The sequence below is a fragment of the Aotus nancymaae genome, unplaced genomic scaffold (assembly GCF_030222135.1).
Source record: "Aotus nancymaae isolate 86718 unplaced genomic scaffold, 86718_ANA_hifiasm-v0.15.2.pri h1tg000014l, whole genome shotgun sequence".
NCBI lineage: Eukaryota > Metazoa > Chordata > Mammalia > Primates > Aotidae > Aotus > Aotus nancymaae.
This window is the reverse complement of record NW_026988425.1, coordinates 49,898,541-50,007,846: the sequence shown is the minus strand read 5'-3', so window position 1 is coordinate 50,007,846 and position 109,306 is coordinate 49,898,541. Positions and strand designations below refer to the sequence as shown.

At 37.8% G+C, this 109,306-nt stretch overlaps 1 protein-coding gene and 2 pseudogenes across 1 annotated transcript; 1 reads left to right on the top strand and 2 right to left on the bottom strand.

The window, feature by feature from the left end:
* The first annotated feature begins 14,411 nt into the window (after positions 1 to 14,411).
* On the top strand, positions 14,412 to 15,781 carry LOC105720625 (heterogeneous nuclear ribonucleoprotein H-like; annotated as a pseudogene).
* A 25,525-nt stretch (positions 15,782 to 41,306) lies between these two features.
* On the bottom strand, positions 41,307 to 108,994 carry DDX4 (DEAD-box helicase 4). Its single transcript, XM_012457299.2, has 22 exons — positions 108,951 to 108,994; positions 108,700 to 108,782; positions 101,326 to 101,386; positions 90,552 to 90,626; positions 87,272 to 87,349; positions 86,426 to 86,476; positions 82,630 to 82,689; positions 68,577 to 68,678; positions 67,563 to 67,643; positions 66,718 to 66,765; positions 63,678 to 63,725; positions 63,528 to 63,575; positions 63,147 to 63,289; positions 62,375 to 62,527; positions 61,048 to 61,202; positions 58,117 to 58,246; positions 56,265 to 56,431; positions 54,005 to 54,150; positions 44,344 to 44,443; positions 42,931 to 43,201; positions 42,674 to 42,784; positions 41,307 to 41,534 (listed from the first exon to the last, which is right to left on the bottom strand). The coding sequence occupies exons 2-22, from the start codon at positions 108,766 to 108,768 to the stop codon at positions 41,448 to 41,450; spliced, it is 2,184 nt and encodes a 727-aa protein (XP_012312722.1). The 5' UTR covers positions 108,769 to 108,782; positions 108,951 to 108,994; the 3' UTR covers positions 41,307 to 41,447.
* On the bottom strand, positions 71,075 to 71,193 carry LOC135274950 (5S ribosomal RNA; annotated as a pseudogene).
* Positions 108,995 to 109,306: the final 312 nt, after the last annotated feature.

The window sequence follows — 109,306 nt, the reverse complement described above, 5'->3', positions numbered from 1 at the left end:
ATGTAGCAATAGCTGAAACATTGAGAGTAAACCTTGAAATGAGAAATGCACAATCTTTAGACAATGAAGGAGAAGGAAAGAAAATAATGGTAGCTGACTCCAAAAAGAGGCTTACAAATTCTTATTTATGTCTAAAGGAAAACACACTGAACTGAGAAACAGGAGCTCCAGCTTAGCCACTAATAATCATCACCATCATTAATAATTTGTGGAGCTCTTACTGTGTGTCAGGCATAGTACTAAGAACTTCACATTAATTATCTCACTTAATCTTCACAACAATCCTGTAACATCTGGAGTATTTTTATTCCCACTTTACAGGCAAGGAAACTGAGGTCAAAACAATAAGAAACTTGTCCTACATGGGTGGTAGAGCCAGGACTTGAACCAAGGCAGCCTGAGTTTCAGTTTCCTATCAATCAGAGGGTTAAATTAGATTATTTCTAGGATCCCTTCTAGTACCACAATTTTGCAACCTTTTGTAATGGACTAACAAAATCACAAAGAAATAAATAGACTAGGAAAGAGATCATGATGCAAAAGGAAAGACCTAAGCTTTAAAACAAGCTATGCTTTCCAGACCCACATTTTAATTTTAAACCCATTCCCCTTCTTCCTTAGGCAATGTTCCACTAAGTAGGAGGAATAAGGGGAGAAAGAGAGGTAGTCTTTTACTTAGCAGATTATAATTATGAGATATTTAAAATTCTGGCCAGGTGCTGGTGCTCAGGCCTGTAATCCCAGCACTTTGGGAAGACGAGACAGGAGGATCACCTGAGGTCAGAAGTTTGAGACTAGCCTGGCCAACATGGCAAAAACCCTGTTTCTAATAAAAATAAAAATAAAAAATTAGCCAGGCATGGTGGCAGGCACCTATAATGCCAACTCCTTGGGAGGCTGAGGCAGGAGGATCACTTGAACCGGGAGGCTGAGGCAGGAGGATCACTTGAACCGGGAGACAGAGGTTGCAGTGAGCTGAAATCGTGCCATAGCACTCCAGCCTGGATGACAAGAGTGAAATTCTATCTCAAAAAATAAATAAATAAAATAAAATTCCATTATAATGTACTATATAGAAAAGCTAAATGCTAGCATAAAAATAGGAGGCATTTTTTTAATTTATTCAATCAATACCTAGTAAACACCTATTACATGCAAAACACCTCACTAAAGGTGTTGCATATTAAATGGAATTCTGGTTAAGACATAACTAATTGAGCATATACATTTATCTCCTCTCTCAGGAAACTCCATGAAAATTATAGCAAAGGTATAGAACCACAAGACAAAACAAATGGGAAGAGACAACAGCAAATAAGAGATGTCAACAAATCTTTGGAAAATGAGAAATCAATCAACCCATAACTGAACTGGTAAAGATGAGAAAGCAGAAACTTAAAAATGCCTGATAAGGTTGCCAACAAGAAGCAAACATAATTATGCCATGGAGTCTCATACAGCTCAGGAATTTGACACATCAGGTAGGTACAATCAAACTTCATTACTCACAGCTTCCTTATTTGTGAATTCACCCACTTGCTAAGAATTATTTGTAACCCCCAAATCAATACTCACAATATTTTGTGGTCATTCACAGACACATGCCGTGGTGAAAAACTTGAGCTGCCTGATGCACATTCCCAGCTGAGGTGGAGCAAGCTGATGCCCTGCCTTCCTGTCTGAACTTTCAAACTGCACACAAATGTCTTCATGATCTATTTAGTGGCATGTTGGTTATTTTTGGGTTTTTTTTTTTTTGCATTTCTGTGCCTTTTGTGAGTGATTGTGCTGTTTCAAATGCTCCCCAAGCAGAATGCTGGAGTGCTGTCTGGTGTTCCAAAGCACGAGAAGGCTGTGTGATGGCCTCGTGGAGAAAATACATGTGTTAAATAAGCTCTGTTCAGGTATGAGTCATAGTACTGTGGTTGGCCATGAATTCAATGTTGATGAATCAATAATATATATTACATAAGTTGCCTTTAAACAGAAACACACACAAAACAAGGTTATGCATTGATCAGTTGACAAAAATGTTGTGATCAGAGGCTCACAGGCACCCAACTCTATATCTCCCCTACAGAGAATAATTCAGTATTTTCTAACTCAGTGTTTTCAGTGACTTAATTGAACATAATTACCAGGAATAATAAGAATTGACTGTACTTCTGAAAAATGAAAACAGGAAGATTGGTTGAAAATCTGAAAAAGAAACAGACTACCTAATCCTAACCCTACAAAACCAAATTCATTAAATTTCTCTCATCCCAACAGCTGATGGGAGAAAAAAACCTGAAAGAAAAGCAATGCAGAAAGCAGAATGTTTTTAAAAAGAAACTATTACTGAAACCTTCATAGAAAATAAGAAAAATATTGTACCCACAAAATATGAATAGGATGCTATGATAAAGGCATAACTAGAGAACAAGAACTCTTGGAGATTCAAAATATGAGAGCTGAAGTCTAAAGGCTAGAAAATAAAGTTGATGAAATCTTCCAGCAGAGAGAAGAAAAGACAAAGAGATGAAGAAGAGCTAACATCTGACTACTAGCAGTTCCAGAAACACAGGACAGAGGAATGGAGGGGAAGAAATAATGAGAAGTGATACAATAAAATTCCCAAGAATTGAGGAACCTTTGTTTCTTAGATTGAAAGGGCCCACTGTAAACAGCATAATAAATTAAAATAAATCTACACTGAAGTGCAAAACATTAAAGTTGCAGAATATCCAGAATAAACAGAAAAAATATTTCCAGATAGGAAAAAATAAGTCATATACAAAGGATCAAGGATGAGAATGGCTTTAGACTTAATAACAAAACCAGAAGCTAGAAAGCAATTGGAAAGCTATTTCTCACCTAGGATGCTCTACCCAACCAAATAATCCACCAGAAAGGAAGGTAAAATAAAGTTCTTGAAACTGCATTTTTTCAACATGCAAACTTTCAAGAACTTTATCTCCCATGTGACCATTTTCAAGATGTTATTGAAAAAAGTGACTACCAACACAAGAGCCTAAGCCAAAACAAAAGGGAAAAATGGGCTCCCGAAAACGGGAGATTTCAAATAGAAGAGAGAGAATTCCAAGAATGGTGGCCAAGGGAGATCCCAAGATGATCAGAGTACAGCAGGCTCAGAGAGCAACCAGACCACATGAGTAGCAGGCACCAGGCTCAAGGAGGGATATTCCCAGTGAAAAAAACATAGAGAGGACCCAATGGATCTGACAGATGTTGAAACTTGAAAAGTTTTGCAACTCTCTTGGAAACTTTGGAGAAGGATGAATAATAGACTCAGTAAATTAAGGAAACCAAAAAAATGGCATAATTATTAATTCCAGGAATAAGAAAATATATTGAAAGTCCAATATGTGCCTCAGCTATGAATAACTACAGAGTCATAGCAATGTAAACATTAATGGATTTAACAAAAGTTATAACCATATTGAAAGGATGAGGTTAGGAAAGGATGCACATTCGTGTGTGTTTGTGTATAGGATTGGTAAGAGACTTCAGTCTTTATCTTCCATAGTAACAAGTCAATAGATAATGTCTAAAATTGACAACTTTGGGGCAAGGAAATACAGAATGTGCCTGGCATATCTCATAGTACCAGAAAGTAAGGAAATGTTGAAAAAGCAAAAGGATAGGGCATGTCAAAGGGACACAGGAACCAATCTGAAAGAGCTTCTGGCCAAAGCCAGAACAATTTAAGCAAAAAAGTAAATAATGTATGCTGGATTATAATCCAAAATATAAAATATACATTAGTTCATGTTAATATTAATAAATGATTGATTAATAAATGTGGAAAAAGAGATTAATTTTCCTTAGAGAAAAATTCTAAGTCATCTGTAGATACTGCTCTCTTTAAGAAGTGAATGAAGCTTAATTCCCTCTCTTCTCCCACCTTCAAGGTATGTTAGACTTAATGACTTACTTCCAAAGAACAGAGTTGGGAAAGACAAAAATAGTATTTTACATTGGAAAAACCTGGCAAACACTACTGGAACCAATTAATGAAAGTTAGCACCACCAGTGATGTTATATGGATATAACTAACCCCTGATATGATGCGACAAGAAAGGTTATTTCATCTCTGTAGTTTTCTTTCCAAAAACCCACAAGCCCAGTATAGTAATGAGGAAAACATTAGAAAAACCCAAGTTCGTGGACATTTTACAGGATACCTAGTCAACACTCTTCAAAACCATCAAGGTCATGAAAACCAAGGAAAGACTGAGAAACTGTCACAGACCAGAGATTGGGAAAGTATGAGGACTCAATGTAATATGGTAGCCTGCATTGGATCCTGGAACAGAAAAAGGACATTAATGGAAAAACTGGTGAAATCCAAATGTAAGTCTAGAGTTTGGCTAATAGTAATGTACCATTCATTATCTGCTTTTTAGTTTTGACGAATGTACCATGATAATATAAAATGTTACCAATGGAGAAAACATTAAATGGTATTCAGGAACTCTCTGAATTAGCTTTGCAACTTTTCTATAAATCTAAATTTATTCCAAAATAAAAAGTTCATTTTTAAATTCCAGAAAGTATAATAGGGCACCTACTTGAGCACACAGGTTGACCCAGAGTATTGGTACTGGTTTTCAAAATGAAAGAATATTTTGTAACGTCATAAAATATAGAATTTTTTTTCCAAGATGGAGTCTTGCTCTGTCACTCAGGCTGGAGTGCAGTAGCACAATCTTGGCTCACTGAACTCCACCCGAGTTCAAGCAATTCTCCTGTCTCAGCCTCCCGAGTAGCTGGGATTACTGGTACACACCACCACACCTAGCTAATTTTTGTATTTTTAGTACAGATGGGATTTCACCATGTTAGCCTGGCTAGTCTTGAACTCCTGACCTTGTGATCTGCCCACCTCAGAATTTTAAAGCTAGAAGGTGACTTAGAAATGAGTCTGCATCCTTCACTTTTATACATGAGAAAACTCAGTCTCTGATCTGCCCAAGGTAACATTATTAGCAGCAGAGCCAAGATTAGAATTTATCCAGGTCTTAAGATTCCCAGTTAAAACGTACAGAAATACTATGAGGTCGGTTCCTGTTTTGTAGAGGCAGAGAATCAAACAATAGGAATCAGAATATAAAAGTTAAGAAATCATTATGCCTTCAATATTTACAGCTGAGACTTCCAGGTTCTGGTTCCCCATATAAGGAGCTTAGATGTCATCACTCTGTCCTAACAAGTAAAAAGCTAAACAAACTGAAAATCAACAATTCTTCTTAGATCCATCAGAGAAATGAGGTCACAGGACAAACTAAGGCCCCCAAAATTGGAGAGACAGACAGGTGGATATACAGAGAATCACAACTCACCAGAACACAAACCCATTTCCACAGGAATCAGTACCAGGGTAGGAGAACCTGAACTATAATTGTTGAATCACTCAAGGCTCAGTATGGACAAATATAAGAGTCAAAAATTCCAGGGAGCCCCAGTCATAAAGAGGCCCTCACACTTTGTGACTTTTACCTCCAGGAGCTAATATGAGAACTACAAAGTTCTCATAGCAAATATTAGAGAAAAATAGCAGGGAGCAGAGAGACAGAGGGAAGTAACCATTTTGAAATATACTAGAGCATTTTGTTCTTAACAAGGCCTGCTGTATTAGTCTGTTCTCACACTGCTATGAAGAAATACCCGAGACTGGGTAACTTATAAAGGAAAGAGGTTTCATTGACTTACAGTTCCACATGGCTCAGAAGTTCTCAAGAAACTTACAATCATGGTGGAAGACAAAGGAGAAGCAGGCACCCTCTTCACAGGGCAACAGAATGGGCAGGAAAAATGCCATACTTAAAAAACCATCAGAGCCCATGTGACTCACCCACTATCATGAAAACCACATGGGGGAAACAGCCTCCATGTTCCAATTACCTCCACCTGGTCCCACCCTTGACACATGAGGATTATAGGGATTACAACTCAAGATGAGATTTTGGGTGCGGACACAACCAAACCATATCACCTGCCCTCAAGAGAAACTATTTTACAAGAACCTAACCTAATGGGAAAGAAAATACTGCACTACAGCCCCCTCTTGTCATCCTGTATCACCTAAAGTGGTAGAGAAAAAAAGAAGAACTGAGGATCATTTGTGAAGTTTACAGTCCAGAGGCACAGGCTCACTAAAAGACTGAGACCTAATCATAGGACTGTCAAACACTTCTTCACCCTTCACATCTTACCACCAACTCACTAAAGGTCTGTTTACCCAAGTTCCTTTTACTTAGTACATCATGCTCACCTTTCAACAAAATGTTATAAGGTGTACTAAAAGGCAAAAAACACATGTTGAGATTCACTCAGGGTGGCTGGCAAAATATTAAAGAAATATTAGGAAAAGTTATAGATTAGTCTCAAACCTTTTGGAAGGCCAAAAGATTTCACTGGGACAGGCTGAAGGTGGCAGGTTCATTAAATTAGGGAGAAGATAGGGAGGATAACAGGCTTTCCCAGTTTAAGTCTGTTTACTCCACATCCCATTTTCTCTACTCTGTTTACTCATGTAAACTTTGTGCTGGATGGTCCTCTCAGAGGGAGATCAAAGGGGAATTACCCATTAATAGTGTTTGCTCTGGGCGTGAAACCTAAAGCTTTTAGCATTCCTAAAAACAGTCTTTTAACCATGTTAATTATCCACAAGTGTGTTGACTTAGAACCTCTCTTGTGAAATCATGGAATAAAGGTGTGGATGTACAGGGAGTCTTGGTCTAGTGGCTGTAGTTACCCTCTGAAAGTAGCTGATGATCATCCCTAGCCCACTTGAATCACTGTAATAGTGTGAGAGTGCATTCATTCATCCATCATTGAGTCAGGGTCTGCAGGCCAGACCTCCACAGGTGGTGGTAGATGTCTCAAACACAGTTTAAAGAGACAAAGCAAGCATTAGAACCAGACCCTGGCATGGTAGGGATGTTGTAAGTTTTAGAGCATGAAAATAAAATAACTATGACTAATATGCTAAGGGTGAGTGGAAAAAGTAGACAGTATGCAAGAACAAATGGATATCATAAGCACAGAATGGAAATTCTAAGTAAGCATAGAAAAGAGATGGTAGAGGTTAAAAACACTATAATAAAAATGAAGAATGTCTTTGTTTGGGTCATCAGTAGGCTGGACATAGTTGAAAAAATTTCTGAACTTAAGGATGTGACAACGAAAACTTGCAAATTGGAAAAGCAAAGAGAAAAAAACTAAAAATAAATAAATAAAACTATCTAAGATTTGCAGGACAACTGCAAAAGGTGTTACATACTCATAATGGGAATACCAGAAAGGGAAGAAGAAAAAGAGAACAGAAGCAATATTTAAAGCAGTAAAACCAGAGATTTTCCCAAATTAACACCAGACACCAAACCAAGGATCCAGTAAGCTCAGAGAACACCAATTGAGGTAAAGTCCAGAAAAACTACACCTAGGTATATCATTAAAACTGTAGAAAATGAAAAACAAAACAATTTGGAAAGAGCCAGAGGGGGAAATAAACCACCTTTCCCATAAAGGCACAAAGAAAAGAATTACACCCAACGTTTCCTCAGAAATCATATAAGCAAGAGGAAAGTAGAATGAAATATTTAAAGTGTTAAGAGAAAAAAAAAAAACTCACCAACCTAGAACTGTTTATCCTGTAAAATTATCCTTCAAAGTGAAAGAGGAATAAAAACTCTCAGACAAAAATTGAGATAATTTGTTGCCAGTAGACCTGCCTTGCAAGAAATGTTAAAAGTTCTTCCAAGAGAGGTAAATGAGTCAGAAACTCAGATATACATAAGGAAAGGAAGAGATCACAAAATAAATAAGGTAAAAGAAACACTTCTATTTTTCATATTGTGAACTGACCTAACAGATAACAGTTTGTTCAAAGTAATAATAATTATAACAATGTATCAGATTATTATAGTTTATGTGTAAGTGAAATGAATGACTGTAATAATACAAGGGACGAGAATGTATTAGAATTATTTTATTATTGTAAGGTACTTGCACTACCTGTGAAGCAGTATAGTGTTACGTGAAAGTGAAACTGGATTAGTTGTAAATGTACTTTGTAAGCTCTGGGGTAACTGCTATTTTTTACAAAGTTTAGAAGTATAATTAATATGTTAAAGAAGGGAAAATGAAATCATACAAAAAGCTCAATTAAAACTTCATAAGGCAGAAAAGGAGTGGAAGACAAAAATAAAAACAAAGAACAACAAATAGAAAACAGTGACAAATATGGTAGCTATTAATCCAACTATATCAATAATCACATTAAATGTCAATGATCTAAATAAACCAAATAAAAAACAGTGTTATAGTGAATCAAAAAACAAAGCCTAACTAAATGCTGTCTACAAGTAACCATGAACAGATTTACTTCTCAAAAGAAGACATACAAGCAGCCAATAAACATGAAAAAAAAAACTCTACATCATTAATCATCAAAGAATGCAAGTCAAAACCACAGTGAAATACCATCTCATACTAGTCAGAATGGCTATTATTAAAAAGTTAAAGAATAATAGATGCTGGCAAGGCTACAGAGAAAAGGTAACACATACGTTACTTCAGCCACTGTGGAAAGCAGGTTGGAGATTTCTAAAATAACTCAGAACTACCATTCAACTCGGCAATCCCATCACTGGGTATATATCCAAAAGAAAGTAAACTGTTCTACCAAAAAGACACATGTACTTGTATGTTCACTGCAGTACTATTCATAATAGCAAAGAGATGGTATCAACCTAGATGCCCATTGGTGGTGGATTAAAGAAAACGTGGTACACATACACCATGGAATACTATGGAGCCATACAAAAGAAAAAATCATGCCCTCTGCAGCAACATGTATGGAGCTAGAGGCCATTATCCTAAGCAAATTAATGCAGGAACAGAAAAACGAAATACTGCAACTGAGAAAATCAAGTACTTATAAGTGGGAGCTAAACACTGAGTACTCATGGACATAAAGATGGCAACAATACAACAGACACTGGGGACTACTAGATAGAGGAGGGGGGGACAAGATCAAGTGTTAAAAACTAACTCTGGGTACCATGCTCACTATCTGGGGTGATGAGATCATTCATATCTCGAACTTCAGCATCATACAATATACCACATAACAAACTTGCACATGTACCCCATAAATCTAAAATAAAAGTCAAAATTACAAATAAAGTAAAAAAAATCATGAAATAGCAATGGCCATGCTAGCACTAAATTTATACCAAACACTTCAATAAAGAAAGCTGCAGAAGGTTCACACACGCAAACAAGAGGAAATAAAAGAAACCCACTTTAAATATAAAGACACATATAGATTAAAAATAAAAGGTTAGAGAAAGAGATATCATGCTAACACTAATCAAAAGAAAGTTGAAGTAGCTGCCTTAATTTCAGAAAAAGCAGACTTCAGACCAAGAAAAGTTATCAGGGATAAAGAGGGCCATTATATAATAGTAAAGGGACCAATTCTCCAAGAAGACATAACAGTCCTTAATTTGTATACATCTAACAACAGAGCATCAAAATACATGAGGCAAAAACTGACAGAACTAAAATGCAAAATAGAAGAATCCACTATGATAGTTGAAGATACTGACGTGCTTGTATTGGAAATGGACAAATCCAGTAGGCAGAAAATCAGTAACTACATAGTTGAACTCAAAATTCATAGCTGCAGAATATCATTATCTTCATCCTTTAAAAAGAGTAGGACCTCACTGGCAATATATAAGATCTGCCACAGAGAACTTAACAGGGAGTGGAGGACATATTTCCCACCACTGACGGCACTACTTCCTCCTAAAGCACTCCAGAAAATTATGACATGCTTCTCTTTCTCAAAATCATTAGAAAGTGTTCTTTACTTCCTGCAGAATCGAGCAATGTTTTCTGAAATCCTAATTTTCGTTCCACCATGATTTCTGGGACCACAGAAAACACTGCAACAAGATTGCAAAGAAATAAATGTTCCCTCTCCTTTTTCAAACCTAATTTGGTACTGATAATATAATTTGGAAATCCTAACTGCCCTGAACACAGCTAAGATAAACATGCAAAGTGGGCCAGGCACAGTGGCTCACGCCTATAATCCCAGCACTTTGGGAAGCCAAGGTGAGTGGATCACAAAGTCAGGAGATTGAGACCATCCTGGGGCTAACACTGTGAAACCTGGTATCTACTTTAAAAAAATACAAAATAAATTAGCTGGGCATGGTGGCATGCGCCTGTAGTCCCAGCTATTCGGGAGGCTGAGGCAGGAGAATTGCTTGAACTCGGGAGGCGGAGGTTGCAGTGAGCAGAGATTGCATCACTGCAGTCCAGCTTGGGCGACAGAGTAAGACTCCATCTCAAAAAAAAAAAAAACAATAATAAGTGGATTCCCATGTGTGGGCACATGCATGCAAACGGGAAGATACACCTGAACAGAAGGGATGATGGGGACAACTTGAGCATGCAGGGCCTAAAGAAGCTGGGCAGCAGGAGTGTGCTGATGAAGGCTAACATAGGTTGTGGCAGCAGGAAAGGAAAGATGGGGCAGATCTGAGCATGTAACAGAGAAAACAACAGAGTACAATCCCAGATGAAACAGGCTGGAATGGACAATTAATACAATTGAATCAAGTAATACTAAGGCTGGAAGGGGAGAGATTCAATCCATGAAGCCCAGACTTTCAATGCAATTCCAGAAACATAACTCAAAGTCAGATTCTGTGGTTGACACTGTGGAAGCAAAACTGGATAAAGAACGGGCCCCACCCAGGAAAAGTCCACAACTTAGTGGGAAAATGGATGCGTAAACAAAGTGTTATAAATGAAAACGGCAAGTGCTTTATACATACAGAGGTGTGTACAAAGTGCTATGGGAAATGGGAAAGGGGAGTCATTAATTCCGCCCTAAGGGATGTGAATCCCAGAAAATTATTTAGATAAAGGGACATTTCAGCAGAACATGTTAATTGAAAGTAAATGTTCAAAATGTTAAAGTGACAAGTATTCCTGGTAGAGGTGGGACAGCTAGGGATTTACTGGCACCTGGAATGGGGCCTCAAATCCATGCTGGTAGCTTTTGACTATACCTCCCATAGTGGGTCCAATAGTGACCCACAGAAGACATGTCTACCTCGTACCCTAAATATGTCTTTACTTGGAATAGAGTCTTTGCTGATATAATTAAGGTAAAGATCTTGAAATGTGATCATCCTGGATTAGAGTGGCCCTTAATCTAATAATCAGTGTCCTTAAAAGAAATAGAAGAGACAAAGAGAGACACAAGGAAAAGCCACATGACTATGAAAGCTTGGCATGATGTGTCTACAGGTCAAGAAGCACCAAGGAGTGCCAGAGCCACCACAAGCTAGGAGAAGGAGAAACATGAAATAAGGCCAGGTGCAGTGGCTCATGCCTGAAATCCCAGCACTTTAAGAGGCTGATGTGGGAGGATTGCTTGAGGCCAGGAGTTCAACACTAGCCTGAGCAACATAGCAAGACCATCTCTTTAAAAATATTTTTCTTTTTTTGAAACGAAGTCTCACTCTGTCACCCAGGCTGGAGTGCAATGGCGCGATCTCGGCTCACTGCAACCTCTGCCTCCCAGGTTAAAGCAATTTTCCTGCCTCAACCTCCGAAGTAGCTGGGACTACAGGCGCATGCCACTACATCTGGCTAATTTTTTTTTTTTTTTTTTTTTTGGTATTTTTAGTAGAGACAGGATTTCACAGTGTTGGTCAGGCTGGTCTTGAACTCCTGACCTTGTGATCCACCTGCCTCAGCCTCCCAAAGTTCTGGGATTACAGGCGTGAGCCACCGCGCCCAGCCCTAAAAAATTTATTTTTAAAAGAAAAACATAGAACAGATTCTCCCTCAGAGCCTCCAGAAAGAACCCTGCTGACATCTTGATTTTGGACTTTTGGTGTCCAGAACTGTGAGAGAATAAATTTCTGTTGTTTTTAGCCACCAAGTTTGTGGTAATTTGCTACAACATCCTTAGGAAACGAAGAATACACCCTTTCATCAGGATAAGATCCCAGGTCACATGTGGTTCATAGACCAGGCTAACTCACCAGATCCTCCTACCTGCGAATGTGGAACAAAGTCAACTGAGTGGGGCTATCAGGTGATGGGTTCTGGCAGCCCTGTTTCAGTCATGAAAGAAAAGAAATATGGTTAAAAGGAGAGTGAAAGAGGCTGGGCATGGTGGCTCACACCTGTAATCCCAGTACTTTAGGAGGCTGAGGCAGGAGGATCACCTGAGGTCGGGGGTTCAAGACCAGCCCAATCAACATGGAGAAACCCTGTCTCTACTAAAAATACAAAATTAGCCGGGCGTGGTGGCACATGCCTGTAATCCCAGCTACTTGGGAGGCTGAGGCAGAAGAATCGCTTGAACCTGGGAGGCAGAGGTTGCGGTGAGCCGAGGTCGCCATTGCACTCCAGCCTGGGCAACAAGAGCGAAACTCCATCTCAAAAAAAATAATTAATAAAATAAAAAAAAGAAGAGAGTGAAAGAAAGCAAAGAGAGAAGCAAAGATGAGAGTCTATGTGATGACTGGCAGTTCAGTACAGGTGCTCATGGGGAACACATGAGACCCTGTTGTATTAAGTCCCTGCCTATGGATGCTCATGACATTGTGTATTATGTCAATGCAATAAACTGCTGCTTATTAAAGCAGATTGAACATGTCTTTGTTCTTTGCAACCAAATAATCCCTGATGTAACCATGATGCTAAGAAGTAACTTAGTTTTAAGAAAACATGAGGAAGTGAAATTAAAATGGAAATTGCTAAACAAATGAATAAATTCAAAGTGTAAACTGAGAAGGAAAAGGTAACAAGTGGAAAATTTTAGCAATAAAAGGTCTCTGAATAGAAAAGCAAGCACAAGAACAGAAAACCAAACACTGCATGTTCTCACTCATAAGTGGCTGTTGAATAATGAGAACACACGGACACAGGGAGGGCAACATCACACACCGGGACCTGGGGGGTGAAGGGCAGGGAGAGGAATAGCAAGGGGTGGGGGGATTGGGGAAGGATAGCATTAGGAGAAATACCTGATGTAGATGACGGGGCAATGGATGCAGCAAACCACCACCATAGCACATGTGTACCTATGTAACAAACCTGCACAATCTGCACATGTACCCAAGAACTTAAAGTATAATAAACTTTAAAAAAAGAAAAGCAAGCACGTTTTATAATATGGCATGTTGATTGTTTCAGGCCCCAGATTAGATATTCAAATCAGGACAGAGAATGATAAAGAGAGAGTGTCCAGTGGTCCAGAGACAGAAACAAGCACAGCTCTACTGACAACAATTTACACCCCCTACGGAGTAGGTCTCATGGTCCCTTCGCCTTGGATCAGGTCTCGATATCTCAATGCCAGATTAATTACTTGATTCCTTCAGTCTCTAAAGATGTAGAGAGATGTCGCATCTGCTATGCGTCAAGGATGGTGGCAGGCCCTGAGATACAAAGATGAAGATCCCAGCCATTATCAGTGAGTGAGCTCATGATAGGGAAGATGTAGAAATGGGCCATCATTACAGCAGTGAGAAAGATGCAGGCATAAGAAATACACGGGGATGTTCAGGGCAAGTGTTTCATTTTGCCTGCTAAGTTCAGAGACAGCTGCCCAAAGGAATACACATTTGAGTTGAATCCTAAAGAATGAATAGACAGATGTACACCAGCAGAATAAGATGGCAAAGGGCAGTCCAAATACAGAGAAAATCCAAAGCCTAGAAGGTGAAGAGAATGAAACTTAGTATTCCAGAACAGCACGTCCTTCAAAATGCCTACTACATCCTAACCCATGAGGGCAGGAAATTTTTTTTTCTGTTCTATTTACTGTTAAATCTCCAAGTCAATCATCAGAATGTAAGTTCCACAAAGACGGTGATGTTTTTGTCTTTTTTAGTCCCTGTGAAATCCATGTAGCTTAATCCAGTGTTCTATTCCCAAAGCTTACCTTACTAACCTCATCTTAGCAGCATTTGACACAACTGATTCCTCTCCCCTTGATACTCTATCTTCTCATGGCTTCCAAGTAGTAGTGTGCTGGTAAATGTTTAACAACAGGTTGTCTAGAAAAATTTTCAAAAGCTCCGATTTGTTGCCTTCGCTGATTTCTGTGATGTAAATACTCCAATTTACATCACAGAAATCAGCAAAGGCCAATTTCAGTCTACCAGTGTGACTGCTGAGTTGGAAAGAGATGAACAGTAGTACACGCCATTGTGTAGTATTTCCACCATACAGATGCAACAGCCATAACCTCAGGAGCATAGATATTAATAAAGTGTAACGAAATAATTAAGAAGCCAGCCATTTCTTCTTAGCTCTGCCAAAGCCTGGTCTGTTTTGACGCCAGACCACGTTAAAAGACGATGTTGGGCACCAAACATGGAAAAGGATTTGTGGTAAAGGTCCAGGGCTTGCCCTGGTCTTGCTCAGTCGATGAAGTACAGCGGTTTTTTTCTGACTGTAAAATTCAAAATGAGGCTCAAGGTATTCATTTCGTCTCCACCAGAGGAGGCAGACTGAGTGGCAAGGTTTTTGTTGAACTTGAATCAGAAGATGAAGTCAAACTGGCCCTGAAAAAAGAGAAACTATGGGACATAGATTTGTTGAAGTATGCAAGTCAAACCACGTTGAAATGGATTAGGTCTTGAAGCATACTGGTCCAAATAGTCCTGAGATGCCCAGTGATGGCTTAGAGGACTTCCCTTTGGATGCAACAAGGAAGAAATTGTTCAGTTCTTCTCAGGGTTGGAAATCATGCCAAATAGGATAACATTGCTGGTGGGCTTCCAGGGGAGGAGCACAGGGGAGGCCTTCGTGCAGTTTGCTTCACAGGAAATAGCTGAAAAGGCTCCAAAGAAACACAAGGAAAGAATAGGGCACAGGTATATTGAAATCTTTAGAGCAGCAGGGCTGAAGTTGGAACTCACTATGATCCACCGTGAAAGCTTATGACCATGCAGCGGCCAGGTCCCATGACAGAGCTGGGTCTGGCAGAGGGTTTAACAGCATTGGCAGAGAAGCTGGCTTTGAGAGGATGAGGCATGGTGCTTATGGTGGAGGATATGGAACCTATGACCACTATAATGGCTATGGCTATGGATTTGGCTCAGATAGATTTAGAAGAGACCTCAATTATTGTTTTTCAGGAATGTCTGATCACAAATATGGGGATGGTGGCTCTACTTTCCAGAGCACAATGGGACATATGTGTGGATTACCTTACAGAGCTACCGAGAATGACATTTGTAATTTTTTTTTCACCACTCAATCCTGTGAGGATACACATTGAAATTGGTCCTGATGGCAGAGTAACTGGTGAAGCAGATGTTGAGTTTGCAACTCATGAAGATGCTGTGGCAGCTGTGTCAAAAGGCAAAGCAAACATCCAACACAGCTATGTAGAACTCTTCTTGTATTCTACAGCAGGAGCCAGCGGCAGTGCTTACAGTAGCCAATAATGTGGGGCGTGGGCGTGTGAAACCAGTCCAGTTACAGTGGCCTAGCCAGCCAGCAGCTGAGTGGTAGTTATGGAGGCGGGTATGGAGGCCAGAGCAGCATGAGTGATATGACCAAGTTTTATAAGAAAACTGCAATTTTCAACCAAACATTGCAAAGTAGCCACAGAGCAGTGAACAGCAGCTACTACAGTAATGGAAGCCATGCATCTATAGGCATGAATGGAATGGGAGGGATGTCTAGCATGTCCAGTATGAGTGGTAGATGGGGAATATAATTGATCACTGACTCTTGGTCAGTTTTTTTTTTTTTTTTAAGAAAAACCCAAAACTACGGTTTAACAGTTTCTGCAACACAAGCTTATGATTTATGCTTACTCTCTAAGTGGAAATTAGGATTGTTATGAAGACTGAAGGCTCAGTATTTTTGAACACAATACTCATCTAGGATGTAACAGTGAAGCTGAGTAAACTATAACTGTTAAGTTCCAGCTTTGCTCAAGTTAGTTATATTATAGGATGCTCTTAAGCACTAAGTGTGTTGAGGTAAAAGCAGTTGAATTATGTTCAGTGTTGCCCTTTGCTGTGTTACATTGAACACTGTAGATGAATACTGAAAGACATATGGTTTGGGAGTTGAACAATGAGAACACATGGATACAGGGAGGGGAACATCACACACTGGAGCCTGTCAGGGGGTGGGGGGCTAGGGGAGGAATAGCATTAGGAGAAATACCTAATGTAGATGACGGGGTGAGGGATGCAGCCAACCACCATGGCAAGTGTACACCAACAAACCCACATGTTCTGCACACGTACCCCAGAACTTAAAGTACAATTTAAAAAAATAATAATTAAAAAAAAACACTTTTTTTTTTTTTTGTAAAACTCAATATAGGAGCTGCGTCTGTCTATAATTAAAGTAAAACATTTTGGCATGTTTGTTAATTCTAGTTTTATTTAATAATCTGTAAGGTTATTAATATAACATAAACTTATGTAAGGCACATAAGTTTATTTATATATATATATTATGTGTGTGCATATATATATACACATAATATAATATAACATAATATAAACTTATGTAAGGCACATAAGTTTATTTATATATATATATTATGTGTGTGTATATATATATATATACATAATATAATATAACATAATATAAACTTATGTAAGGCACATAAGTTTAAGCTTTTTTTTAAGTTAATGGGAAAAATTTGAGATGCAATACCAATACTTTAGGATTTTGGTCTTGGTATTTGTATGAAATTCTGAGGCCTTGATTTCAATCTTTTATTGTATTGTGATTTCCTTTTAGGTATGTTGCGCTAAGTAAAACTTGTTAAAGAAAGCCTCCTTTTTAAAAAAATTAAGAATAAATGAGTTTTGGGTACTTACTACTTTTTAAAATACAATTTTTTTAATTAAGTTATATAATTTTTATTAATGACCATACTTCAACCTGTTCACTAAATTCCAGAAAATTTACCAATCAGCCCTCGTAAGTGGATATAAAAGCTGGCTCCAGGATACTGTAGCTTCCTGAGCCCCACACTCTCCTGGTTCTCCTCCTGCCTCACCGGTGTCTTTCCAGTCCCTTTACCTAGGCTCTCGCTGACCTCTCTATGATAGAGAGTGCCCCAAGGCTTAGACAGAAGGAATGGAGGGAGAAGAGGGAAGAGAGAGAGAGACAAAAATCTACAAATGACTGTTTTTACTTTTGGCATATTTGTATTTTATGACATTTTAAAAAACACAACTTTACTGTTTAGCTATAAATTACATAATCTATGTAGTGATATGGCATCTCGAGCTGTGCTGTCCAATGCAGTATCGCTAGGCACAGGTGACTACTGAGCAACTGAAGTGTGACAAGTCCAATCTGAGATGTGCTGGAAATCCAATACATATCAGACTTTGAAGAGGAACACAAAAAAAGAATGGAAAATTCATATTAATAATACTGAGCATAATAAAAATAACATGTTGCGTTAAATGATATGTATCATTATAGTTAATTTTATCTTTTTATTTTTTAAAAATGAGGCTCACATTGTATTTTTTTTTAATATGGAATCTCACTTTGTCACCCTAGCTGGAGTGCAGTGGTATGATCTTGGTTCACTGCAACCTCTGCCTCCAAGGTTCAAGCGATTCTCCTGACTCAGCCTCCTGAGTAGCTGGAATTACAGGCGCTCACCACCATGCTGGGGTAAATTTTGTATGTTTAGTACAGACAGGGTTTCGCCATGTGGCCAGGCTGGTCTTGAATTCCTGACCTCATGTGATCCAGCAGCCTTAGCCACTCAAAGTGCTGGGATTACAGGCGTGAGCCACCACGCCCGGCCTCACACTGTGTTTCTGTTGGATGGCGCAGCTCAAGATCTTTACTCCAGACTTGCCTCTACCTCTCTCCTCCCCTACTCTGCCCCTGAACATCTTCAGCTGCGCTATACTACTTTTTGGTGTTAAGTCAAAGATTATTTTCCTGGCCCAGCTCAAATGGACATTGCAAATATATTACTATTTCTTTAAACTTCTGACTCCTTCCGTCTTCCTTCAATTTAATAATTATTAAATTACTGCAATTAATAATTATAGCAGGAACTAATTACACAGCAATCTGCCAATTAATAATTACAGCTCTATGAAAACTATAAGAATCACTGGCAGCCTTTTCATCCAGGTTCCTGATCTGAACCACAAAACACAGAAAAAAATTTAAGTGACTATCCTATTTTACCAAGAATGGAACATAATTAATACTAATCTAGAGGTAGAGAAGAGAAGTTCATTCCTATCACATACAATACATACTATATACAATGGATACCTTTAGGACATCAAGCTTCTTGCACAGAGCCCTGGATGAGAAGGGTCAGTTGATGTGGAAATCCAAAAGGGCAGATGGAATTACTGAACGTTGAGCAACTAACTGCAAGATCCTTGAAATACATTTGTTGTCTTATAAGCAGACATCCTGATGGATAACACTCTCAGATTACTAAATTCTGGTTTGTTTTCAAAAAAAATCTCTATACTGTACAGTTATGCCTTCTGCAGTGCTCAGCTCCAACTCTATACCTTCAAGAAGGAACAATCCCATTTCCAGGGCTTGGGAGCTTAATAGGCTAATCACAGAATATGGTTGTAGTTATAGTAATTTAACAGGGAAAGCTGCAGTAAAATGCCCAAACTTCTGTGCACACAAGTTCATGTCCCTAAGAACAGTGATGTGAATAAGAAACTTTAAAATGCAGTTTCTGAAGTCTCCTTTTCTGAAATATAATAGAATTACATGACAATTTTCCGAAGAAAATACTCACAAGCAGACTCCATAACATATTCATGCCAAGCACTAAAGCAGTACCATGCTTTCTGGAAAATCTACCAGCCTTTCAAGCATTCGCCTCATTAATCTTCAAAAACATTTTTTTAAGACCATGAAGAGAAAGTATTATTTCCATTTCATCATATAATTGAGCATAGCTCACAAACAGTTTTTCCATATCACTGTAATAAAAACAGAAACCATGAAGAACCCAGACACAGTTAGCAGTTGTTCATTTCTTTCTTTCTTCATTGTTTTATTATTAGCTGAAAACCAGTCAGTTTGCTACAGAACTTGGCTATTCAAACTGTGGCCATGATCAGTCACATGGGCATTAACTGGAAACTTGTGGAGAAATGCAGATTCTGGCCAGATGTGGTGGCTCATGCCTGTAACCCCAGCATTTTGGGAGGCTGAGGTGAGAGTATTGCTTAGTGCCAAGAGTTTGAGATCACCTTGGGCAGCATGGTGAGACCCCATCTCTACAAAAAAAACAAACCAAAAAATTAAATGAAAAATTAGGCTGGGCGCAATGGCTCATGCCTGTAATCCCAGCACTTTGAGAGGCTGAGGCAGGTGGATCACTTGAAGTCAGGAGTTCCAGACCAGCCTGGTCAACATGGTGAAACCCCATCTCTACTAAAAATACAAAAATTAGCTGGGCATTGGCACATGTCTATATTCCCAGCTACTCAGAAGGCTGAGGCACAATAATCATTTGAATCTGGGAGGCAGAGGTTGCAGTGAGTGGAGATCATGCCACTGCACCCCAGTCTGGGTGACAGAGTGAGACTCTATCACAAAAAAAAAAAAAAAAAAAAAAAAAATTAGCTGATACTGGTGGCATGCATCTGTAGTCTCAGTACTCAGGAGGCTGAGGAGGAAGGATCACTTGAGACCAGGAGTTTGAGGTTATGATTGTGCCACTGCACTCCAGTCTGGGCAACAGAGTAAGACCCTGTCTCTAAAAGAAAAATAAACAAATAAAAAAGAAATGCAGCTCCCTAGGCTTTTTTGGACCTGCAACTCAATTCAGAGTTCTCCCTCTGCCCAATCCTGCTCCCGCCCCTTCCCATTCACAGGCATTGATAAACACACTGTGCCTCCAAAGCCCAAAAGTAAAGCAAGCACAGGAAATTGCCACAATACAAGGGGAAGTCTTCTATGCAGCTTGGCATTTGGCAATATATTAGACCTAAATATTTGTTGAATTAATGTATAGACCAATTGCTGTGTCTTGCAAACCTCACAGCAATCTTTCATATCCAAATTTGTATCTCTTCTACAGCCATGTTTCTCAACATAAAAAATTCACTCTCACTTTTTATCAACATAAAAATCTGACTCACTCCCACTCTCAGAGATAGCGCATAGTCAGTGACTTTCTCCAGTTGAAAATCTCTGACTTACTGAAGACAGAGTCAGTTCTCTGGTATCCCATGAGACCGAGAAGATGTAGTTTAACATGACTGCATAATTTGTTTTGGGAATGTAATAGGCTTATTGGGTTTTGATTTTAAATAAAGAAATTTTTATTTTTGGTGAGTCACATTCAACCTTCTGTCTCTTGTTAATCTATAGACAAGATGTGCAACCTGCACAATTGTGTCACTTGGAGCCTTACACTGAGAAGGTCCCTGAATTCAGTTTAATGCCTCACTATTGCTGTCTTGAAATTATTGTTTCTAAGCCCAAGTTCCTTATTTTCATTTTGCAATAAGCTCCACAACTTATAAAGCCAGTCCTGTCCACAGGTTTGGTTCTTAATGAGGGGTGCTAATCAGAATCATTTAATTCCTTTCCCAAATACACATGGCACCCATCACTAAGATTCATCATTGCAGTTTGCATTACTTGGTCTCTACAGTCAGATAAATTTTCTGAGATCCCTAGGCTTTCTTCTCTGGTCACATCCTAGCTCTCCCTCAGCTTTCTTTACTGGCATAAAGGGTGGAAGCTAAGCCCACAGCAGTGCATAGAATGTAACATAAGCACCTAGGGGATCCTGGCACAAGCAGCCAGCTACCATTTATTGGGCACCCACATATGAACATGCTAGTACCACACAGTCCCTTCTCATGAAAGGCTCACAGTCTCAGCAGGATGTGAAACATACTTACTATCAAATCTAAGTGAGCCAGTAGGGAAGCCTTCCTAGAGTGATGGGTCTCAAACAGAATTTCAGAAGAGGAAGAACCTGTGGCTCCACAGAGTCAGAGCATTTTGGGTAAAGGACTGACAGGTGCTACATCCCAGAGCACAGCAGAGAAGGAGTGTTTGAGGAGCAGAGGAGGGTTTTTGCCAAGCCAGAGCAGTCAGCTTATTGTTAGCTATGTTGAAAAGGTCCTCCCATAGCTCACGTGCTGGATGACTGGGTCCCATAAATCAAATGAAAATTAGGAACCATTTGAACCTCAAAGAAAGGAACAACAGCATCAAAATGGTATTTGGGAAGGATAATTCACTGGGAATTCACCCTAGAAGCAGAACTCACTATTCTTTCTTTCTTCAAATAGTTCTTGAAATTCATCTTCTTGTGACACTCCCTCACTTAATGAACATGGAATGAATCGTGCTTACAATGGTACTGATGTGGTGCAGGTAGGCTCTTCAGTGGGCACTGAGCTAAGTACTTGGAAAGGCTGACTGTGACGAGAGTTCTGCCAGTACGGCTGCCTCAGTGCAGTGCCAGGCTTTCCCACGTGTGTTAGTCCATTCTTGCATTGCTATAAAGAAATGCCCGAGGCTGGGTAAAGAAAAGAGGTTTTATTGGCTCATGGTTCTGCAGGCTGTACAGGAAGTATAGCAGCATCTGCTTCTGGGGAAGCCTCCTTGGCGAAGGCAGACCAGGTGAGAGAGATAGTGAGGGTGAGGTGCCATACACTTAACTAGGTCTCATGAGAACTCAGTATTAGGAAGACAGCACAAAACCATGAGGGATCCACCCCCATGATCCAAACACCTCCCACCAGGCCCCACCTCCAACACTGGGGATTAAATTTCAAAATGAGATTTGGGCAGGGACAAATATCCAAACTATATCACCACATGGGAACTAAAGCATCTATTTCCCTGAACAACACAGAGTGCAAAAGCCACCTACCTACCTTCTCAGGAGAGGATGACAGAATCAATGCCAAAGTTTATAAAAATCAAAACCCCTACCAGAAAGGGGCTTTGTCCCTGAGACTAACCACTGCCTCTGACACAGAGCGGCCCCAAAGCTGGGAAAAGGGATACATCACGGTGTTAGTCCGTTTTCACATTACTATAAGATACTGCCTGAGACTGAGTAATTTATAAAGAAAAGAGGTATAATTCACTCACAGTCCCACATGGCTGGGGCATTAAAAAACTTATAATCATAGTGGAAGGGGAAGGAAGGCATATTACATGGTGGCAGAAGAGAGTGTGCTAGAGGGATGGAGAGAAGTGCCACACTTTAAAACCATCAGCTCTCATGAGAACTCACTATCATGAGAACAGCAGGGGAGAAACATGCCTGTCTCCCACCAGGCCCCTCCTCCGACATGTGGGAGCTACAGTGTGAGATGAGATTTGGGTGGGAAGAGAGCCAAAGCATATCAACACTGATAACTGCAATTTTTTTTTTTTTGAGACGGAGTTTCCCTCTTGTTGCCCAGGCTGGAGTGCAATGGTGCGATCTTGGCTCTCTGCAACCTCCGCCTCCCAGGTTCAAGCAATTCTCCTGCCTCAGCCTTCCCGAGTAGCTGGGATGACAGGCATGTGCCACCACATCCGGCTAATTTGGTATTTTTAGTAGAGACAGGGTTTCACCATGTTGGCCAGGCTGGTCTTGAACTCCCAACCTCAGGTGATCCAGCTGCCTCAGCCTCCCAAAGTGCTGGGATTACAAGCATGAGCCACTGCACCCAGCCAACTGCAATCTTTTCCTTCATTCCTTGGAAGTCTGCAGGATATGTGAGGCAAAAGGGAAGAGTGAGTTAATTTGCTAAAAGTAAAGCCTGTCATAGAATGGAATGAGAGCTGATTTAAAACATATGCTTACTCTGTATTTATTCTAAGTGTCCAAAGGAGCAGATAAAAATAAATCAAGGTCTAGGTCTAGGTAGTATGGAAGCACTGGATCCAAACATGGCCTGCACTATTATTGGCATGCTTATTGTAGTCCATAACTGCAAATCAGTCTTGGCCAAGTAGAGCTAAAGCCAGAGAGCACAGGACTTATATTGCAATTTATCAAAGAATTTTGGAAAAATCAAAAGACAGTTGACACAGATGGCCATTACATCTTGCCATATGGATAAACTAAAAAACCAAAAGATATGTATGCACACAGAAGGTATTCTGAAGACACTAAGAATATAAACATTAACCAAGTTGGGAAGAAGCTTTCTTTCTTGGCAGATTATGTGTACTCTTCATTTTGTTACCGTTGTGTGTTGTGGTGGTTTTTTTGTGAGAAACAATTCTATAAGATTCTACATTAGGCCAGGTGTGGTGGCTCCCGCCTATAATCCCAGCACTTTGGGAGGCCGAGGCAGGCAGATCATGAGGTCAAGAGATCGAGACCATCCTGGAAAACATGGTGAAACCCTGTCTCTACTAAAAATGCAAAAACTAGCCAGGCTTGGTGGTGCACACCTGTAGTCCCACCTACTTGGGAGGCTGAGGTAGAAGAATCACTTGAACCTGGGAGGTGGAGGTTGCAGTGAGCCAAGGTTGTGCCACTGTGCTCCAGCCTGGCGACAGAGTAAGACCCCGTCTCAAAAAAAAAAAAAAAAGATTCTACATTAACTACAATGAGGACGTATTTGTGTTCTGATTTTCTAATATAGCCTTTATCTTGAAGATTACTTATAGTTGCATTTGTGGAAAATATCTTGCCAATTCTAGATCATAGAACATTGAATTCAGACTTTGGCTTGGAATGTAGAAACCTGCAAGAGAATGTCACTTTCACATTAACAACAAAAGCCAGATCATATACACATGTAGTTTAGTGGCCTGTGTTCCTCTGAGTAGTCATGCCCCAAACAGGGTGACTATAGTGTACACTGAGGGTGGCCAGGTCGTGGGAACAGGAGCTCTCAGCCTTGACAAAGACTCCCTTCCCCAGGACAGCACAGCAGCAGCAAGGCTACTGGCTCCAAAAGCACTGCCTGTGGAGGCTGAGAGCACCACATCTAACTTAGCGATAAGCAGTGTTGACAGGCAATTGATAACTGAAGAGTTTCCCCAGGCTTTGGTGGTGCTTATGACCCTGGAACCTCAGCACAAGTGTGAGCGTGTGACAAGGTAAGGGGTTCCCTGCTAATGACTGAGATCAAACTTCCAGCTATTCCAGCAGGAAGGGGACTGTCAGATTCAAGTTGAATTTTTAATGCTGTGACATTATTACATTCAAGACATGTGGGATAGGATTCATACCCATACCTTTGTTCTACATTGTATATCATTCATGCAATAATTTGCATTCTGTGGTAGACAGCTTCTAAAATGTCTCCCAGTTCGTGCTCTCTTGAGTGTAGGATGAAACTAATGAGTCACTTCTAACAAACAGAGTACAGCAAAAGTAATGGAATGTCACTTCTGAAATCAGGTTAGGAGACTGGAACATCGATCCTTCTCACCTTCCCTCCAGCCCTCTCACTCGCCTGCTCTGATGAAGTCAGCTACCTTGCTGTAAACTGCACTGGAGAGAGGCACTTACGGTAAGGAACTCAAGGCAGCCTTTGGTCAACAGCTCACGAGAAACTGAGACCTTTAGTCCAATAACCCAAAGGAATTGAACCTTGCCAACAACTCCAAGTAAGCTTGGAAACAGATCCTTTCCCAGTTAAGCCCTGAGATGGCTGCATCCTAGCCAATACCTTGATTGTATCGTGTGAGGGACCTAGAACCAGACCACCTAGCTAAGCCAAGCCCAGGTTCCTAATGCACAGAAAGGGGATCATATATCCTACATAATAACATACGTAGTTTTCTGCCACTTCGCTTTGGGGTAATTTATTATGCAGCGAAGGGTAACTAAAACAAATTTCAAGAAAGCAGAAAATAAGCAGAAGGTGTTACTATACATCTATCTAAACATGCTGTCTATATCTAAAGTCTAACCAGTGGTTCTTGAGCAGGGGTGCACATCAGAATAACCCAAGGCTAAGGGGAATGTTAGAAGGAAGAAACATAATGGAAAAGGTAAAGCAGGGTCAAATAAAAGAAGGAAGGTAAAGTCCATTTCAGGGAGTTCAGTACCTGAGCCTCTGGTTCAGTCTTTGGCAGGGAGGGCTGTGAGGGCCACTATCCCAAAATTTGGTCTCCAAATCTTTTTTCTATAAAAGGGCTCTGGCTTGCCACATTTTTTACATAGTCCCTGAGAAGCCTTTGGTTTCCTGCTCCTATTACCATTTGAATTTGGTTCGTAAATTGCATTGAAGACAAACAGTGCAGAGGTTCACCATTGGAATGTCATCAGAATCTTATCCCCAGTCCTTAATCCTAGGCAGGTTTAACAGTTGGATTAGGGGAAAATGGTTCCAACTGGATCCTGCTGAAGCCCACAGAACATTCCACGTTTAATTCATTTGTTCTGCGCTGGCAGAGCTTATGACAGTTCACAGCAGTCCCAACAAAGTGAAATGACCCATTTCATGTGTGAAGTGTTTTCCCAACTCCTTCCACTTCAAACCCATCAGCTAGTCAAATGAGTGAAATTTCATTTTTAGTCATGTCACTTATTTCTCAAAATTCACAAGAAGACTTCAAGCCATTCCCAGAAAGGCTTAGCTTGATTTAAGATTCCAAATCTCTGGAAAAGGTAAACATCAGTGAGGAGAAAAAAAGGATATATGATCTGATAGGTTCTTTTAGACTATGTTGACCTTTACAGAACAAGGGCTTTTGGTCAAAGAAAAAATAGGAAATAAACTATATTCTTCTCAGCTGACAGAGAAAGAATTTACACAGTCTTGGGAAGCTCACTGGAACATGCTCAGAAGGCCTAAAATGGAGATGCCAAAGACACAAACTGCTAAACTCTAGATGTGATGTAGACACTGTTTATGATGTAAAAGAATACTGAATCTCATCAAACCTAAGACCTTTTGATGCTGGTACTTTCTTGACTTTACACAAGTATCAAAAGAAGCTTTTATAGAACTAGATCACAAACTGTTACCTGACACTACAATTGTAGGACATGAATTGTAAAATGCATCCTGCTTTCAGAGATGTTAAAATGAGAGAAAATGTGCATCCTAGAATAGATGACAGTAGTTTGGCCCTTGACAATATAAGTGATTTCCTACTTGAGGAGTCTGGTTCCTGGCCAAAAAACCCATGTGATTTTTCATACCTGATCATAGGCAATTACAAACACTTTCTCTGGAAGGCCTCACCGGTGAAAGCTGCTCTCTCCACATCAGACTTAGTGGCACTGCTGATGCATTGCAGTCTCTGGAAGCTGTTACAGTCCCCTGGCCCACCATGACCTTATACATAGCTACATTGCTGGCCCAGTTGCCTCCATTTAGAGGTATCCTTATCAGAAAAACTCAAAGGCCAAGGATGGATCCAAGATAGCCAATTAGGAGCAGCTGAGGATTGCAGCTCCCAGCGAAAGCCGAGGGCGAGCAGATGCCACATTTCCAGACGGATTTTTATTGCCCACAGACCAGGAGATTCCCAGGTGGAGGAGCCCCAATAGCATGGCTGTTTTGGCCGGCACCCCGGCATGGTCGATCTCCATACAAAATACATGGGTCCAAGCACCATTTTAGCTGGCAATTGGAGCTTGGGGAAGACAGAGTTGTCCATTCAACTGATAGAAAAGGGGATCAGGGAGCCAGGCCAGGAGATTCCTGGGAAAAAAAGCACCACGAATCTCAGCGCAGCTGTTTCAGCCGGCGCAGTGGGTCGCCACACGGGAAATCACACAGATCCCGGCGCCTTTTCAAAAGGTGACTGGAACACCTGGGAGACAAAAAAAAAGAAAGGCTCTGAGGCAGGGAGCCAGGTGATCAGGCTCGGCTGGTCCCACCCCTACAAAAAAAAAAAATCGGGAACGCTCTGGATTGAGAGTTTCACAGCAAGCACAGCTGAACCCAGGACGGTCCTCTGGATGGTCCAGCTCTGTGGCGGAGGGGCGTCTGCCATTACTGAGGCACTCCATCACTACGGAAGTAGTCAGCCATTGCTGAGGCAGCCTGTCATTACAGAGGTGGGCCACCATTGCCGAGGCAGTTCTAACTACACCCGTATAAACAGGACTGCAGGGAAGTTCACATGGCAGCCGGGTGGAACCCACAGCAGCTCAGCAAAGCCTCTGCAGGCAGACAGTGACTAGGCTGACTCCTCGCTGGGCAGGGCAGCCCTGAAAAACGCCAGCAGCACAACAGAAACTCATAAATAAAGCCCTAACTCCCCGGGACAGAGCACCTGGGGAAAAAAAAGGGGGGGGTTTATGAGTTCAGCTGCAGCAGACTTAAACGTACCTGCCCAACAACTCTGAATGAAGAATGGAGCTCACAGCTCAGCACTTGAGCTCCTATAAAGGACAGACTATCTCTTCAAGCAGCTCCCTGACCCCTGTATATCCAAAGAGTCACCTCATAAAGGAGAGCTCAGACTGACATCAGGTGGATATCTTTCAGGGACAAAGATAGCAGAAGAAACTGGCAACAACCCTTACTGTTCTGCAGCTGCTGCAGGTGATCCCCAGGCAAGCAGGGCCTGGAGTGGACCTCAGCAGTCCTACAGCAGAGGGGCCTGATTGGTAGAAGGAAAACTAAGAAACAGAAAGAAATAACTTTATCATCAACAAACTGGACGTCCACTCAGAGACCTAATCTGAAAGTCAACAACTACAAAGATGACAGGTGGATAAATACACAAAGATGGGAAGAAACCAGTGCAAAAGGGATGAAAACACCCAAAATCAGAACAACTCTCCTCCTACAAGGGATCACAACTCCTCACCAGCAAGGGAACAAGGCTGGAGAATGAGTGTGATGAATTGACAGAGTCAGGCTACAGAAGGTGGGTAATAAGAAACTTCCGTGAGCTAAAAGAACATGTTCTAACCCAATGCAAAGAAACTAAGAACCTTGAAAAAAGATTTGACTAAATGCTAACGAGAATAAACAACTTAGAGAGGAATATAAGTGAATTGACGGAGCTGAAAAACACAACACGAGAACTTCGCGAAGCATACACAAGTTTCAACAGCCGAACTGACCAAGCAGAAGAAAGGATATCAGAGGTCGAAGATCAACTCAATGAAATAAAACGAGAAGGCAAGATTAGAGAAAATAGGGTAAAAAGGAATGAACAAAGTCTCCAAGAAATATGGGACTATGTGAAAAGACCTAATCTACGTTTGATAGGTGTACCTGAATGTGGCAAAGAGAATTCATTCTCTTTGTCATTTCACCAGAGTAGGGTTCATTTTCCTAGTGAATTACATACACAGATGGGAAAATTAAAGGTTATTACTTAAGTAAGTGATCAGCATCATTCTCAGCACATATTTTATTCATAGTATCCACACTATGATAAACTGTACTTATTTTGGCACATATACATTCTAAATTCTACTTCAAATGATAGTGTTTTCTTTGTGGCACCATAGCAACAGTAATTCTGTCTATAAAAGTGAAATAAATTATTGGAACCAAACTTTCCACCTACCCTGATGACTGCTAGCCCAATAAAATATCTCAGCTCAAGAACAAACATGTTAAGATGAAATTGCCAGAACTTGCATTGAAACATTTAACTGGAATGAGCACACTGGGAGGTATTCTTAGCTGATTGGCATCAGTGGATTGTCATGAATAAATCTCCAGAGATGGAACACTAAGATTAATGAAACAATTGCTAGAGGAGGTATATAATAAGATGCCAAGAGGGTCAAATAACAAGCATCAATCACTCTCACTGTATGATATCCCAAGGGCAAACTGTATCATAATAGAGATTCAACCTCTAGAGTTGGCAAAATGGTCACTGACTTCTCAAGAATCAACTCTCTAAAATCAACAAAGCAGTTAATGCAATACCAGAATCAAGACCCGAGCATTTAAATCCAAGTGCACCAGCATTCAGTTATGATACCAAGCTTTCTTACACAGGGCTGCCTCTTAAAAATACTTTACGTAACTGTACAGACTGTACGACTTCATCAGATGGAGATGTGGGGGCAAAAATCTAGTTATCATCTTCCTTTTACACACAAGAAAATCTAGGCCTAAAGCAGGTGATTGACAGGCTAAGTACCACACAAGTCAGCCCCCAATACAGTGGTGGCAAAAATCTAGTTATCATCTTCCTTTTACACACAAGAAAATCTAGGCCTAAAGCAGGTGATTGACAGGCTAAGTACCACACAAGTCAGCAAATACAGTCAATGTTAAGGCTACTCCAACTAGTTTCAGGCTTACCTTGTTAAACAGAAGCAGCTTCTCCTCCTATCCATAAATTTTAAAATTATTTTAAAGTCCTTTATTTCTGTTGAAAATTATTTAATCTCCCACATGGTAAGCCCCATCCCAAAACTAAAACTAGGGGTGGGGCACCAAGATGGCCGAGAGAAGCCAGCACCAGAATGCAGCTCCCAGCGAATGAGACACAGAGGGCTGGAGGACTTCACAATTCCAAAGGAGGTGCCAGGTTATTTTCTGTGGGACTGATAGGGCTCTGAAAATAGGCCTAGGGAAGGAGCACAGGGTGAGAGCCACCCAGGGGGGCAAATCAAGATGGGAGGGGTGGGGTGGGGCGCAGGCGCATCCCCACCTGAAACGTCTGGCTCGGGAGAGTCTGGGGCCCCCTTGGTCCTCTGATTCAGATTCTGTGCTTACCTCATCCCTCCTGGAACCCACGGTCCACGAGAGCCCTGCCAGATGGTGGGGCGCCGTGGGTAGTTGATGCAAATCTGAGCTGCGGCAAGTTGTCGCAGGGACCTGGGAGGGAGTTTGGACTAACGCCAGCGGGAGGGACCATCCCACAAAGGGAGGCAGAGTTGAAAGCAGGGAAACAGACCATAAGGCCTGGCAGGCCCCACCTCCACAGAACTCAAACTGAAGCCCTCACTAGAGAGCTTGGCAGCAAATACACCAGCTTGACTCCAACCAGGAAGATCCCGCTGGGGAAAGAGAGACACCATTGGGAAGGTGGGGCCAATCTTACCTGAAAACAAACTCCAGGGAAGGACCACCCATCCAACAACCTAACTGAACCGGGGAGAGCCCAGCAATGCCCTCTACAGGCCAAAAAAGCTACAGCTCCAACCTCAACAGAAAAAACGGGGACTCCTCCTGAAATCACCAACTTCAAAGATTAAAGGGAAATAAATCCACAAAGATGAGGAAAAAACAGCACAAAAAGGATGAAACCATCAAAGAACAGAACACCTCTTCTCCTCCCAGGGATCACAACTCCTCACCATGAAGGGAACAAAAAAAGACAGAAAATGAATCTGACGAATTGACAGAAGCAGGCTTCAGAAGGTGGGTAATAACAAACTTCTCTGAGTTAAAAGACCATGTTCTAACCCAATGCAAAGAAACTAAGAACCTTGAAAAAAAGTTAGACAAAATGCTAACTAGAATAATCAGCTTAGAGAAGAACATAAACGACTTGATGGAGCTGAAAAACACAGCACGAGAACTTCGCAAGGCATACACAAGTTTCAACAGCCAAATTGATCAAGCAGAAGAAAGGATATCAGAGATAGAAGATCAAATCAATGAAATAAAATGAGAAGTCAAGATTAGAGAAAAAAGAGTGAATAAACATCAACAAAGCCTCCAAGAACTATGGGATTATGTGAAAAGACCTCATCTACGCTTGATTGGCATACCTGAATGTGACAGGGAGAATGAATCCAAGTTGGAAAACACTCTTCAAGATATTATCCAAGAGAACTTTCTCAACCTAACAAGGCAGGCCAACATTCAAATCCAGGAAATACAGAGAACACCACAAAGATATTCCTCAAGAAGAGCAACCTAAGGCACATAGTTGTCAGATTCACCAGAGTTGAAATGAAGGAAAAAATCCTAATGGCAGCCAGAGAGAAATGTCGAGTCACCCACAAAGGAAAGGCCATCAGACTCACAGCAGATCTCTTGGCAGAAATCCTGCAAGCTAGAAGGGAGTAGGGGCCAATATTCAACATCCTTAAAGAAAAGAACTTTCAACCTAGAATTTCAAATCTGGCCAAACTAAGCTTCATAAGTGAAGGAGAAATAAAATCCTTTATGGACAAGCAATTGCTGAGAGACTTCGTCACTATAAGACCTGCCTTACAAGAGCTACTGAAGGAAGTACTCAGCAGGGAAAGGAGTAACCAGTACCAGCCAGTGCAAAAACGTACCAAATGGCAAAGATCAATGATGCAATGAAGAAGCCACATCAACTAATGGGCAAAACAACCAGCCAGTAACAAAACGGCAGGATCAAATTCAAACATAACAATATTAATGTTGAATGTAAATGGCCTAAACACCTGAATCAAAAGACATAGACTGACAAACTGGATAAAAAGTCAAGACCCATTGGTGTGCTGTATTCAGGAGACCCATCTCACATGCAAAGACTCACATAGACTCAAAATAAAGAGACAGAAGATTTACCAAGCAAATGGAGAGCAAAAAAACAGCAGGAGTAGCAATCCTAGTCTCTGATAAAACGGGCTTTAAACGAACAAAGATCAAAAGAGACAAAGAAGGGCATTACATAATAGTAAAAGGATCAATGCAACAAGAAGAGCTAACTATCCTAAATATATATGCACCCAATACAGGAGCACCAAAAATACATAAAGCAAGTTCTTAAAGACCTACAAAGAGACTTAGACTCCTGCACAATAATAGGGGGAGACTTTAACACTCCACTGTCAATATTGGACAGATCAACAAGACAGAAAGTCAACAAGGATATCCAGGACTTGAATGCAGATTTGGACTAAGCCGACCTAATAGACATTTACAGGACACTCCACCCCAAATCCACAGAATACACATTCTTCTCAACACTACATTGCACTTACTCCAAAACTGACCACATAATTGGAAGTAAATCACTCCTTGGCAAATGCAAAAGAACGGAAATCATAACAAACAGTCTCTCAGACCACAGCACAATCATTAGAACTCAGGATTAAGAAAAGCACTCAAAGACGCACAATCACATGGAAACTGAACAACTTGCTCCTGAATGACGAATGGATAAACAATGAAATGAAGGCAGGAATAAAGATGTTCTTTGAAACCAACGAGAATGAAGACACAACGTACCAGATCCTACAGGACACATTTGAAGCAGTATCTAGAGGGAAATTTATAGCAGTAAGTGCCCATATGAGAAACAAGGAAAGATCTAAAATCGACACCCTATCGTCAAAATTGAAAGAGCTAGAGGAGCAAGGTCAAAAAACTCAAAAGCAAACAGAAGACAAGAAATAACTAAGATCAGAGCAGACCTGAAGGAGACAGAGACATGAAAAACCCTTCAAAAAGTCAATAAATCCAGGAGCTGGTTTTTCAAAAAGATCAACAAAATAGACTGCTAGCTAGACTAATAAAAAAGAAAAGAGAGAAGAATCAAATAGATGCAATAAAAAATGATAAAGGGGAGATCACCACCGATCTCTCAGAAATACAAACTACCATCAGAGATTACTACAAACAACTCTATGCACATAAACCAGTAAATCTAGAAGAAATGGATAAATTCTTAGACACTTGCACATTCCCAAGACTAAGCTGAAAAGAAGTTGAAACCCTGAATAGACCAATAACAAGGTCTGAAGTCGAGGCAGCAATTAATAGCCTACCAATCAAAAACAGTCCAGGTCCAGACGGGTTCACAGTCAAATTCTACCAGACATACAAAGAGGAACTGGTACCATTCCTGTTGAAACTACTCCAAACAATACAAAAAGAGGGGATCCTCCTTAACTCTATGAGACCAACATCATCCTGATACCAAAATCCAGCAGAGACACAACTAAAAAAGAAAACTACAAGCCAATATCCATGATGAACATTGATGCAAAAATCTTCAATAAAATACTAGCAAATACTAGCAAACCGAATCCAACAGCACATCAAAAAGCTTATCCACCATGATCAAGTAGGCTTCATCCCAGAGATGCGAGGCTGGTTCAACATATGCAAATCTATAAACGTAATTCAACACATAAACAGAACCAAAGACAAAAACCATGATTATCTCAATAGATGCAGAGAAAGCCTTCGACAAAATTCAACAGCTTTTTATGCTAAAAACTTTTATGCTAAAGTCTCTCAGCAATTGCTTGTCCATAAAACGTATCTCAAAACAATAAAAGCTATTTATTACAAACCCACAGCCAATATCATACTGAATGGGCAAAAATTAGAAGCATTCCCTTTAAAAACTGACACTAGACAAGGATGCCCTCTCTCACTACTCCTATTCAATATAGTATTTGGAAGTTATAGCCAGAGCAATTAGGCAAGAAAAAGAAATAAAGGGCATTCAATTAGGAAAAGAAGTCAAATTGTCCCTATATGCAGACAACATGATTGCATATTTAGAAGACCTCATTGTCTCAGCCAAAAACCTCCTTAACCTGATAAACAACTTCAGCAAAGTCTCAGGATACAAAATCAATATGCAGAAATCACAAGAATTTCTATACACCAATAACAGACAAACAGGGAGCCAAATCATGATCAAACTTCCATTCACAATTGCTATAAAGAAAATAAAATACCTAGGAATACAACTAACAAAGGAGGTAAAATATCTCTTTAAGGAGAACTACAAACCACTGATCAAGGAAATAAGAGAGGACACAAACAGATGGAAAAACATTCCATGCTCATGGTTAGGAAGAATCAATATTGTGAAAATGGCCATACTGTCCAAAGTAATTTATAGATTTAATGCTATCCCCATCAAGCTACCACTGACCTTCTTCAAAGAACTGGAAAAAAACACCTTAAACTTCATATGGAACCAAAAGAGAGCCCGCATAGCCAAGACAATCCTAAGCAAAAAGAACAAAGCTGGAGGCATCACGCTACCTGACTTCAAACTATACTACAAGGCTACAGTAATCAAAACAGCATGGTAATGGTACCAAAACAGAGATATAGACCAATGGAACAGAACAGAGACCTCAGAAGCAAAGCCACACATCTACAACTAGCTAATCTTTGATAAACTGGACAAAAGCAATGGGGAAAGGACTCCCTGTTTAATAAATGGTGTTGGGAAAACTGGCTAGCCATATGCACGAAGCTGAAACTGGACCCCTTCCTTACACCTTATACAAAAATTAACTCCAGATGGATTAAAGATTTAAACATAAGAACTAACATCATAAAAACCCTAGAACAAAACCTAGGCAAAATCATTCAGGACATAGGCATAGGCAAGGACTTCATGACTAAAACACCAAAAGCAATGGCAACAAAAGCCAAAATAGACAAATGGGATCTAATTAAACTTAAGAGCTTCTGCACAGCAAAAGAAACAACCATTAGAGTAAACCAGCAACCAACAGAATGGGAAAAAATTTTCATAATCTACCCATCAGACAAAGGGCTAATATCCAGAATCTACAAAGAACTAAAACTGATTTACAAGAAAAAAACAAACCCATTCAAAAGTGGGTGAAGGATATGAACAGACACTTTTCAAAAGAAGACAAATATGCAGCCAAGAAACATATGAAAAAATGCTCATCATCACTGGTCATTAGAGAAGTGCAAATCAAAACTACATTGAGATACCATCTCACGGTCAGTTAGAATGGGGATCATTAAAAAATCTGGAGACAACAGATGCTGGAGAGGATGTGGAGAAAAAGGAATACTTTCACACTGTTGGTGGGAGTGTAAATTAGTTCAACCATTATGGAAGACAATGTGGTGATTCCTCAAGGATCTAGAAATAGAAATTCCATTTGACCCAGCAATCCCATTACTGGATATATACCCAAAGGATTATAAATTGTTCTTTCATAAAGACACATGCACAGATATGTTCACTGCAGCGCTGTTTACGATAGCAAAGACCTGGAACCAACCCAAATGCCCATCAATGATAGACTGGACAAAAAAAATGTGGCACATATACACCATGGAATACTATGTAGCCATAAAAAAGGATGAGTTCGTGTCCTTTGTAGAGACATGGATGAACCTAGAAACCATCATTCTCAGCAAACTGACACAAGAACAGAAAACCAAACACTGCATGTTTTCACCCATAGGCGGGTAACGAACAAGGAGAACACTTGGGCACAGGAAAGGGAACAACACTCACAGGGCTAGGTGGGGGGGGGGGGTGTGGAGGGGAGGGACAGCAGGGGAGCCGGGGAGGATGGGGAGGGATGACACTGGGAGAAATGCCTGACGTAGGTGACGGGGGTAGGGTAGGGGGACGACAGAGACAGCAAACTACCATGGCATGTATGTACCTATTCAACAATCCTGCAGGATGCAGGACATGCACATGTACCCCAGAGCCCAAATACAATTTAAAAAAAAACCCAAAAACTAAAATCCAGTTTAAATATCCAAGACAGTAGGATAGTAAGTTCCTATGTTCAGGAGGAGAGAGAAAAGATTTTGTTTCTGAAAAGGAATCCCACAGAAATAGGAGACTCTAAATCCAGAAAACTCTGATGGAGACAAAAAAAAAAATATTTCAAGAAATATCCCACAGAAAAATACATTCCCAATGCCCTACTTTGATGATTTGATAAACATCCCCGAAATTACAACAAAATAATTAATGAATCACTTAGGTAAAGATCTAAGAACTGGGACGAATCTCATTGCTCACTTCAATGTCCAGCATCAGTGTCCCCACACGCCAACCCAGTGGTCCCGTCCCCTCCCGACATGGAATCCCTCACGTCACCATCTGTCTCTAGAACAGTGGTCAATATGCAGTTCTCTGCCCCTTTGGGTCTGTGAATGGATTTCAAGGAGGTTAAAGGTTAAAGCTCCCGCAATTTTATGTAAAACTTTGGTTCTATAATGTATGTATCCAAAGAGATCGAGAACTCCAATTCTAAGGCGAGAGCCTGAGGAAACCCTGCGGGGCCAGCCCAGCTGCGCCTTGCCGCACAGCGCCACTCACCTGGGTGTGGGCAGCCCAGACTCCCGGGGCAGAAGCCGCTCCATGACTCTCAGCTCAGTCCCCCAGTCCTACCGAGTCAACCTCTCGCTCCGCCCCCAGAGGGCTCCCGCGGCTGGTTTGGACAGCGGCAGGACTACCGGGTCAGGGCCGCCCGTGCGAGCCGCCTCCGCGAGCTCCGGACGCGGGCGGAAGCAGCTTGGCTCTCCACACACAGCCGGCCCGCCGGCCCCACGCGGCGTTCTCCCGCAGGGCCCGGGGACCTAGGCGTCCCTTCTGGATTGTTTCACGCAGGAGGTACTAGGTTCGCACTTGGGCGTGGGACGAAGAATCTAAAGCCAACAGTGAGCATAAGCAGATACTGGCAAGTCGGTGAAGTTTTTAGAAAATCCTGTAGAAAATGAACCACCACCCTATTTTCAATATACTAATAAATGGATGAAGGCCACATCAAACAAAAAATACCTGTTCCCAAGTTAGGGCACTAATGAGAGAGAACTGCGCAAACCAGCTCAAGTGTGAAGCTATGGGGAAGGTGCGAGGGGAAAACATTTGACCACTGCTGCTGTCCTATGTAATAGGAATGTTATCATGGCCAGACACTGTAGCACGTACCTGTAATCCAGCACTTTCAGATGCTGAGGTGGGAGGTTTGCTTGAGGCCAGGAGTTCGAGATCAGCCTGGCCAACACAAGACTCCGTCTCTATTAAATAAATAGGTGGAAATGTTGTAAATGCGAACAATGAAATCGGAAAAGACTTCTCTACTCCACTCCCAAGATCCCAGGGGACTGGTGGAATAGGTAGGTTATCCATTCTGTGTGAAATCAGGACCCCCCTGACTGCTTCCCCACTACATCATCATTCCCAAACTCTCACATATGTAGCTGGTGTTTGCGATTCCACGTTTTGAGCTTCCTTTTAGCTGAGGTCACAGCCTTTCACTCCTACTAAAATGCAAATAATTCAAGAAGAAAAGTTAAGCCTTATCAGTCACATCTCAACCTCTCTTTTCTCTTGAGAGCAGGCCTTGAAAGAGTTAGAAAAGGGCATTAGATTCTAAGGGCTGAGCAGAAAGGTACAAAAATGGAAGAGCTTGCAGAATCTGACGAAAGCTGACCTTGAGTTGCATTAACTATACCAAATGGACCCTTACAATGGTTAAACTTACAGGATTTGACTTTACGATGGTGTAAAAGCCATATGCATTCAGCAGAAATTGTACTGTGAATTTTGCTCTTTTCTCAGGCTAGCGATATGTGGTGCAGACCATGATGTGGGGCAGCAGCAGCCAGACGCAGCTTTCAGCCAGCCACGAGATCACAAAGGTAAACCATCCAAACTCGACAGCATTCTATGTGGATGCCCAAGTGCTTATTCTCGAGTCTCACCAGAAAAGAAATTGATTGCCCTGTCACTGTGGCATCCCTGTCATCCAGCAATTTTAGACGTTTCAAACATTCTTCAGCCCAGTATCCTTTCAGCTGTGTAGGTTAATGGTGAATGCCCATATACAACCAGTTTTTCACTTTCAGTACAGTTTTCAATAAATTAGATGAGCTAGTCAACACATTATGAAATAGGCTTTGTATAGATGATTTTGTCCAACTTTAGGCTAATTTAAGCATTGTCAGCACGTTTAAGGTAGGTTAGGCTAAGGCTATGATGTTCAGCAGGTTTAGGTGTATTTAATGGATTTTTGGCTGATATTTTCAACTTACAGTGAGTTTATTGGGATGTAACACCATTGTAAACTGAGATGCATACAACTTATAAAATGTTCAAGGCTTAAGATTTCTGACACCAAGCAGCAGAAAAACAAATGATCAACATAATATATGGTTTCTTAGGTTAAATTCCAGGAATTTAAAAAGTACTAATGAAGCACAAAACTCACTATTATTAAGTAACATTTAAACATATATAGAGCGAGTGAGCAAGCTCTGGAGAATTAAGAACAATTGCTAGTAAAAGGGTTAAGAGTAAAAAACCATAGAATATAAAAGATGAAAAAAACAGGAAAGATATAGTAGAGAATTCAGCAGTTCTAGAATCTAATAGAAGCTCCAAAAATAGAGAACAGAGAAAACTTGGGAAAAAATTATTAAATATAAAAAACACTCCTAGGGACCAAAGGGAAAAAAAAAAAAAGACAATCTCCAAAGCACTCTGCTGCACAAAATTAAAAGGCCCATTCATCATTCTGAAATTGAAGACGACCAATATCTTTTAGGATCTTTTAAGAAAATTAACATTGAACCTGGAAAGGTAATATGAGAAAGGCATGTTTATTCTCCCTGCAAAACAACACAACAAAACCACTACAAACAGGGTAAACAAATTGCTGAAAGAGTGTGATCCAAATTTAAAGCAAACTAGTATGTGGAATGGCTTTGTACAGTTTTCATTTAACCTTGACACTTATTCTCCCTGCAAACACATAAGTCATAAAATTAGGCAATCAAGACTGTGTGTTAATTGGCCCATCCAGTGAACAATATTTATATACACACTGGCTATTTTCAATTTTAGAACCTGTGGCTATAACAAGGGAGACTTTATGTGAATTATGAAATTAACTTCATGTGAATTATGAAATATTAAAACTAAAATTTAAATATTAACCTGTGGATATAACAAGGGAGACCTTACAGTTATAGAAGAAAATGCAAATGTTAACTTGGGAAATGTAAATGTGCAGTTTACAGATGACAAACAGAGGAAAGGAAAAGTTGCCTTTAAAATCATCTCACAAAGTATACTTCTAAGGTAAGTCAGAGACGTGAGTTAAATCTTTACATATCTAAAGTCAATAGATGTCTCAAGTTGGTGAGATAAAAATACAGGTTGAGCATCCCTAATCCAAAAATTCAAAATCCCAAATGCTCCTAAACCTGAAATGTTGAGCACCAATGTGATACCACAGATTGTCCACATGGGTGACCAAGATAGTGACACCTTAGTTTTGGCAACTTTGTTTCATGTACAAAATTATTTAAAATATCAAAAATTATCTTCAGATTGTATATGAGGTATATATGAAACAAATGAATTTCATGTTTAGACTTGGGTCCCATCTCCAAGATCTCTCGTTATATGTTATGCAAATATTCCAAAATCCAAAAAAAAAATCTGACATCTGAAACATTTCTGGACCCAAGCATTTCAGATAAGGGATACTCAACCTGTTTATGATGGCAGTGAACAGAAATGATTGTTGGATGTGGAATGGCAATTTGGAAGGGGAGGAACCGAAGAATATTGCTTTCCATTATAAATGCTTCTATAGCATTTTATTTTCTAATTTATGTGTGTTACTTTGATAATTTTTAAAGAAATTATTCAAACCTATACCTTGAAATGAGGAAAGTAATTGAACATAGGGACATTTGCAGTTCATCTGTAATGGTGGTAGACAGATATATGATACATTCCCTTTCTTTTTTTATATTGATTCAGTAATGCTATTATGGTAATCTGACAAATCAAGCAAAAACATAAAAAGAATCAGGGCAATGAAAAAATAAGACTGGCCTATACTCTTCCTAAACAAAACTAGAAAATGAAAAGACATACCAAATATTGCAAGTAACAATGCAAACACCTTCATTCATTTAGCCTTTCCCAGAAGTGAGATAACAGAATAAAGGTGAAATATTTCCTATATTTTTATTAACTGAACTTCCCTTTTTGAGTTTCTATGTTCTTTGTGTTCTTCTACTGGTATAAACACATATAAAGAACACTGATAATCACTGTGGTCACAGTAATTCTTTCCTTTCTACTTTTCACTTTTTTATATAGGCAACTAATCCTTCCTTTAGTGATCAAATCTGTTGTTTCCTTTGTGATTTCTGTTCCTTAGCTTAAAGCCAACCCTTCAAAGGGTTAATACTTAGATTTTAGTTTTAATATTTCATAATTCACATGAAGTTAATTTTGAGTATGGCATGAGGTAGGCATCTATCCAGTTATCCTAACACTATCTGTTGATATGCCCTCCTTTTTCATATGTGATGCCTCATTTATTAACTAAATTCCTGTAACAAGATATACATCAGGGACGTGTCATTTTGGATTGTTTAGGTGAACAGTAACAATACCAATCATTTTTGTCTCCCCATTATTTACAACTCATTGGGTGTTAAACATTTGGGTTCGTTCATTTAACAATTTATTAAGAACTTCAGGCCAGGTGCAGTGGCTCATGCCTGTAATCTTAGCACTTTGAGAGGCCAAGGCGGGCGGATCATGAGGTCAGGAGGAGTTTGAGACCAGCCTGGCCAACATGGTGAAATGAGGTCAGGAGTTCGAGACCAGACTGGCCAACATGGTGAAAGTCCATCTCTACCAAAAATATAAAACTTAGGCATGGTGGTGCACATCTGTAGTCCCAGCTACTTGGGAGGCTAAAACAGAAGAACTGCTTGAACACAGGAGGCGGAGGTTGCAGTGAGCCAAGATTGCACCATTGTACTCCAGCCTGGCTGATAAGAGCAAGACTCCGTCTCAAAAAAAAAAAGAACTTCATATATTCTAGAACTTCGTATATTCTAGGCATAGCAGCATAGTAAGTTTAAGATATATAATGGAAAATGAAGAAACACAGGGCTCTTTCCTTCATCGATCTTAAGATCTGAATCAAAACTTACGGCAAGAGTAAGCAGCACTGTTTTTTGTTGATAAATGGCTTTGAGTCCTAAGATTGATTTTCATTGCCACATCTGTGCAGTAATGTATATTATACATATATAATTTATGTGAAACTTTGATCACTACATTGGTTATACAAGACACACAAAAAATGAAAAGTTTCAAAAATATAGGAGTTGGGGCTAGGATACGGAACAAAGAAAAATTTAAAGTGCTGACGGAAAACTTAAGGGAAAAGTGTTTCTTCCTTTATTTCAAGGAAAGAGTGTATATTATAAAAACAAACATTGTTATGCCATTGAGTACAGCGCTCATGTCACAAACATTTAACCATTTTCATCACACATCTGATGATCTAAAAATCAAAATCACTTTGAAAGGCTTAAGTCTTCTACTGTTTCTTAAAGATCATGCTATCACATTATAGTGACACACTACTGTCTTAAAGACTCCAGTAAAAATGAGACCCAGTAATTTTTAACCGAAAGTGTATCATATCCTAGATACTTGTTTTATAAGATCAATAAACTCTATAGTAAGACTTGGCATTTAAACATTAAACATATCTAAACCCCTGAAGAATATACCAGAAATAAGAAAGACATTTAGAATGCTTTAATATTTCCAGTTAACACCATTTGTATCAGTAACTGCAATGTTGTAACTTTTAGCATCTCACATAACTAGTCAGTACGGATTTCTTTTTAAGTGTAGGAGAGAGAATACAAGGACAGGAGCTATGAGAATGTCAGGTTTTACACTTCTGTAAAAAACTCAAAAATAAAAACTATTTTCTTCTCTGCATCAAAACTACAGACTTGAAGGATGTTTCAGTTTTAATCCCATGACTCATCATCTACTGGATTGGGCACTTGTGAAGAAGAAAATCCAGCTGTGTTCAAAGTGCTCTTGCCCTGGTAGTTCTTTAAAAAAAAAAAAGAAAGAAAGAAAGAGAGAGAGAGAGAGACAGAGAGAGACAGAGAGAGAGAGAGAGAGAGAAGAAAGAAAGAAAGAGAAAGAAAGAAAGAAAGAAAGGAAAGAGAAAGAAAGAAAAGAAAAGAAAAGAAACAAACATTTAATTTTATGACAACTTTAAAGTTACATCACTTAGACTGAGAGCAAGGACTCAAGGTATCTACCATGTCTTCCCTAAATATACAAAGAACTTCATTCTCACTAAATCTGATTCACTTGATAAAAAGGCTCATGTCAAACCAGGAAGTCTAAATTGCAAAAAATGTTTCAAGAAAAATATTTTTTAAGCCATCAGTTTTGGCAAGTGGGGAAAACTTAATATACTATACTCAATGAGTAAGCATAAATATTTAATTAACATTCTTACTGTTTCTGTATAAAAGTGGTGCTGCCTATAAAAACCTGACATACCAAAAAAGACTTGCACCCTTGTGGCTGGGCACAGTGGCTCATGCCTGTAATCCCAGTAATTTGGGAGGCTGAGGCAGGTGGATCACTTGAGGCCAGGAGTTCAAGACCAGCCTAGCCAACATGGTGAAACCCCATCTCTATTAAAAGTACAAAAAAACAGCTGAGCATGGTGGTGCATGCCTGTAATCCCAGATACACTGGAGGCTGAGGCACAAGAATTGCTTGAACCTGGGAGGCAGAGGTTGCAGTGAGCTGAGATCATGCCACTGCACTCCAGCCTGGACAACAGAGCCACAAACTATCTCAAAAAAAAAAAAAAAAAAAAGAAAAGAAAAAAGAAAAAAAGAAAATAAAAGACTTTTAATTCTAATAGGTCCTGTATTTTACACTAATGTCAGAATTCAGAAATTAAATGATTCCATTAGAAGTTTAGAAGATTCCCAATTAAAATTTACAATCTGGGAAAGGAGACTGTTTGGGTATAAATCTCAAAGTTAATTCCTGACCTTTAAAACCAAAAATATGTATATACATAAAATGTTAATGAAATAATAAAGTAGCTACCTTCTAGGCATGAAAACAATGGCCTGATTATTATAGTTACTTCATAATATTAAGCACAACATTTACAAAGAGTAACTGAAATCCAAGTTCTGAATTTTTCCTTTCTACTAACCTTTCTAGTATCAACTGATGCAAACACACTTCCTCGTGTACTACCACTGAAGCCAGGAATGTGTGTACTAAAGGCAATTTCTTCCAGCCATGCAGGAACATCCTGTTGAGCCTTAAAAAAAAAAATGACTTCATATGCAACATAAAGTCTTAAAGATTGGAAAAGTTTACTTGTTATATACATATGCATAAAATGTCTACTTTCAACAACAAAGTTTTCAAGAAAACTATCCATTCCGTTTTAAAAGTTTAACTTACATCTGATAATACTTTTACTAGAGGCTGTGCTAAATGGTTATCCGATTCAGGATCAAAAAAGGAAATTGCTCTGCCAGTATTCCCACAACGACCAGTACGTCCAATTCGATGAACATATTCGTCAATGGTAGAAGGAAGATCAAAATTGATAACATGCTGTACATTTTCAATGTCTAGCCCTCTGGCAGCTACTGAAGTAGCAACAAGAACTGGGCACTTTCCACTGCGAAAATCTCCAAGAGCTTGCTCCCGCTCTCTCTGTTCCCGATCACTTGAAAGAAAAGAAACTATGTATTAGGACCACTCTTAAAATCATTAAAGTGAATCGTTAAAGTTCAACATACAAATTTCTTTTTAATAATCATAAGAATAGCATTTGGCCGGGTGTGGTGACTCACGCCTGTAATCCCATCACTTTGGGAGGCTGAGGTGGGCGGATCACCTGAAGTCAGGAGTTTTGAGACCAGCCTGGCCAATATGGTGAAACCCAGTCACTACTAAAGATACAAAAATTCAGCCGGGCATGGTGACGCACACCTGTAATCCCAGCAACTCGGGAGGCTGAGGCAGGAGAATCATTTAAACCCAGGAGGCGGAGGTTGCAGTGAGCTGAGATCGTGCCATTGCACTCCAGCCTGGGAGACAGGGCGAGATTCAGTCTCAAAAAAAAGAAAAAAATAGCATTTAACATTAATGTCCACGACTTCTTACATAACAGGTACTATACTAATTCCTTCCAAGCTACCATTTTATTTACTCCTTACAGTAATACTTTGAGTTGCAAAAATTATCCCCATTTGCAGATGAGGTAAAGTAACAGCTAATATGTTGAGCCAAAATATAAACTCAACTCTGACAAAAATCAAATCCTATTATATTCTCTATGCTTTATAGTCTTCACACAAAATATACAACTACTTGATTAGAATGCTTGCTTAAAAAATATTTTTAAAAGTATAATTTCAGAACACTATATATGTGATTAATATTTTAGGACCCACTAATAAAGTGCCAATAAAACTGTATTAATATGATATTTTAAAGCACTCCAATTTTTAAAAGGCATAAGAAAGATTATATTTAGCAAAGGGAAAACTTGATCAGGGGCCAGAGATCCTTAAGTGAGATCTCTTGAGAAGTTTCTACTCCTTATGTTGAGGCTATCTAAGGGAGACCTTTATCTTACCCACCACAACTACTTAATTCTAAAAACTAAGAATGAAGATGAAAAATAATAGTTTAGTACTCCTGGGTATTACCCTTTGCCTCACATAAAGGAGAATAATAATTTAGATCTGAGAGAATTCTGAATCCCAATTCCAGGATTATATCATATTAGTTATATAAACTGATGTTTCTTAAATACCAATTAGAAGTTATTCCCCTAATAGGAAATCATATTTATCTACTCACCCATGAATACTTGTAGTTGATATTTTTTCTTGACAAAGAAAAGTTGCAATAAAATCTGCTTTTTTCTTAGTTTCAACAAAGACCATAGTTCTTTCATCACCTACAAGACAACAAAACTATTAATATTCAAACTTCAAAAATGAAAAATAAAGCAGAGGTAGGAGGCAGTGCTTGAACAGGAAACTTTGTCCACCATTGTATTTATTTATTATTATTATTATTTTTTAGATGGAGTTTCGCTCTTGTTGCCCAGGCTGGAGTGCAATGGCATGATCTCGGCTGACCATAACCTCTGCCTCCCGGGTTCAAGCGGTTCTCCTACCTCAGCCTCCCAAGAAGCTGGGATTACAGACATGCACCACCATGCCCAGCTAATTTTTTATTTTTAGTAGAAACGGGGTTTCTCCATGTTGGTCAGGTTGGTCTTGAACTACTGCGCTCAGGCGATCCACTCACCTTGGCCTCCCAAAGTTCTGGGATTAGAGGTGTGAGCCACTGCACCCAGACTAATTTTTGTATATTTAGTAGAGATGGGGTTTCACCATATTGGCCAGGCTGGTCTTGAACTCCTGACCTCAAGTGATTCACCCACCTCGGCCTCCCAAAGTGCTAGGATCATAGGAGTGAGCCACCGTGCCCAGCCATCCACTGTATTTATTACCAGCACCCACAGCCAGGCCAGGTATATGAAAGAGACTCTAATTCCTGAATGGATGTCAAAGATACAAGGACTGTTTTCCTAGTTTAGGGATTTAAAAAATTAGTTTGCCCTTCTTCCTCCCAGGCCAACACAAGAAGTAGAACCTTAGAGAAAGGTAAATCATATCTGCCTGTTAACCCTTAGTAGCATAAAATTGTCTCAGTACTTTCCTTCCCTCCATTTTCCTCTCTCTATAAATGTCTTTTGATGTCTACCTCTCAAGATAATCCAATCTTTCATTCATCCTTGATTGTCTGAGGTGTTTACAATAGTGGTATCTGACCCAGGGCTGTTTATATAATCAGTGTTCCAAACATTATCTCTAATTCAAATCCTTTCATTCCCAAAATATTTTACATATTAAAAAATTAAATGACAATCTTATCCCAGGGTCTTAAGGAATTATTTACTCCTTAAAATACTTATCTGGTAGAAATTCAAGCATAGGCCGGAGATTTTCCCACACAGGGAATTTCCCTATAAAATCTTAAGAGAAGAAAGATCATTTATAGCTTTAAAGGATATAAAAATCATAATCACTCTCCCCATTTCTCTGTCAGCTCATATTTAGTGCCTACTAGATGCTTGTCACTCTTTCTGTTGGAAACAGAGAAATAAAAGCCCTGCTCTCACTATGGGGTGGCAAATAAATATTATGCATCTGTCCTAAAAAGGAAAAAATCAGCAAGATAAAGGGTCCAGAGATAATTACTTTAGATAGGCTTATTAGACAGGCCTACTTTAGATACTCCAATTAGATGGTATCTTAGTAAAGATATGAATAAAGATAGTGAACTGTGCAGGTTAGATCTAGGAAAAGAGCCTTATAAGGGAGAGGGAAAGGTAAGTGTAAGGGTCTGAGAAATTAGTGTTCTTATACTTATCAAACAGAAAAGAGATCCCAGTGTGGCCTCTACATCTTGAGCAGAGGCAACACAAAAGGCCATAAGGCAGAAGTCTACCCATATGAGGAACAGTAACAAGCCAAGTATGGCTGGAGTAGGGAGAGCAGTAGGAGATAAAGTCAGAGAGGCAATAGAAGCAGTATCATATAGGGCCTTGAATGCTCCTGAAAGAACATTTTTACTCTGAGAAGGGAAAACATGAGGTTTTCAGCAGAGAAGTGACATGATCTGAACTTTGTTTTAACTGAGCATTTAAAGGATTCAACATATATTTTGATGGTAGAACCAAGATGATTTTGCTAATAGATGAGATGTACAGTTTGAGAAAGAAATTAAGAATGACTCCAAGATTTTGTTTGAGCAACTAGAAGAATGGAACTAACATTAACTGATATAGGAAGACTACAAGAAAAAAATCATTTAGAGATGATATTTAAGTCTCAGATATCTATTAGATGACCAAGTAGCAAAATCAAAATGGTAACTAGTTCCCATAATAAATGAGTTAAATCTTTGAATCATGGTCATTTTATATTTATTTCAGAGTGATGATTTTATGTTTAATAAAAATTATGTTTCAACAGTTCCAGAGGCCATGCAACAAGATGCCTAAGGCTAAAACTGATTCATCTGACAGAGCCTAGGTACCTAGCACTGCTAAGCACCTCAAGCCCTGGTCTTGTCTTGTCTTTGCTTCCCAGTGTGAACTGCAAGTAGCAATAAAAATTTAACTCTGCTGATTCTATTTCTCAGTTTTTTCTGTACTAATTTTGTATTTGTTCTAGGTCAGACAATTAAGCTATTTTCTACTGGTGGCAGCAATGACTGCAAATTTAGTTTTATGGTAAGACTATCTGATAATCTCTGTTGGGTGAGAAATGATGGGGAAATCAATTTTGTTAGTCTAATTCTCTGTCTATATTTGTCCCTTGTGAGCCAAAATCAACTAAGAATCTAAAGAATTCTAGCTTTAGTTACTTGATTGTAATTTTTTGTATTTTTGTGTTCACTCTTGACCTGTGGCTGAAGTGGCAGAACTGAGGCTATAAGTTATCTATGTGTCTGCAATTCAGAAAGGGCTTTATTATGTGTAATCAGTATGTTAATATCCTAAAGAAGCATTAACACATTAAATTACAAAGTCTTTTAAAGGAACTCTATTCAAATTTGCTTATAGAGATGAATAAAAGAAATGTTATAGAGGTAAATATTCCTAAAATCTCAGAAAATAAAGAAATTGAACTTGTAATACTTTAGACTGTATTAAACTTATAAAAAATATACTTCAAACTGTATTAAACTTTTGAAAAACTTACAAGAATTAATCAGAAACATTTTAAGAATCCAAGTTGACCTAATTAAGTGAAATCTTTGGTAAATGAGACTCATACTTTTGGTTTAAAAAAACCTTTTTTTCCCTATTATCAGTGTTAAGTTTAACATAAACACTTATTCTACTTGGGTTTGTTTTTCCTAATGTATAGAAGTTTACCAGCCAAATAAGCTAGTATTATTCCTTCATGATATTTAGGAGTATGAAAATGAAAACCTGTGTTCAACTAAATTCAGTCATTTATTCAATAGTATTTATGTTTTTAAAAATATCATCTTAAAGATAATTTCCAAAATCCTCAGGCAACTTAAAACAGCAAACAATGCTCATGTATGACATCTCTCAGTTTCCCACCTCCCTGCTCCCAGTTTCCTTTATGAAATAGAAGTTACTATGATTAAAAGATAAAATTAATATAAGTGGTTAATTATATATTAAACAACTATGCTAGGAATATTAGTGACAGAAATACAAACTGTAATTGCTTTTGTTTTTCAAGGAAAAAAAGTAGTTTGGTGGCTTTCAAACATTTTGGTCTGTACCACCTTTAAAGTCATAAAACATTAACAATCCTAGAGTTTTTCTTGTGTGTTTTGATATTTACCATATCAAAAATTAACACCAAGATAATCTTTACTTATTTGAACAATATTTGCATATTAAAATAAATAATTTTTAGTATAATTATGAAAACTGTTTTTACCTCACAGATCCCATTAGATGATCTTAGAGAAACTGGGAGAGACACATTTTGTCCTAAAATGTCAGTTTGTTCCAGAACGTTGAAAAAGTACAATGAAAGATAAAACTTGGAAACTGAATTTTACCTGCTTTGATTTATAACACTTGGGTCAAAATAAGCTATAAAAGGTGTTAATTTTTAGCAAAGTTCACTCAATTTGGATGGAATTACTTTCTCGATTTGCTGTTTAATGCTTTCACTTACAATATGAAGAGTTTTTTTTTTTCCTCAGAGCCATTATACTGGACAAAAAGTTATTCTTTGCTTTCCTTGTAATCAGCCTAGATAGCTGAGATTCTGTTGGCTTTATCTTGTCTGATTGTTTAAAAAAAAAAAAAAAGACTAAAGAGAAAAGGTTCCCTATTTATGAAAGAGCTGTGGTTCTTTACAACCATGTTAATTTCTATCTTTACTTCTAAATGTTTTATTGTCACTTCAATTAAATTGATAACCAAATAGTTTGTCTGATACCCATGAAGCCTACACTAATCAAATATTCAGCTCTCCTCTGACAACTCCTATTGTCTTTTAAGCTCAAATTATAAATTTAGAAGAAGATATCTACCTAGAAAACTTTTGAGATTTGTCAGAGAGCCCCAGAAAAGTACAAATGTTTATTATTTCACCTGATAAAAGAGTCTAGAAATGATTATGCTTTTTTAATGTATTACTATTTAAGAGCTGTACGGTAAGAGTTGTCAAACAGAAAAGACTACAGTGTTCCAAGATTAAAGAGAACAGGTAAAATGTTAATAGAGGTTAAGTATTCCTAATTCGAAAATCCAAAATCCCAAACGTTTTGGGTAGTGACATAATGCTCAAAGGAAATGCTCACTGGAGCATTTCGGCATTTTGTATTAGAGATGATCAACTGATAAACATATTGCAGATATTTCAAAAGTTTATACAAATTTGAAATACTTCTCGTCTCAAGCATTTTGGATAAGAGATACTCGACCTGTATTTTTTTTTAATATATACTTTTTGGGAGTCCCTGATGATTTGTAAATTCCCTCACCTTCCATAGTATGTTTTTACCCTAAGGAGAAACATTGTTCAAAACTCTATAAAGTAATTCTATAGAGTTTCCCTATATTTATCAAAATCCTGAAGGTACGCTGCCTGATGCAACAGTATAGTGCTGCCAGTCATAAATTCACTTTTTAAAACGTCTACAACTTTACTTCTTTCCTAACTAGAATCTAGCATCTTTTCCAGTGGTTCTTCACTAGGGATGTATGCCAGACTTACGTATGGCATTTTGTAAAAATATAAATGCCTGGATCCTATTCTACATCTACAGTTGAACTCAGTTCCCATTTTGTCTTTCATTGGGCTTTTTCGACGTTCTGGAACAAACTGACACTTTATGACAAAGTAAATCTTTCCCGGAGTCTCCAAGATCCTTTAAAGAGATCTCCGAGGTAAAAATAATTTTCATAATTATACTGCTAAATCTATTTACTTTATACTCTTGATATGGAAAATTATGTCTGCCCATTTTCATAAATCAGGTTACTTCTTTGAAAATAGGCTTAATCAGATTTTTTGCCTAATTTTTTGAATGGTTTTATTACTTTTATTTTGCATGTCACAGAAAAAAAATTATCAGTAGCATTATTCTTATTATGAACCCTCCTCAAACCCTCAATATTTATCAATTACCAGTAACTAATTTACCATGGTCATTAAATCTGTCATCTTCAGACAGCTTTTGTTTTATTTAGATGCTTGCCAAAGGCTGTGCTGTAAACTATAGATCAGAGTCTGTGTCCTTAAGGACAGACTCCAAGCCCTGTAAAGAACTATTAATACTTCAGAGAATAGAGTCTTGGGTAGAAGGTTCTAAAGTTAACTGCTCTGACAACTTTTAGACTGTATCACTGGACTGAGGGAGATTTCTAGGACTAGTCCTTCTAGAAACAGAATCATGCAAGCAGATCCCTAATATACAATGAAATAAGAATTACATAAGGACTGAATGAGCTGATGGAGAAAATCTCTGTGGTTATTTGTTTGCAATATTGTTAATATTATTTTAATATTCTATTTTCTGGAGATATGAAGAAGCCTTTTTTCCTCTTAAGCTAGCTGTAATCTACACATTTTGTTGACTCTGCCTTTGTAAACTAAAATGAAATAGTCTAAAATCATATTTAATCTCACATCTCTCTGATACCCCATCTCAACCCAAATTCAGATTTCTTACCTAAGTCTCCTTACTTTTTCATGGTAGTGTAGTTATCTTCAGCAGTTAAATAAGAATGTCTGCCTCCTTTTACCAAGATATAAGTGGACAAGTTAACTGTGCAACTAAGATCTCACCTGGATTTTATATTTGAAAATGGCATGATAGGTAGGATCAGATACTTTTTTTAAGGAACAAAGGTTGGCTTTCTATATGGAACCAATGCCTATGAAGGCCAGCTTATATGGAGGTCTGGTGCTTGGCTGACATGGCCCAGTCTGGGAGATTTTAAGGCTGGCCATCCACTTCCTGACAGGACAGGAACCACAGGAAATCTAGGAGACCTTTAGTAGAGTGAGATTCATTCCAATTTATAGGTATTGCAGGTGAAATCTAGTGGAGAGTGTTTCTGAGACTTAGTTTCCTATCTCTTAGATAAAAAATAATAAAGTATTGTTAAAGTTCAATCTGACATTCCTTGTTAAAACTTCCAGACAAAAGTTAATTTTGTGACTTCGGTAACTGTCAATACTGTACAGCTCTAGATTTGCAAAACAAACTGAAGGAGGCCTATATTGTTAATGAACAATCTTGCTGTACCCATGCAAATAAGCAAGCCAAACTTAAGACCAAACTTCTTGTGTTCAAGACTAATCCCTGAGATTATTATGGTCATGAGGTAGATACAGGCTATCAGAAAAAATTATAGAAGAATTTGAAGTAAGCAAAAAAGACTACTGTCTAAGCACACTCTTTGTGCCTTCTATAGTCTTTTTCATAACTGTTGCAGCTGATAGCAGTGCCAATGATTCTCAACAAAAATGCAAATAGTTTTCCCCTGAAATGTAATTGATCATTGCATTTGAATAATGACCAGTTTTACATCTATCTGTAAATTAATTTTAGCACTCCTAATCACCTAAACCAGAGGTGTCCAATCTTTGGCTTCCCTAGGCCACATCAGAAGGAGAATTGTCTTGGGCCACACATAAAATACACCAACACTCCCAATAACTGATGAGCTAAACACTCCCAAAAACTGATGAGCTAAAAAAAAAAATTTTCTAATCACAAAAAAAAAAAAAAAAAAAAAAAAAATCTCATCATGTTTTAAGAAAGGTTACAAATTTACGTTGCACCACATTCAAAGCTATCCTGGCCTCCATGTGGCCTGTGGGTTGGACAAGCTTAGCCTAAACATACGTGTATTCTTTGAATTCTCTTTTTGACTAGCTGTAACATCTTACTGGTTCCTTTGGTAATTAAAGAGGTCAATAAATTCTTTCATCCCTGTTGACTTAAAATTATGAAAAAGGCAGTTTGGCTATAGTAACGTATTTAAAGGAAATACATTACTATAGCCAAATAATGTATTTGGAAAAAGGAAAAAAAGAGCATTATTAAGTGAAAGAGTAGAAAAGGAGATAAATTATATGAACAAAAATTTGTATAATTTGAGGGTATACTGGATGGATATTACATGCAAAATTAAAAAGATACCAACTATGAACCCTAAACCAAAAAAAATATTTAGCAGCTTAAATAATACAAAATTATATCAATAGTGCTCACATATAATACATTGATCTTTTCTCAAGGGCAAACCAGCACTTCTGAAAAACTCTCTCCTTCTGGATTATTTGCAAAATAAACTTTATCCCATAAGCTCTTATATAGAAAAATCTTGGCCAGGCGTGCTGTCTCACGCCTGTAATCCTGGCACTTTGGGAAGCTGCAGTGGGCAAATCACAAGGTCAGGAGATCAAGATCAGCCTGGCCAACATGGTGAGACCCCGTCTCTACTAAACATACAAAAAATTAGCTGGGCATAGTGGCAGGCACCTGTAATCCCAGCTACTCGGGATGCTGAGGCAGGAGAACTGCTTGAACCCAGGAGGCAAAGGTTGCAGTGAGCTGCCATGACACCACTGCACTCTAGCCCTGGAGACACAGTGAGATTCAATCTCAAAAAAATAAAAAATAAAAATCAAATCTTAAGGTGACTATATTAGAAATATGTTCTAACTTCAGCAAAACCATATAGTGCTCCTTTCTTCTGCATTAGCAGCTTCAATTTATAGTGGGCAAGTTATGTGACCTCCCTCTATTTGTTTCTTCATCCCTAAAATGGGGATCATGACAAAATCTACTTCATAAGGTTGTTTTGGGAATTAAATGAGCTAACACATGTACAATAATCAGAACAGTATGTGGCCCATAGCTATTATTATCTTTATATGCTGATAGTGTATATTAAGAAACATTTGATTAAGTCAACTAATAAAATTTCTCAAACTCAAGATAAGTATTTGGTTTTAAAAGTTCTCATAAAACTCAGCACAAACTAAAGACCAGAAGCCTATAAGTGCTTTTTAAGTCATCTTTCCATTTTTTCCTTTTTGCTCATTATTGGAAATTAGCTGATGTACCGTCTTCACATTCCTCCATCTCAACACTGACATTCAAGCTGAAACAGAAGTACTAAAATGGAGAGTGTAGATGGAGAAAGTGTAACATATAAGTAAACCTAGACTGTGAGGTAATAAGAAGGTATTAAAATGAAGGTATTAAAATTTTTGTTTCTAGTCTCAAAATAAGGCTATCTTAAAGAACCAAATTAAAAAAAAACATGACTTCAAAAATAAAAATTGGGCCAGGCATGGCAGCTTACACCTGTAATCCCAGCACTTTGGGAGGCCAAAGTGGGTAGATCACTTGAGCCCAGGAGTTCAAGACCAGCCTGGGCAACATGGTGAAAACCCCATATCTACAAAACCTAAAAAATTAGCTGGGCATGGTGGTACACAGCCAGCTACTCAGGAGACTTACATGGGATGATTGCTTGGGCCTGGGAGGTTGAAGCTGAGTGATCCGTGGTCATGCTACTGCACTCTGGCCTTAGTGATAAAGCAAGGCCCTGTCTCAAAAAAATAATAATAATAAAAATAAAAATTGGGGTGAGTATGGTGGCTCATGGCTGTAACCTCAGCACTTTGGGAGGACAAGATGGAGGACTGAGGCCAACAGTTCAAGACCAGCCTGGTCAGTAGTGGGAAACCTATCTCTACATACATACGTACATACATACATACATGAGCAAGCCAACCAGCCAGCCAGGCATGGTGGTGCATTCCTATAGTCCTACCTACTTGGAAAGCTGAGGTGGGAGGATTGCTTGAGGCCAGGAGTTTGAGGCTGCAGTGAGCTATAACTACACAATTATATTTCAAGTCAGGCAACAAAGTGAGACCTTGCCTTTAAAAAAATAATAAAATAAAAATAAAAATTGATTGGGGTGGGGTAGAGAAGAAAAAGATTTCCCACAGATATTGTGAAGGAACAGAACTAGATCTTAAGTCTCTTTTAGCTCTAAAATTATTCAAATCTATGAACTTGGGAAGCCTTAGGAAGCAAGAACTAGGAACCACAAACAAAAACAATCTGCTTTTGATGGAATAATAGTGTGATATAAATATGCATCACTACAAAGCCTTTCTAGTTTTCTAAAACAAAAAAATAGATATACTTCTGCTGGAATAAAGTCTCAAATCCTTCCTATTTTCAAACTTGATGGAGGAGAAAGGACCATATTTTTATATAATTTACATATAAAACTGAATCATAAAACTTCTTATAAAAGAGCTTTAGAGAAAGAACAATTAAACTTATTAAAAATAAACATTAAAAGAGAACAATTAAAACAAACATTATTATAATTCTTTGGTAATTTTTAAAAATTATTCATTAAAAAAAAGTTGAAATCATGACCAAAAAGAGTATCAATGTAAGATACCTATGTTTCGTAGAATTTCAACAAGTTTTTCTCTTTTTGAGAACTGGCCAACTTGGAGAACAGTCTGCTGAACATCTCTACATGCTCCACCCACTTGTCCAACAGCAACAAACAAATAATTCGACTTTAAAAATTCTGCAGCCAACCTTGAAAAACGAAAGATTATTCTTTAACTTACCATCCTCTTCATTAGTATTCATAATATCCACTGAATTCATGCAGGTTTTATCTCAATATTAATCAGACAGCAGATAATAACAGCTATAACAAGATGGTTGGTTACTTGTATCACCCCAGTAATATTTTGAAAGATCAGTATAAAATATTACACTTTTGCAATATATGTAACTACTAGTGAAGAGTTTGTCAAAGTATAGATACTGTAATTTCAAGTGGATTTGCTATCCATGTAAACCTATATAAAATATGTGTATAACCCTAATAAAAAGCATGAACTAAAAGAAATAAATTGTAATAAGCAGGAATTATTTTTTAGTAAAAACTGAAATGTAAGCCTCAGGCACAAATTCTATTCTCCACTCATTGCTTTTATGAATACTATTATTAGTTGTTTTCTGAAAATATTACCTGTTAAATTACTCTACTTCAAATGAATAATTTCAAACAAACCAGATCTTAGGTCAGTGCTCTGTCATGACACACACAGAAGGTAGTACTTGTATAGCACAATTGGGCAAAACAAGTGAGATGAGACAAAAGGCCCAGCAACATAGTGGAATCAAGATGGGTGTACCTGCCCCAAAGGTTATCAATATCTTGACACACAGTTAACTCACTATCAGCATGCAACTGAGAAGTCTTGCTTTAGATCACATACAAACATGGCTGCTAATTAGACAGTTACCAAAGCAGATGGTGGGAATGCAAATACCGCATCTCCAATTGAAGATACTATTGAATTCTTGAGAAATGATTGTTTTATGTACCACTAAGAAAGAAAATTATCCTGCAAATTGACCTAGTGCTGTCTTATGAGTTATATTTTTCCCCAATAAAGAACTCTTGCTAACTTTACACAAAGATTTATCATATAAAATTAAATCAATAGCCAGAACCACTATTCAAGGGCTTGCGGAACATTTGATATACTAGCACAAGATCCCATATAATGTTCTATCAAACCAGGAGACCAACTTTAAGGCAAAAGAGGTGTTGGGATAGGCCCATTACCATAGGATTCACAAGTAATATATACTGTACCACTCAGAAGCTGCCAACCCGAGAGAACTTTGGAACAGTCTGCAGAAAGAACGTTCAAGGGCCAGTTTTGAGGCAACTCTTTAAGAAGACAGGACATCATCCAACACGACACAGTAATTTTTCAAATCAAAGATCTATATATGGTACATGACTCTGGAAATCCAGGAGAGCAAGCAATACTGGCCCACCTAGCATCACTTCCAATGACCCACTTGGGAAATCTATACTTCCCAGCCCTTCCTGTCCTCCAACTTTATGTTCTACAGGTTTTGAGGTCTTGGTTCCCAAAAAGAAAACAGTTCCACTAGAGAAAACAGCAAGAGTCCTGCTGAATTACAGATGGTCCCCAACTTACAAAAGGGTTACATCCTAATAAAGCTATTGTAAGTCCAAAATATCTTAAGTCAAAAACGCAATTAATACCTATGATAAACCATCATAAAGTCGAAAAATCTTAAAATTCTAGGTTGAACCATTGGACCATCTGTATAAGCTTCTGCTGTTGCCTGGGTACTTCTGGCTCCTTGAGACAAGGGGCTGACAGGAAAAAGAGTCACCATTCCAGTAGGGATGTGTCATCTTCATCTCTGAGTTCACTAGACCACATGGTATATAACATGATCCTCAAATATCTGCCAATAATTGGTATATGAATTTTCTACCAAAGGCCCAGTTCTCCCAATTCTATACATTTAGGTTTGAAAAGGTGGCACAACAATAAAAACAACTTCATTTAGTTCATTTAGTAAGCACTTATTAAACCCTAGCTGGGTTCTATGCACACACACACACACACACACACACACACACACACACACACAGTCTCTTTTTAAAAAAAGATGTGATGCTAATTCAAAGCCAGGAATAAAGGTAAGAAACAATGGAAAATGTGGTAAACATTTTAGAAATATATCTTTTTTTTTTAAACTACCTATATTAAAATCTTAAAGACAAATCTCTAAAAATAGAATATTCACATTGCTTCCACTTTGATAAAAGTATGTATATAACCAAATTATTTTTAAGAAACAAACTTAACCTCTGAATTTCCTCTGGAAAAGTTGCACTGAACATAAGGGTTTGGCGCTGTTCCTTTGATGGCATTCCTGGGCAAGAAATTAACTTCTTCATTTCTGGTCCAAACCCCATATCCAACATGCGATCAGCTTCATCCAAAACTAAGTATTTGATCTGTTTGAGACCAATCTTGAAGGATATTTTCAAAGGTAAAACAGAAAATTCATATTAGTTTAAACTACTCTCCACAATTCTGTTAAAATACTGTTAAGAACAAAGACTAGAAATCAGTGTATAAAATGAGAATTGTTATTCTTAGATAATATTACTGCATATTTCAGTTCAATTTTGTTATAAAGCATTTTTAAAATTAAGTCTAAAATAAACCAAAAATCTAGATCAACACTGTGCAATAAAACTTTCTGCAATTACTTAGAAGTTCTATTATCTGCACTGTTTAACATGTTAGTCACTAGCCAAAGGTAGCTAGCTATTAAGCACTTGAAATGTGGCTACTGTGACTGTGGAACTGAATTTTTAATTTGATCATTCTTTAAAATTGCTACACATGACTAGTGGTTACTGTGTTGGACAGTACAGATCTAGATTACATTACTTGATAAAGTTAGACTCTAATGTACGAAAATATCCTAACAGCATGACATATTCTAATATTTTCTAGCTGGTAAATTTTTTTCTAACCTCTTCAAATCCTTAGTAAATTCTCCATTCTCTAATCACTCAGATCAGGAACCTTCTCTTACCTTTGCATGAACATCTATTACTATAAATAGAATAACACATTTGCAACGTGGATTTTGGTACCACTATGAAGATGTTTAGCAAGAAAGTAAGGTATATATCTCTGGGTCATTTTTTAAAGTATACTAAGAAAGGTGCATTTATGCAGAAATAACTTTTTTTTTTTTAGTAACCCAGAGAGATTAAAGAGACTCTTAACTCAGAAGGACCCTTTGAAAAGCTTTTAAAAAGCAAATCTGGGCCGGGCAAGGTGGCTCACACCTGTAATCCCAGCACTTTGGGAGGTTGAGGCAGATGGATCACCTGAGGGTCAGGAGTTTGAGATCAGCCTGGCCAACATGGAGAAACCCCATCTCTACTAAAAATACAAAAAAAATTAGCCGGGAGCATATGCCTGTAATCCCAGCTACTCAGGAAGCTGAGGCAGAAGAATTGCTTGAACCCAGGAGGCAGAGATTACAGTGAGCCGAGATCACGCCATTGCACTCCAGCCTGGGTAACAAGAGCGAAACTCCATCTCAAAAATAAAATAAAAAGCAAATCTGGTTCATTAAGGTGAACTGAAAGTACTGATTTAGAGATGTAAAAATATGGTATATGAAATTTTAAATAAGTACATGGCCCTTAAATCTTTTTAGATTTAGAAAATTAACAATCCTGGTTGATATTACTCCCATGCTTACACAGGAGATAGAATTATTGATGTCACAATGGGTTTCTTACAGGAGAAAACTATTTCCCCAAGATGTGTATGAAATCAGATAAAAAGTTATTAACTGCATTTTTACCCCAGCATAGTGGGATATAAAATATGTATTTCTGGAATCAGACCCAGATTCTAACATTAGCTCTATACCTCCTAGAGCTAACTGAGGGATTTTTAAAATAAGTTACATAATCTCATTGAGTTTGTTTTTCCAAGTATAAAATAAAAACACTATTCCTGTGGAGATTATCTTGAGAATTATATAAGAACGAATTCAAAGAATGTGATGGAGGCTAACACATAAATGGTGCTCTAGTAAATACACCTGTCTTTACCTCATTCTTTCCTTTTCCCGTATCAAAAAAAAGTATCAATCTCACAACTTTGTTATTCCTATAAGGCATACCTTTTCTTTGCCTATGATATCCATCAGTCTTCCAGGAGTAGCACATAATATATTACAGCCTTGTACTATTTGTCGAATTGAATGCCCCAGCTGGGTTCCTCCATATATAACAACAGCTCTTACACAAGTCCTATTAAGAAGAAAACTAAATGTCATTTTCTAGTTACTTAAAAAACTAGGCATCTGTTTCTGACAAGATATAAAACAAAACCCAAAAAGAAAGAAAAAACATTCAACTATCTAAAAAACATTAAATTCTGGCCAGGCATGGTGGCTCATGCCTGTAATACCACCAGTACTTTGGGGAGGCCAAGGTGGGTGGATCACCTGTGGTCAGGAGTTAGACCAGCCTGGTCAACATGGTGAAATCTTGTCTCTACTAAAAATATAAAAAATTGGCCAGGTGTGGTAGCATGCACCTGTAATACCAGCTACTCTGGTGGCTGAGGCAGGAGAATCACTTGAACCCAAGAGGCGGAGGTTGTAGTGACCAAGATCCCACCACTGTACTCTGGCCTGGGCAAGACAGCAAGTCTCCAACTTAAAAAAAAAAAAAAAAAAAATGTGATCTTTTACTTGATTTTTTAAAAAATTTCAATAGTTTTGGGGGAACAGGTGGTGTCTGGTTATATGGATAAGTTCTGAGATCTTTTACTTTATTTAAAACACTGAAAGCAATATAGTACATAAGGATTAGCAAGATATAAACACTGAACTACACAATCCACATGTTTTACCAAAAGATATTAAAGTGATTTTAACAAGCATAGAAAAAGATGAAATCACCTGTGGTGGTTTTAACATACATATACAAATTCTTCGATATATTCCTTCCTTCAAATATGGATTCTACCTTTCCCCTTCAGTGTGGGCAAGGCTGGCCACATGATTGTTCAACCTGCCCAGTCACATAGGGTCCCAAGTTCAGAAGAACCCTGTGCTTCATTTAATGCTCTGCCAATTAGTAATAATTGTACAACAAGGACCCTGCACTTTCAATTTTGCACTAGTTCCAATAAATTATAATAGCCACTCCCTGAGTGGGGTCAAAATTAATGACTTGCTTCTTACAAAGAGAATGCGGCAGAATGACAATGTGTGACTTTTGGGATTATTTCATAAAAGCTATTACGGCCTCCTCTTTGTTCTTACTGATCACTCAATCAGGGGTAACCAGTGCCATTTAATGGATAATTATGCATCCCTATGGAAAGATCCAGTGAAGCCTTCAGATGACTGCAATCCTGGCTGACATCTTGCCTACAGTCTCATAAAAGACTCTTAACTCAGAAGGACCCAACTAAACCAAGCTGTTCCCCAATTCCTAAGCCCCCAAAATGGTGAGATAGTAAATGTTTATTATTGTAAGCAACTATCTTTTAAGGGAATTTGTTAATCAGCAATAACTAAATGTTGGCAAAGGGTATATTGATATTGGACTTCTGATACACTGCAGGCACAAATATACATTAATTGCAAGCTTTAAAATAAGTTCCTGCTCTTTAACATTAAAATTGATAAAACTCTAAAAAAAAATCTAAAAAATACTTAAAACAGAAGATTTTTTTTTGAGTCAGGGTCTCACTCTCACCTAGGCTGGAGTGCAGTGGCACAATCACAGCTCACTGCAGCCTTGACCTCCTAGGCTCAGGTAATCCTCCCATCTCTCAGGCTCCTGAGTAGCTGGGACTACAGGGGTGCACCACCACACCTGGCTAATTTTTTTTTTTTTTTTCTAGAGATGGGTTTTTGCCTTGTTTCCCAGGCTGGTCTCAAACTCTCTATCTTGGCCACCCAAAATGCTAGGATTACAGGTGTAAGCCACCATATCCAGCCAAAACAGAAAAACTATGTAGCAAGATGTACGCTGCAATTTTGTTTACAATAGCCCCAGGTTAGAAAGAACCTAAATGCCTCAGAATAGAGAAATAAAATGTATCCACATGGGCAATTTTAAAGCCATTAAAAATCAGGTCTTATTATGCAATAAGCATTTTCTGTATTATAAAGTTATATGTAAAAGAATATAAAATTATTAGAATACCCTAAGTTCCTTTCTAAATACACATTAAAAACTACCAAGAAATAACACCAGTATGTTCACTATTTTCCACTTCTAGTATTACTGCTTTTTAAATTAAAATTTTACTTTTTTAGAGACAGGGAGAGTGTGGCGTTGCAATCACAGCTTACTGCAGCCTCAAACTCCTGGACTCAAGCAATCCTATCTCAATCTCCTAGGACAACAGGTGTGCACCACCACGTGCTGGATAGTTACTTTATTTTTTGTAGAGACGTGGTCTCACCATGTTACCCTGGCTGGTCTCAAACTCCTGGCCTCAAGCAGTCCTCCTGCCTGGGCCTCACAAAGCACTGGGATTATAGACATGAGCCACCAAAGTCCAACCTATTAACCTAATTTTTAATAAGCCTACTTCTTTTTAAAGATAAAAAGGATTCCATAAACAGGATAATGAAAAAATATACTTTGGCCGGGCGCGGTGGCTCACACCTGTAATCCCAGCACTTTGAGAGGCCAAGGCGGGTGGATCACGAGGTCAAAAGATCGAGACCATCCTGGTCAACATGGTGAAACCCCGTCTCTACTAAAAATACAAAAAAAATTAGCTGGGCACAGTGGCTCGTGCCTGTAATCCCAGCTACTTAGGAGGCTGAGGCAGGAGAATTGCCTGAACCCAGGAGGCAGAGGTTGCGGTGAGCCGAGATCGCGCCATTGCACTCCAGCCTGGGTAACAAGAGCAAAACTCCGTCTCAAAAAAAAAAAAAAATATATATATATATATATACTTTAAGTAATGCTAAAAATAACAAGAGTGCATTATTACTAAGTACTTCCCAAAAGTGAAGGGAAGAAAGTCTCTAAAGAAAAAACTATTTCCTATTTCCTGAGTAGCATTCTGACGTACTTACCCAAAAGAAAATTTTCTGGCTTCCAAATAAATCTGGTTGACCAATTCTCGAGTTGGTGCTACAATAATACACTCTGGTTCCTGCAACTCTTTAAAACGACTGGCAGTTACTCCATCACGCATCATTTGAGCCAAAATTGGTAGGAGAAAAGCTGCCTAGAAGTTAAGTTGCCTAGGTTACAAATTTATAGCACATCACTTTTATCCCTATGGAAAGCTAATCCTCATGTCCTTATGGCCTTTAGACTCTACTTCCATGTTACTGCTAAATTTAAGATGAGAAACAAAAACAACTTTCATTTTAATCTGTTCTTAACCTTTAGGTCTTTATGCTCATATTATACAATATAAAATTTGATAAAATTAATCTATCCTATCAAATTTTTAGTGTATTTTTAAAAGCATACCCATGAATTCTAAATAGATCAATATCATTGTCCTATTTGTAGAGGAAAATAATAGATGTAATTGCTGCAAATCATTACAGTGAGCAATTACTCTAAGTTAGTCCTTTTGAGGTCATAATAAAATTATCACTCCGAATGGATGACAAAAGTGGTCCACAGAGTAAAATCTTGGAAATCATCATTTGTGTTACTGAACACATTACCCTTACTGAAGTTACATCTGGCAACCGAAATTCTGTGCTATAGTTTTCTCATTTAAGCAAATAAGACACTTGCTAAAATCCATCTCCAAAACCATGTTTAACACTCTCATCAGCTGCTATACAATACCTATTTTTCCCCACAATTCTATTACAAAAGATGATTAAGCCTAAAATAGTATGACCTCATGGACTCTATGACCTTAGAAATAATAGTCTCATCTCAGAGTCTTAATTAACACACAAATCTCCCAGATTAGTCCTAAAACCAACCTGGTCTCATCAGACTTCTTTTATAATTAGCATAACCTGAGGTCACTTAATACTAAGGAATCACGTACAATGCATGTAACTTTTTCATTCTTTATCTTTTGACTCCAAGAGCATACCAGCTATATTACAGAAATTACTTTCTCCCTCTCTTACTGTTTTATAATCTCTGCTTTGACTTTCAGTCACTTTTAGATACCACCCTGTTTCAGAAAGAGCTGCATACTTAGATTAAACATCTACGGACTGCAACACTACCCTAGAAATAGTTCAGAATTCTTTCTTCAGAAGTACACAAATCCTAGTAAAAATTAGAAGCAAAACCATCAATACTTATTACAGGTCACTGAAATCATCTACAAACCTTCTACTCAAAAGAAGAAAGTCAAGTTACTTAGGAAGAATCAAAGCTCAAAAACCTAACAGTTTGGACACGTGGGGAAAGACTTACAGTCTTCCCAGACCCTGTTTGAGCACAAGCCATCAAATCTCGTCCTGCAAGTATGATAGGAATACTGTATTTTTGCACAGGAGTAAGCTTAGTATAACCAGCTTTAGCAATGTTGTTATTCAGTGTCTGACAGAGATGAGCTTCTTCAAAAGTCTGAAAAAAAAAAAAGCAGTGATTACATTCTATATATCATATGCAGATCATTTATAAGCATACTTCATTCAAGCTAGTTTCAATTTCTGTTAATTCTACTTTATATACTACTTTACTAACATGTCCCCATTCAAAAGTAAATATTCAAAGCCTGTATATTATAGTATGATTTGACAGAATCAGGAAGTATCTCCCACAAACAGTGGTTTTAAAAACATTTTTCCTGCCCCCTTGAAACCTATGAGGTATGAAGAAGTCTGCTCAGTAAAATGGGTTGTTCTAAGTATAATTATCAACAGGAGACAGAGGGTTCCCCCTCAGAAAAATCACTGCCCTAAGACACACTTTCTCACAATCTTGGGGAAACATCTTGACTCTCTAGGAAAAATATTTTTTTTAATAAAATTCTCATCCTGGCATGGGGAGTGGAGATGAAATCTATTAATCTCTTTTAACATAGCAATTTGTAGACAGTAAGACATCATTCTAAATTTTCAACCTAAGACCTTAGGTACGAAAGGCGAAATCTGTATATTGGCATCAGCTTTAAAAACTGTATCATGTATTTTAAAAGCAAAGTTTGCTACACAGCTAATACAGAAATAATTAATACACTGACCAGAATTGCTGGTGGTACATCATGTCCAGACACTTCCACAAGAATAGTGTCATATTTGTCAAAGTTTATGCCTGTCTGATAATGTGCAAAGATGGAGTCCTCATCCTCAGGTGGAGGAGGAGGTATGTAGGTCACTTTTGGTCCTTGAAATTTAAATTAAAAACATAATGCACGTTACAGAGACTAAAAGAAAAAATAACAGAAAATAGACAAAAATTGACAAGATCAAATCTTAAATACTATGGAACTTCTCATTGCTTACCTTTTAAAGTTTTCACTGTTCAAATTTTTAAAAGATAACTTTGTTTTTAAGTAAAATACTTAAGCATTGTTATTAAAATACAATATACTTCCATGTGAGTCACACAAATGTTCATATACCTTGAGTATCACCACTTTCTCCTCCTTCTGCTTCTGACTTCCAAGAATCTTAAAGAGGATCAAATAAAAAAGAGATACATTTTTTTTTTAATTGAAGGGTAAAAGAACCCTCACTACAAAAATCAAATACCTTGTTTAAGGAAAACTTACTCTTTCCAGAGCCTGTTATTACTTCTTCATTTAAACCTTTGTAACCACCTATTAAAGAAATTAGTAAATGACAATTGGTCAAGATGCAAGGCTATGTACATCTTTATTTTCACTGCTTGCCTTCAAAGAGAACAAGTTCTAAAAAAAAAAAAAAACCTTTAAATTCTCTTCTTACAAATACTTGAGATAATTAAGACAAATAGAATCTTGTATATTTTTAGTTTCTGTAATATTCAAAATTATTTTTTGTAGATGAGACTATTATATATTGCTACATTTTGTTTAAGCCGCTATATTTCTTTCCTAATCAGCAAAGGAATGTATTTTCTAAAGAACCTGTGTTGGGGGGTGCCCCAATACCAACCCCAGTTCAGTAATTGCTAGGAGGACCCACCAGATTCAGAATTCTAGTCATACTCATGGTTATGATTTATTAGAGAAAAAATAAGGAGTACAATCAGCAGAAAAAAAGGTGCATGGGCAAAACCCAGAGAAAACCAGGCATAAGTTTCCATATGTCTTCTACTGCAGTCACACAGGATGTGCTTAGTTCTGCCAGCAATTAGCTGTGACAACACATGTAAAATCTACCAGAGAAGATTATTAGAGACTCAGAAGCTCATTAGAGACTCAGTACCCAGGGTTTTGAGTAGGGGCTAATATTGTACTCACCTTCTGCCTGGCACATACCAAATTCCAGACTCCCAGAAGGAAAGCAAATATTCAGCAAAAAAACCACAATGCACAAATGGTTTAGGCACAATGAGTTACTTTAACCAATTAGGGTGGTGTGAACCCATCCTAAATCCAAGTTTTCAGATGCTAGCTGTGATGATTAATTTGTGGTGTCAATTTGACCAGATTAAGGGATACCCAGGTAGCTGATAAAGCATTATTTCTGGGTATGTCTGGGAGGGTGTTTTAAAAGAGACTGGCATTTGTATCCGTGGACAGAATAAGAAGACCCACCCTCATCTAGAGTGGGCAGGCATCATCCAATAGGCTGAAGGCCAGATAAAACAAAAAGGCAGAAGAAAGGCAAATTTTCTCTTTTCTGGAGCTTGGACACACTTCTTCTCTTGTTCTTGGACATCAGAACTCCAGGTTCTCTGGCCTGTGGACTCAGGACTTGTACTAGGCAAGCTCCTGCCCCCTGACTCTGCCCCACCAAGAGGTTCTCAGGTCTTTGGCTTTGAACTGAGAGTTACACTATCAACTTGGACTGAAGCACACTACTGGTTTTCCTGGTTCTTAGCTTGCAGACAGCCTATCATAGGACTTTCTCAGCTTTCATAATCTCATGAGCCAATTCCCCTAATTAGTCCCCTCTCATCCATCCATCCACCCACCCACCCATCCATCTATCTCCTCCCTCCCTCCTTTTGATCTGTCTCTATGGAGAACCCTAACTAATATACACTAGCCAAGGAACAGCCTTTTAAGTAAGATTTTCAATTTTATTTACTGATGAATTTTTGATGAACAATCAGACCTGTTAACTGCTTTCTATATACTACCTTTCTGATTTTTAGATAACGAGTCATCTATTGTGCCACTTTTAGGTACTATGACTGCATTAGATTCAAAAGCTAATTAAATATAACACTTTTTCCATATCAAGTCTCTAATTTCCTTATCCTGTATATCCACAGGTCTTGAAATCCTCCTTCACATAGGCTGTGAATATTTGCGGAAGATTTGGTTTAGCTAGTTTTTAATAAACTTTTTCTATATAGAAGAATCCAAAAATCAGCAGGGGTGGGGGACTGTCACTTTGAATCATCTTGGACTAATAATGATTACTGAGAATCTTCCAAATACATCACCCAAGCTTCATTGGTTTACTAGTCTGGAAAGCATTTTAACTTTTATATGACACTGAAGTATTTACACTTCAAAAAAACTTTACGGTCAGGGGCAGTGGCTCATGCCTGTAACTGTAGCACTTTGGGAGGCCAAGGTGGGCAGATCACCTGGGGTCAGGAGTTTGAGACCAGCCTGGCCAACATGGTGAAACCCTGTCTCTACTAAAAATACAAAAATTAGCCGGGTGTGGTGGCCAGCGCCTGTAATCCCAGATACTAGGGAGGCTGAGGCAGGATAATGGCTTGAACATGGGAGGTGGAGGTTGCAATGAGCCAAGATCATGCCACTGCGCTCCAGTCTGGGCAAGTAAGCAAGACTCTGCCTCAAAAAAAAAAGAAAAAGAAAAAACTTGTAAGAGTAAAAAATTATACATATTGAGCTAACTTTATCCTTTAGACCAAATCAAATTACTATTCCATAAGAAAAAGTGTATTTTTATTGCTTTTTAGCATATTGTTTTAATAAGGATTTATACTTATATCTCAGTCTTTAACTTCTACACAGCATCCCATTTTGAGATTATTATTAAACAGTTGTTTTTAGTTTATTTTATTTTTTGAGACAAAGTCTCGCTCTGTCGCCCAGCTGGAGTGCAATGACTCGATCTCGGCTCACTGCAACCTCTACCTCCTGGGTTCAAGTGATTCTCCTGCCTCAGCCTCTTGTGTAGCTGGGACTACAGGTGCGTGCCACCATGCCCAACTAATTTTTGTATTTTTAGTAGAGACGGGATTTACCCATGTCGGCCAGGATGATCTCCATATCTTGACCTCATGATCTGCCCAGCTTAGCCTCCCAAAGTGCTGGGATTACAGGCATGAGCCACCACATCTGGCCTTAAACAGTTTCTTATTGATGAATTTCAGGTGATTTTCAGTTTTTATTTATGATAAATGATGTCTCAGTGGACATCCTTGTACATGTATTTGCAAATACATCTATAGTATATAATTCCTATAATGGAACTGCTGGATTAGAGAGGCAATAACCTGGAGAGTATTAAGGAAAGCTGTAAAACAGGCTGTGTAAATTTATGCTCCTCAGTGCATAAAAGTAGTAAGTTACCTTTAACTTTAAAAATTAAATTTGTTGCCAACCACTGACATACAGAAAAAAAATAAATCTAGATTACAACGATTTTAACTTCTTTCAGATAAACAAAATAAGAACTTACCTCGTCCACTTCCACTGCCACTTCTGCCTTGAGAAGTATCATCATTACCTGTAAGGCGTTGTTTTGCAGATTATTTAGAGCAAACACAGCTGCTCCTCAAACACACAAACTGTATGGTTATTTCTATTCAACAAAAAGTTAATACTTAGGAATCCTAGTCCCTTCACCCATCCATCTCCTAATTCTGGATTAAGCATTTTTTTTTTTTTTTTTTTTTTTTGACACAGAGACTTACTCCATCACCCAGGCTGGAGAGCAGTGGTATGATCTTGGCTTGCTGCAACCTCCACCTTCTGGGTTCAAGCAATTCTTGTGCCTCAGGCACCTGAGTAGCTGGAACTACAGGCGCACACCACCATGCCAAGCTAATTTTTGTATTTTTAGTAGAGATGGAGTTTCACCATGTTGGCCAGGCTGGTCTCAAACTCTTGGCCTCAAGTAATCCACCTGCCTCGGCCTCCCAAAGTGCTGGGATTACAGGCGTGAGCCACCACGCCTGGTCTCTAGGTTTAACTTTAACCTTAACCTCTTTGAACATTTTTCATCAATTGTGTTTTCATTTTCACCTCAAATCACACAAATCATTTTCCCCTAACTTAGAATCCTTTATTCCTCCAGTTAATAATTCAGACCTCAAATTAACTGGTAGATAACATACGAAATAATTCACATTACACAAATTTTACAAGGGAGACAAATTGTCCACATATTTTTACCTACAGATCTAAAAGAGGAGCAAATCATAAGCCAAACTAGTATACTTAAACATATATATTACGTTTACAAACCCTAGTGCTAAAACATATACCAATAATTAATATTCAGTAATAAGTTTTATTTCTCACCTGTGCCACTTAATGCTGGTCTTCTAGAACCAAAAAGGCCACCAGTGCGTTGCATACATTCGTCTTTGTCTAACTCATTACCTTGATTTGCAGAAAGTAAAATTAGATTACATATTACCCTTAAGAAGTTTTTTAATCATTCAGTAAACAGAAAAAAATCAAGTTATGGTATCAGAAGTTAAAAGATGTGGGGTAAAACAGAAAAATACTATTCTGGTTAAATATATTGCACAAAGGAATTCTCTACAAATAACATCCTTCAATGACAAATTACTTCCTCAAAATGTATTTTATTAAAAATACCTCATAAAATAAATTAGGGCCAGCGTTATGCCAAAATACAAGCAAGTTAAATCTCTAGAAACTGCCTGAGAAACTTCCTATTGCTTCATTTCATTATTCTTCAGAATAGCACCCTTTGCTCCCACTGTTGCCAAATCAAACCTTACCAGTCCTGCACCGTAACCCTTCAAATTCCCTAAACTTCTGTGAAAGTGATAATTCACTAATCTGCTACGTATCTAGTCATTATTACAAATTTATGTTTTTAGCTTCCAGAACCATCAATCTATCCTCCTCTGTTATGAGGCACATACATTCCAACAGTGACCTCTGAAATCAGTACCTTATCTCTAAGGAATGATGGCTGAAAAAATTTAAGGTAGAAAGCCACATTGGTGAAAGATGGTATGTTGGGAGGTAGAGCCACAGAGAAGGCCACCTGTTTATAAGGTCAGCCATATTATCAAAGCTCTAAAACACTGAATAATACGTTATATTAAAGAAATGAGTCACACACACTTATTTTTTAAATTCATATATTTCATCTTAACCAATATGCAGTTACATCTGTCTAAAAATAATGTTATATACAATGTGGGTGATTAATGTGTATTAGTCACTGAGCTAAGCTATTCTCATATAATCCTCCCAACAACTTTCTTTGATAGATTTTTTTTTTTATCATTTTCTTTTTAACAGATGAAGTACACCATTCACAAATCCACTACTAACTTGGACTTCCTAGACCAAATCCTCCACGGCAACCTCGGAAACTACCTCTTCCACCTCTTCTGGATGGCCCTGAAGCGTCTGAATTACTTCCATCTCGATAGCCTATAATATTAACACACACACAAGAACAACACAGAACAACAACAAAGAAATCTTGGGGACACAGTCAAATTTAATTTAAGCCTTGAATACTCGGTAACTTTAAACAAGTATTTTAAGGCACTGTTACCAAAAAGAAATGACATATTTGACCCGTAAGTGCTCAACTTTACTAATACAAATAGATACAGCTACAATTTTTTAAAACCTCTCTGCTTGCTTTTGAGAATTGAGTCTAAAAATCACTAAAGGAAAAAGTGACACGAAGTAAAACAGTAAAAGTTACCAAAACTGCACCATTAACTGGATTTCCACAATGCACAAAATAAATAAATCCTACACTTATATCTGCTCCATATAGAATATAGTAAACATCTTACTCAAAACACAGACATGCAGGCACATATAAGGTCTGATTTCCAGGTACAAACAATTTTTAATGGAACTGAATACCAAAAGATTAGTAGAAACAGTTCAAGTAAAATTTAATTCCACATAGGGCAGACTCACAGGGCAGAACCAGATTAATGTAAAACTCAAGTACCAACTGGGCAGGAAATAGAGACTGTTCAGTTTGTAAACTTACAACTATTTATACCTAAACAGAAGGTGGATAAAGATAGAAATTCTATCTATGCTATTTCTGAATATTAGAGTATACGTATTTTAAAGCCTATTTAAAAATGAAAACAAAACTCTTCCAAAAAGTATCTTCTGGAACCTTTTCTGTAAAGGTCCAAGTTATTTTCATGAAAGTAAAAGAATATATAACACATACATAAGTTTAAAATATAACTTAAAGCTTATCTCCACTGCCCAGCTTAAGACTAAAATGTTTCCAATATATTTGCAGCCCGTGTTTTTGTTTTTTGGGTTTTTTTTTTTTGCCCTACGCCTCTCTTCTCCCTGAGCACTTCTTCCAATTAACATCCAACCGGCCAATATCCTGAATAGTTTTTCAATTCCTTGCTCTTAATTTTACCAACTATGGACATAGCCTTAAGCAACGTATTAATATATTAGAGTTGTACGTAACGGAACTAAAACATATTCTTTTTCCACATCTTTTTTTTTTTTTTCCCCCTGAGATGGAGTCTTGCTCTGTCACCCAGGCTGGAGTGCAGCGGTGCAATCTCAGCTCACTGCAACCTCCACCTCCTGGGTTCAAGTGATTCTCCTGTCTCAGCCTCCAAAGTACCTGGGATTAAAGGTGTGCACCACCATGACTGGCTAATTTTGTATTTTTAGTAGAGATGGGGTTTTGCCATGTTGGCCAGGCTGGTCTCGAATTCCTGACCTCAGGTGATCTGCCCACCTCGGTCTCCAAAAGTGCTGGGATTACAGACGTAAGTCAATTCGCCCAGCCCTATGTCTTTTTTCTTTTATTCAACTTTGTTGATATGTGAAACTACTTCATTCACTTTTACTGCGAATGCTCCATTGTGTCTGTTTCTATTTCATTTATGTCTATTAGCTTTTTTCTGAGTTTTCTTCCTCTACTTAACTTGAACACTTAACTCATTTTTTTCTGAAAAAAGAAATATTTAAACTATTTTCAATCTAGTCTTCTTCCTACAAAGCTCTGTCCTCCTACTGGATTTCTTCCCTTAGCAAGTTTTACATTTTATGCTTTCTCTGATGCATTTAAAGCTATAAAATTTCCTCTAAGAGGCAGTTGCTTTAGCTATATCCTCAAAGTTTTCCTATATTCTGCTCGTACTGTCATTAAATTCCAAATATTTCAGGATTTCCATATGAACTGTTATTTATAACCTGAGAAATTCAGTTTCCAAATCATGAAGGTTAGGCTTATTTCAACTTTTATTTTAATAAAAGAACATGGCCTATGATGTATCTATGGTATATTTTTGGCCTAAAAAGATGATTAAATTGTACATATTTTCCATATATGCTGGAAAAATGTGTGATTTATAATTTTAGAGTATATGATATCAGACAAATATTAAATCAAGCTGAGTAAGTGACATTCAGATCTACATTCTTACTAATTTCTATTCTGCTCAGCCTCAACTTACTAGGATCTGCAAATTTTTCCTAATGTCCATTTTTCTTTATGCATCTTAGTATATTGTTAGATTCGAACCTTGTTCAGAACTGTAATGTCTTCCTGATGATTTTTTTTATCTTTAATAATTCTACCATAGAGTATACTTTGTCTCCTATTTCTATACCAACTTTAGTTATTATTGAACACTTTTTTCTCTTCACTTTTATTATTAAGTTGAGGGGTACATGTGCAGGATGTGCAGGTTTGTTACGTAGGTAAATGAATGCCATGGTAGTTTGCTGCACCTATCAACCCATCAACTAGGTATTAAGCCTAGTATGCATTAGCTCTTTTCCCTAATGCCCTCTCTGCCCACCTGCCCTCCCCCCGACATTTACAGCACCCGGTAGTCCCAGGCAGTCTCCCATCCAAGTACTAACCAGGCCCAACCCTGCTTAGCTTCCAAGATCAAACAAGATTGGGCGTGTTCAGGGAGATATGGCCATAGACTATCTTCTAATTAAAAAATAAATTTTTTGGTAGAGACAAGATGTTGCTATGTTGCCCAGGCTGGCCTTGAATTCTTGGCCTCAAGAGATCCTCCCATGTTGGCCTGCCAAAGTGCTAGGATTATAGACATGAGCCACCATATGTGACCTCTTTACTTTCAACTCCGTGCTGAAATATACTTAGCTATATTATGATTACTAATACATGGATTTTATTTCTACCATCTTACTTTGTGTTTTCTCTTTACAGAGCTTTTTCAATGCTTTTTGTTCTCCTTTCTGTCCTGTTTCCCCCAAATGGTAAGCTATGTATTTTATTTTTTACCAATTTTCACCATGAATATTTAAGAATTATTTAAACTATTTTCAACTTAGCCTCCTTCCTACAAAGCTCTGTCCTTCTGTTGGATTTCCTCCATTAGCAAGTTATAGATATTAACTGTTCTGACTACCCTTCAATTTTTACCTATTTAAAAAAGATATTTTTCCTTCCAATTGATCAGGCAAAGAATTTTTTTTCATTTGCTAGGATTTTCGTTCTAAAATCCCTAAATTAATAGTCAGTATTGCTAGTTTATACAGTCAATACTTATTTAAGTTTACCAATATGTTTACCGGTTTTATCTTTTTTTTGGCTCATGATTGTTTGTTTCCTATTCCTTTCTTTCTGCAGGCAGTCATCTTACTACTGTATACAATTTAATAGTTCTTATTCAACAGTCTGAGTATTAACAGCATTTTTATCTGAATGGCATTATTTCTCCCTGGTACCTAGTTATCTGAATATAGTTATTTGGATTCAGAGTTATTCTTCTTCAGCATTCTGAATATACTGTGCCATTATATTCTGACATCTGCCTTTACTAAAGAAAATTCTGTTGTGAATATAAATGTTCTTCTAAAAGCAAATCTACCTTTTTTCTCTAGTAGTTTTATCAGTTTTTAAAAAATCTTTGTAATACTGTAATTCCAATACATGCATAAGGGTATGAATTGTTTAATTTGCTGAGGACTCTTGTGCCTCTCTAACTCTGGGAAAAAAAGTCTCATCTATTCTCTTTGACTATTCTTCTTTCCTCTCCTTCTCCCATTTTCTGCTTTCTGTTCAGGAGACAATCATATGTTGGACTAACAGGTCTTATTCTATCTTCCATATCTTATTTATTAACCGCTCTTGTGTTTTCCATTTCCAAAAGTAGAGAATTTCCTCAGATCTATCTTTGGATTAATTTATTCTTTTCACTGTGTTTAATCTTTACCTTTAATCACTCTGTTCTTTTCTGTAAGTTTTTTTTTTTTTTTTTTTTTTTTTTTTTGAGATGGAGTCTCACCGTGTTGCCCAGGCTGGAGTGCAGTGGCGTGATCTCGGCTCACTGCAACCTCCACCTCCCAGGTTCAAGTTATTTTCCTGCCTTAGCCTCCTCAGTAGTTGGAATTATAGGCGTGCACCACCACGCCCGGCTAATTTTTCTGTTTTTTTTTTTAATTAGAAGACTATTACTATTACATTCATAACATATAGCTTAAGGTACAAACTATGAGGTTCGTAACTTAAAAACAAAACACAAAAAGCCACCTAGCCTTCTTAGTAATTAAGGTCTATAACTATTATTTTGATCTGTGCATACCTTAACAATGTAACAATTCATCCAGGTAACTATTAGATACGATAATTTAAATTCCTGGAAACAGGGTAAAATTATTAAACCTTACATTACATACTAGGCTAATATATTTAGTATGTTTAAGAACTGTATGTGGAACACCAGTTTTTTTTTTTTTTTTTTTGAAGAAAAAAAAGGAAGAAAGAGAGAGAAAGAAAAAAAAGGATGAAGAGGAAGAAAAAGGAAGAGAAAGACAGAGAACGGGAGTATTGCTTTATTGCCCAGGCTAGAATGCAGTCTAAAAATAGGAATTGAAAACCTCTGTTATGCCAATAATTGTGCTTAACAATGGAGACAGGAAGGAATAAGGGAAGAAAATAACAAACAAGCAGCCAACCAATATTTCATTTAAACCTATGAAATGCTATGCAATTATTGAGGAGTGATTTACTTCCAATTATGTAGTCACTTTTGGAATAGGTGTGATATGGTACTGATAAGAATGTATGTTTTGTGTATTTGAAGTAGAGATAAATGTTTATTAAGTTTACTTGTTCTGGGTCTGAGTTCAAGTCCTGGATATCCTTGTTAATTTTCTATCTCATTGATTAGTTTAATATTGACAATGTGATGTTACAGTCTCCCACTATTATTGTGTGGGAGGCTAAGTCTCTTTATAAGTCATTAAGAACTTGTCTAATGTATCTGGGTGCTCCTGTATTGGGTATGTGTATATATAGGATCGTTAGCTCTTCCATTTGATTGGTAAATCTTCCTCTGTCCCTCTGTTTTGAGTCTTTGTGTATCGTTACATGTGAGATGGGTCTGGATACAGCGTACCGATGGGTTTTGGCTTTTTATCCAGTTAATAATATATATGAGTTTAATACTGCCATTTGATGCTAGCTGGATATATTTTTGGAAAGGCTGATACTGGTTGTTCCTTTATATGTATAGTGCTTCTTTCAGAAGCTTCTGCAAAGCAGGCCTGGTGATGGTGAAATCTCTAAGTACTTGCTTGTTTGCAAAAGATTTTATTTTTCCTTCGCTTTTGAAGCTCAGTTTGGCTGGATATGAAATTCTGGGTTGAAAGTTCTTTTCTTTAAGGATGTTGAATATTGGCCCCCACCCTTTTCTGGCTTGTAGGGTTTCTGCTGAGAGATCTGCTGTAAGTCTGATAGGCTTCCCTTTGTGGGTAACCTGCCCTTTCTCTCTGGCTGCTCTTAGTATTTTCTCCTTCATTTCAACCCTAATGAATCTGATGATTATGTGCCTTGGGGTTGGTCTTCTTGAGGAATGTCTTTGTGGTGTTCTCTGTATTACCTGGAGTTGAATATTGTCCTGTCTTACTAGGCTGGGAAAGTTTTCCTGAATAATCTCCTGAAGAGTATTTTCCAACTTGGATTCATTCTCTTCGTCACATTCAGGTACACCTATCAAACGTAGATTAGGTCTTTTTACATAGTCCCATATTTCTTGGAGACTTTGCTCATTCTTTTTTATCTTTTTTTCTCTAATCTTGACTTCTCGTTTTATTTCGTTAAGTTGGTCTTCGAACTCTGATATCCTTTATTCTGCTTGATCAATTCGACTGTTACAACTTGTGCATACGTTGCAAAGTTCTCATGTTGTGTTTTTTAGCTCCATTAATTCACCTATATTCCTCTCCAAATTGTCTATTCTCGTTAGCATTTCGTCAAACCTTTTTTCAAAGTTCTTAGTTTCTTTGCATTGGGTTAGAACAAGTTCCTTCAATTCACAGAAGTTTCTTATCATCCACCTTCTGAAGCCTACTTCTGTTAATGGAACACACTCGTTCTCCATCAGGGCTTGTTCCGTTGCTGATGAGGAACTGTGATCCCCTGTAGGGAGAGGCATTCTGATTTTGGGTATTCTCAGCCTTTTTACGCTGGTTTCTTCCCATCATTGTAAATTTATCCACCTGTCATCTTTGTGATTTCTGCCTTTCAAATTAGGTTTCTGAGTGGATATCCAACTTGTTGATTCCCAGCGCCAAAATCTGAGCAATCCACTGCGCCGGCCAAAACAGCAGTGTTAAGATTGATGGTGCTTTTCTGCCTGGGAATCGGCCAAAAGGGGACCCAGTCCCGCTCACTCTGCACCAAGAACTGCCGCGCTAAGGCGCCAGCAAAACCGCTGCGTCGGGCACAAGAGTCGTGCTGGCGACCCGTGGGGCTCCTCCGCTGGGAATCTCCTGGTCCATGAGCAACAAAAATTTGTCTGAAAGTGTGGCATCCTCTCGTTCTCTGCACTTTCACTGGGAGCTACAATCCCGAGCTGCTGGTGGTCAGCCACCTTGGATCTCTCTCCGGAATACCAATTTTTCTATTTTTAGTAGAGACTGAGTTTCACCATGTTGGCCAGGCTGGTCTTGACCTCCTGACCTCATGATCCACCCACCTCAGCCTCCCAAAGTGCTGGGATTACATGCGTGAGCCAACACGCCTGTCCTTTTCTGTAAGTTTCTGAAACAAATTGAGTCCTTTTCTTTTCCTTTTTTTTTGAGACAGAGTCTCATTCTCTTGCCCAGGCTGGAGTGGAGTGGTTCAATCTCAGTTCACTGAAACCTCTGCCTCCTGGGTTCAAGCAATTCTCCTGCCTCAGCCTCCTGAGTAGCTGGGACTACAGGCCTGTACCACTACACCCAGCTAATTTCTGCATTTTTAGTAGAGATTGGGGTTTCACCATGTTGGCTAGGCTGGTCTCAAACTCCTGACCTCAAGTGATCCTCCTGCTTCTGCCTTCCAAAGTGCTGGAATTACAGGTGTGAGCCACCGCGCTCAGCCAACATTAACATATTTTTTAAAGTAACATAACTCCTTCCAGAAGGTATAGTTTGCATTTCATAAGGGACAGCTGACAATCTCTTATAAATCTTAAAGATGTTTGGTGACAACTGATCTTTGGAAAAAAATTAGCTTATAAATCATCTAACCTTTGTATAAAAGTGAACATCTTTTATTCATTTTTTAAAAAGTACTTACCAGATAGTTACTATATTTCTATATACTAACAAATAAAATGAAAATGTTAAAATGATATCTATCACTGACATCAGCAAAAATGGCCAAACTCCCAATTTCACTATTCTAAAAAGGGAAGGAAAAAAATGGCAAGAACTGCCAGAATTAACTTTTTCCAAACTCTAGAAATGAATCAAAGGCTTGAAGCAACCAAGGGAGTATTTATTTAATTAAAAAAAAAAAAAAAAGGCTGACTATTGGTAAGAACGGCAAAGTTTGCAGCATTTTAACTTACCAAGTTCCATCTCTTGGCAACTCCACTTGTAAGTATATAACCAAAAGATTTGAAAACAGGAACTCAAACATAACTGTAGGTGAAATGTTCATAGCAGACTTACTCACAATAGTCGGAAAGAAGAAACAATCCAAACGTCCGTCAACAGGTGAATGGATAAAATGTGGTAAATACATACAATAGTTTATTATTCAACTATTAAAAGAAACATAGTTTTGATATATGCTACAACATGAATGAACACTGACAAGATGCTAAGTAAAATAAGCCAATTACAACAGGACAAATATTGTATAATTCCACTTGTATGAAATACCTAAAACATATCATAGAGAACATGGAATACAGGTTACCAAAGACCAGGGTTAAGGGAGTATACGGGGAATTGTTGTCTAATGGAATACAAAGGTTCTGTTTGGGCGATGATAGTGATGATAGAATACTGTGCACTTAATGCCAGAAATTATACACTTAAGAATAGTTAATATGGGAAATTTTATGTTATAGAGATCTTACCACAAAAAGCTGAAAATATCCCAAATTTCATGAAAACTATTAATCTATACATCCAAGAAGCTCAACTCCAAGGAAGGTAAACCCAGAAAGATCCACACCTAGATACATCAATATAAAACATCAACAAATGGTGCTAGAACAATTGGGTATCTATATGAAAAGAATTTGGACCCCACCTCATACCGTCTATAAAAATGACCTCAAAATGCATCAAAGACTTAAATATAAGAACTAAAACTATAAAAGGCTTAAATGTAAGAACTAAAACTATAAAATTCTTAGAAGGAAACAAAAGAAAATGTCTGCATGGCTCTGCATTAGGCAACAGTTTTCTAGTCATAACATCAAAAGAACAAAAAAAGATAAACTGGGTTGGATAAAAATTTTAAATTTTAGTGTTTCAAAAGGTACCATCAAGAAAGTGAAAAGACAACCCACAGGAGGTTATTAAACATTTGCCAGGCCAGATGCAGTGGCTCACACCTGTAATCCCTACACTTTGGAAGGCCAAGACAGGAGAACTGCTTGAGCCCAGGAGTTTGAGACAAGCCAGGACAATATAGTGAGATGCCATCCCTAAAAAAAGTAAAAAAATTAGCTGGGCATGGTAGCACACACCTATAGTCCCAGCTACTCAGGAGGCTGAGGTGGGAGGACTGCTTGAGACCAGGAGGTTGAGGTTACAGTGAACCATGATTGTGCCACTGCACCCCAGAATCTGGGCAACAGAGCAAGACGCTGTCTCAAAAAAAAATTTTTTTTAGATAAATTTTTTAAAAATACACATTTCCAAATCATGTATCTGACAATACTCATATTGACAATATAAAAATAAATCACAAAACAATAAAAAGACAGCCCAATTGTTAAAATGAATGAAGGATCTGAACAGACATTTCTCCGAAGATACACAAATGGCCAATAAGTGCATGAAAAGCTGCTCAACATCACGGTCATCAAAAAATGCAATCAAAACCTCAATAAGGGCTGGGCACTGTGGCACAGGCCTGTAATCCCAGCACTTTGGGAGGCTGAGGCAGGCAGACTGCGTGAGCTTAGGAGTTAAAGATCAGCCTGGGCAATATGGTGGAACCCCATCTCTACAAAAAATACAAAAATTAGCCAGGTGTGGTAGTTCACATCTGTAGTCCCAGCTACACAGGGGGCTGAGGTGGAAGCATTATTTGAGCCTGGGAGGTTGAAGTTACAGTGAGCCAAGATTGTGCCACTGCCCTCCAGGCTGCATGACAGAATGAGACCCTGTCTCAAAAAAAAAAAAAAAAACCAAAAAATCCCACGAGACTACTTCATACTCATTTAAAAAAAAAAAAAAAAAAACCAGTAACAACTAGTATTGGTGGATGCGGAGAAATCAGAACGCTCATAACACTGAGGGTAGGAATATAAAATGGTGCAGCTGCTACAGAAAACAATTTGGTAGTTCCTCAAAATGTTAAACATTAAGAATTAGCATATGACACAGCAATTCCACTCCTATGTATATACCCCAGAAAAATGAAAACATAGGTTCACACAAAAACTTGTACACAAATGAATATAGCAGCATTAGACATGATAACCCAAAAGTGACAACAACTCAAAGGTTAATCAGCTGAAGAATCAACAAATGTGATGTAACCAGATAACAGCAGAGCCTTCATGAACGGAATTAGTGTTCTTATAAAAGAAGCTCCAGAGAGCCGCACTGCCCTATCCACCATGTGAGGACAGAGAGAGAAGACACCATTTATAAACGAGGAAATGGGTCTCACCAGACACTGAATCTGCTGGTACCTTGATCTTGGACTTCAGACTCTCTAGAACTGTGAGAAATAAATTTCTGTTGTTTACAAGCTACCCAGTTTATAGCATTTTGTTACAGCAATCCAAATTAAGATAGTTTTTTCTTCTGGAAATTGATTAAGCTGATTCTAAAAATCACACAGGAATGCAAAGGACTAAAAATAACAGGCAATCTTGAGATTGTTATTTATTTTGCGTTGCTATAAAGGAATACCCGAGACTGGGAAATTTATGAAAAAAAAAAAAAAGGTTTATTTGGCTCATGATTTGATATCTGAAAACATTCAAGATTGGGCATCTGGTAAGAGCCTCAGGCTGCTTCCACCCATGGCTGAAGGTGAAGGGGAGCTGGTGTGTGCAGAGATCATATGATGTAGAGGAAGTAGGGGGCACCAGGCTCTTTTTAACAATTAGCTCACAAGGGAACTAATAGGGAACTCACTCAACACCCCCACAAGGAGAACACAGGTCTATTCATGAGGGATATGAGCCCCCATGACCCAAACACCTCCCATTAGATCCTACCACCAAATCTGGGAATCAAATTTCAACATGAGAAGGACAAATACCCAAACCATAGCACTTGAAAAACAAGCACTTGAAATACTTACAATGCCATATATCAGGACCTATTACAAAACTACAGTAATTAGATTGTGGGGTAATGGTACAAAAATAGAAAAAATGACCAATGGAATAAAATGAAGAGAAACAGATACACATATATAAGCCACCTAATTTAGGACAAAGGCAACCCTGTAGTGCAGAGTGGAAAAGACAGTCTTTTCGATAAGTAATACTAGGTCAAATGAACATCCATATGGAAAAAAAAGTATCTTGAGTCCTACGTTATATATAAAAATAAACTCCAGATTGATTACACTTAATTTTTCTTTTTTTAGATGAAGTCTCGCTCTGTCACCCAGGCTGGAGTGCAGCAGTGCGATCTCAGCTCACTGCAACCTCTGCCTCCCAGAGTCAGGCAATTCTTCTGCCTCAGCCTCCCGAGCAGCTGGGACTACAGGCATGTGCCACCACACCCAGCTAATTTTTGTTTTTTTAGTAGAGATGGGGTTTCACCATATTGGCTAGGCTGGTCTCAAACTCCTGATCTCGTGATCTGCCTGCCTCAGTCTCCCAAAGTGCTGGGATTACAGGCATGAGCCACTGTGCCCAGCCTAATTTTTGTTTTTTCAGTAGAGATAGGGTTTCATCATGTTGGCCAGGCTGGTCTCGAACTCCTGACCTTAAATGATCTGCCCACCTCGGCTTCCCAAAGTGCTGAGATTACAGGTGTGAGCCACCATGCCCAGCCTATCTGTACTATTCTTGCAACTTAAGATACCCAATAGATATCAAAGATACAGGCAAATGACTTGATGAAAGATGTTTTCCAAATGGCCAATAATCATAAGAAGCGCTCCACATTTCATCAGTCCAAAAAATAGAAATTTAGTACACAATCAGTACACCACCAGACAACCAGCAGAATGGTTAAAATGAGAGAAAAAGAAAAAATATCAAGCATTGGTCAGAATGTGAAAGTGTATCTTAGTATAAACGCTGAAAACATTTGACAATACTGTTAAAGTCAAAAATATACATTGCCTATGACCTAGCAATTCTTCTTCTGAGTATGTACTAATGACATCCAAAAGAATACTACAATGTTTACAGAAGTACCTTCATAATAGCCCCAAACTGGAGGTAATCCAAATACCTACTTTTATTGGAACAACAGTAAAATAAAAGAATACTAACCAGAAATGATAATGATCTACAATTACCACAAACACACAAAGAAGGTAAACATAAAACAGTACATACAATATGATTCCATTCATATCAAGTATAAAAATACACTAAATTATTGTATGCTGTTAAAAGTCATAATAGAGGTTTGGGTCATTAGTGAATAACAAATGAACATAAAAAGGGGATTCTGTGGTGCTAGCAATTTGTATTTCATCACCTGAATGCGAGGGGTTAAAAAAAAAAAAGATCCATTAGAAAGTAAAACAAGGCCAGGCACGGTGGCTCATACCTGTAATCCCAGCACTTTGGGAGGTCGAGGCAGGCAGCTTACCTGAGGTCAGGAGTTCAAGACCAGCCCGGCCAACATAGTGAAACCCCATCTCTACTAAAAATACAAAACTTAGCCAGGCATGCTGGTACATGCCTGTAGTCCTGGCTATTAGAGAGGGTGAAGGCACAAGAATCACTTGAACCCAGGAGGTGGAGGTTGCAGTGAGCCAAGATCACACCACTGTACTCCAGCCTGGGTGACAGAGTGAGACTCCAACTTCAAAAAAAAAAAAGTAAAAGAAGGCATTATTTTGGGGCTCTCTATTCTGTTCTACTGGTGTAGGTATCTGGTTTTGGACCAGTACCACGCTGTTTTGGTTACCGCAGCCTTGTAGGATAGTTTGAACTCAGGTAATGTGATGCTTTCCAGCTTTGTTCTTTGTGCTTGGAATTGCCTTGGCTATTCATGCTCTTTTTTGGTTCCATATGAATTTTAAAACCTTTTTTTCTCATTCTGTAAAGAATGTCATTGGTAGTTTGATTGAATCTGTGACTTGCCTTGAGCAGTATGGCCATTTTAACAATATGGTGGATAGGAATGCTACTGATTTTCATACATTGATTTTGTATTCTGAAATTCTGCTGAAATAATTTATCAGATTAAGGAGCTTTGGGGCAGAGACTATATAGGGTTTTCCAAGTATAAAATCATACCATCTGCAAACGGGAATGCCACACACCTACAACCATCTGATTTTAACAGGGTTGACAACAAGAAGCCATGAGGAAAGGATTCCTTATTCAATAAATGGTGCTGGGATAACTGGCTAGCCATATGTAGAAGATTGAAACTGGACCCCTTCCTTAGACCACATACAAAAATCAATTCCAGATGGATTAAAGAATAACATGTAAAACCTAAAACTATAAAAACCCTGGAGATAACCTAAGGAATATCATTCTAGACAAAAGACCCTTGCAAAGATTCTGTGACGAAGATGCCAAAAGCCACCACAACAGAAATAAAAATTGACAAATGGGACCTAATTAAATGAACAAGTTCCTGCACAATAAAAGAAACTATCAAAAACAGACAACCTATAGAATGGGAGAAAATATTTGCAAAGTATGCATCCAACAAAGGTCAAGAATCCAGGATCTGTAAGGAAATTAAATGTAAAAGCAGAAAAATAACTCCATTAAAAAGTGGGCAACGGACATGGACACATTTCAAAAGACAACATACAGACAACAAGCAGATGAAAAAGTGCTCAACATCACTAACCATTAGAGAAATGCAAATCAAAACCACAACGAAATATCATCTTACACCAGTCAGAACGGTTACTATAAAAAAATAAAAAAATAACAGATGCTGACGAGGTTGCAGAGAAAAGGGAATGCCTATACACTGCTGGTGGGAGTGCAAATTAGTTCAGCCATTGTGGAAAGCAGTGTGGCGATTTCTAGAGAACTTAAAACAGAACTACCATTCCATCCAGCAATCCCATTATTGGGTATATACCCAAAGGAATATAAATAATTCTACCATTAAGACACATGTACATGTATGTTCATCACAGCACTACTCACAATAGCAAAGACATAGACAGAATCAACCTAAACGTCCACCAACAGTAGACTGGACAAAGGAAATGTAGAACATATGCACCATGGAATACCATGCAGCCATAAAAAAGAATGACATACTGTCCTTTGCAGGAACTTAAATGGAGCTCCATTATTCTAAGCAAACTAACACAGAAACAGAAAGCCAAATACTGAATGTTCTCACCTATAAGTTGCAGTTAAACACTGAGAACACGTGGTCACAAAGAAGGGAACAAAAAACACTGGGACTTACTTTAGGGTGGAAGGTGGGAGGAGGTACAGGATTAAAAAACTACCTATCAGGTACTATGCTTATTATCTGGGTGATGAAATAATGTGTACACCAAAAACCCATGACCTGCAATTTACCTAGATAACAAACCTACACATATACCCCTAACCTAAAAGTTAAAAAAAATGTGAAAGGAGGGGCACCTACTGAATATTCACTCAAATATTAAAAGCAGAAAACATACACCAAAGTATTTTTCTTCAAAGGTTTTTGCCATCAGAATTTTTCATACAGTTCTTTCAAAATCAGTTTTATCAGTTTAGTATCTCTGTCTTAAGTACAAATTGTTCCAAAATGTGGTCCTTACCGCCTCTCTTGGAAAACCCTCTGTTCCGTGTTTGATTGTCTTCACAGTCATTACTAGATTCTTAAATAAAAATTTAACATGTAAATAGCGTTTAAATAATTAACTTAAATGATGCAATATATAAAGAATAGCACTGTCACAAGTTAAATTAGTAAGAAAACAAAATATTTTCATAAGTTAACATATAAACATTTTATTTCTTCAAATAATTTTAACAACAGATATATAAAGACATTACTCAGAGTCAATTCCCTATACAAATCATCTCATGTATCTAAATATTAAATGTTTATTATATTAAACTCAGAACCTACTATTTGCCAAGCGTTATACTTGGCAAAAAACCTCAAAAAAATTAAAAATTTCAAAAATTTCAGTTTGACCAAAAATGATTTCAGGAATAGCTAAACTATTAAGTAATCAAGTGGTTCTCAAATATGGTCCACAGACCACTAGACTGTTATATTTATAATGTCATATATTTTGTGTAATGTAATTTTTTTTTTTTGACTCCAGAGATGTAGTCTGCTCTGCTGCACAGGCTGGAGTGCACTGGTGTGATCTCGGCTCACTGCAACCTCTGCCTCCTGGGTTTAAGCAATTCTCCCACCTCAGCCTCCTGAGTAGCTGGGATTACAGGCATGCGCCACCATGCCAGACTAATTTTTGTATTTTTAGTAGAGATGTGGTTTTGCCATGATGGCAAGGCTGGTCTTGAACTCCTGGTCTCAGGTGATCTGCCCACCTTGGCCTCCCAAAGTGCTTGGATTACAGGCATGAACCACCAGACCTGGCCAATTTACTGTTCTTAATAAACTTGAGACATTTGTGCTTTCTTAAATATATGCAAACATTCCCCCATTCATCATAATGAAATAATCTGAGGATATCCTAGCTTCTCCATTTCTAATGATATTAATATGTAACATTCCCAGAGTTTTAAAATAGTGGTATGAGTGATCACTATACTGAAGGCTGCCTGAAAACTACCTGGAGAGTTGGCTAAAAATAAATTTCTAGGCTGGCTGCAGCAGCTCATACCTGTAATCCCAGCACTTTGGGAGGTCGAGGTGGGCAGATCATGAGGTCAGGAGTTCAAGACCAGCCTGACCAACATGGTGAAACCCTGTCTCTACGAAAAATACAAAAATTAGCCAGGTGTGGTGGCACACTCCTGTAATACCAGCTACTCAGGAGGCTGAGGCAGGAGAATCACTTGAACCCGGGAGGTGAAGGTTGCAGTGAGCCGATATCATGCCACTGCACTCCAGCCTGGCATGAATTCATTCATTCATTCATTCATTCCTAGGCCCCATTCCCAGAAATGTTTATTCTAAAAGGAATAATTTTTCACAATTTAAAAGTTCTATGTTATTACCATAACATCAAGCTTTCCAGAAGATTCAAAAAAAGTCACATTTGGGAAATACAAAGATGGTTTCAAGGGAGCTTTGTACATGTCACTAATATTTAATATCTGGGAACATTAAGTCATAATAATGAGAGCAAGTCACTAAACAGCTTGCAGGCTATTAGCTAAGTTCCCGTGTAAAAGTCCCAATCCATTTAACATATTGTTCTACAATAAACAGTGACCCAAAGCTCTTGTTGCAGGCTTCTATTTGAGCTATAGCTGACAACTGGCAAACAATACTGAAGAGCCATTAACAAGATAACTTTCTGGAAAGTAGGACTTAATACAATGGAGAAGGGCAGGAAAGAAATAATTTTACAAAAGTTGGCCCTGGAGTAATGATGATGATCACTAATATTTACTGCCTTAGAGGAAAAAAAAACTATTAATCTAGAACCTGGCAAGGAAGAGTCTCACAGTATCTTTGGCCAATTATTTCCCTAAAATAAACCCATAGTTATTTTGATCACATTGGGAATAAATATAGAAAACATTAAGAGAAGTTGGGTGATGGGTACATGAAAAACCTCTGTACTATTTTTGCAACTTCTTATAAATCAAACTATGTCAAAATTTAAAAAAAATTTAAAAAAGAAGTGATCTTTAAGAGTTAGGAAATAAAGCTAAGCAAACAAAAATGAGATAATGATCCCAAGATTAGTTACAACCTATTAATGATATAAAAACAATAACACATAAAGAAAGTATGTGCATGGCACTGTTCTAATTGTATCACATGTATTAACTTTTTAAATTTTCAGAAAAACTTTGTGAAGTTGATATAATAATCATTTTATAAATAGGAAAAATGAAAAACAGCAAGTTACATGCTTTTTCAAGATAATTCAGGAGGAGGGTCTAAGTCTCACACCTAGCATGTTCGAATCCAATATCTGAGTTCCTTCTACTACAATATACCAGCTTAAGGAAAATAGATTACAAGAGAAAAAATTTAAAAACACACTATTCATTTGTGTGTACAGTAAAAAGCTTCTACTGTGAGCTCAGAACCTGGGCTTGTTAGCAATTTGAAAGAATGAAAGAATTCAATCCACATTATCTATTTTTGTTTTTTTAGGGGAACTAAGAATGAAAAAAGAAGAAAGTAGTCCAAAACAAAGCAAGCAGGTCACTTTGGAGCGAAGTTCTCTCAAGTGCTGTGAGAATTTGTATTCAAAAGCTCTCTGGTCCACCATCTCTAGAAAGGAATCAAGTAGGTAGAAAGGTCTTTGTATAAGTAGAAATGATCTTGAATATTAAATGAGTTAAAAGTTGAGAGATCAGAATAGAAACAAATAGAAATGGAAAAGAGTAAAACTGATGGTATTTTTCTTCTCTCACAAATACTACTTCTATGTTATATATGTTTTCATTTGAATTAGGAGAAAAAGAAGAGAATCAAGGAGAGAGACTGGAGGTAGTATGGAGAAACAATCTCATTTGATAATTAAAATCCCACCTTATATCAAAAGCGTTTTAAGGTGATCAGGTCTAGGCTTGATTATGACTTTGGGAAACAAAGTGTATAAAAAGATCAAGCTTCAAATATTTAATGAAGAAAGATAGATGGCATTTGAGTGTTTATCATGAATGTATCTGGTATTGAGCTGAATGCTTTTACATGCATTCTCACTTAGTCTGCCTGACCACCTATAAAATGAATACCTTCCATTCTATGGAATAGAAAATTGGCTTAGAAAAATTAACTTGTTCTACTTCAACTAGCAGGTAGCCAGGCAGAGACAAGAAGCCAATTTTGGCACCCTAAAGTGTTCTGTTATAAAGATTTCATACATCAATGGTTACACCAAAGGAGGTATCAGAATCACCACAGATGCTTTTAAATACAGGCTTCAAAGCCTCACCCAAATCTACTCAATCAGATTTGGGAATGCACTGTTTATGGTAGTCCATCTTCTGGTAACATTATTTTCATCATTCTCTATATTCCTGCAGAGTGTCAGTACCTTCGGTGGAAATGTCTTTAATTTCAGCATTGATTTACATTCTCATGAAACTTTTTCTTAGATTTATTTGAATTGAAATGTGACCCTAACACATCACAAACTGTATTTATATACAGCGAAGATTCAATTCGTGACTACTTCTTTTTACTATCTATCCTCATTTTCTTAAGTTTCAGAGCATTCAAAAGTTGTACCTCATAGATTAAGGCAGATGGCAACAGGCCAAATTAGGATGCCTGAATTCTTTATGTACAAACCAGTAATATCCTTGGTTAAGGCTTTGGATATAGTTGCTTCATAAAATCTGGTTTAAATAAGTTAGAATTAGACCAGACTAAGATACTTACTCTTAATTTCTCTATTTTAGCATGTACTCTTGATGTTAAATCTTAAAACACAAAAATATTGACCTTACCTCTCCAGAAACCAGAGCTATCACCATCTTCAAACTTGCTGTTTGAAAAACCTATACAAAATATAAAATGAAACAATTTCCTGTACCTCTGTGGTTAAAAAAATAATAATCACACAGGGACTACTACGATACGCCATATACAATGCCCTCTGCGATAAGCCATATACAATTGTATATATAGTTATCGCATGTAAATTCACCCAGCAATTTCTACTTTGTGTCAATTTATCAACTCCTTTCTCTTAAGATTAAAAACAACTTTCTTTTCACCGACTTCTGTATTACCTCAATTGTCATATACTCCTCTATACGCACATGGGCAAAATAGAGGAATATGTCAGTATACATATATAGTATCCACTATACAGTGGATACTATACAGTATCCACTATATGTTTTCTATTTCAAACCATCAAAATTCCTAACATTTTACAAACTCAATCTCTTCATCTGTTAAGGACAATACAACTAACTTATAATCCAATACTCAATGATTTTCTCCTCAATAACATGAAAATTTTGTTAGCTTCTTTTTGTTAACTCTTTTTTAAAAAGTCATTAAATTTTGCTTTCAAATTTATTTCTTAAAAACCTGTCTAAGAGTTATGCATCTCTGGAGCATACAGACATGTCTCCAGAATTAATTTTAAAAGCATTCATCAGTAATCTTTCATAAAATTTTAAAATGTTTTTAATAAATTTTAATGAAATACTCTTTAGTGTAAAGGCACTTAGGGAATATATACCTTAAAATTAAATGTCAATATGGAATGTCTGTCAATCAGTATTTAAACTCAATTATAAAAAAAACTCAAGTTTTGATTGTAAGATATCATAAGTAATCACCTCTGTTTCCAAAACTCTTTCCAGCTCCAAAACCACCCATTGCAGATGTATTCCCTCTTTTATTAGATTCGCCAGCATCTGAAAAATGTCAGCTAGTTAAACTCGTTCACATATAAAATTAAGTGTGTCATCATCAAAAACTAAGAATTAAATGAATTTTTGGTGTAAAGGGACTCCCAATTATGGGAACAGAGTAGCATAGAAACTTAATTAATATACCTGAGACTTAAAAAAAAACCTCTTAAATTATGATACCAAGGTAAAAACAAATCTACTACTGGTGAAATATAGCTTTCTACTAGTCAGTATTATATTGGATACCTTCAATCAGAAAAATTCTGCTCCGTAGTTTTCTATATGTTGAATCCTCACCCTGATAGAGCCAGCTATTACACTCTGCTCTGTGTGAAAGTCATTGCTATTGAAAATTTTATACTCATGTCCTCTTAAACTGTTCTATTTTTTATTTTCCTATTTCTTATATTTCTCATAACCTTTCCACTTTTAAAATTAAAACAAGGGGCTACATAAGGGAAAAAACCTAAGACTACTAATCCCCTCCTGGCCTCCCCATTTGGCCATACTATTTCCCCATACTAACCTTCTTAGCTTTGTTTCTCACTACATAATTCTAAACACTCAACATTTTAATTCACACCAAACAACTCCAATACTCCACATTGTGAACTCCTAATATTCTGTATCTTTGTACATGCTGTTCCTTCGGCATGGTATTCCCTGCTTTCCTACTTGTCTTATCAAAATTCATTTCATTCTTCAAAAAACCAATTTTGTGAAGTCTTCCTTTAGCCCTCCAGTCATAATTTATCCTTCTTCCATATTCCCACAGCATACTATCTGTACCTTTTTAAAGTAGTATTTCTTTCCATATGTTTCTCTACCACTAAATTAAAAATCTCTATGGCAGAGATGTGATAGCAAAAAGCACAATTATTTGAAATAAAAAATTACAAAAATAACAGGAGAGGCATCCAAAACAGCATAAAATGATGCTTTAAACTATCACTGGGAACAAAATTAAAGCATTCCCTGTGATCCCTATAAACTGTCTTACTTATCTCTGTAATACCCTCATAGAGAGGAGTTAAAAGGGATCTGAGTGTCTCCTAAGAACACATGTAAAATTGTGTATGCCCAACTATAAAAGTGTTTTCATCAGGTTTCAAAGATGTGTGATTCAAGAAGTCAAAGCTACTCAGATATACTTCACGGGACATAACAAGCTAGTCAATATTATATTTTAAGCAATTGAGAGTCAACTTTAAAACCCACATTTTGGCCGGGCGCGGTGGCTCAAGCCTGTAATCCCAGCACTTTGGGAGGCCGAGGCGGGTGGATCACGAGGTCAAGAGATCGAGACCATCCTGGTCAACATGGTGAAACCCCGTCTCTACTAATACAAAAAATTAGCTGGGCACGGTGGCGCGTGCCTGTAATCCCAGCTACTCAGGAGGCTGAGGCAGGAGAATTGCCTGAACCCAGGAGGCGGAGGTTGCGGTGAGCCGAGATCGCGCCATTGCACTCCAGCCTGGGTATCAAGAGCGAAACTCCGCCTCAAAAAAAAAAAAAAAAAAAAAAAAAAACCCACATTTTTAGTTAAACAAGTTTTACTGAGAAGAAAATCAGATTGGAACCATATAAAATGTTAGAAGAATAATGAGAAAAATGTTTTACTCATGGGTCTCCAAATGTCCCAAGTTATATACAATATAAAGCTAATTTTTTAAAGTATTAACAACCGAGAGTTCAGTCAGAAATTTTATGTGCATTTTAACATAAAACATGAAAATAATTTGTGGTAAAAATATGCCTCAGTGATGATTTTCTCATTCAAAAAGGTTTTACTCAATAATATTTAGAAGCCTGTATCAAAATATCATATAACCTCTTCTAAAATATAATTTTAAAATATATCTAAATACTAAATATGTTCCTAAATGTAATAATAAAATATAATGTTAAGTAGTAGCTAAAAAAAACTTCATTTGAATCTCTTAGCACAATTACATGGTCCAAATAAGCAATGCATCTTACATAATATGCAGGCTTAAAAACCAAAACATAAGTATATATTTGAATAAATTATTTCCATTAGTAGCAGAAACATGTCAAAATATAAAACTCGAATTTGTGTTCATTGTATTTAAATAAGTAAATTTTTCAAATGTCAAATAAAACATCACGCATCAAATTTTAGTTTCCATAACAAAAATATCTGCAAATATCAATAAATGTTTCAAAAAATAACATCTCATAAATTCAAGAATAAGTGTCAAGTGTGGTTACCAAACAACCCTAGCATCTCCTATGAGAAAAAAAAAATGACCATATGAATTTTCAAATAAATTTAACTTGAAGTCCTAATATGTTATTATTGCACTATAATAAGATATATATAGTGCAGAATATTTCTAGCATGTTAATATTAAGTCTAAAAATGGACTGTAGAAAGGTGTTTGGCTGTGTCATTATCTGTCATATCAGGTGGTTGTTCTAAAAGCAAAATTTAAAACTCCAATCATGGCAAAATAAACTATTAAAAAATTAGTGCTAATGAGCTAACAAATGTTTCCTATACTGCCTTTTCTTGAAAAATATACAATTCAAGAAAGAGTCCTTCTTATCTCTAATCCCTGAAGCTTTTACAAACATTCTTCCCATATCAATTGTTGGAAATCAGTATCATAAACATGTTAAACAGAAGCTCTAGGCCAGGCATGGTGGCTCACACCTGTAATCCCAGCACTTTGGGAGGCTGAGGCGGGCAGATCACAAGGTCAAGAGATGGAGACCATCCTGGCCAACATGGTAAAACCCCATCTTTACTAAAAATACAAAAATTAGCTGGGCATGGTGGTACGTACCTGTAGTCCCAGCTACTTGGTAGGCTGAGGCAGGAGAATCACTTGAACCAGGGAGTCAGAGGTCGCAGTGAGCTGAGATCACGCCACTGCACTCCAGCCTGGCGACAGAGTGAGACTCCATCTCAGAAAAAAAAAAGAAACCAGCAGCTATGTGAAGCATCTGTCCATCTAACCAATCTGTCTGAACAACTTAACACTACTCTCTACTATGCCAAAAAGGTAAAACAGCAAAAAGAAAATTGAACTTGGAAAAATGATGAATGCATTATCTCAACACAAAGTCTAATATACACTGTGTTACAACAGACTTAGTTTTGTACCAAATGGCCAAGAAAGCCTCTATATATCCTATTATTCAACAGCTCAGGAGATTAAGGAAAGACTAAGATGCTTACCTCTGTTTCCAAAATTCCGCCCAGAGGCAAATCCACTTTTCATGAAATGATCTCTTTGAGGTCTATCATCCATTTCTAAAGCAAACAACATTAAAAATTATCTAGTACTTGCAAACCTTAAGCCTTGTCAATGTGCCACATGTGGCAAAGGAGAAGTTTTATATAGCAGTAAAAAAGCTGACAAACAGCTCAGTTTAAAAAAATTGGCTGTCACTATGAATAGACAGCTCTCCAAAAGAAAAATAAATGGTGAGTAAATCTCATTCATAATTAAAGAATTAGACAGCAAAAGACAGCAATTTTTAACCTAATAATTGAATGGAAAACAATCCTTTCCATTCCCTGAAAGAAAACAACAAAATAATTAAATTTTTTAAAAATGGGAAATAGTGTTAAGTTTGCTAATACTCAGAACAAGGACTCAAGGCAACAAGCACAAAACACACACTGTATTTAGATTATAAACTAGATCAATCTTGATCCTAATTTAAAAGGCATACACTCTGAAAGCAGAGTAAAATGAATTTCTCCTCTGGATATAATCACATGGCTACCCTGACAGACATAAAAAGTTTTGTTTTGTTTTGTTTTGTTTTTTTGAGATGGAGTCTCGCTCTGTCGCCCAGGCCGGAGTGCAATGGCTCGCTCTTGGCTCACCGCAACCTCTGCCTCCTGGGTTCAAGCAATTCTCCTGCCTCAGCCTCCCAAGTAGCTGGGATTACAGGTGCGTGCTACCACACCCAGCTAATTTTTGTATTTTTAACCAGAGACGGGGTTTCACCATGTTGGTCAGGCTAGTCTCCAACCCCTGACCTCATGATCCGCCCACCTCAGCCTCCCAAAGTGCTGGGATTACAGGCATGAGCCACTGCGCCTGGCTATAAAAAAGTTTTTACAAGCGCTGTCTGTAATATCAAATAAATGATCAAAGTGAAATATAGAAATTATGGTCATCCATAGAATACTATGCACATGGATTTCACAGAAATATACAGCATTAAACATTAAAGAGCTGACATTCTTCAACAATGGAAAGAATGTTTATAAACTGGCCATGTAGAAGGCCATAATGGAAATTCATCAAAAGAGTTCAAAAATCAATTCACATACACAATATTATCTTATCACAATGCAATCAAATCAAAAGCTTTTAAATATGAAAAAAATTATTTAAAATCCCGTTTGGTTATTTATTTTTAAAAACACTTCTATATAACTCCAAGTTCAAAAAAAATCACAATGAAAGTTTAAAAATAAATTGTATTATAAAAATATGACTTATCAGTATTTAAATATTTATACTAGAAAAATGAAAACTTAATAAGTTTAATAACCATCTCAACAAGAATATTAGAAAAACAAAGTAAATCACACAAAAGTAGAGGAAATAAGGAACAAAAATTAATAAAATAGGAAATAGCTTTGGGAGACCAAAGTGGGAAGAGATGCTTGAAGCCAGGAACTTGAGACCAGCCTGGGCAACACAGCAAGACCCTATCTCTGAAAAAAAAAAAAAAAATTTTTTTAAGTAGCTGAGTGTGGTAGTGCACACCTGTAGACCCAGCTAATCAAGAGGTTAAGGCAGGAGGATCACCTGAGCCCAGGAATTCAGGGCTGCAGTGAGCTATGATTAAATCATTGCACTCAAGCCTAGGCAATAGAAAGAGATCTTGTCTCTCTCTCTCTCTTTTTTAAGGAAACAAAACAATATAGTAGCTCAAAAAGCCAAAACCTGGTTCTTTGAAAAGACCTATAAAATTTGCCAAGGGAACAAATTACTAGAAGACTAATAAGGAGGTTAAGGGGAGAGATATAAAGACACGAATGAACAGTATTAGGAATGTGTTTAAAAAGAATCTCAAAGATGGAAGATAAAGACAACTAGAGAACTTCTCTAAACAACTTTGTTACTAAATGAAAAGAAATAAAAAAGTTCCTAGAAAATTAACTCACCAAAAATGACTCAAGAATCAGTAAGAAACCCAACTGCCCTACAGAAATTAAATCTGTACTTATATTTCTGCATCAGAAAGATGCAGAGAGATTGGGTTTTACAGGTGAGTTCTACCAAACTCTCAAAGGACAAAACATTCAAATGTCATACAACTCTTCCAGGAAACAGAAAGAGAAATTACTCACCAACTCATTCTACAGACCAACATAACCTTGATATGAAAGTTCAAAAGAAAATTATAAACCTCTTACTCATAAGTATATACAAAATCTCAAAAACAAATTTTAGCAAACCAAACCCAATAGTAAACTGAATGGATAAAATATATTATGACTAATTGTGTTTATCCCAGTATGCAAGGGTATTGAACATTAGAACATCTAAAAAAGGCAACCTACATTAATAAAAAAAATAAACTGATCTCTCCAGATAAAAGTATATGGCATAATTTAACACCATGCATGACTTAACATATATTTAGCAAACTAAGGAAAGATGAGAGTTTGTTCATAACAGCAAAATGGGAAACAACCCAAATGTGCATGAGAATTCTTTGTTTTGTTTTCTGAGACAGTGTCTTGCTCTGTTACCCAGGCTGGAGAGCAGTGGTACGACTTCCCCTCACTGTGACCTCTGCCTCCTGGGTTCAAGCAATTCTCCTGCCTCCTCAGCCTCCCGAGTAGCTGGGACTACAGGCGTGTACCAGCACATCCGGGTAATTTTTGTATTTTTCTGTAGAGATATGGTTTCACCACATTGGCCAGGCTGGTCTCAAACTCTTTCCTGGCTTCAAGTAATCCACCCACCTCGGCCTCCCACAGTGCTGGGATTACAGGCGTGAGCCACCATGCCTGGCCAGTAATGTTCTTAAAATGGGTGGTGGTTCAAAACATTAAGCTTTATGGCTTACATATGACATTTTTAATACAATAGATTTTTTTTTTTTTTTTTTTTTTTTTTTGAGACGGAGTTTCGCTCTTGATACCCAGGCTGGAGCGCAATGGCGCGATCTCGGCTCACCGCAATCTCCGCCTCCTGGGTTCAGGCAATTCTCCTGCCTCAGCCTCCTGAGTAGCTGGGATTACAGACACGCGCCACCGTGCCCAGCTAATTTTTTGTATTAGTAGAGACGGGGTTTCACCATGTTGACCAGGATGGTCTCGATCTCTTGACCTCGTGATCCACCCGCCTCGGCCTCCCAAAGTGCTGGGATTACAGGCTTGAGCCACCGCGCCCGGCCAATACAATAGATTTTTTTAAATAGAAAGTTCTTCAATAAAAATTCTACAATGAAGTCACAGGGTAACAATTATTCTTGGGAATCCTACCTCTCACTAGTTGGAAAAGAAGTCATTATATGAAAAGATACTTGCACACACACGTTTATAGCAGCACAATTCACAGTTTCAAAAATATGGAAACAGCCCAAATGCCCATCAATCAATGAGTGGTGTGTGTGTTATGTGTGTGTGTGTATGTATATATATACACACATATATACATATACATATATCTATGTATATACATATACATATATATGTATATGTGTGTGTGTGTATATATACACATATATATATGTGTATGCATGTATGTATATACATATAATGTATATACATACACACACACACACATACACGCACACACCATGGAATACTATTCAGTCATAAAAAGAAATGAAATAATAGTATTTGCAGCAACCTGTTTGGAACTGCAGACCATTATTCTTAGTGAAGTAACTCAGGAATGGAAAGCCAAATAGCATATATTCTCACTCACAAGCAGCAGCTAAGCTATGAAGAAGCAAAGGCATAAGAATGATAGAGTGGACTTTGGGGACTTTGGGGACAGCGTGGGGGCTGTGAGGGATAAAAGACTACAAATTGGGTACCGTGTCTACTGCTCAGGTAATGGGTGCACCACAATCTCACAAATCACCACTAAAGAACTTACTCATCTAACAAAACACCACCTGTTCTCCAAAAACCTATGTAAATAAAAAAATAAAAATAAAAATGATGGTACAAAAGTAGAAGGTTCTAAAAAAGAATTAACCCAGTTTACATTGTTATTAGCATGCAATCCTGAGGAAAATATACAATCATATCCTTTCCAATTCTTAGCAGTTTTAAATCTCACAGCAGTTTCAGGGATTAGTGCTCTCACTTTCATGAATGTAATGAAATGCTGTCACTGATATATATCATGGCAATCCCCATAATACATATTATACATAAAGATTCTACAATGAAGTCACAGGGTAGAATAAAAGCACAGCAATAAAAATAAAGAAGCCCCAATACTAATAAACAATGAGGCACAGATGCTCTTCTTGAATTCTATGAAACCCACCAAAATAAACCAAAAGAAATAAAGTCCATTTAAAATGGATTTAATGTGTTAGTGTACACAATCCCCAACAACTGGCCACAAAGAATATCTCCCAATATCGTTACACTTGGACCAAATCCAGAGAAGAGGCCCAAATATTGAACAAGAACTTAAAAAAAAAATCCGTATACTAAAAAACCACCAAGTAAAAGAACTCAATTATGTATGAAACTTCAGTATGAGCTCTAAGGACTCTAATCTTCCAACCTTTCTCCACAGTGATCTGCCTAAACCAGAGTGAGAAACATTAAAGGAAGATGAAAAAAGACTTGGTAGCAAAGAGTTTAACTATTTAGTGGTACTAAAGGCTGCCAGCTGTCCTGACTTCTAATCCTTTTCATTATCCCAAGTAGCTGAAACACTAAACACTTAGAATTCAGTGTCAAGTCATTTAAGTAGAGACTTCAGAGTATAACAGTAATGTGCATACATTAAAACATATATTCTGATGCAGTAGTACTAGTTGGGCATGAGATTCTTAATTTCTAAGAAGTTTCCAGGTAACGCCAATGCTACTGTTCTGCCAATCACATTGAGAAGATTCTTACATCCACCAAAAGACACGAACTAGAAAACATTCTTAAGAGAACCATTTGTAATAGGCAAATACTGGAAACAACCCAAATGACCATCAATATTTTAATTTACAGTATATTTACATAGTGGAATACCATACATCCACAAATAACCTATAACTACTTCTAACAACTTGGAGAAAACCTCAACACAAGACGAGCATAATGTATGATGCCATTTTATATGACTGCCATTTATAGGGAAAACTGATCTATGCTGTTAGAAATCACAACAGTAGTCACCTCTTGACAGAGGGACAGTGCCTAGAAGAAAAAGGAAGGCTTCAAGGGTGCTTTTAATCATGCTGTTTTTCTTGATCCAAGTATTGGCTTTGAGGGAGTGTTCAGTTTGTGATAATTTAGTGAGCTGTACATTTATGCTGTGTATCTTACTGAAATACATATTGAATATGTGTGTACACTATGTTTCAATAAAGTTTTCTTTTTTTAAAAGAACCTGTTCTGGCCTAGAAAGTTTTATGGACAAACTCTGTATGACTTGTAAAAAACAGGTAATTTTCATATTCCAGAGCTTATAGGAAAACATGAAAAGCTTGAAACCAAAGTCAAATGAGGACAACATGAGAGAAGAAAGCTATACGCCAATCTGACATTAATTCAGAAGCGCTAAATAAAATATCTAATTTCATCCAATACTACAATAAAAGAGTCATGTAAGGCTTATCCCAGGAATACAAAGCTGATTTAAAAATTCATTTACTACATTAATGGACATAAGGGAGAAATAACAGAAATCAGTAATTCTAAAAAACTATTTGATAACATTCAACTGCCATTCCTGAACAAAACAAATATTCAATAGAAATGAAAGAAACTCTCTTGGCATGATTTAAAAAAATATCAGTAGCCTAATGAAAACATCAAATTATAAAAATTTGGGAGCATTCCCATTAAAGTGAGGAAAAGCCTAGATGCTGGTTATTTCTATTACTCGTCAATTAACTGTAGATTTTATCCAATGCTTTAAGACAACAAAGAACAAAATCGTGTAAGAGATGAAATTTGCATCACACATTAACAAGGAAAAGACAGAACGCTTAGACGGTGCTGGAAAAACTAGGTTGCTATATGGAAAGAAATAAAATTGGATTCCTATTTCTCACCATATTGATAAAAAGGGATTCAATGGTACATTAAAGAATGGTTAGGATGGTAAATTTTATATTACGTGTAGTTTACCACAGTTCACAAACAAAATTCCACAATAACTAAAAACCCATAACCAGGACCAGAAAAACTTTAATGTCAAAGATTCCTTTTTAGTGAGCCATTTAGGTATACTCACACTGCATACACTATGTCTTAATTTGACACTCAAATAAATATGGCCACCATGATTCAAAAATAAAAAAAAGATGAGTTCAGATGATTAAAAGCTAAATGTGAAAAGCAAAAAGTCTAGGAAGATAGTGTAGGAGGCTACTTTTTGACAGAGATAGGGAAGAGATTCTTAAACTACAAAATCAAATCAAGGAGCAAAAAAATTTGTTGAATGACTTCAGAATTAATTTTTTTTTTTTTTGACACACAGTCTTGCTCTGTCACCAAGCATCAGGCTGGTGTACAGTGACATGATCTCAGCTCACTGCAACCTCCACCTCCTGGGTTCAAGCAATTCTCCCATCTCAGCCTCCCAAGAAGCTGGGACTACAGGTACACACCACCACGCTCAGTTAATTTTTGTATTTTTAGTACAGATGGGGTTTCACCATGTTGGCCAGGATGGTCTCGATCTCTTGACCCTGTGATCTGCCTGCCTCAGCCTCCCAAAGTGCTGGGATTACAGGCGTGAGCCAAGGCACCCACCCCAGAATTAAATTTTTGATTAGTAAGGCACATCATGAACAAAGTTTACAGACGACAGATTGGAAGAAGATATTCAGTGTCTAAATCAGAAAAGAGCCTAAAATCTAGAATACTAACAATGCCTGCCAATCAATAATAGGAAGAGCTAGCCCAATAGAAAAATAAGACTGAAAATATGAATAGGCAACTTACAAAAGTAGCAACTTACAGAATAACATGCATATGAAGAAACAGTCAGATACAGACACATTAAAACAATGAGCCTGGGCATGGTGGCTCACGCCTATAACCCCAGCACTTTGGGAGGCCAAGGCAGGAGGATTACTTGGGTTCAGTAGTTCAAGAACAGCCTGGGCAACACAGCAAGACTTCATCTCTGCTAAAAATTTTAAAAATCAGCCAGGCATGATGGCGTAAGTCTGTAGTCCCAGTTACTCAGGAGGCTGAGGCAGGAGGATTTGTAGACAAATCCAACAGCAAATCGACTGTATCAGCAGAATACTGTCATTGCATGTGTAGTTTGAGTACAGATTCCAAACCTATTGCTGAGTTTCTTCCAGTGTGACTAAAGGTTTTTTCTTTGCTCTGAAAAAAACTGAACTGTGGGTTCTCTACAGAAACTGGCATTTTGGCATTTCCCTCCTTTTGTAAAGCAATTTCTGCCTAGTTTGTTATCCAGTTAACTGTAGTGGCCTTTTAAAAGTTAGCATTGCAAATAAAACAACTTGCAAAAAGTTTTCTTAAAAAAAAAAAAAAAAAAAAAGACGACATACATACAAAAGAATTGCTCCTTTAGGGAAGTGGAGGGCAAGAAATCCCTAAAACTTCCTCTCACAAACAGTTTGTCTAGAAAAAAATTCAAATAAAAAATAATTAATAAACAAATCAGCAAAAGCAACATAGGAGCTGTACAATATAGTGAGGACAGAGAGGGAGGAAGGGAAGGCTGAAACTAGCATATACAGCTATAAAAACTTAAATCTCAGAGACTAGAGGATCCTGCTCTCCCAAACAAAACAGCCTGGCCCTGGCCCAATCACTTGACAGTAGAGCCCATCAGTGTGCCTCTACATAAAGTTGAGTTTCGAATCGTCATTTTAATGATCCACCCCCAGATACAAGGCAGGCAAGGTTCAGCAGAATTTTTTTTTTTTAAGAGACAGTGTCTCACTCCATAGACCTGGCTGGAGGGCAGCGGTATGATCAATGCTCACTGTAACCTCAAAATTCTAGGCTCCAGCAATCCTCTTACTTCGGCCTCTTGAGTAGCTGGGATTACAGGTGCAAGTCACCAGGCCAAGTTAATTTAAAAAAATTATTTGTACAGCCAGTGTCTCAATTTGTTTCCTAGGCTGGTCCTTAACTCCCGGCTTTAAAAAATTCTCCCACCTCAGCCTCCCAAAGCAGAGGGATTACAGGCATAAGCCACCACGCCCAGCTCCTATTTGAAATTTTAAAGCCAAGTAATGTGAAATTGTTTTCACCTAATTTTGAAAATAATCAGATAATACCAGTTGTTTAGAAGGGTTTCATGACTATTACGTAAAAGCAAGATGTGATATAATGGGATCCCATTTCTGTAAAATAAAGAATGAAAAGAAAAGCAAGTCTAAATACAATTTTAAGAGCATGAAAAGGGTATAGAAGGTAAGCATAGTAAGCAAAAGAAAAGCAAGAAAGGTACATACGTATTATATAATAAAAGGAACATATGCATTAATGTATTATGCCAGTGGTATACAATCATCTATGTGAGAATATACACAGAAATCTAAAAAATCAGAGTCAACAGACATCAATGGTGGCTAAATTTAGGGGCTAAAGTTTCAGATTTTATTTCTCCTTTTTTACATTTTTTTAAAACAGCAAGTATATTTAGGTATTGGCTTGGTATACATTCACTGGCCTGGTTTATATTTCTGTAATAAGAAAATTTTCATGAAAAAAATAAAAAATTATGAAGAACTACAAAAAGTACTTGCTATCTAGAAAAAGGTAAGCAGGCAATCAATATTTTTCATTAGTGATTTTCATTAATATTTCATTTCATCAGCCTAAACATTCATAGGTCTAATGCTAAAAAAAACTTAGCTTTTAGTTGGTGGTTAATTCGGTCTAGTTTCTTGAAAATTCCAACACAAAACAGTGTTATGCTTTAATATACTACAGACCTAAACTTTCACTCCTTTACAAAAACTGGCTTCTGTTTATACCTCAAAAAATCGTGTTTCTGATTACACAATCTTCTATGCATATAGACATATTAAGAGGTATCTATTACATTTATCCATTTGTCTTTCTGGAATACTATAAGTACATACAGAGTTTATATGGTAGAAGCAAAATTAGCCCTTTGCTGGGGTTTCAGCAGCGAGGATTCCAAGAACTTTTGAGAATCTGAATATTTCTATATTAAACCACTGCATTTAAATGTTTATAAAAGATGTAAACGTATCTTGAAAATAGTAAAGGCATCGCTTTTAAGCTTAATTTTTGTCAAGAGATTTACCCTGAACTTAAGAAAGATGTTCATGAGAATAGATTTGCTTTAACCTGATAAATTTACTCTTAAACTACCCTCACATTTTGGAAACTACCTCACCACAGGCGTTTTCTGCCACGGGCCAGGTTTCTTTGATGCTACAGCTCCCTTGACTATAAAATGTTTTACCTCATCTACTAATTTTTGATAAGAGAAATGATAATACTACTACCTGATGCCACCAGGCCCTCTTCCTTATGCCAGTCAGCCTTAAAAGTAGTAGTAACTCAATTCAGAGACTCACAATAAAGTCTTAGTAACTTGAATTCACTGAAAGTAGATAATGGTTGCTAGGATCAGGGGAGAGGAGGAAATGGGGAGTTATTGTTCAATGGGTACAGAGTTCCAGTTTGAGGACAAGAAAGTTCTGAGGGTTGATGGTGGATGATGGTTACAGAGTAATGTGACTGTACCTAATGCTGTGGAAATGTACACATTAAAATGGTAAATTTTATGGTAGGTATTACATCATAGTTTAATTTTTTTTTAAAGAGACAGCGTCTCACTCCATTGCTTAGGCAGGAGTGCAGTGGCATGATCATAGTTCACTGTAGCCTTGAACTCCTGGGCTCAAGTGATCCTCAACATGCCAAGTATTAGGACTACAGGCACAGCCCACCATGACCAGCCAATTTTTAAATTTTTTGTAGATATAGACTCCGATTATGTTGCCCAGGCTGATCTCAAATGAGCATTTGATCTCCTGGCCTCAAATGGTCTTCCTACTTCAGCCTCCCAAAGTGCTGGGATTACAGGCAAGAGCCACTGAGCCTGGCCAAAATTATTTTAATGTAGTAACAAATACATTCCATCCTGCTTTAGATTTCAACAATGTGAAAAACTACTGCCATGAGTTCAATTTTCCAGCCTAGTTCTACCACTTCCACCCATCTTCCAATCTACAACTACCCTGAGTTGGACAACCCAGGGAGAAAAATGATGGTGGGAGGGGCAACCCAAGTGAAAACAAGTTCAGAGTGGGGTTGGGAGGAGATTGCAGCAGGATGGATATGGGTTCCTTTACCTTGACACTTGTTTCTATTGTTCACATGTGACCCTTCCCAAATCAATTTTCTAATCCCAAAGAAACTCACAATATCCTGAGGGTATGGCAGATTTGGCTTAAACAGTTATTATCCTGACAGGTCACCAGCATTGTAACCTGCTTTAACCTTATAGTCCTAAGACGTACTCCCTTATGTCAGGAACCCTGATGATGATGTCCTAGCAGCCTAGAAGCTGAGTTGGGCAACCGTTTTACAGTAACTCATTAAATCAAACAGCACAGTCTGTAACAGTCTATACTCTCGCCTCTCTCTCTTCCTCTAACTAGAAGTACCCTCATTCCACAATATCCAAATCAGACGGAACTTTCACTAAGAAATTTTTTTAAAATATCCTCTGCAATATGCCTACTAGTCTGCTCTTCATTCACTAGATGAAACCCTTAAACTAAAAAGGGCTTTACCTTTTTCCCCCCACACATACCTGAGGATGAAGCGGGAGCCCTGTTAAAATTGTCTCCATTTTCTCCAGAAGAATACCTATCCTGTGAGAAGGAAGAAAGAAAAGACTAGTTTCCTACTTTGAATAAAAATTTATAATTTATTTCACAAATACTAGAAAATTGTAACAATTGAGCTTTGTGCAGAACAAATAAGGACAGACTGTAAGGTTTTCTGGATCATTGGATGTTCCTTTACTAATTATTCTAAGGCATCTTCACTTTAACATTGTATATATAACACTAATATATACCACTAGAACAGTAGTCAGAAAACTACAGCCACAGGCCAAATCTGGTGGGCCACCTGATTCTGTAAATAGTTGTATTGGAGCACTACGACAGCAAAGTTGTGACAGACAGGTAAGATCTTTAAAGTCTAAATTATTTACTATCTGGCCCTTTATAGAAAGGGTTTCCTGACACCTGACTTAAGAGTTTAGGGCTGGGCGCGGTGGCTCAAGCCTGTAATCCCAGCACTTTGGGAGGCTGAGGTGGGTGGATCACGAGGTCAAGAGATCGAGACCATCCTGGTCAACATGGTGAAACCCCATCTCTACTAATACAAAAAATTAGCTGGGCATGGTGGCACGTGCCTGTAATCCCAGCTACTCAGGAGGCTGAGGCAGGAGAATTGCCTGAACCCAGGAGGCGGAGGTTGCGGTGAGCCGAGATCACGCCATTGAACTCCAGCCTGGGTAACGAGCGAAACTCTGTCTCAAAAAATAAATAAATAAATAAATAAAATAAAAGTTTAGTCATTTAAGTCACCCATATTCCTGAAAAGTACAATCAGGCTGGGTGTGGTAGCTCAAACATGTAATCCCAGCACTGTGGGAGGCTGAGGCAGGAGGATCACTTGAGCGCTGGAATTCAAGACCAGCCTGGGCAACATGGCAAAACCCGGACTCTGCTAAAAATACAAAAAGTTATCCAGGTGTAGTGGCATGAGCCTGTAGTCCCAGCTACTCAGGAGGCTGAGGTGGGAGGCTGACTTGCGCATGGGAGGCAGAGGTTGAAGAGGGCCAAGATCAAACTATTTCACTCCCACCTGGGTAACAGAATGAGACCCTGTCTCAAACTATAAAAATAGAAAATATAATAAAATATTATTATAAAATCTGACAAAATAATACATGAATAAATCAATGCTGGTCAATATACATTATTGTTTGCAGAGTTCCATATACTACAATACTACAGAGTATTAGTGATTTAACACTAATCTTTGCTCTAGAAAAGTACTACAGAAAATGTGAAAACCTCTACTGTGTTCATAATGAAACCAATTAATGGTACTCTCATGTTTTAAAAAGGAATTCACTGGCTGGGCATGGCGGCTTATGCCTATAATCCCAGCACTTTGGGAGGCCGAGGCGGGCAGATCACCTGAGGTTGCAAGTTCGAGACCAGCCTGACCAATATGGAGAAACACCGTCTCTACTAAAAATACAAAATTAGCTAGGTGTGGTGGCGCATGCCTATAATCCCAGCTACTTGGGAGGCTGAGGCAGGAGAATAGCTTGAACCCAGGAGGCAAAGGTTGCAGTGAGCCAAGTTCTTGCCATTGCATTCCAGCCTGGGCAACAAGAGCTAAACTCTGTCTCAAAGAAAAAAAAAAAAAGGAATTCACTGTAAATTCACTTATGCACTGAAAACAATTTATCTATATATGCAACCTGCCACTGCATTACAATTACAATGAAAATGTGTATCCTCAGCTATAGCATCAGAATATTCACAGTTAATTTTAATCTAATTTGTCACGGCAGTAGCTGAAGACTGTCTTTGCTCTCAAATATGAATTGTTCCACTCTCCCTACTTTAGGCTAAAGAAAATAATTTACTATTAGCACACATGCGTTACATAAGCAATGGTAGAATGACTGTTATAAAATCGAAAGTTGAATGCCAAGTTAATTTTGGAACCTTCCAACATTTCTACTGACAGCTCTAGATTAACAACAATTTGAGTAATTTTTTTCTCACTTCTAACTCTTAGGGTGTCCTTATTATCATTAATCCACACCTTTATTTCTCACATAAGCTTCCTTTAATTACAGCTAAAGTTCAGAATAGAGATTTCTTGCACATGACAATCAGAATTTAATAATTTAAGAATGAAAGGAAATCTACAGATGATATCTTAATCAACTGACTACATTAGAACAGTCACAACGTTCCTTCAAAGAAGTTCATTTAACTAAGTCCCAACCCTATAGAGAGTACACCAAAGTAGGCATCTTTAGGTAACATCTATTTGCTAAAACTTCTTTCACAAAGGCACTGACTTTTAAAACTACTTTTATAAAGCTTAAGAGTCATCCAAACATTTTTCTGAGTTACCATTAAAAGCACAAAAACAACAGCATACTTGAAATGCCTTGGGGTTTCGGTAATGCTACAGTAAAAAGAAAGTTTCAGTTTATTACTACCACAGACATTAAAACAAACAAGAACAATTATCCAATCTTTTCTATTTAAAATATGAAGACTTTTTTCTTGTTTATAATGCTCAAAGTAGTATAAATAGAGCCAAAAAAGAAAAAAAAGGATGGTTTTACAAGTGTTATAAAACACTCTTGTGCTAAAGAACTGAAAAACTTATTAGATCATCTTCAAGCTATGGAACTTAATATCCCACATATATCCAACTTACAAATTCCAAGGGTGAATTCTGAACAAGACATCAAAAATAATTTGCAACAGAATTTTATCATAAAAAAGCTCAACGGGACAGGTGTGGTAGCTCACACCTGTAATTCCAACACTTTGGGAGGCTGAGGCAGGCAGATCACCTGAGATCAGGAGTTCAAGACCAGCCTATCCAACATGGTGTAACCCCATTTCTACTAAAAATACAAAAATTAGCTAGGCGTGGTGGCAGGCACTTGTAATCCCAGCTACTTGGGAGGCTGAGGCAAGAGAATCGCTTGAACCTGGGAGGTGGAGGTGGCAGTGAGCCGAGATCTCGCCACTGCACTGGTGACAGAGCAAGACTCTGTCTCAAAAAATAAAAAATAAAAAGGGTCAGAGCAAATGAAATTAAATTAAAGATTTTGAGATGGGATTACCCTGGATTATCTGCATGAGTCCTAATTGCCATCATAAGTGTCCTTATAAGAGAGAGAGAGAGGGAGATTACACAAAGATCGACAAAGGAGGCGGCAACGTGGGAGCCAAGAGATATGTAGCCACAAGCTGAGGAATGCCTACAACTACTAGAAGCTAGAAGAAGCAAAGATTCTGTCCTAGAACCTCCAGAGGGAGGGCAGCCCAGCTGACATCTTGATTTTTAACTTCCAGCTTCCAGAACTATGAGAATAAGTAATGTTGCTTTAAGTTACCCAGTTTGTGGTAATCTGTTATAGCAGCCACAGAAAATTAATACATTAGCCTTCTTCCTGTTGCCCAAATACCCCAAGTTTGTCCCGTCCTCTTTCTCAAAGGTTCCTTGAGAACCTTTGCACAGGATGTCCTGTTGGGACTCTTAAGTTTCAGGCTCATGAGTCACTGTCTCAGAGAAGCCTTCCCTCTCCAACTAAATGCACCCCACATCAGTTTCACACACACATTTCCCTAATTTTTTATAGTACTTTTCACTATAATTATTTGGTTCTCAAATGCATTTATTCTGTCTTCTCCAGTAAAATACAACATCTGGAAAGCAAGCACCTTATGTTCACCACTATCTCCAGCACCTACTAGGACTCAAAGATAGGTTGAATGCATCACAGGTCTTGTCATTAGCTTACCTCTTAACATACTTAGCTGTAAACCATTTATAATCTCTCAAACCACCCAAATGAACCAATTCAGAAATTTCAAACATTTAACACATAAGGGTTCTCATACGCAGCTACAAATAATCCTTTTGCATTTTGATGAACACTTTTTTTTCACCTGTATTCTTACTATTTTCAATGTTGGAATATCATATATACGTTTATTTTCTTATCTCAACAATTACTACTAACATTGCTACTGCTGCTTAATAAAATTATAATTGCAGATGGTCTAATTACTCAGTTACTGTTTCCACTTTAACCACGAGAGATTTTGCCTTTTGAAATGTGCCACAAAAACCACAAGTAGATCAGACAGAAGTGATCAGACAGAAGTGACCAGGTTTACTTTCATGGTCAGTTAACAAGAAGCCTTACAGCTAGTAAGCAAGCAATGGGGTTATCTAATACACTTACCATACCCATCCGTTCTAACACTCATCCCACTAAGCCTGCAAGAAATGTGCAAATGCCTAATTGTCAACATTTCTGGACTATATAATTGCTAGATTATCAACTCTTTCTTAACTTCACATCTTTCACTGTTCCATCCCCAGATGGTATACTCACCTCAAAATCTAGAATTGAGAAGTTCTACCCAAAATTCTACCAGTTCTACTAGAACAATGCCCTATTATTTCAAAATTATATAAGCATAGGTCAACATTTAGTCTCCAAATAAAGCTCCTGAGAAGCACTCAGAAAAGGAAGATCACAGAGCTGCTATAAATTCAAAAGCCCAGCTTTCTCTTGAAAAGCAAACTCAGTTAGAACAACAAATCAAAATGGTGTCTTTAAAAGAAATAGAATAAAAGACTTTAGATTTCTTCTATATAAAGTTGTAATGTATTCATCTCTAGCTTCTATGCTTTATTTTTTGAGACAGAGTCTTGCTCTGTTGCCTAGGCTGGAGTGCAGTTGCTGGGTCTCAGCTCACTGCAATCTCCACCTCCAGATTTCAAGCGAGTCTCCTGCCTCAGCCACCCGAATAGCGAGGCTACTGGTGTGTGCCACCGTGCCCAGCTAATTTTTTGTATTTTTAGTAGAGAAGGGGTTTTGCTATGTTGGCCAAGCTGGTCTGGAACTCCTGGCCTCAAATGATCTGGCTGCCTTGGCCTCCCAAAGTGCTGGGATTACAAGTATGAGCCACTGCACTGGCCATCTCTGCACTTTTTATTCAGCCTAGGAAGGCAAAGATCATGACTGCACCATGTTCCTTCAGGTCAACTAAGCCAAAGAATAATGGCACAACCAGCACAGCACCAGGTGTTAAGTTTGCAGACAAAGGCAAAAGGTATACTACAAATTCACCAAACATAAATAAATGTACTAAGTATCATAAGGTAGACTTGTCAATATATTCAATTTAGTATTCCCAATTTCAAGAAACTACATTATTGAATAGCATAAAGATTCCAAAAAGGTAAATTTGAAAGATCTGACAGTCATCCTCAGAAACCCAATGCAATAAATTTGCACAACACCCTACAGTACAGTATGCTGTTTAAACACTTCATAAGACAAAAATCTCAGACTAAAAAAATAAATTGGACAGATGGCTATTAAGACCAGGGGGAATAAAGTATATATCTGTGAATTAAACTTTGTATTATAACAAATCTATTGAGAATAAGGGGGAAAAAGAACTATAAAAAATGCCCTCTGAACAAGTAATTCCATTTTTGAAAAAATATTCCCAAATTAAAACAAATAAGACATAAACATTAATGACAATAACAGAGTGAGTTGCTAACACCAATAAAATTCCTACAAAAGTTGTAACACGGAATAGTTAGTGCTGAAGTGTGAAAAAAAGATGGATTCAAAAGTTACTGTTATATGGCCGGGCGTGGTGGCCCACACCTATAATTCCAGCACTCTTTGGGAGGCTGAGGTGGGAGGATCATCTGAGGTCAGGAGTTCAAGACCAGCCTGGCCAACAGAGTGAAACCCTGTCTCTACTAAAAAAAAAATTACCTGGGTGTAGGTAGCTGGCCTGTAGTCCCAGCTACTTGGGAGGCTGAGGCAGGAGAACTGCATGAACCTGAGAGGCAGAGGTCACAGTGAGCCGAGACTACACCACTGCACTCCAGCCTGGGCAAGAGTGAGACTCCATCTCGAAACAAAATTACTGTTATATACTATCATTAAAACTACATAAAACATGTTTGGGCCAGGCACAGTGGCTCACACCTGTAATCCCTATACTGTGGAAGGCCAAGGTGACGGGATCACCTGATGGCAGGAGTTCAAGGCCAGTCTGGCCAAATTAGCTGTGTGTGCTGACATGCCCCCTAGTCCCAGTTACTCAGGAGGATGAGGCAGGAGAATCGCTTGAACCCAGAAGGCAGAGGCTGCAGTGAGCCCAGATGGCGAGACTGCACTCCAGCCTAGGTGACAGAGCAAGACTCTGTCTCAAAAAGCAACAACAAAAATGTCTGGAAAAAAAACAGAAGAAAATTTACTAAAAAAATTTAATAGGAGGGCTTGTCTATTGGGCAAGATTTGTAGGTGACTTTCTCCTCTTTTATCAAAAAAGCTATAATACTTTTTATGACAAGAGAACTACAAAAAGATAACAGGCCAGGTGCAATGGCTCGCAACTGTAATCCCAGCACTTTGAGAATGTCACCTGAACTCAGGAGTTGGAGGCCAGCCTGGGCAACAGAGTGAGACTTCATCTCTATAAAAATTTTTTAAAAAGGTAACATGTTATTTCTTTAAAAAAAGTTCCAAGACAAGAAACATAATAAATTTAGATTTGTATTTTGGGTATTTTAATGTAAACTTCACATATAGATCAAATTCAACTAGGATCAAAGATTGCATATTTTATATTTTTGTCTAAAATAAGAACTTCCACTAAGGCAAAACTTGAAATCAGAAAGTGTTGGAACTGACATACACTCAAATTGGAAATTCTGAAGGGGGAAAAAAATCAACTTGTAGAGACACTATCAAGTAAATAACATGCAAAAATAATCTCTTAAAATATATTATCTTTTAAAGTACCTTCTATTAATCTTTTTAAAGCCAATTTCCAAGTCAGAACTGAAACCCAAAACACTTACCCCACTATCCCTTCCTAAATGACAATGTAACTCCCCAAATGCCATTAAGAAAAAAGATCTGAGGATTCATACAAACTGACATTACCAACTCAATCAGCCTAGTATAATTTATCTTGAGAACCCTCCTTGCACAAAATCAATTTTCAGAATTCAAAATATACCCAAAACGTAATTGTTGTTTTTGATTTTCCATATGAGGGTCTCTCAGGGATATCAACCACATTTGCACAAGTTTGCTTTCACCTGTAGAAGTCCTAAATCACTGAGATTTAAATAAGGTCATTAATATTTTACATCTTTTTTAGCTTTTAATTATCAAATTGCCTCAAGCTATTGTACTCTATTTGAGGCTTAGCTTGCCTCTTACTCCTCATAAAAGTTAGTAACAATCACATGGAGATAAACACTGACACAGACTGTATAATTTAGAACTCTCACCACAGTGATTTTCAACTTTGATAAAATCCGTAGCATTTAATAACTAAACTTTAAATGCTATTACCTTCTCAAATATGGGAACACAGGAAGACATATGAGGGTTGATCTCTGCTTCCCAATCTTCATCTCCCATGGTGGCTTCAAGTTCTAGTCAGAAAAAAAAAATGCACATTTGGACTCAATGTGATCAGAATCATTGCTTTAAAAGTAAACTACCCAAAAGTTTTTTCCAAAGAAAGAATGAGGTCTCTTCTTATCTAAAGGTGGCATTTATCTCCATCCTTTTTATCTTTAAAAACTAGTTGAACCTCTTACCTAATCATGGTAGAAATCGCCACGTTCCCAGTGAGGCTTAGGCTTTTCCCCAAAATCTGTTCATAGAATGTATCTCCTCCCTCAAAGGGTCCCCAAACGACTTGCTGAATATCAAAGGGGAAGAAAATTTTTTCAGAAACTACTTAAGATTTCTCCCTCGGCATGATTAACGTCTAAAATGGATAGGATGTTTGCTTTGGGGTGTTTCTGGCGTGCGCCAGGGCGGGGGCAGAGGTACGGCAGTTGGGGCGGGGGACAGCGATTGGGTGAAGAGGGAGTCCTTGGATTTTAGCGGGGAAGGGAAGAAGGGGTGGGTTGCCCAAATCCCTCCAACAAAGGACGACCAGCTTCATCAA

What these genes read in the sequence shown, in the direction of transcription:
- DDX4 (XM_012457299.2), bottom strand. Translation starts at nt 108,768, where the DNA reads ATGGGAGATGAAGATTGGGAAGCAGAGATCAACCCTCATATGTCTTCC. An exon ending in GGCTCCCGCTTCATCCTCAG is followed by an intron (nt 90,627 to 101,325) that starts GTATGTGTGGGG and finishes TGTTTGCTTTAG; the next exon opens with AAATGGATGATAGACCTCAA. An exon ending in GCGGAATTTTGGAAACAGAG is followed by an intron (nt 87,350 to 90,551) that starts GTAAGCATCTTA and finishes GACATTTTTCAG; the next exon opens with ATGCTGGCGAATCTAATAAA.